Source organism: Symphalangus syndactylus, chromosome 1 (assembly GCF_028878055.3).
Source record: "Symphalangus syndactylus isolate Jambi chromosome 1, NHGRI_mSymSyn1-v2.1_pri, whole genome shotgun sequence".
Lineage (NCBI taxonomy): Eukaryota > Metazoa > Chordata > Mammalia > Primates > Hylobatidae > Symphalangus > Symphalangus syndactylus.
Window position 1 is genome coordinate 144,390,781 of NC_072423.2, and position 144,179 is coordinate 144,534,959.

The window sequence follows — 144,179 nt, forward strand, 5'->3', positions numbered from 1 at the left end:
TATGGGACGTGAGAAAATTCAGAGTATTTGTTAGGTATTTGAAAATAAAATTGGGAATTGACATTTGACTGAAAGTTCTTTAAAGGAGAGGTCCCCAACCCCTGGGCCATGGACTGGTATTGGTCTGTGGCCTGTTAGAAACTGGGCCGCACAGCAGGAGGTGTGCAGGCAAGTGAGAGAAGCTTCATCTGAATTTACAGCTGTTCTCCACTGCTCACGTTACCACCTAAGCTCCGCCTCCTGTCAGATCAGCAGTGGCATTAAATTCTCATAGGAACGTGAACCCTATTTTGAACTGTGCATGTGAGGGATCTAGGTTGCATGCTTCTTATGAGAATCTAATGCCTGATGACCTGTCACTGTGTCCCTTCACCCCCAGATGGGACAGTCTAGTTGCAGGAAAACAAGCTCAGGGCTCCCACTGATTCTATATTATGATGAGTTGTATAATTATTTCATTATATATTATGATGTAATAATAATAGGAATGAAGTGCACAATAAATGTAATGCACTTGAATCACCCTGAAACCATCCCCTCTCCCCATCCTGGTCCATGGAAAAATTGTCTTCCATGAAACTGGTCACTGGTGTCAAAGAGTTGGGGCCTGCTGCTTTAAAGTACACTGCCAGATGAAGTCACCTGCACTAAGAATCAGAGATGACATATGAAGTAAAACAAAATAAAGCAAAACCAATTTAAACTTTTTCTTTCTTTAACAAGGCAAAGAATGAAAATATAGAGTTGAAACTTGTAAGGAAATTATCTCAAAGGTATTTTTAAAAAAATAATAGTTATCTTCTCTCTTTCAGGAGAAACTTACTTCCGAATGCATCTTTAGGGAGCAGTTTGAAGAGAACTGGTATAACACCTATTCATCTAACATATATAAACATGGAGACACTGGCCGCAGGTATTTTGTGGCACTTAACAAAGATGGAACTCCAAGAGGTGGCGCCAGGTCCAAAAGGCATCAGAAGTTTACACATTTCTTACCTAGACCAGTGGATCCAGAAAGAGTTCCAGAATTGTACAAGGACCTACTGATGTACACTTGAAGTGTGATAGTGACATTATGGAAGAGTCAAACCACAACCATTCTTTCTTGTCATAGTTCCCATCATAAAATAATGACCCAAGAAGACATTCAGAATATTAAAGTCTATTTTCTACTGGGAGACTGGATTTGGAAAGAATATTGAGAAAAAAAAACAAAAAAAAATCTTGACTAGGAATAGATCATGATCACTCTTTATATGTGGATTAAGTTCCCTTAGATACATTGGATTAGTCCTTACAAATAGACTGAAGGCAAAAATCTGTTAAATTTTGGATAATGGGAACCCTCACATGGTTGCTGCTGGTGCCTCACCTCTCTGGATTATGTTTACTTTAAAATTTATGTTAAAAATAGAGACTTCATGTTGAAGAAATGGATTGACTTAGCCAAGATCATTGCTACATAAACTCTGAGAACCTTTTAGAATTCACAGGTTGTGGCATTATATGTTTTAAGAAAAAAAAAACAAACTAAACACCACCTGGGTGAAACATGAACTATGAAACATGCCACACCAAGACAGAACACTTTTTAAAAGAATGGACCTATTTATAAACTTTCAATTTGAAAATATTTATTATATATATTTATTTATTAAAGAGTTTATTTTTACTGGGATATGAAGATAATACAAAGAGTAAAAAACAACAAAAGTTCCTTTATTGTGCCATTTCTTTATTGTGGTGTCTTGCTCTGTAAAGAAGATGTTATTATACCACCTTAACCATAGAATCAGATTTTGAATTTCTTTTTAAAAATATAGCATAGATTATATTTTTTATGCAGTCAATTGCCTTCTAAATGTAACATTGGTTCCTTTTGGCCTAGAAAAATGCCTCCTTGATTTGTATTAAATTCAACAAACTTTCAAAAGGGAATTAAACATTTTCATGTAATGTTTTGGCTTCATTGCTTTTTGGGTGAAAGTTCTTTTATTTATATAACATTTAAAAATGACAAAATTGTAAATGCCCTAGAGAAAGACTTTAGTATTTAAAGAACTTCTAATGTTGAAAAGTATTGAACATTACAGCCAACTTATGTTTACTTATTTTCTTAATTCAGTGTGGCAAAGACCATTTCTTTCACCCAGTATGATTGTAGAAACAATAAGTCTTTGTACCACCTCCATTAACAATGGTAAGTCCCCATCTACCTGAGTCGGGTATTCTTTTCATTATATCTCTTATTTAGCCATTTATTCAGCAAACATTTATTTTTTTATTTTCTTTTTTAAATAAATTTTTATTGTAGAGATGGAGTCTTGCTATGTTGCCCAGGCTTGTCTCAAACTCCTGGCCTCAAATGATGTTCCCACCTCAGCCTCCCAAAGTATTGGGATTATAGGCATAAGCCACCATGCCTGGCACAGCACAGGTTCATTAAAGGCTACTACACTCCAGACACTGTGTTAGGCACTAGGGGAAATGGGGTGGTCCAGAAAGAGGTGGGCCCTACATCATGGAGCTTAATGGCTGGTGGGAAAGACAGATAGTAAACAAGTAAATTAACAAATACCGTAATTATGAACGGTGAGTTATTCTATGAGGAAAACAAGGTTCAGACAGAAAAAAAGAAAGAACAAATTTACGATGGCTCAGAGAAGGCTTTACTAGGGAGATGACATTTCTAATGGGCCCTAAAGGGTAAGAAGGGGCTACCCAGGTAAAGAGAAGGCTAAGAACCTTCTAGGGAGAGGAAACAATGAGTCTGGGGTTCCTAAGGCAGGAAATAGCTTTGTGGCTGGAGCTTAGCGAGCTGTTGGGAGAATGGCACAGATGAGTTTAGAAAGCTAAGAAGATACAAATTCTGGTAGGTTTGTCAAAGTTCTTCTGAGGTTTTATTTCCTGGTGCCCAGCAATTGTCAATGCTGCCGCCCTCGTGGTTGGGCATGTAGTCATGATAGTGGACCAGCTGCCACTCTTTACCAACCTGGAGAGCTGGGTAAGGCAGATTGCTGGCCTCTACCCCCAGAGTTTCTGATGTGTAGTTCTGGGGTGGGGTCTAAAAATGTGCATTTCTAGTTTCACCTAGTTTCCTAGGCGATGTTGACCATACTTTGAGAGCCACTAGTCTGGAACAGTGTTTCTAACATTTAATATACATATGAATCACCTGGGGGTTCTTATTAGAGGATGATCTGGGATTTTGCCTTTCTAAAACATCCCAGGGATGCTCGTTGTTGCTAGATCTTGAAGCATATTTTGAATGAGAAGACTATTGCTTTAATGCTATCTTATTTCTATATTCGTTCACCATCTTATTACTTACATAAATTAATGCTGATGTGTACGGTGAGAGGAGAGAGTTCAACATATGACTTTAATAAAGCTACACGTGAATGTTCACGTATGTGAAGAGTTGGGTGTGCACTCGGGTGTTTATATGGGAGACATAGAGAAGGAAATGTTTTAGCTCAAAACCTCTTGGTTTTATGAATATAAAAAATAGTAAAAATAGTTTAGCAGTAGTACTTTAATAATCTTCAAAATAACCCCATTTTTACTTTTATTTATAAACTAATAAGTAAAAAACTACTTTTAGTTCAATGCTTGACATCCATATTTAAAGTACATGCCCTAAAGCAAGCATTAAGCAAATATTTTAAGTCTTTTGCAAAGTGGTTCTGGTGTCTAAACTTGTAACTATGAGGGAAATTGTGTACATTTAAAAAGATAGTACACTGATCAAAGATGGCCCCAAATAAACATTCTTTTTCAATCAAAATTTTTTTGAGATATTACAGGAATATATGTCTAACATTTTTATTGTGACAGACACTTGTAGTAATTTGAGGAATGAAATGTGATTAAAACAATGGTTTTATAAACTTGTAGAAAACTAGGAAGTCACTTTATCTTTTATTCTTATTATGTTTATATAATGGCATCCATTCCTATGTGAGAAAACTAATTTGCCTTTGCTGGACTGACACTATTTGAAGAAATGATTATTGGGTATCCAGAGGGATTTTACTTGATACTACTAAATGCAAGTTACATGTCAATATTAATTAACTCATACATGGAGAGATAAGAATAATTTGGTTTATTATCAAATCGACATTTTGAAACCAATTTATTATATTCTTAGGATGCTAGTGAGAAACATCACCTGTTATTCATTTCATCTCCTTATTTTCTTCATTTAAAAATGTTCTATTAGTGGCCGGGTGCGGTGGCTCATGCCTGTAATCCCAGCACTTTGGGAGGCTGAGGCATGCGGATCACGAGGTCAGGAGATCGAGACCATCCTGGCTAACATGGTGAAACCCCGTCTCTACTAACAATACAAAAAATTAACTGGGTGCTGTGGGGGGCACCTGTAGTCCCAGCTACTCAGGAGGCTGAGGCAGGAGAATGGCGTGAACCCGGGAGGTGGAGCTTACAGTGAGCCGAGATCGCGCCACTGTACTCCAGCCTGGGCAACAGAGCAAGACTCCGTCTCAAAAAAAAAAAAAAGTTCTATTAGTAATTATAAATTAACTTACAGTTTTTATTCTTTTTTTATTGGAATATTAACTACCAATTGCCAAACTTCTTCACATTTTCTGCAATGATAAGATAAATCTAAGGACATGGGGATGGAGAAAACGCTTGGTCTGTCAATTCCAAATGGTTTGGTTTTTAGACAAATGCAATGTCAAAACAAGGAATTTATTTTATTTATTTATTTTTTATTTTACTTTTAAGTTCTAGGATACTTGTGCAAAACATGTAGGTTTGTTATATAGGTATACATGTGCCATGGTTTGCTGCATCTACCAACCTGTTTTCCAGGTTTTAAGCCCCACATGCATTAGGTATTTGTCTTAATGCTCTCCCTCCCCTGCCCCCCATCCCCCAACAGGCCCCGTGTGTGATGTTCCCCTCCCTGTGTCCATGTGTTCTCATTGTTCAACTTCCACTTATGAGTGAGAATATGCAGTCTTTGGTTTTCTGTTCCTGTGTTACAAAACAAGGAATTTAAGGCCACCAACCGTTCGTGAGATTATAGATCTATCATAAATTTAACGTATAAAAGTAAGAATGCCATTCAGGCTATCACTTAACGTTCGTAACGCAGTTATGGCAATTTCAAGTTTTGTGAATTAGCTAATCATCAGAAATATATATACCAAAAGCCTGACTTCAATAGAAAAGTTGTTAAGCCTACAGATACAATGAGTCCTCAGTTAATATAATTGATATATTCTTGGAAACTGTGATAGTAAGCAAAACAACCTATAATGAAACCAGTTTTACTGTGGGATAATTGATATAATAAAAGTTACATTCCTATGGCATATTTCTGATCACAAAAATATCATCAAACCTCTGACTAATGTAGAAATCAAAATAAAAATTTAGAGATACACCTCCAAGCTTAACATTTTGTTGGGGAAGCAAGAATAGCAATGTGGCTCTTTCGTATGTCCGAAAAACAAAGAGAAGGTTAGAGGTTTTACAAAAAGGAGAAATGTTCTGTATCCTTTTGAAAGAAAGTTCGATTGACACTAGTAAAATGTGGGGAGCTGGCAAGTTCTGATTGAAGGCCGTGGATAAAACTAGTCTTAGAGTCCTAACAGGTTGTTTCCGTAGATATTAGATGAAACTGGTCTCGAGTTATACCAGGCAGTTTCGGCAGCCAGGCTTGCAGAGAATTGCATTCTTGGGGCAATACTATATGCCCTGAGTGCTTTCTTCCCTCTGGCCTCTTGACTCTGTTTTAGTTGGTTATGGCACGAATGACTCAGTTTATATGCTTAACTTTCACACTAATGACCCAAAACTCTTTTAATGTTGAACACTGAAATAAATGTGAGTCACAAGTACATTTAAGATAGATTAATAAAAACATAAAGTGATGATAATTGTTTGCTCAATATTTGGTGAATCGGTAAATGACAGTGATTGTAGTGGTAGTAGGTTAAATCAAGTAATCAATGTTTGAAAAGCAAAAATTTTTAGGAGCACCTCTTACCACCATGCAATTCACAAACAAACAATAAATGTGGCGGACTTGCTGAGCACTTTCCTATCTCATCTCTTGTCCTGCATTGGTATGATTATTGTATATTTGACAAACTTTTATTTTACAATAATTTGTATCCATTCATTCGTTTTCCAACTCTCTTATTCAAGTTCAGGGTTTCCAGGTGTCTGGAATCTATTCCGGCAGCTCCAGGGACAAGGTAGAAACCAGCCTGGATAGGATGTCAGGCCACCACAGGGCACATTTATGCACACATTCACTCTCACACACACTCAGACAGGGACCATTTACACATACTAATTAACCTAATGTACACATTTTAGGAAAGTGGGAGAAAACCAGAGTACCTGGCTAAAACCCATGCAAACATGGAGATAACGTGCCACAGGCAGTGGCTGTGCTGTGGAGTCATTTATTTTCTAATCAACTTTATAATAAAACGACATTGAATGAAATGATTTTATGTGAGGACCTGCTGCACATGCTTTCTAATTTCTAATAATAAATTTTTAAAAAGCCATTACATATTCTCGGTAAGTGAGAAATCAGTCCATTAAGTAACCTTTATATGTTCAGTGCATACTGCTTCTACTAGCAAAAATAATTGGGGGCAGCCAGGGATGTTTAGTCCAAATTAATCCTGATTTCAAGATTCTGACACTCAACACTTAGACTAATAAAAAAAGGTATGGTCTCGAAGAGGATTGAACTCTGTTGGTCCTAAGAGATACTCCTGGATCCTTTGGCATATGTTTGCATTCTAAATCATATTTTAAAATTTTAAGGGAGAGTTTTTAGATTATTAATTACCCTAAAATATTGTTGACACTTTATTGTGTGTTTTTTTTTTCTCTCTCTTTTTTTTTTTTTTTTTTTTTTTGTCATAGTCTTGCTCTGTCGCCAGGCTGGAGTGCAGTGGCACGATCTCGGCTCACTGCAACCTCTGCCTCCCGGGATCAAGCAATTCTCTGCCTCAGCCTCCTGAGTAGCTGGGATTACAGGTGCTCTCCACCACGCCCAGCTAATTTCCTTGTGTGTTTTTAGTAGAGATGGGGTTTCATCATCTTGGCAAGGCTGGTCTTGAACTCCTGACCTCGTGATCCACCTGCCTCGGCCTCCCAAAGTGCTGGGATTACAAGTGTGAGCTACTGTGGTCGGCCTATTGTGTTTTTTTAAAGAGAGGGTTCTGAGTGAGATCCGATCTTTTCCAGCATAAGCACCAGTTTGAAAGACTCACACTTATAGGAGTAGGTACATAGGATTGTGTTAGTTTTCCATTGCTATGTAACAAAGTACAGCAAACGCAGACACTTAACACCCATGTATTATCTCACAGCTCTGTTGGTCAGAGGCCAAGAAGGCTTGTCTGGGTTTTCCGCTCAGGTTCTCTGAAATCAAATTTTGTACATTTTCAATACCTCCCATTAACGTCTTCAAAGATATTAATGACCAGGCAATGTTTTTGCATCCACGAATATTTAAAGTTCACTTTAAGATATTTAATTTTCACACTGCCTGGGTTGCCTGAGTTTTGTTTCCTTCAATATATTCTTTGTATTGAATGCCCCTCCTCTGGTGGGGATGCTAGTTGGTCTTTGCTCTTTCTGTTGGGCTGGGGAACCCGGTGGAATTACATCTACTCATTGCAGATGTGTAAAGATAGAACGAGAGCACTAATTATCTATGAGGCAGTGAAAGAGTTGGCATGGAGAAGGTGAAGTAGAAGTTAGAGGATCAGTTGCATGTAAATGGAATTTTGGTTGCTTGGAGCCAAATCTGAAAATCTCTCCATTGTAATGATGGGCCATAACGTTTTCTGTGTAATATCACTAAACATTTTAGTGGCCAGATGGTGGATTTTAAAATTTGTCCAGTTCTAGTGAGAGAGTTATTTTAACCCTAAGTCAAAACTAACTCTACTTAGTTTTAACCTAAGTTCTAGAGATAAATACATGGCCCAGGTTGACCAGTCTTACATGTGATCTTGGCCACAGTATTTATTTAATTTATTTATTTATGAGACAGAGTCTTGCTCTGTCACCCAGGCTGGAGTGCAGTGGCACGTGCTCGGCTCACTGCAACCTTCACCTCCTGGATTCAAGCGATTCTACTGCCTCAGACTCCCGAGTTGCTGGGATTGCTGGCGCCCACCACGACGCCCTGCTAACTTTTGTATTTTTAGTAGAGACGGGGTTTCACCATGTTGGCCTCTGAAAGTACTGAGATTACAGGAGCGAGCCTCTGTGCTTGAGCATCCATACTATTTAAATTAAGGATTGGCATGTGATCCAAGCATTCCAAGCAAAGTCCTGCCTGGTATTCCTGCTGAAACTCTAAAGAAAGTCAAGTTCTCCCCTGAGACGGCAGGGATTTAGAACCTTAAAGGTTTAGAACTTAAGGTCTACCTGTGCTGCCTTGAAGGGAAATCCTACCCAAAGTTAAAGCCAAAACTAAGGAAAGCAGGACAGATAGACAGGGAGGGACGTGGAAGATTACTCCCAGGTCTTGAAACCTCATCAAGGAACTCCCAATATTGTTCTGTTTGAGAATTGCTATAAGCAAGTAACTCCTTTGTACCTTCCATTTCTTTCTTTTTGCATAGAAATGTTGATAGCTTTTATTTTATGCCTATTCTACCACTGGGTGTGTTGGGTGTGTTGGGGGAATAAAACTTGTCTTTTTGGTCTCATGTAGTCTCATGGTGCCACAGATTGAGAAGAGCATGGTAGAATTTGTACTTAACTAATTACGCCCCAGGAATCTCCTCCAGATCTGCATCTATTTTTTTATCTTAAAATTTATTTGTTGTTTGTTCTTATGGATTTAGGGGGTACAGGTGCAGTTTTGTTACATAGATGTATTGTGTAGTGGTGAAGTCTGGGTGTTTAGTGTAGCCATTCCTCCAGTAGTGGACATTGTACCCATTTTCATCCCTCATCCCATCCCACTCTCCCACCTTCTAAGTCTCCACTGTCTATTATTCCACTCTCTCTGTCTATGCTGCACTTCATTAAAATAATGAAATTTTGGACTTTCAGATGTTGCATTGGGTTGATACCTTGGAGAAACTTGGGAGACAGTGAATGTAGTTTTCATGCAAAAGGGACACAAATCATTGGAGCCAGGAGTGGACTGCAGTGGACAGATTCTAAAGTGCTCCTCCCTGCAATCCCTGCCTTCTGGTGCTCATGCTTTTGTGTAATTCCCTGTGAGGCACTTGTGACTTACTTCTACAAACAGAATATAGCAAAGGGGAGGGCTGTCATGCCTATGATCATGCTGAAAAAGACTCTACTTTGCTAGCAGATTTGGTAGAGACTCATTGCTGAGTTGATGAAGTAAGCCGCCATGCTGGGAAAAGCAGGAGTGGTGACAAACTGCAGGCGGCCTCTAGGAGCTGAGAGCAGCCTTCAGTCAATAGTCAGCCACAAGCTGGGGACCTCAGTCCTACAACAGCAAGAAGTTAAATTCTGCCAACAATATGAGTGAGCTTGGGGGTGGATTCTTCACTAGTCAAGCCTCAAGATAAAAACGCATTCCGCTGGTTACAGGTTTGTGAAACCCTGAGCTGAGGGCCCCACTAAACCCTGCTTGAACTCAGAAACAGTGACACACAGAAACAGTGAGATAATCAATGCATGCCATTTTAAGCCACAAAGTTTATAGTAATGTATTTCACAGAAATAGGCAACACGTACATTTATTAACTCAAGGGAACATTTACTGGGTTTTCTTTTTTTTTTTTTTTTTTTGAGACAGAGTCTTTCTCTGTCTGCCAGGCTGGAGTGCAATGGAACAACCTTGTCTCACTGCAACCTCTGCCTCCCAAGTTCAAGCAATTCTCCTGTCTCAGCCTCCCGAGTAGCTGGGATTATAGGCGTGCACCATCACCCTCGGCTAATTTTTGTAATTTTAGTAGTGATGGGGTTTCATAGTGTTGGCCAGGCTGATCTCGAACTCCTGACCTCAGGTGATCTGCCTGCCTTGGCCTCCCAAAGCATGGAACATTTATTGTTAATCATATATGACCCCAACATTCTGAGTTATTTGCTCATGTCTGTTTTTCTCCTTTTTTTTATGCCTTCATCTCTGACCATAGCCTTGGAACTGTTACTCAAATGAAATGCATTCTTGGACATGCCTCATAATTGTGGCGTGGTTACTTCTCTGCCTGAAGTAACTTAACTTCTTCCTTTACTACTGAGATGACTGATAGTGCTGATAATGATGACATTAAATCAAATTTATTTTTTTCTCATCTGGCACACTCAGATAGAAGCTTCCTCTGCTTTTTAACATAAATATTACAAAGGAGCAGGCATGCGTGATCTTTCACGACATAGAGATATCTCACATGTTTGTTTCCAACTCTTTCATGTGTTGTTCAAATTATCTTTTGGTGATTAAATGGTCCAGGCCTTGTTGGTACCATTCTTATGGAACATGGGTCCATATTTTCCCAGAGGAAGGCAGTTTTGTCACATTTCAAATGGTCAAGTGCCTCCAGCCTGAAAATGAAGGATTTGTCCTACCATGTTCCACCCTCGAATTTTCTATTGATTGGGAAAGAATGGATGCAATATTCTTTGAGGCATCATTTTATTTTACGTTTGGTCATTACCAAAAGTAAAATGGATGAAGGGAATTTTTGTTTCTCTAATTTAACAACGGCCTAAAATAGGCAAAACAATGACGCCTGGCCCATCAATAACAAGGGCACAAACTTCCAAGATGGACACTTCTAATGAAGCAGCTAGAAGACCATTCTTTACAAGTACTGAACTGGTTATTTATTGGGGCATTATATTCTTCTTGTTTTCAAGTTTATTTAATTTTATTTCTAATGGCCTTTTCATCTAGTATTCAGTTTTTATAAGGTGGTTCTATTTCAGTTCATTTCCAACAAAGATCTGCAACCAGAAGTTGGGCCCGATTAACTTCAGACTTTTGATTTCAGAGATTAGCAGAGATGATGTCTTGGCCCTGTAGTTATATTTCACTTTCCTCTATTCAAAATACCCCCCACATTAAGATATTTTGGTGAATATAATAATGTTTATTAGTGTAATTTATTTAATGCATGTAATTCCTTGTCCCAGTGTTAGATTGCACAGCCTTTTCCTACTGACAGAGAAGGGATCCCGTATGACACTTCTAGTTCTTTAGAATAAGTTGAGATTAAAAAAAATTTTTTTGAGACAAAGTCTTGCTCTGTAACCCAGGCTGCAGTGCAGTGGTATGATCACAGCCCACTAAAGCCTTAATCTCCTGGGCTCGAGCTATCCTTCCTGCCTCAGCCTTGTAAGTAGCCAGGACTATAGGTGTGTGCCAGCATGCCCAGCCAATTTTTAAAGCTTTTTGTAGAGATGAGGTCTAGTAATGTTGCCCAAGCTGGTCTCAAACTCCTGAGCTCAAACGATCCTCCTGCCTCAGTCTCTCAAAGTGCTGGGATTACAGGCATGAACCACTGCACCTGGCCAATCCAGATATTTTTATGGAACTTATAACTAATACTATTCTAAGTTTTCTAAGCTGAGCCTATTTACCACACCTGCTGTGTATGAGCAAGGAGTACAGGCTTAAGGCCGAAGAAGCTGAAGTAGAGCAAGGTAGATAAATATTTAAATTGGCTCAACGGTTTCACTTCTTATTGAACGGAATACTTCTGCACGCCACACGTGGATGTTGTCAGTTCCTTAACAGTTTTTTTCTTTTAAATGGCTGAAAATATATAAATAATACCATAATACGGTACTAAATGAAGGAGCAGTTTTGATCGATGATGTTTACACCTAGTGAGCCATGATATTTCCCTGACACCTTTGTAGGAGTTCTTAAGGGGTTGCCCTATTTACTCAGCCCACAGCTCTCAATTCCTCGCAGGAGGGAGCATGTGAGTTAACGAGGTGGGAACTGCAGTACACAAGCATTGGAGACAGCTGGCTACTCCAAGCACCTGGTGCCAGCAGGCGTAAACACCACTCACTTAGACCTGCTGCATTCCACCCTTCGCAGGAGAGGTCATGCAGGTTAACAGGCGCAGGAGCCAGGGCAAGTGCTTTTCAGCATCTGTAGGAGCCAACCCTGTGCTGGCCCCATGGCAGTCTATCGGGGTGGGGGTTTTCCGCGACCCCTGAAGCCCCAGAGGGAGTGTTACAGTACTCTTTTAGCTCTGCCACCCATGGATGGCTTAAGTGTCAAGAGCTCAGAGGGCCCTCTGCCTTTTCATATGAGGAGGCTGCCTTCTGCCAGCGAGGGCAAAGGGCAAGTGTGACAGCCTTTAGCATCTGCATTCGCGGATCTCAAGCTCTTCTCCGGTGCCCAGGAGAAATGAGAGCACATGAATGAGTTGAAGGATGGTAAATGCAGGGGATTTTATTGCTGATGGAGGTGGCTCTCAGTGGGAAGGGGAGCTGAAGAGGAAATGGAGTGGGAAGGTAATCTGCCCCTGAAGTCTGGCGATCTCTGGTAAGATTCTTCTCCAAAGTTACACCATCAGGCCATTCCTCTGAAGTCAGGCTGCTTCTCTCTGAAGTCCAGATGCTTCTCCTCCCTCTGCCAGCTGAGCCTGGGGTTTTTGTGGGTGCAGGACAGGGCATGGGGTGGACCATGGGTTGTTTTGGAAAAGGCAACATTCAAGTTGGGAAACAGGAATATAAGTTCTCACTTTGGGTTGCAGTTTCAGGATTGAGGGTGGGGTTTTGTTGGTAACCCACCCTTTTCTGCCTAGAATTTCTCTGCCTCCTCTCCTTATCACTAGTACCAATTCATCTCCTACCATGTACTTACAAAGTGTGCAGTATGATTTATTTTGATACATGGCTTTTTACTTTTTCTAAAGCAGGTTAGAGTAAGTTGCATTGCTCTTGTGGTTATTTTCTTCCCAACATAACTCTAGTTTAAGGGCACAAATGAATTTTGCACAGTCTGACTCATAAAAGTGGCCAAATGTTGACTGGCTACCTTTGCTTAACTGCAGTTCTGTAAGAGGATTAAGCTCTACAGAAAATGATGACAGTGGCTGTTTTCTTAATTCTCCCAGGGAACATATCTGGTATATTTTAGATGTATAGAAGCTGATGTATTACACATAATGGGATTTTTTTTTTTAGGACTGAATTCTCTCAGGAATCCTGTTGAGGGCTTATTGTAAGTCTGGCTGTAGTATTGTTAGAATATTCTCATATCTCTGGAAGGATTGACTATTTCTCATAGAAGTTAGGTGTGTTAGTGTAATTCTGTTTGTAGCTTAACTAAATTTTCATATGCAACAAGATTTTTAACGTTTGGGTAGCATCAGGGTAATCTGGGTATGACTCCAAAGCCAATTAGGTCTAATGAGACTCTAAAGGGTCTGTTCTATTTCATATCTTTCGCATTACTCCCCTAGATGCCCCATCAGATTGCAATGTAATGTTTCAGTTACGTGGAGCACCTGCATTGCCTGGGACTCATGGCAAGACATGCTTACTGAATATTCTACCCAGTAAATAGAAATATTCAATTTACATTATAGTATTGCTGACAATATTCTAGTATTCTTTTTGATCATGTTGATACACTAATTTCCGAGAGACTGTCTAGAATGCCTTCAACTCAATTTTCATTAGCATTGATTAGCTTCCGTAGTTGCTGTAATAGAACAGATTGATCTATTTCCTGGTTGAGTGTGTTCCCTATGTCCCAGTCATTGTCTATAGATGCTGTTCAATATATGATTGGATATAATTAATACATTGAGACCATGGCTCTTCTCCATATAGAACCTATGGCATGGGAGGGAGGCTGAAACATATCAAACAGTCCATGATGGCTGGACTATTAAAGGTTTCCATATATGCTGAAAGTAGCCTTTGTTTATCAGAGTAAGAAACGTTACATTCAGGTCCCCAAAGTGCAGAAGATTGGAACAAGTTGGGCATAGTGAATTTGTATCTTCATCTTGTATAGTAACATTCATCAATGGAGTAGAAGTATTAGAGAACTATGCTAGAAAAAAAAAAATAGCCAAAGGCTTCCTAGTTTTAGAAGATTTCTGGGTTTTAAAGTAAAGTTCCTTTGGATTCCTGGGCAAGATGGCTGAATAGGAACAGCTCTGGTCTGCAGCTTCCAGTGGGACCAATGCAGAAGGTGGGTGATTTCTGCATTTCCAGCTGAGGTACCTGGTTCATCTCCCTGGGACTGATTAGACAGTGGATGCAGCCCACAGAGGGAAAGCAGAAGCAGAGTGAGGCATTGCCTCACCCAGGAAGTGCAAGGGTTCAGGGAACTCCTTCCCCTAGCCAAGGGAAGCGGTGAGGGACTCTGCCGTGAGGGACAGTGCTATTTGGCCCAGATACTATGCTTTTCCCATGGTCTTTGCAACCCGCAGACCAGAAGATTCCCTTGGGTGTCTAGACGACCAGGGCCCTGGGTTTCAAGCACAAAACTGGGCAGTCATTTGGGCACACACTGAGCTAGCTGCAGTTTTTTTTTCCGTACCCCAGGGGTGCCTGGAATGCCAGCGAGACAGAACCATTCACTCCCCTGGAAAGGGGGCTGAGGCCAGGGAGCCGAGTGGTCTTGCTCAGCGGATCTCACCCCCACAGAGCCCAACAAGCTAAGATCTACTGGCTTGAAATTTTCACTGCCAACACAGCTGTCTGAAGTCGACCTGGGATGCTCGAGCTTGGTGGGGGGAGGGGCGTCTGCCATTACTGAGGCTTGAGTAGGTGGTTTTCCCCTTACAGTGTAAACAAAGCCTCTGGGAAGTTCAGACTGGGCGGAGCCCTCCACAGCTTGGAAAAGCCACTGTAGCCAGACTGCTCCTCTAGATTCTTCCTCTCTGGGCAGGGCATCTCTGAAAGAAAGGCAGCAGCCCCAGTCAGGGGCTTATCGATAAAACTCCCATCTCCCTGGGACAGAGCACCTGGGGGAAGAGGTGTCTGTGGGTGCAGCTTCAGCAGACTTAAATGTTCCTGCCTGTCAGCTCTGAAAAGAGCAGCAGATCTCCCAGTACAGCACTCGAGCTCTGCTAAGGGACAGACTGCCTCCTTAAGTGGGTCCCTAACCCCCGTGCCTCCTGATGGGGAGATACCCCCCAGCAGGGATCAACGGACACCTCATACAGGAGAGCTCTGGCTGGCATCTGGTGGGTGCCCCTCTGGGACCAAGATTCCAGAGGAAAGAGCGGGTAGCAATCTTTGCTGTTCTGCAGCCTCCACTGGTGATAACCAGGCAAACAGGGTCTGGAGTGGATCTCCAGCTAACTCCAGCAGACCTGCAGCAGAGGGGCCTGACTATTAGAAGGAAAACTAACAAACAGAAAGCAGTAGCATCAACATCAACAAAAAGGATGACTACGCAAAAACCCCATCTGAAGGTCACCAACTTCAAAGACCAAAGGTAGATAAACCCACAAAGATGAGGAAAAAGCAGGGCAAAAAGGCTGAAAATACCAAGAACCAGAATGCCTCTTCTCCTCTTCTCCAAAGGATCACAACTCCTTGCCAGCAAGAGAATGAGTTTGATGAATTGACAGAAGTAGGCTTCAGAAGGTGGGTAATAACAAACTCCTCCAAGCTAAGGGAGCATGTTCTAACCCAATGCAAGGAAGCTAGGAACCTTGATATAAGGTTACAGGAACTGTTAACTAGAATAACCAGTTTAGAGAAGAACATAAATGACCTGATGGAGCTGAGAAACACAGCACGAGAACTTTGTGAAGCATACATAAGTATCAGTAGCTGAATCAATCAAGCAGAAGAAAGGATATCAGAGAATGAAGAGCAACTTAATGAAATAAAGTGTAAAGACAAGATTAGAGAAAAAATAATGAAAAGGAACAAACAAAGCCTCCAAGAAATATGGGACTATATGAAAAGACCAAATCTATGTTCGATTGGTGTACCTGAAAGTGATGGGGAGAATGGAACCAAGTTGGAAAACACACTTCAGGATATTATCCAGGGGGAACTTCCCCACCTACCAAGACAGGCCAACATTCAAATTCAGGAAATGCAGAGAACACCACAAAGATATTCCTTGAGAAGAGCAACCCCAAGACACATAATCATCAGATTCACTAAGGCTGAAATAAAGGAAAAAATGTTAAAGGCAGCCACAGAGAAAGGTCAGGTTACCCACAAAGGGAAGCCCATCAGACTAACAGCAAATCTCTCTGCAGAAACTACACAACCCAGAAGAGAGTGGGGGCCAATATTCAACATTCTTACAGAAAAGAATTTTCAACCCAGAATTTCATATCCAGACAAACTAAGCTTCACAAGTAAAGGAGAAATAAAATCCTTTACAGACAAGCAAATGCTGAGGGATTTTTTAAACCACCAGGCCTGCCTTGCAAGAGCTCCTGAAGCGAGTGCTAAATATCGAAAGGAAAAATCAGTACCAGTCACTGAAAAAACACCAAAATGTAAAGACCATCTACACTATGAAGAAACTGCATCAATGAATGGGCAAAATAACCAGGTAGCATCATAATGACAGAATCAAATTCACACATAACAATATTAAACTTAAATGTAAATGGACTAAATGCCCCAATTAAAAGACACAGAGTGGTAAATTGGATAAAGAGTCAAGACCCACTGGTGTGTTGTATTCGGGAGACCCATCTCACATGCAAAGACACACATGGGCTCAAAATAAAAGGATGGAGGAAGATTTACCAAGCAAATGGAAAGCAAAAAACAAACAAACAAACAAAAAAACAAAAACAGGGGTTGCAATCCTAAGCTCTGATAAAACAGACTTTAAACCAACAAAGATCAAAAAAGACAAAGAAGGGCATTATGTACTGGTAAGGGGATCAATGCAACAAGAAGTGCTAACTATCCTAAATATATATGCACCCAATACAGGAGCACCCAGATACATAAAGCAAGTTCTTAGAGACCTACAAAGAGACTTAGACTCCCACACAGTAATAATGGGAGACTTTAACACCTCACTGTCAATATTAGATGAATGAGACAGAAAATTAATATGGATATTCAGGAACTGAACCCAGCTCTGGACTAAGCAGACTTAATAGACATCTACAGAACTCTTCACCCCAAATCAACAGCATATGCATTCTTCTCAGCACCACATACCACTTATTTTTAAATTGACCACATAATTGGAAGTAAAACACTCCTCAGCAAATGCAAAAGAACAGAAATCATAAGAAACAATCTCTCAGACTACAGTGCAATCAAATTAGAACTCAGGTTTAAGAAACTCACTCAAAACCGCACAACTACATGGAAGCTGAACAACATGCTCCTGAATGACTGCTGGGTAAATAAAGAAATTAAGGCAGAAATAAATAAGTTCTTTGAAAGCAATGAGAACAAAGACACAATGTACCAGAATCTCTGGGACACAGCTAAAGGAGTGTTTAGAGGGAAATTTATAGTACTAAATGCCCACAGAAGAAAGTAGGAAATCAACACCCTAACATCACAATGAAAAGAACTAGAGAAGCAAGAGCAAACAATTTCAAAAGCTAGCAGAAGACAAATAACTAAGATCAGAGCAGAACTGGAGGAGCTAGAGACTTGAAAAACCCTTAAAAAAATCAATGAATTCAGGAGCTGGTTTTTTGAAAAGATTAACAAAATAGATAGACTGGTAGCCAGAATAATAAAGAAGAAAAGAGAGAAAAATCAAATAAAGACAATAAAAAATGATAAAGGGGATATCACCACTGATCCCACAGAAATACAACCTACCATCAGAGAATACTATAAACAGTTCTACACAAATAAACTAGGAAATTTAGAAGAAATGGATAAATTTCGGGACACGTACTCCCAAGACTAAACCAGGAAGAAGTTGAATCCCTGAATAGACCAATAACAAGATTTGAAATTGAGGCAGTAATTAATAGCCTACCAACCAAAAAAAGCCCAGGAGCAGACAAATTCACAGGTGAATTCTACTAGAGGTACAAAGAGAAGCTGTTACCATTCCTTCTAGAACTATTCCAAACAATAGGAAAAGAGGGAATCCTCCCTAACTCATTTTATGAGGCCAGCATCATCCTGATACCAAAACCTGGCAGAGACACAACAAAAAAAGAAAATTTCAAGCCAACATCCCTAATGAACATCAATGTGAAAATCCTCAATAAAATACTGGCAAACCAAATCCAGCAGCACTTTGAAAAGCTTATCCACCACAATCAAGTTGGCTTCATCCCTGGGATGCAAGGCTCATTGAACATATGCAAATCAATAAATGTAATCCATCACTTAAACAGAGCCTATGACAGAAACCACATGATTATTTCAATAGACACAGAAAAGGCCTTTGATAAAATTCAACACTGCTTCATGTTAAAACGCTCAATAAACTAGGTATTGATGGAACATATCTCAAAATAATAAGTGCTACTTATGACAAACCCATAGCCAATATCATACTGAATAGGCAAAAGCTGGAAGAATTCCCTTTGAAAACTGGCAGAAGACAAGGACGTGCTCCTTCACCACCCCTATTTGACACAGTATTGGAAGTTCTGGCCAGGGCAATCAGGCAAGAGAAAGAAATAAAGAGTATTCAAATAGGAAAAGAGGAAGTAAAATTATCTCTGTTTGCAGATAACATGATTGTATATTTAGAAAACCCCATCGTCTTAGCCCCAAACCTCCTTAAGCTGTTAAGCAACGTCAGCAAAGTCTCAGGATACAAAATAAATGTGCAAAAATCACAAGCATTCCTATACATCAGTAATAAACAGAAAGCCAAATCATGGGTCAACTGCCATTCACAATTGCTACAAAGAGAGTAAGATACCTAGGAATCCAACTTACAAGGGATGTGAAGGACCTCTTCAAGGAGAACTACAAACCACTGCTCAAGGAAATAAAAAAGGACACAAACAAATGGAAAAACATTCCATGCTCATGGATAGGAAGAATCAATATCCTGAAAATGGCCACACTGTCCAAAGTAATTTATAGATTCAATGCTATCCCCATCAAACTACCATTGACTTTCTTCACAGAATTAGAAAAAACTACTTTAAATTTCATATGGAGCAAAGAAAGAGCCTGTATAGCCAAGACAATCCTATGCAAAAAGAAACAGCTGGAGGCATCACACTACCTGACTTCAAACTATACTACAAGACTACAGTAACCAAAACAGCATGGTACTGGTACCAAAACAGATATATAGATCAATGGAAGAGAACAGAGGCCTCAGAAATAACACCACACATCTATAACCATCTAATTCTTGACAAACCTGATAAAAACAAGCAATGGGGAAAGGATTCCCTATTTAATAAATGGTTTTGGGAAAATTGGCTAGCCATATGCAGAAAACTGAAACCTGACCCCTTCCTCACACCTCATACAAAAATTAACTCAAGATGGATTAAAGATTCAAACGTAAGACCTAAAACCATAAAAGCCCTAGAAGAAAACCTAGGCAATACCATTCAGGACATAGGCATGGGCAAAGACTTAATTACTAAAACACCAAAAGCAATTGCAACAAAAGCCAAAACTGACAAATGGGATATAGTTATATTAAAGAACTTCTGCATAGCAAAAGAAACTCTCATCAGAGTGAAGAGGCAACCTACAGAATGGGAGGAAATTTTTGCAATCTATCCATCTGACAAAGGTCTAATATCCAGAATCTACAAAGAACTTAAACAAATTTACAAGAAAAAAAAAACAAACAACCCCATCAAAAAGTAGGCGAAGGATATGAACACACACTTTTCAAAAGAAGACATTTATGCGGCCAACAGACATATGAAAAAGTGCTCATCATCACTGCCCATTAGAGAAATGCAAATCAAAACCGCAATGAGATACCATCTCACGCCAGTTAGAATGGCCATCAAGAAAAAGTCAGGAAACAACCGATGCTGGAGAGGATGTGGAGGAATAGGAATGCTTTTACACCGTTGGTGGGAGTGTAAATTAGTTCATACTTTGTGGAAGACAGTGTGGTGGTGATTCCTCAAGGATCTAGAACCAGAAATACCATTTGACCCAGCAATCCCATTACTGGGCATATACCCAAAAGATTATAAATCATTTTACTATAAAGACACATGCACACATATGTTTATTGCAGCACTATTCACAATAGCAAAGACTTGGAACCAACCCAAATGCCCATCAATGATAGAATGGTTAAAGAAAATGTGGCATATACACCATGGAATACCATGCAGCCATAAGAAAGAAGGAGTTCATGTTCTTTGAAGGGACGTGGATGAAGCTGGAAACCATCACTCTTAGCAAACTAACACAGGAACAGAAAACCAAATGTCGCATGTTCTCACTCATAAGTGGGGGTTGAACAATGAGAATGTATGGGCACAGGAAGGGGGATGTTACACACTGGGGTCTGTCGGGGGGTAGGGGGCAGGGGAGGGATAGCATTAGGAGAAATACTTAATGTAGATGACGGGTTGATGGGTGCAGCAAACCACCATGGCACGTGTATACCTATGTAACAAACCTGCACGTTCTGCACATGTATCCCAGAACTTAAAGTATAATTTAAAAAAAATTAAAGTTCCTTTGTCTCTTTTTGGCAAAATATTTAGTGTTTCCAGGTTCCTTAGCCTATAAAGCTCCTTTTACATTTTGGCTTCTGGGTGGTTAACATGTACCTTTTCAACCATTTTGTCAAAGGGTGTTTTAATACTTATTTTAACATACCTGGCACTCAGAAACAATATCTGTCTTCTTTTATCAACAAAATTTTTCCCAACATGGTTAAAATATAAAAAAAAACCCTTAGAACCATATGTTTCCTTTTACTTTTCTAACCAACTAATTTTCCCCCCAATGAACCATTGCTCTGTCCCAAATCAGTAAATAAGTCAGCTCTACCACTTTCTCTCCAGTGTTTTAATGAAGAAGAACTCAGGACTAATCATTCTCTATTACATCAGATCTCTTCATGGTGGTGAATATGGCCAACTACAGGTGAGGCTCACTGTTACCTCATCTTGTTTGCCATGGGGCCTGAGTTATGACATGTGGTACTCTGAAAGGAGCAATTCCTGAGAAGGTAAATAGTTTTTTTGATTAAGACTCTACTTGGAATCATTTAGTTTGCCCTGAAACTGGGATTTGGGTGGATATAACTTATACTGTTTGAAATAACGGTATTGGGCCAGGCTCGGTGGCTCACGCCTGTAATCCCAGCACTTTGGTAGGTCGAGGTGGGCAGATCACCAGGTCAGGAGATCAAGACCATCCTGGTTAACACGGTGAAACCCCACCTCTACTAAAAACAGGAAAAATTAGCCGGGCGTGGTGGCGGCTGTAGTCCCAGCTACTCAGGAGGCTGAGGCAGGAGAATGGCGTGAACCCGGGAGGCAGAGCTTGCAGTGAGCCTAGATCATGCCACTGCACTCCAGCCTGGGCGACAGAGTGAGACTCTGTATCAAAAAAAAAGAAAGAAAGAAAGAAAGAAAGAAAGAAAGAAAGAAAGAAAGAAAGAAAGAAAGAAAGAAAGAAATAAATAACAGTCTTGGAGATTATTAGAGTAAAAAGTGCAGAGGTCAAGGACAGTATTTCTTAGAAGCAATATACCATTGGAATCAGTAAGGTTGCCCTTGCCAAGGGCTGGTCTCCAGCAGGGCAGCACAATCTGTGATGGCTTCATATCTCTTTGGAGATCAATATTACTCTCTATTGATTGTACTCTTTCCATTTAAGAATGGAAATCTCATTTTCTCATTCCTCCTTGAGAGTAATGAGGTTTCAGATATAATGCAATTAATGGGGGTAGCAAAAGAATTTGATGTTCTCTTTATGAATTGCTGTTTTAACTATGGCATAATAAGTGACTGGCAATTGACTTTCAAAATGAGAACACTATTTGGCAGACTTGACAGCTTTGTCATTTGATTTGGGACATGCCGGTGGTTCCACATCAAGGCAGAGAGGTCAGAAAGTTGCTTGTGCAAGCTTTAAGGCATTTTGTTGTTCAGGATGCTGTGCAATTGAATGATGAGACTACAGCCTAACACCCAGATGTGTCACTATCCACACATGATACTTGTTTTTTTGCCTCCTGTTTGGTGATGTGGATCTGAAGGATAAAATTTTTGTCTCGTTCAGTGCATAACTTGTTTGCTCCAAATGACGCTACTCTCACAAACGTTGTTCGGTGAAGGGCCCTTGAATTTTTTTCCTGTTAAATTGTTATAGCATTTTTAGTCATCAAACTAACGAGGAAAGACAGAGTTCAGTTATGATTATTTCTGACTGCTGATCAATACGACATCTATGAAAAGGATGAAATTTCTCCTTGATTTAGGGCAAGGCTCTTGTTTAAACTTTACCTTATTAGATTATAATGCAGTGTTGGAGAGTTTATTCCTGTAGTAGTACAACAAAGGCACAATTCTTCAACATTCATCCCTATTATATAGTTTGCTGAACTTTTAATGGAACTTGGTACTATTTCATATTTACAGCTGTGGCGATACTGGGCTGCTCTAGATATTCCCTTTTGGAATGCCAATTGTTAGGCTCCTACTCTAACTTTTTGAGAAGAAGGTTCTTACCTTTCCTGAAATTGCAATGAATTGCTTGCGATTACACATTCATGGAAAGGAGATACCACCCCAGGAAATCTTCTATACCCAGCAATTATAACCCAGCCACTTCAGCCACTTTTTCTCCACATCCTTCAACAGTCAAAAGAATTTCTCTCCTTGTAGTCAAGCTTCCTAGAATTAATGTTATCTTTGATCCTGTATCTGAAATTTCTTGATATTCTTGAATATTGTCCTTCATTCAAAGCAGGTCATAAGGTTTAGCATCTCTCCAGACAGATCAGATGTTTAATAGACGTGCATGTTAAGGACTTTGGGACAATTTGTCCTTCCCATTGGGAGGCTGGGCTTGATCCCTCAGACTTTAAGGCCAGGCTTCTTAAATTTAGAGAGATCAGAAAAAAATCAAAGAAAATGCTTTAGATGCTGTCTGTTTTTCTTGTGTGGGGCGGAGTTTATCTTTAAGATTTACAAAGTCCTTGTCTCCGTGTTCCCTCTCTTGGCTCCACTCCCAGTGATTTTGAAGTGGCTTGTTACTATCTGTGTGGAGGAGTTGCTAAGGTTGTTGCTATGGCTGCAATGTCTGCAACTTTAGCTGATTCTTGTGTCCTATTGATCTCCTCTGAATCTTAGCAACTTGCCAGTGTTCCTCTTATGAATTTGGGGTCATGTTAGCCCAAATCTAATTACTCTTTTGTCTTAGGCCACTGGGAAATTATTGTGCAGACAGTGGACCAAATCCAAATCTAAATATTTCCATTTAGCCAATTTTGCAGCGATTTCTCATGAAATTCATGCTTCCATTAAAAGCTTTGCGGAGTGAAAACGTAACCCTCTGGGAGCGGACTTAAGATGTGAATTTCTGAAGGTGATAATCAGGTCATTGGTTTCACCTATCCTATTGATCAGGACAGTAGCTATTTGAAGTTCCTCCTTTCAAATCTCCTTGGTCCTTTGTTTACATGTTTTGTGTTTTCGTGGCCAGGATTTCTCCACTATTCCTTGCAAATCAACTTTTGTCAGTCTCCATGCTTTCCCCACCCATGAAACAAAGCATTCATTTAACTGGGACATCCACTTTCCCCCTCCTCACATATTGTATTCACTACCTTTCCTTTTTTATTGTGGCAAAATACACGTAGCATAAAACTTACCATTTCAATACTTTTTAAGTGTACAGTTGTATTAGTCCATTTTCACACTGCTGATAAAGATATACCCAAGACTGGGCAATTTACAAAAGAAATAGGTTTAATAGACTCACAGTTCTATGTGGCTAGGGAGACCTCACAATCATGGTGGAAGGTGAAAGGCACATCTCACATGGTGGCAGACAAGAGAAGAGAACTTGTGCGGGGAAACTCCCCTTTATAAAACCATCATATCTCGTGAGACTTACTATCATGAGAATAGCATAGGAAAGACCCACCCCCATGATTCAATAACCTTCCACCAGGTCTCTCCCACAACACAGAATTGTGGGAGCTACAACTTAAGATAAGGTTTGGGTGGGGACACGGCCAAACAATATCAACAGTTCTATGGCATTCTACACTGACATTGTTGTGCAACCATCATCACCATCCATCTCTAGAATGTTTTCATATTCCTCAGCTGAAACTCTGTACCCATTAGTTACTAACTCCCCATTTCCCTCTCTCCCTAGCCCCTGGGAAATATAATTCTATCAATTTGGCTACTCTAGGAAACTCATATAAATAGAACCATACAATATTTGTCCTTTTGTGACTGGCTTATTTTACTTAGCATAATGTTTTCAAACATCATCAATGTTGTTGCAAGTGTCAGAATTTCATCCCTTGTTAAGGCTGAACAATATTTCATTGTATTTATGCACCACATTGTTTATCCATTCATCTGTTGAGGGACTTGTGGGTTGTTTCCACTGTTTGGCTATTGTGCAAAGTTGCCATGGACATGGATATACAAATATCTGTTCAAGTTTCTGTTTGCATTTTGTTTGCTACCCCTTCTTTAAAAAAATTAAACATTCTTTTTAAAAAAACTTTATTGAGTTATGATCTACATAGAATAACTCAAAGATTTTAAGGGTAGTGTTTTATGACTTTTGAAAAATATATACACCTGTGTAACCACCTCCCCATTGACCATATAGAATATTTTCAGCAAGCCAGAATGTTTCCCTTTGCCTAAATGTGGGTCATTATCCATTTTGCCCACCCTTAACCTTGACCCACAGCTAAAGGAAACCACTGACCTATTTACTGTCACTGGAGATTAGCTTTAATTTTCTAAAGTTTAGTATAGATGTAATCATTCACTATGAGCTCTTAACGTTTCTGAGATTCATCCTTACAGTGGCATGTATCAGATGTACCATCATCTTTATTGTTGAGTTCTGTTCTGTTGTAAGGATATACCACAATTTGTTTATCCGTTCAACCATTGATGGACATTTGATTGTTTCCACTTTAGGTCTATTATGAATAAAACTGCTCTGAACATATGTTTTAAATTCTCTTGGATAAATATCCAGGAATAAAATTGCTGAGTTACATTAATAATGAACTTCCAGCTGGTTTTCCACAGCAACTATGCTATTTTACATTTAAAAGAACATTGTATAAGAGTTCTAGTTGCATCCTCCTCAGTGCTTTACATGAACAGTCTTTTTAGTTTTAGAAATTCTAGTATCTCGTGTAGTTTTAATTTGCATATGATTTTTATTTAAAATGCATTCTAATTTAATTAATTAAATTCCTTAGTGACTAATGGTGTTGAACATATTTTCATGAGCTTGTATTTGCCATCTGTACATCTTCTTTGGTTAAACAACAGTTTAGATGCTTAGCCCATATTTATTGGGCTATTTATTTTATCATTGAATTGTGAGGATCTTTACATATTCAAATACTTTTTGAATATAGATTTTGAAAATATTTTCTTACAGTCTGTGGCTTATTTTTAAAAAATTAACCGTGTCTTTTACTGAACAAAAGTTAAATTTAGATGAAGTCTAATTTATTGATTTTTTTCATGCTGTTTGTTTTATATTCAAGAAATCTTTGTCAAACCCAAAGACACTAAGAATTTCTTCTGTGCTTTCTTCTTGAAGCTTTTCTAGTTTTAACTCATACATTTAGATCAGTGATCCATTTTGAGATAATTTTTACCTGTGAAATTTTTAGAATTTTAAAATATATAATGTACATTTTCTATACATGTCAGCTAAAGATATTTGATAATTTATACACATGCCACCTCAATTATCACAGTGCTAAAAGTACAAACCTAAGAGTAATTTTAAAACATACACTAAAATGCTTGTACAGATGTAAATGTTGTGAAAATGTCCTGAGCTATACTCTGTGGTCTCCCATGACTCATTCTCTGTGCTGAGTCTCATTCAGAAAAAATAATCCAAGTTGGGTTCTTTTACACTCTTTTTATTGTTATTATTACTTTTTGAGATGGACTCTCACTCTGTCACCCAGATTGGAGTGCAGTGGCACAATCTCAGTTCCCTGCAACCTCCACCTCCTGGGTTCAACCAATTATCCTGTTGCAGCCTCCCAAGTAGTGGGGTCTACAAGCACCCGGCACTACACCAAGCTATTTTGGTATTTTTAGTAGAGACGAGGTTTCACCATGTTGCCCAGGCTGGTCTCGAACTCCTGACCTAAGGTGATTCACCTGTCTTGGCCTCCCAAATTGCTGGAATTACAGGCGTGAGCCACCACGCCTGGCCGGGTTCTTTTACACTCTGAGAGATAATAAAAAGTAGGCAATGTTTATTAAGCAACGCCCTTGGGATCCACTGTGGAAGCAAAGGCAAAAACATAAGACGAGATGGGAGAAGTTGATTTGTGATGTGGACATGACATCAAGCTTGATAATCTTGACAGTGAGCTCTTGGACTAAAAAGTGCTCTAACTCTCTGAGCTGAATTGGCTAAAATCTTTTACCCATGCTTACATCCATTGCTGGATGTGGGTCACCCCAGAAAGTGGAAGCGGTTCCTGAAAGGGCTGACAGCACTTGGACAGTTGGGGCAATAAACCCTTTCTTGCAAAGGAAGGTAGGTAGCACATCTCCATGTCCATTACCGGCTACCACTTGTTGCTCAGATCCACATTCTCATAAATATTTGGAAAACACTCTTCCAGGATTCCATTAGGCTTCTTTTCCTGGGGGAAACTTGGAAGAGAAGGAGTGGTGGGACAAATGTTAGTCCTCGTTGGTAAAGCTTGTCTCAGAGCCATAACTGGTACTCATTGCCTGCCTGTAGCATTACCCAATCTAGACTAGCCCTTTCTCAGCCCTCTGCTGCTCTGGGTGACTTTAGGTGGTGAGAATCAGACCCTAACGTTAAGGACTTGAAGCTCCTTGTCACCATGCCCTTCTCAGGCTAGGGCTGTTTAAGTTGTCTATTTGCTTTCACAGTTTTCAGGGAGTCTTTAAGGATGCCCACACCTGGGTTCTGCATGTATTTCTCCATATTCCAGTGATATAATAGCAGCCTATTCCTCCCTGATGATCAAGATTTATTGCCTCTGTCAAGATGACTATTTTCTCTTCTTACTTTCTGGTTCCTGGACACAAGGAAAATGAAGTGCCAAGAGCAGCCATAGTTATAGCTTAATGAGACTTCTGCTGTGTCCACTAGAAGAAGTATTCCCCTTTGGGTACCAGGACCTTCAATGCTGCAGGACTGAAGGGGCAGGAAGTATGAATTCCACAAGTGATATTTAGAGTGATGGCAAACAGGGATATGTCTCCCTACATTTCTCATTTCCTTCTTACTGGGGACACTGCACAACATAGAAATCTTTGAACCGTGGTATATGCTGCATTCTGGAGAATGTTGCATCATTTTCATAAAGTGTCACCTCTGAACTGGTGTTTCCATGATCCCATCACCAGGTTATTGTAATATTCTATCAGAATAGCAGCTTCTAGATGGGTTAGAACTCGTTATTACTGATGCATTTCTCTGATATGGGCCTGCTCCCATGTATACTCTGCTGTATGTGGGACCCTGTGTAGGTGGAACAGGCCCTCCGTGGGCAAGGAAGGGAAATCCATACCCGGAAAGTCTATTTCTTCTGTGATTGATCAGAATCAGTTCCAGATCTTTTTAGGATAGAAGTGGCCCAGTGTAGACAACTTGTGATAAAGTGGCTAGACAGTGTCCTTGAGGAATGATCTCACAACATGGACTTAACATTGGTTTTTGTTGCTAGCAGACTGGACATTCAGAGGCAGCAGAAGTGAGATTCATCAGGAAAAGTGGCAGCCCATGCTGCTGTGCTGATGTCTAACTTCTGTCTCTATCACCATGACCACTTTTTAATGTGTCCATTTTTCCAGCACTGGAATGGCCACAGCCAGCCTGGCTAGTGTCAACCAGCTGAGGCATTTTATCTATTTTTTTGTTAGGTTCCTCTTCCATGGTGGGAGCTCTTGGATTCGTGTTAACTTTTAATATGAAGATTTTCCCACTTTATGCCCATTCCTATGTATCCATATATATAGTAAGGCTTGGTATCCATGGGAGATTTGTTCCAGGACCCCCATAGATACCAAAATCTGTGGATGCTCAAGTCTCTTTTATAAAATGGCACAACATTTGCATATAACCTATGCACATTTTCCTGTATACTTTAAAACACATCTAGATTATTTACAATACCTAACACAATGCCTATATCTTACTTCATTCCAGTGAATTCAACCTACTACTCACTGTGTGACAAAATTCAAATTTTGATTTTTGGAAAGTTGTGGGATGTTTTTCCCCTCAGCATTTTTGATCCATAGTTGTTTGAATCCACAGATGTAGAACCTTCAGATACAGAGGGCCGACTGTATTCCTTTCTGCCAGACCGTTTTGTCTTTGATCTTCCAATCTTTCTTTTTTTCTAAGATTTTACCAGCTAGCCATTCCATTTGCCACTGCCCAGGAGTCCTTAAATGTTCTAATCTCAGACTACTTCTTTTATTACACAAAGTGGATGGCAAATGTACTGCCCTAAACTTTGCCAATTGAAATAATTATCTCTGAGTTAGACTGTAGTGCCTTGCATCCGCATACTGAGCTGACCTGTCTGTAAACCAGTCTTGGGCGCTTTGATCATCTGTCAGCTAGTCCTCAGGGATTCCCCTTCTGGGCAATGGGAGTGAGATGAGGAAGAAATGTTGGCGCAACAGTGGTGCATGACATGCGAGCTGAGCCTAGCTGAGCGGGTGGATATGATAGGATTAAGGTCAAGATGGAAAATTCTAGCCACATGGTCACATGGTGTCCCATAGTCTGGCTGTCAATTTGTGTGATGGCTCAGTAACACGCCACGAGTTGCATTTCAAAAGGTGTACATTCTCCATTGCAAGCTATGTGACCTTGCTGTAGTATCCCAGGAGCCTGTGATGTGATTTTCCCACTGGGACTTCCCATAAATTCCACATGGTATCTTTCCCAACCACCGATACCTCTAATATAAGAGGATCTCATGGCTCAAGCGGTAGGGCACAGCTTGATCCTGACAAACAGTCCTGGAATGTCTTTGGCTTGATTTTGTTTTAACTCTGTTACTCTTTTAGCACCATTTCCAAGAGCTGTGAATAAGGATCTGAGCAAAGTGACTTCACAGGACAGAAGTTTTAGCTGAGCTGTCGGGTGAGACACCTGATATGGATTCTGGGAAGGACCGTGTTTACTCTGTGGTTTCTGGAAGATACTATCTGCTGTCTAATAGACTAGAATTGCTTGTGTCCATAATGGGCATCCTGGTGGTGGTGGTAGGGCTGGTGGTAGGGTATGTGTATATATGTTTACTGAAATTGGAGTGGAGAGGGAAATACAGAAGAATAGTATAGAGGGATAGTAATAGTCCTTCAAACGGGCTTCTTTTTTAAGCTAAGAAGGGGTAATGAGTTACTCTTTTGTATTTCCACTCCTCAGAGAGGCAAAAATAACCCCAGGTCTCCTAATACACCGAAATGGTAAAACATGAGAATAACATATACTGTTACTTTCCTTGTGAGAAAAGAAAAATATGCACTATTTATTCTAAAATCACAAATATTATAATTTTTCGAGCTTGAAGATATCTTAGCTATCATCTCATTCAATCTCTTCATTTTACAAATGAGGAAAATTTTTTATGGACTCTTCAATAAAAGCATGAAACAGTTTGTTGTTTATAAGTGAGTAAGTGTATCCATATGCTTTTATAGGGTTCTTTTATGATTTTGGCTAGCAATGATGAAATTAGCATGTTTTGATCTCTGTGCAGCTTGCTCAGAAAGAACTTAAAAGAAGTATTTAGGAAAATCCAAGTGCTGAAACATTTAAGATATGCTTTGTGGTCTCAGTTTTGTGTGATTGTCAGCCAGGAAGTTTTCTGATTGAGATGGCTTGCCAATTCCCTGCCAAATACATTATTTATTACACTAATGGGGATTTCCTATTTGAGATGTTAAAGATAAAAATCTTACTGATACCATTTCCCATAAAATAATTGATGTAGGTCAATTGATACCTTCTAATAAATTAAAATCAAGAACAAGATAGAGGTCCATAAAGAACTATAGGTATTTTATTGGCATATACTTATTCAAATATACCAGATTTAGTCATATTAAAGATTTCTGATTCACCATTGACAGTGAAACTTGAAACTGAATGTAACTGAATTTATATTTCTTTTCTCAGATCTATTTTTTTGTAAGAATGAAATAACTTTTAGCAAGGACTGAATGTTGTTGAATTAAAGTGGCAGTTATGATACCATGGTGATGTATATGAAATTTTATAATTTCACTAGTTCTCTAAGTTATAGGGAGACTTCTGCATCCTCGTGTGTTTCCGTGTATGTGTACATGTGTATGTGTATGTGTATGTATATGTGTATGTGTGCTTATAGTGATAACTCCAAAGGGAGATGGGTTTCAAGCATCTAGTAAAGAATAAATACATGTAGGTAATTAAATTAACAAATACTCTAAATTACACCTGGTTTTAACCAGGTAGCAAAAACATAATTTTTTTTTTTAAGAGATAGTCTCATGCTTTCGCTCAAGCTGGAGAGCAATGGCAAGATCATAGCTTACTGCAGGCTTGATCTCCTGGGCTCAAGCAATCCTTCCACCTCAGCCTCCTGAGTAGTGAATAGCTGGGACTACAGGTACATGCCACTGTGCTAAGTTTTAAAAGTGATTTGTTGAAATGGGGTCTCTGTTTTGTTGCCTAGGCTGGTCTTGAAGTCCTGGCTTTAAGCCAGGGTGTCCAATCTTTTGGCTTCCCTGGGCCACATTGGAAGAAGAATCGTCTTGGGCCACACATAAAATAAACGAATGATAGCTGGTGAGCTAAAAAAAGAAAATCGCAAAAAATTCTCATAATGTTTTAAGAAAGTTTATGAATTTGTGTTGGGCCGCATTCAAAGCTGTCCTGGGCTTCATTCAAAGCCATCCCGGGATACATGCAGCCCGTGGGTTTGGGGTTGCTTTAAGTGATCCTCTTGCCTTGGCTTCCAGAAGTTCTGGGATTACATACATGGGCCACCAGCACTGGGCTGAAAAAGGTTTTAATAATTACACATTTGTAATTTATTTGTAAAATTAAAATAAATTTTAAAATTGCAGTTTGTGGTCAGTGCTATGAAGGAAACGAACAAGACTGTAAGAAAGATCAGCTGAGCGAGGTGGCTCACACCTCTAATCCCAGCACTTTGGGAGGCCAAGGAGGGCAGATCACCTGAGGTCAGGAGTTCGAGACCAGCCTGACCAACATGAAGAAACCCCATCTCTATTAAAATACAAAAAATTAGCTGGGTGTGCTGGCGCATGCCTGTAATCCCAGCTACTGTGGAGGCTGAGGTAGGAGAATCATTTGAACCTGGGAGGCAGATGTTGCAGTGAGCCGAGATTGCACCATTGCACTCCAGCCTGGGCAACAAGAGCGACACTCCATCTCAAAAAAAAAAAAAAAAAAAAAAAAAAAAAAGATCACAGAGGCATCTCCTTTAGTTGAGACAATCAGAAAAGAAAAGAAAAGATCTTTCTGAAGGATGAATAGGAGTTGAAAACAGAGTTTGTGCAGTTTGGATGTGGGAGGCAGGCTGTGTATAGACAGCGATCTAGAGAATAGGATGATAAAGATCTTGCAGATGGAAAACAGTGTGACATGTTCCAAAAACTAAAAGAAGGACAGATGGCTAAGTAGGTAATGGGGCAAGCATAGCATGAGATGAAATTGAAGAGACTGACATGGACGGGCCGTATCATGACAACCCTTATGGGCCACAATGAGTTATTTGAGTGTCTTTTTAGTGCAATGGAAGGTCATAGAAGGATTTTAAGCAGCAGAGTGACACCATTTCGTCTATACATTTAAAAGACCACATTGGTGCAGGATCTGTGGCTCATTCCTGTAAACCCAGCACTTTGGGAGGCTGATGTCGAAGGATTGCTTGAGCCCAGGTGTTCAAAACCAGCCTGGGCAACATGGTGAAACTCCATCCCTATAAAAAAAAATACAAAAGTTAGCTGGGCATGGTGGTGCATGCCTGTAGTCCCAGCTACTTGGGAGGCTGAGGCAGGAGAACTCATTGAACTCAGAAGTTCTGGGTTGCAGTGAGCGGAGATCACACTACTATATTTCAGCTTGGGCAACATAGCCAGACTCTATTTCAAACAACCAAAACAAAAACAATAACAACAACAAAACCCCAAAAAACACATTGGCTGCAAAATAAACATTGAATTGGATTGAGGTAAAAGTGGAAGAAAATAGAAATTGTTTGGAGAAAATTGCGTTAGCCTAGGTGAAAGAGTTGGAACAGTTTAGACTGGCATGTGGGCTATGAGAAGGGAGAGTAATGGACGGACTCGGGGTATTTTGAAGGTAAAATTAGTGCATCTTAGTGATACATTAAATGTAGGGATAAGAGAGAGCTGTATCAAGCTATGCCCAGATTTTTGGCTCGAGTAAATAGATGTGTGTGTGTGTGTGAGAGACAGAGAGACAGAGAGAGAGAGGGAGTGTCATTTATTAAAATAATATGAGACAGAAGGATAAAAATTGTGGAAAAAATAATAAGTTCAGTTTTGAAATGTTCACTTTGTGATGCGAGTGAGATGATCAAGTGACTAGGTCAAGTAAGGAATTGAATATATATGGGACTAGAAATGTAGGCTAGAGATATAATTTTGGAATTATTGGCATATAGATGCTAGGGAGAAAAAAATGAAAGTTCTGAGTCACATCAGGTCAGATGGAAGAGAAAGTTGATTTAAAGAGAGGGAAGGAGATGCTAGATAAGAAGAAAATCAGGAAAGTTTTGCATCACGTAGATCGAAAGAGTATTTCTAGGAGTGAGTAATCAACTGTGCTGTGTGCTAATGGATGGTCAAAGAAGATGAGAGGTAAAAAACTATTAATCCTATTTGGCTATACGGGAGTCAATGGCGGACTTCAAGAACAAGAGGGACAGATGTTATTTTGAAGTGAGTGGAAGAGTGAAAGTAAGATGAGCAGCGGGAGAAAAGATGTAAGACAAGTGGGGTGAATACTATTGTTTTTATAACCCGTGGCTATTTCCCCAATACTAATGGAACCCCTGTTCTTTCAGTGGTATCGGAGTGGTCAGATTCCTTAAAGAAGCTTGTGCACCTTCCAAATTGTAGGGAGCGAATTGGTATTGTCCACATCAATCACAGTAGTCTCACTCATCTTGCTATGTGATTGGTATATCAATGAGTATTTTCCACAATCTGGCCAGTATCTTCCTCCCAGTCTTAACATAGCATAACACCCACATTCTAATAAAATATTATCGCATTTAACAAGACAGCTTTAATTGTTGTTTTTCAAACAAGTTGTTTAAGACTTAGAGAAATGAAGTAAAATACCCAAGGTGATAATCAGGTAAATGGGAGAAGCTATTGGTGACTTACTCAACCCATCAGAATCACTCATTCCCTACAAAATAAAATGCACTTACTATTACATCTATTAAAGGGTTGTTTTACCCCTGTGCTCATCTAGTCTTGCCTGTTTTCTTCCTTGATCACACTTGCCCTTTTGATTCTATTGGCCTTCAGCCAACTATTACACATGAAGATTAAATATGTTGATTTTACCAGGCAGAGCCTACTGTAATGATAAGCTTTCTCTTAAGATATTGGAGAATGGGTTGGGCTATTTAAGGACTGATCATAATAAGAAGCATAAATTAACAATTTTGTTACCATGCAAATTTATATTAGACTAAAGGAAAAAAGTGAATATTATAAAGTGAAATCAAAGAAATATTATACAGAATTATACAACACTGACAAAGTTGTATTTTGATAGAATATTTAAATTTTCTTTTGGAAAGTATGCAAATACATAGTGTTTTGCAAATGGAGAGTAGCTAATTAAGGCAAAGTGTACTCTGCCAGGAATCAGATAATCACACTTTTATGTAAGGCTGTAGTGTTCTGAGACCAAAGTAGGGCTCATAACTATTTTGAATCTGTTTCCTCATCTGTAAAATGGACATAAAGTCTTATTTTCAAGACTGAAGTTCAAATGAAACAATAAAAAACAAAATATCCCGGTCATAGTAATAGCATTCACACAACAGGCACTTATTTAATGTCTACTTTGTTTTAAGTACTGTAGTAACCTATAGTTTACTACAAATAGCAGAACAAATATAACAAATACATAAACATTATGTAAGTAGACGATAAATGTTGTAGTGAAAAATGTGTAAAGTTATACAGAATACACGATGGTAGATGTGGTGAGAATGAGGCTGGAATAGTAAACTGGGCAGATAATATAAAAGGCATGAATGATTTGGGCTGTTATTCACAGCAATGTTCTTATTGAAAGTTTCTCAGTATAGAAATAATATATATGAATGTAATAAAGATGTTGACTTTTTGATAAATTCGAGGGGGAAGTGTGAGAGTTACAGAAATCAGCTACCTTGCTATTTCCAAAACCCAGAAGAGACTTGGTGAGTCTCAGGTAGGCTTGACAACATAGGCAGGAAGGGATGGTGTCTCTGTTAACTTTTGTTGCTTAGCAAACCACACCAAACTGAGTGGCTGCAGCAAAGAATGATTTATTATTTCTCATCAATCTATGGGTTGGCTAGATGATTCTACCATTGATCTTTCTTGGGCTCATTCCTATGGTTGCAGTCACATTATGGCTGGGAAGCCTGCATGGTTCAAGATGGATTTACTCATGTGTCTGGTTGTTCCTGCTAACTGTAGGCCAAGGCATCTCTCCTCCCCTCCATGTGGCCTTTTCTCCTGGAAGCTAGACTAACTTCCTTTCATCATGGTGGTCTCACAGCAGAGTTTCAAGAGGATAAGCCCCAAGGTCTATGTGCCTATCAGAAGTCTATTTGTGTCACATCTGCTGATGTCCCACTGGCCAAACCAAGTCACCTGGCCAAATCCAGTCAAAGTAGGAGGAAGGTTAGATTACACCTCAGGATGGGAGGAGTGGCAAATAATTTGCATCTATTTTTAATCTATCAAAGATGTTTTGGGGAATTTTAGAGGTAAAATTGACGGCATTGGGAGAAAAATGAGATGTGGGAAATAGGAAGAGGGAAGATTAAGGATGACTCCGGTAAGGAGAAGTTTAATTAGGTCCCAGCTGTTTATCTTTGTTTTTATTGCATTTCCTTTTGGGTTCTTGGTCATGAAATCCTTGCCTAAGCCAATGTCTTGAAGGGTTTTTCCAATGTTATCGCCTGACGATATTTTTTAATTCCAGGAGGAAAGTTCAAGTGATAAACAATTTTTTGATATAAATTCATAACTGAGTATTTCATACTGAAATAGAAACCTTAAAGCCGTTGAGACAACAGGAAATATAATTTGAAAATCAACACTGATCTGCCTGAGAAGATACAGTACATGAATCACAATAACTCTCTGAACTGCATATAGCCATAGCATAAAACTGTTCCTGAATCTGACTGAACAGTGTTAATAGAAAATTCAAAGGAACAGTTAATGTCACTGAATAGCTGTTGAGTGAGGGGTGGAAAGTGACTTAAATTAAAAAAAATGTCTAAATGCTTATTATTTAAATCTTTAGTTAAAAAATTTTTCCCTGCAGAAATGTATGAATGGTAATGATAAGAATGAGATGATGCAACCCACCACATGATATCAAAGGACTAACCCACATACACAATGGACTTAAACATGGGCACTACCTTGGCATGAAAGCTTGGAGTCTGATTCAGACCTGGATTCAGACAATTAATTTCCTGAGTCATTTTATGTTGGCTACATGAGGGAGGGATTGCGGAGTCCGGAAGGTTGATTTTAGTTTCCAGTTAATATTGCAGAATTGTCTGTTTCTCATATCTATTCTGTGAGTTTTTGCTTCATGTATTTTGAGGCTCTGTTGTTAGGCACCTGTAGGTTTATAATTATTATGTCTTCGGGATGGATTGATTCTTTTATTATTATAAAATGTCCTTTATGTCTCTAATAAAAATTGTTGTCTCAAAATCTATCTTATCTGACTTTAGCGTAGCCACTGCAGCTCTCTTTTAGTTACTGTTTGCAGGATGTGTCTTTTTTCTATGCTTTTATTTTCAACTTATCTGTGTTTTTAAGTGTATCTGTTGTAGACACATGCGTGTTGTTGGGTCCTTTAAAAAAATCAGTTCTGCTAAAATATGCCTTTTGGTTGGTGTGTTTTATCCATTTAAATTTAATGCAATTATTGATAAGGTAATATATTTGTCTGACATTTTGCTATTTTCTATATACCTTGTGTCTTCTTTGTTCCTCTTTAATCTCAGTTATTGCTTTCTTTTATTCTAAATAGATTATCTCCTAGGTTTACTATGTTTTCTGGGTTATTTAACATATTTTAAACTAACATTTAGAATCACCTAGGTTGAGAATCACCTTCATGAGAATCACCTAAATTGCTTGTTATAAATGAAAATTTCCTAGCCTTATGTTAGGTTCACTGCATCAAAAGTTTTGGGTTTTTTTTCCCCTGAAATTTCTCTTTTTCACAAACTCCATGTGATTCTTATGCCCCTTAATTTGAGAATAAATATGTATAGAAAACTCTTTTTCTTTTCTGGTCTCAAATATTAAGAGAGAAAGAGGAAACCAAGATTAATTAAAGTTTCAATACACCAGCCTCTTTTCTAGACATTTAAAATACATTACTTAATTACTCATCACAAAACCTCTATGGTATCCGTATTATCCTCATCTCTTGTTAATTAGCTTTCCTAGCACATATAGATAATAAGTAGCAAAGTCAAAATTTAAATTCAAGATTCTCTAGTGAACAAACAGGAAAAGATAATTCCAGACAATGTAGGACTAATTACAGCAAATAAAACACCCAGTAGAATATGAAAGGAGAGAGAATACATGCGCTTTATTTTTTCTTCCTGGTAAGACATTTCTAATGATTGTTTTCTGCAAAAGGACTTAGACATCCAGTTTGAATTCTGGTACTAATCCACGTGAGAAATATCAGAGAAGTCTAAGATTTAAAAATTGTCTATGCCCGATAAGTCTTAAAATACCTGCAGTTCAATTGAAACTCAAAACAACTTTTAGAACGTAGACCTACTACTGTCTTCCCAAAGTCTCAGAAACAAGTTATCAATGTGATTAAAACTCCCATGATTTTTAGATTTTTATTTTTTTTAAAGTTAGTTATGCACATGTAAAAAACTTTCTATTCCAAAAAAGATCAGGCCATAGATGAAGAGTCCCGTAATCTGTGTGCATGTATAGATGTAAGAGAAAGGGTATAGACTTGGAGTGAGAAAATATGAGTCTGAGTTCTGATTTTGCCACTTATTAGCTGCATGATCTTAGGCAGATAAATAATCTTAGCATTAGTTATCTCATTATGGAAAAGGGTATAGTAATAATCTTGCTTGTGACATGCAGTCAGTGAGAAGATCAAGTGTGATAATATACATATATGAAATTATTTTGTATTTGTAAATGGGGTGCCATCTATCACTTTATGGGTATTTGAGCTTTATGTTTTAGAATCATCTTTAGAATAAGCATTAATAATAATAATAATTCTTCCTGTGTAGTAGAAAGAGGGTCTAGAATTAATGAAACTCAAATCTGCATACCTTTACAAGTCTCCAAATAATAATTTCCATCTTGTTTTAACAAAATTAATTTTCAATAGTGGTGAAAATTATCTCAAAATTTTACAAATGCTATTCCATGCTTTAGTTCATTAATTTAAAAAATGAGAATAAATCTGATTTTTTCCATTTATTGTGAGGATTGTTAGATGAGGCATGCAAATGTGTTCTATAAGATGGAAAGAGCTACACAAATGCCGTTAAATATTATCTGTGATTTTCGAAACATGCATTTTACTAAGCAATTAAATAAACAGTGTTTTAACCTTTTGTATCAACTTTTAAAAATTAATAAACTTAATTTTTTAGAGAAGTTTTAGTGTCACAGAAAAATTGGGCAGAAAATAGACAGAGTTCTCATATACCTGATGTCCCCAAGCACACACAATCTCTCCTGCTATGGACATCGTTCATTCTAGTGGGTACATTTGTTGACATGCAATTGAGACATTGACATACATACATTGATATACTCCTGTTAGCCCAAATATATAGTTAACATTATAACTCACTATTGGTGTTGTGCATTCTCTAGGATTTGAAAAACATGTGCTATGTATCCATCTTATAGTATCACACAGAGTATTTTCACTGCCCTAAAAACTCTCTGTGTTCTGCTTATTCACCTTTCTTCCCCAACTCCGTCTCCTGGCAACCACTGATGTTTTTACTGTCTCTATAGTTTTGTCTCTTTCAGAATGTCATATTGTTGGAATCATACAGTAGGCAGTATTTTCAGATTGCTTCTTTTACTTTGTAATATGCATTTAAGTTTCTTTGTGTCTTTTCATGTTTGATAGCCATTTCTTTTTATTTTTCTTAAAAAAAATTATGTATAGAGAGGCTGAAAGTGTAGATTTCTTACATGCACATATTACCTGGTAGTGAAGTCTGGGTTTTTCATGTACCCATTACATGAATAGTAAACATTGTACCTAGTAAGTAATTTATTCAACCTCAACCCCCTCCCACCCTCCCACATTTTGTAGTATCTTTTGTTTTTAGTCATTCTAATACTCCATTGTTCTGGCTATATCACAGTTTACTTATACATTCTCCTACAGAGCAGCATCTTGGTTGCTTCCGAGGTTTGTCAAGTGTGAATAAAGCTGCTATAAACATCTGTGTGCAGGTTTTTGTTTGGACATAGTTTTCAACTCACTTGGGTAAATAACAATATGCTTACTTGCTGGATTGTGTGGTAAGAGTATGTTTACTTTTATAAGAAGCTGACAAACTGTCTTTGAAGGTGCCTGTTCCATTTTACATTTCTACTAGCAATGAATGAGAGTTCCTGTTGCTCCACATCTTTTCCAGCATTTGGTGTTAGTGTTTTGAATTTTGGCCATTCTGATAGGTGTGTATTGGCATCTCATTGTTGTTTTATTATTATTATTTTAAAAATCTGTTTACTTTTAATTTTGTAGGTAAATAATAGGTATATATATTTATGGGTTACATGAGGTATTTCAATACAGGCATGCAATTTGTAATAATAACATCCTGAAGAATGGAGTATCCATCCCCTTGAGCATTTATCCTTTGTGTTACAAACAATCCAATTATATTCTTTTACTTATTTTAAAACTGTACAATTAGATTATTATTGACTATAGTCCTCTGTTGTGCTATCAAATACTAGGTCTTATTTATTCTTTCTATTTTTTGTAACCATTAACCATCCCCACCTCCTTTCATCCCCGCACTACCTTTCCAAGCCAGCCTCTGACAACCATCCTTCTATTCTCAATCTCCATGAGTTCAATTATGTTGATGCTTAGATCTCCATAAAGTTGTTTCAGCTCCTTATATATTCTAGTTATTAATTCCTTGTCAGATGAGTAGTTTGCAAATATTTCCTCTCATTCTGTGGGTTGTCTCTTCACTTTGTTGATTGTGGCCTTTGCTGTGAAGAAGCTTTCTAACTTGATGTAATCCCATTTGTCCACTTTTGTCTTGGTTGCCTGTGCTTGTGGGGTACTACTCAAGAAATTTTTGCCCAGACTAATGTCCTGGATAGTTTCCCCAATGTTTTCTTGTAGTAGTTTCACAGTTTGAGATCTTAGATTTGAGTCATCAATCCATTTTGATTTGATTTTTGTGTAGGGCAAAATATGTGGGTCTCATTTCATTCTTCTGCATATGGATATCCAGTTTGCAAAGCACCATTTATTGAAGAGACTACTGTTTCCCCAGTGTATGTTGTTGGCACCTTTGTCAAAAATGAGTTCAATTTAGGTATGTGGATTTGTTTCTGGCTTATCTACTCTGTGTCATTGGTCTATGGGTCTGTTTTTATGCCAGTACCATGTTGTTTTGGTACTATTGCTTTTAGCATAATTTAAAGTCAGTTAATGTGATTCCTCCAGTTTTGTTCTTTTTACTCAGGAGAGCGTTGGCTATTCTGGGTCTTTTGTGATTCCATATAAATTTTAGTATTTTTTTTTCTATTTTTGTGAAGAATGTCATCGGTATTTTGATAGGGATTACATTAAATCTGTGGTTTGCTTTGGGTAGTATGGACATTTTAACAATATTGATTCTTCCAACTCATGAACACGGAATATTTTTTTGTATGTGGGTGTGTCCTCTTCAGCTTCTTTCATCAGTATTTTATAGTTTTCATTGTAGAGATCTTTCACTTCTTTGGTTAAGTTAATTCCTAGGTATTTAGTTTTATTTGTGGCTATTATAAATGAGATTACTTTCTTCATTTCTTTTTCAGATTGTTGACTCTGGCATATAGATATGCTATTGATTTCCAGATATTGATTTTGTATCCTGCAACTTTACTGAGTGTGTTTGTCTGTTCTCATCATTTTTGGTGGAGTCTTTGGTTTTTTCCCAAATATAAAATCAAATCATCTGCAAACAAAGGTAATTTGAGTTCTTCCTTTCCAATTTGGATGCACTTTGGTAAAGTTAATTCAGAGGTATTTAGTTTTATTTGTGGCTATTGTAAATGGGATTACTTTCTTGATTTCTTTTTCAGATTGTTGATTCTGGCATACCGATATGCTATTGATTTTTCTATATTGACTGCTCTAGCTAGGACTTTCAATACTGTGTTGAATAACAGTGAAAGTGGATATCCTTGTGGTGTTCCAGATCTTACAGGAGAGGCTTTCAATTTCTTCCCATTCAGTATGACACTAGCTGTGTGTCTGTGATTTATGGCTTTTATTATGTTGAGGTATGTTCTATCTATACCTAGTTTTTAGGGGGTTTTGATGCTAAAGGGATGTTGAACTTTATCCAATATATTTTTTTAGCATCGGTTGAAAGGATCATGTGGTTTTTGTCTTTCATTCTGTTGACATGATACATTACACTAATTGATTTCCACATGTTGAACCATCCTTGCATACCTGGGATAAATCCCACTTGGTAGTGATGAGTGCTTTTTCTAATGTCCTGTGGAATTCAGTTTGCTAGTATTTTGACGAGGATTTTTACATCAATGTTCATCAGAGATATTGGCCCGTAGTTTAATTTTGTATGTGTCTTTGGTTTTGGTATCAGGGTAATACTAGCCTTCTAGAATGAGTTTGAAAGTACTCCCTCCTCTATTTTTTGGAAAAGTTTGAGTAGGATTGATACTAGTTCTTCTTTAAATGTTTGGTAGAATTTAGCAGTGAAGCCATCAGGTCCTGGACTTTTCTTTACTGGGAGACTTTTTAATATGGCTTTGATCTGATTCCTTGTTATTGGTCTGCTCATGTTTTGAATTTCTTCATGGTTTAATCTTGGTAGTTTGTATGTGTCTAGAAATTTTTTCATTTCTTCTAGATTTTCCAATTGTTTGGCTGATAGTTGCTCATAGTAGCTGCTAATAGTCCTTTGAATTGCTGTCATATCAGTTGTAATGTTTATTTTTTTACCTTTTATTTTATTTGTGTTGGTCTTCTCTCTTTTTGCTTAGTCTGGCTGAGGGTGTTTCAATTTTGTTTATCTTCTCAAAAAATCCAGCTTTGTTTCATTAATCTCTTATATTGTTCTCTTCATTTCAAAATAATTTATTTTTGCTCGTATCTTCATTATTTCTTTTATTCTACTAATTTTGGGTTTGGTTGCTGTTGCTTTATAGTTCTTTAATATGCAGCATTAAGTTAGTTATTTGAAGTTTTTTTCTTTTTGATGTAGGCATTTATGGCTATAAGTTTCTCTCTTAGTACCGCTTTCACTGTATCCCATAGATTTTGGTATGTTGGGTTTCCATTATCATTTATTTCAAGGAAAATTTCAATTTCCTCTTTAATTTCTTCATTGACACACTGGCCATTCAGGAGCATATTGTTTGATTTCCAAGTGTTTATATAATTTCCAAAATTCCTCCTGTTATTGATTTCTAGTTTTATTCTATTCTGTTCAGAGAAAATGCTTGATATTATTTCAATTTTTTGAATGGTTTAAAACTTGTTTTGTGATTTAACATGTGATCTAACATTGAGAATGATCTATGTGCTAAGGACGAGTATGTGTATTCTGCAGCCATTGGATATGTTCTGTAAATATCTATTAGGTCCATTTTTTCTATAGTGCAGATTAATTTTGGGGGTTCTTTGTCGATTTTCTCTCTGGGAGATATGTCCATTGCTGAAGGTGGGGTGTTAAAGTCTCTAGCTATTTTTGTACTGAGGTCTCTCTCTCTTTAGCTCTGATAATATTTACTTTATATATATGGGTGCTCCAGTGTTGAGTGCATATATATTTATACTTGTTGTATCTTCTTGCTGAATCAGCCCCTTTATCATTATATAATAACTTCTTTACCTCTTCTTATAGATTGTATCTTAAAATCTATTTTGTCTGATATAAATACAGCTGTTCTTGCTCTTTTTTGGTTTCCATTGGCATGGACTGTGTTTTTCTGTCCCTTTATATTTAGTCCATGTGTATCTTTATAGGTGGAATGTGTTTCTTGTAGGCCACAGATCACTGGGTCTTGTTTTTTCATCCATTCAGCTACACTGTTTCTTTTGATTGGGTAATTTAGTCCATTTACATTCAGTGTTATTGATAAGTATGAACTTATGCATTTTGCTATTTGTTTTCTGGTGTTTTGTTGTCTTCACTTCCTTCTTTCCTTTCTTCCTGTCTTCCCTTTAGTGAAGATGATTTTCTCTGATGGTGTGCTCTAATTTATTGCTTTTTATTTTTTGTGTACTTATTGTATGTTTTCTAATTTGAGGATACCATGAGGCTTGCAAATAAAATACTGTCTTACAACCTATTATTTTAAACTGATAACAACTTAACACTGATTGCATAAACAAACATATATGCAAAAAGTAAACTCATAAAAACTCCACACTTTAACTTTGTCCACCTGCTTTTTAACTTTTTATTTTTTCTCTTTATGTTTTATTTTCTATCAACGTCCTGAAAAGTTGTAGTTATCGTTTTTGGTTGGCTCATCACTTAGTCTTTCTACTTAAGACAAGAGTAGTTTACACACCACGATTACAGTGTTACACCATTCTGCGTTTTTCTGTGTGCTTGTTATTGCCAGTGAGTTTTGTGCCTTCTGATCATTTCTTCCTGCTCATTAACATCTTTTACTTTCAGATTGAAGAACTCCCTTTAGCGTTTCTTGTAGAACAGTTCTGGCATTGATGAAGTCCCTTTTTATTGGGGAAAATATTTATTTATTCTTCATAATTGAAGGATATTTTCACTGGATATGCTATTATAGGGTAAAAGTTTTCTTCCTTTAGCACTTTAAATATGTCATGCCACTCTTGCCTGGCCTGTAAGGTTTCTGCTGAAAAGTCTGCTGCCAGATGTATTGGAGTTCCATTGTATATTATTTGTTCTTTTCTTTTGCCACTTTTAGACTCCTTTCTTTATGCTTGACTTTGGGAGTTTGATTATTAAATGCCCAGAGGAATTCTTTTTGGGGTTGAATCTGCTTGGTATTCAATAACCTTCTTGTACTTGAATGTGGGTATCTTTCTCTAGGTTTTGGAAGTTCTCTGATATTATCCCTTTGAATAAACTTTGTACTCTTGTTCTTTTCTCTACATCCTCCTTATGGCCCATAACTCCTAGTCTTGCTCTTTTGAAACTGTTTTCTAGATCTCATAGATGTCCTTCATTGTCTTTTGTTCTTTTTTCTTTTGTCTCCTCTGTGTATTTTCAAATAGCCTGTCTTCAAGCTCACTAATACTTTCTTCTGCTTGATTGATTCTGCTATTAATAGACTCTGATGCATTCTTCAGCATGTCAATTGTATTTTTCAACTGTAGAATTTCTTCTTGATTCTTTTAAATTATTTCAACCATTTTATTAAATTTATCTGATAGAATTCTGAATTCCTTCTGTGTGTTATCTTGGATTTCTTTGAGTCCTTAAAACAGCTACTTTTGAATTATCTTTCTGAAAAGTCATATATCTCTCTTTCTCCATGATTGACTCCTGGTACCATATTTAGTTCATTTAGTGAGATCGTGTTTTCCTGGATGGTGTTGATGCTTGCACATATTTGTTGGTGTTTGAGCATTGAAGAGTTAGATATTTATTATAGTCTTCACAGTCTAGGCTTCTTTGTGCCTGTCCTTCTTGGGGAGGCTTTCCAGGTATTTGAAGGAACATGAGCCCCAAGCTCAATATTGCTGTGATTTTTGCAGACTCATAAGGTACCACCTTGGTAGTCTTGGATAAGATCCGGGATAATTCTCTAGATTACCAGGCAGAGACTCTTGCTCTTTTCTCTTACTTTCTCCCAAACGAACAGAGTGTCCCTCTTTGTGTTGAGTAACCTGGAACTGGGGATGTGGTGATGCAAGCACCCCTGTGGTCACCACTACTGGGGCTGCACTGGGTCAGACCTGAAGACAGCACAGCACTGGGTTTTTCCCAAGGCCCTTTCCTTCAGGGCAGCGAGCTCCCCCAAGACCAGGAATGTCCATAAATGTTGTCTGGGAGCCAGAGATTAGACTAACTAAATCTTAGCAATTTATCTGATGTTCTGTTCCACTGCGGCTAAGCTGGCACTCAACCCACAATACAAAGTCCTTCTTGCTCTTGCCTCTCCTTTCCACAGGCAGAGGAGCCTCTCACCGTGGCCACCGCCACCACTGGTCCATGGGGAGTTCTACCCAGGCCACTGCTAATATTCACTTAAAGCCCAATGCTCTTCTATCAGCTTTTTGTTAATGTTCCCAGGACTAGGACTCATCCTTCAGGGCAGTGGACTCCCCTCTGGGCCAGGACATGTTCAGAAATGCTGTCCAAGTACCTAGGCCTGGAGTTGGGGACCCCAAGAGCCAGACTGTTGTTCTACCCCTCGGTGGCCAAGCTGGTAGCCAAGGTGCAACACAAAGTCCGTTTTACTTTTCTTTCTGCTTTTCTCAAACTGAAGGAGTCTTTCATCCTAGCTACCACAGCAGAGTCATTCCTGAAGCCTGCACATCTCAGAGTCCAAGGCCCACAGTGTACTCCCTGGGTATCACTGCTGCTTATTCGGGCCCAAGGGCTCTTTAGTCAGCAGGAGATAAATCCTACCAGGACTGGGTCCTTCTCTTCAAGGCAGTGGGTTTCCTTTTGTCCAACGGTGTGTCTAGAAATGTTGTCTGGGACCTGGGGTCTGGAACCGGGGCTTTATGACTCTACCCTGATATCCAAGATATAAGACAATGTCTTCTTTACTTTTTGCTGTCCTCTTCTTAAGCAGAAGGGAGGAGTCGCTTTCATTGCTGTGAGATGCACTGTCTGGATTTGGGGAAGGCATGGCACAAGCATTCCCTTAGCTGCACCAGCTGGTGTCTTCCTAGGTCACATGCCACCTTGGTCCACTGGCTCTAAGCAGAGCCTAGCACTAGGAGTTGCCTAGGAATTGCAGTCCTTGTGTCCTAGATTGCCTTTCAAGTTGACCCAGGACCCCAAAGCAGTTCAGCCCACAGTGACAAGGCTTGCTGAGAAACTCAAGTTCTGATCATCGGAATGGGCAATTCTCCTTCGGCTAGGGCTAGTCAATAGCTGTCTTCATGCACAGGTGCTGGCTGAGCCTAGCATGGCTTTATTCTCCTCTGTGACAGGGTGGCACTGCATTCCATGTAAAGTCTCCCAGTCGCTGTGCTCTCCCTGCCCAAACTGCACATAGTCTTTCTTTGAGCCACATGGCTGCTGGTGGGAGATGGGAGAAGGTTGGTCTCTCTTGCCCTTCTCAATGCCTCTTTCAGTGATATCAAGTCAAAACTAGGTACTGTGATCCTGCATCTGATTTTTGGTTCTTGTGATGCCATGGTGCTTTTCTATGTGCAGATAGTTCTTAAAATTTGGTGTTTTGGGTGGTGGAGTGGGGCGAATGATGTAGGCTTCGATTCCACCATCTTGCTGTGTCCTCTCTCATTGTTTTAATTTGCAATTCCCTAGTGATATGTGATTTTAAGCATCTTACTATGTGCTTACTTTTTTATCTGTATATCTTCTTTGGTGAAATCATGTCTTTTGCCAATTTTTAAAATCAAGCTTTCTGTTTCCTTAGTTTTGATTTTCGAGAGATCTTTATATGTTTTGAAAAACGATCTTTTATCAGATGTGTCTTTTGCAACTATTTCTTCTCATCTGTTGCATGTCTTCTCATGTCATGACATTGTCTTTCACAGGGCAGAAGTTTTAAATTTTAATAAAGTCCAGCCTGCCAATTATTTCTTTTCTTGATCATGTATTTGGTTGTATCTAAAAAGTCATCACCATACCCAAGGTCTTCTAGGTTGTCTCATATGTTATCTATAAGAGTTCTAGAGTTTTGTATTTCACGTTTAGGTCTGTGATCTATTTTGAGCTAATTTTTATGAAGCATTTAAAGCCTGCTTCTAGATTCATTTTTTTTTTCCATGTGAGCGTCCCACTGCTCCAGCACCATTTGTGAGAAAGACTGTCTTTGCTTCACTGTATTTATTGTCTTTGCTCATTTGCCAAGGATCGGTAGCTATACTAATGTATATCTGTTTGTGGGCTTTCTATTCTATATCATTGATGTGTTTGTCTGTTCTTTCACCAATACTACATTAATTACTGTAGCTTTATAGTAAGTCTTGAAGTTGGTTAGTGTGAGTTTCTAACTTTGTTCTCATCCTTCAATATTGAATTGGCTATTCCGGGATTTTTTCCTCTCCATGTAAACTCTGGAAACAGTTTGTTGATATTCACAAAATAACCTGAGGGTATTTTTATTGAGATTGCACTGAATCTGTAGATCAACTTGGAAAGAACTAAAATCTTGATAATATTGAATCTTCCTATCCATGAACATGCAACACTTTTCCATTTATCTTGTTCTTCTCTTTCTTTCAAGAGTTTCGTAGGTTTTCTTTCATATAGATCTTGTACATATTTTATTAGATTTGTACCTAAATATTTCATATTTTTGAGTGATAATGTAAGAGGCATTGAAAGTGATTGCCTTTTGTATATTAACTTTCTGTAATCACATGTTAGTTCCAGGAGTTTTTTTGTTGATTTGGGGAGATTTTCTACATGGATGATCATGATATCTGAAAATAAAGGCAGTTTTATTTCTTCCTTCTTATTCTGTATACTTTTTTTTCTTATTTTGTATTAGCAAGAATTTTTAATATGATGTTAAAAAACCAGTAGTGAGAGGAGACATTCTTTTTTTGTTTTTTTTTGAGATGGAGTCTTGCTCTCTCACCCGGGCTGGAGTGCAGTGGCACAATCTCAGCTCACTGCAACCTCTGCTTTCTGGGTTCAAGTGATTCCCCTGCCTCAGCCTCCCGAGTAGCTGGGACTACAGGCGCGCACCACCACCCTCGGGTAATTTTTTGTATTTTTAGTAGAGACAGGGTTTCACCATGTTGGACAGGATTGTCTGGATCTCCTGACCTTGTGATCTGCCTGCCTTGGGCAGTGCTGGGAATACAGGCGTGAGCCACTGCCCCTGGCCGAGACGAGACATTCTTGCCTTATTCTTGATGTTAGGAAAGCTTTGAGTTTCTCACTATTATGTACGATTTTAACTACACCTTTTTGTAGATGTTCTTAATTTAGTTGAAGAACTTCCCTCTAGCCTGTTGAGCGTTTTTTATCATGAATGACTACTGGAAATAGTAAAATGTTTTCTCTGCATCTACTGATAAGAGCATGTGATTTTTCTTCTTAAACTTGTTGATATGGTGGATTATGTTAATTGATTTTTGAATGTTAAACCAGCCTTGCATAACTGGGATAAATCTGACTTGGTCATGGTATATAATTTTTTTTTTTCGTTTTTTGAGAGACAGAGTTCTACTCTGTCATCCAGGCTGGAGTGCAGTGGTACGATCTGGGCTTACTGCAAACCTCTGTCTCCTGGGTTCAAGCAATTCTCCTGCCTCAGCCTCCTGAGTAGCTGGGACTACAGGCACATGCCACCACACCTGGCTAATTTTTGTATTTTTAGTAGAGATGGGGTTTCATCATGTTGCGGAGACTGGTCTGGAACTCCTGACCCCAAGTGATCCACCCACCTTGGCCTCCCAAAGTGCTGAGATTACAGGTGTGAGCCACCATGCCCAGCTTCTTTTTGTACATTGTTGAATTTAATTTGCGAATATTTTGTTGAGGATTTCTACATCTGTGTTTATGAGATATATTGGTCTATAGTTTTCTTTTCTTTTAATGCCTTCACCTGTTTTGCTATTAGGGTAATTCTCTCCTTACCGAATGAGTTAGGAAGTATTCTCTTTGTTACTATCTTCTGAAAGAAATTGTAGATCACCGGCCTAATTTCTTTTTTGGATGTTTGGTAGAATTCGCCAACAAACCCATCTGGGCCTGGTCCTTATTGTTTTGGGAGGTTATTAATTATTCATTAAATTTTTAAATAGATATAGTCCAATTTAAATTATTCATTTCTTTTTATGTAAATTTAGACAGATTGTGTCTGTAGGTAATTGGCAACCTATTTCATCTATGTTGCCACATTTGTTGGCATACAGTTACGTATAATATTTCCTTGTTATCCTTTTAAAGTTGATCAGATCTGGAGTGATGACCCTTCTTTCATTTCCAATATTAACAATTTGTGTCCTCCTTTTTTTCTTAGTCTTAGTAGATGCTTATTAATTTTGTTGATGTTTTCAAAAACAAGCTTTTGGTTTTGTTGATTTTCTCTGTTGAATTCCTCTTTTCAATTTCATTGATTTCTAGTTCAATTTTTGTTCTTTTTCCTGTTAAATTTGGGTTTATTTGTTCTTGTTTTTCTTGTTTCCTCAGGTGGAAGCTTAGATGAATGATTTTAGGTTTTTCCTTTTGTATATATGCATTCAGTGCTATAAATTTGTTTCTAATAACTGCTTTTACTGCATCCCAAAATTTTTCACAAGTTGTATTTTTATTTTCATTTAGTTCAAAATATTATAAAATTTCTTTTGAAGGTTCATATTTGACTCTTGTGTTATTTGGAGTATATTGTTTAATCTTCAAGCATTTTGGGATTTTCTCAAAATATTTTTGTTATTGATTTCTAGTATAATTCGTTTTGTGGGTAGCGAGCAGACCTTGTATGAGTCCTATTTTTTGAATTTTAAGTTGTGTCTTAAGGTCCAGAATATGCTCATTTTGAATGTTCCATGTGATGTTGATAAGAATGTGTAATCTAATCTTATCGGATGAAGTGATCTATAGATGTTAATTATATCCAAATAACTAGTGGTGCTGTTGAGTTTGACTATATTCTTACAGCTTTTCTGCCTGCTGGATCCATGCATTTATGATAAAAAAGTTTTTAAAGTCTTCAACTACAATAGTGGATACATCTGTTTATCCTTGCAGTTATATCAGCTTTTGCTTACAGATTTTGATGCTGTGATGCTATCTTCATACACTTTAAGGATTGCTATCTCCTCTTGGAGTACTGACCTCTTTACCATTATGTAATTCTTCTCTTTATCTCTGATAATCTTCCTTGACCTGAAGTTTGCTGTGTCTGAAATTAAGACAGCTACTTCTGCTTTGCTTTAGTTTCCTATGAACACCATATAATTAGGTCTTATATTTTTAATCTACCCTGACAATCTCTGTCTTTAATTTTTTTTTTATCCTTTTTTTAGAGATAGCCTCACTGTGTTGTCTAGGCTGGACTCAAACCCCTGAACTCAGGGGATCCTCCCTCCTTGGCCTCCTGAGTATCTTGGACTACAGGTATGCACCACCATACCTGAATTCTGTCTTTTAATTGGTGTATTTACACTGCATACTTTTAAAGTGATTGCGAATATAGTTGGAATAATATCAACCACATTTGTTACTGTTTTCTCTTTGTTACTCTTGTTCTTTTTTCCTATTTTTGTCTTCCTCTCTTTTTCTGCCTTTTTTAGTTTTAATTTAGCATTTTATATCATTCCATTTTCTCTCCTTTCTTAGCATATCTGTTGTACTTCTTTCTTTGTACTTTTCTGTAGCAGTTGTCCTAGAGTTTGCTATGTATATTTACAACTAATCCAAGTTTCAGATAACGCTATCCCATTTAATGAGTCATGCAGGTATTGAATAATAACAAAGTAATTCTAATCTCTTCCTCCCTTCCTTGTGTCATTGCTGTCATTCATTTCACTATACACTATTTCTATGCAAACATACACAAGCATATACATGTATATTTATAACAAATCATTCATTTCACTATGCACTACTTCTATGCAAACATACATAAACATATACATATGCATATATAATATATCATCTAGTATATAGCATATATAATGTCTTATGTCATCAGATACATTGTTGCTATTATTTTGAACAATCTGTTATCTGTTAGAACACTAAAAATAAGAAACACAAATTTTTTTATTTTTACCTTCACTTAATCCTTTTGTCGGTTGCTCTTTCTTTATTTAGTTCTGAGTTTTGGGCCTATGTCATTTTTCTTCTCTCTAAAGCAACAGTCTTCAACTCCGAGGCCATGGACCAGAATCAATCTGTGGCTTGTTAGGAGCTGGGCTGCATAGCAGGAGGTGAGTGGTGGCTGAGCGAGCCTTACCGCCTGAGTTCCACCTCCTGTCAGATCAGTGGTGGCATCAGATTCTCACAGAAGTACGAACTCTATTATGAAGTGTGCATGTGAGGGATCTAGGTTGTGCAATACTTGTGAAAATCGAATGCCTGATGATCCTAGGTGGAAGTTTCATCTGCCCGTCATTCCTGGTCAGTGAAAAAATTGTCTTCCATGAAACCAGTCCCCGGTGTCAGAAAGGTTGGGGACTGCTGTCCTAAAGGAACTCTTTTAACATTTCTTGTGAGGTGTGTACTATCAACAAATTCTCTCAATTTTTATTCATCTGAGAAAGTGTGTATCTTTTGAAGGATAATTTTTTAGGATACAGAATTCTAGGTTGGTGGGTTTCTTTCTCTTAAGACTTTAAATATTTCACTCCACTCTCTCTTTGCTTGCATGGTTTCTGAGAAGAGGTCAGGTGGGTGTAATTTTTATTTTTGCTTCTCTTTATACAAAGTGTTTTTTCCCTCCTGGCTTCTTTCAAAACTTTTTGTTAGTCTTTCATTTTCTGAAGGTTGAATATAATATGTCCAGGCGGTGTGTGTGTGTGTGTGTGTGTGTGTGTGTGTGTGTATTTGCATTTATCTTGCCTGGTGTTCTCTGAGCCTCTTGGATTTTTGATTTGGTATCTGACATTGATTTGGGGAAATTCTCAGTCATTTTTGCTTCAAATATTGCTTCTGTTCCTTTCTCTCTTCTTCATTGTTTTTTTCATTACATGGATGTTACCACTTTTGTAGTTGTCCCACAGTTCTTGGATATTCTGTTCTTTTTTTTTTATTTGCAGTTTTGGAAGTTTCTATTATTATCTCCTCGAGCTCGAGATTTTTTTTCTCATCCCTGTCTTGTCTAGAATGAGCCTGTTGAAGGCATTCTTCATCTCTGTTACAGTGTTTTTGGTCTTTAGTGATGCTTTTTAATTCATTCTTACAATTTTCGTCTTTCTGCCTACATTACCCATCTGTTCTTGTATGTTGTCCTACTTTTTCATTAGAGCCCTGTATTAGTCCATTTTCACACTGCTGATAAAGGCATACTCAAGACTGGATAATTTATGAAGAGAAAGAGGTTTAATAGACTCACAGTTCCACATGAGTGGGGAGGTCTCACAATTATGGTCAAGACAAAAGGCAAATCTTACACAGTGAGAGGCAAGAGAGAAAGAGAGTCAAGTCAAAGTGGAAACCCCTTATAAAACCAACAGATCTTTGAGACTTATTCAACACCACAAGGACAGGAGGGGGAGACTGCCCCCATGATTTAATTATCTTCCAATGGTCCCTCCCACAACACGTGGGAATTATGGGTGCTATAGTTCAAGACGACATGTGGGGTGGGGACACAGCGAAACCATATCAAGTCGTTAGTATATCATAGTTATCATAATTGTAATAAATTTCCCATCTATAGTTCTGACATCTCTGCCACGATTGATCTGGCTTGTTCAGTGTCTTAAAGCTTTTTTTTTTTTTTTTTTGCCTTTTAGTATGACTTGTAATTTTTTGTTGAAATGTGGATGGAATGTACTGGGTGAAATAAATTCCGGTTTATAGATCTTTATTAGTGTGGTGATCTGGTGTGGGGGAGAGGTAGTGTTGGTTGTATAATTACTTCTGTTTTGGTGAGCCTGTGCCCTTGGTCTGTGAAATTCACCAGTGCTTCTAATATTCCCCCACCCCACCTAGCATGTAGAACAAAATGGCTAGTGGGGGCTGGAGATGGGTATTTCCCTTCCTCCAGGTTGGTTAGGCTCTGAGGAAACTCCAGCAGGTTAGGCTGTGGTAAAATTGTTTTACCTGAGGGCAGACCTTGTTAAGAACAGAAAGCTCTGGCCTATCTCGAAATGTTTACTTCAGCCCCTCAAGCACTGCCTCCATTTCCAAGCCAGAAGCGGGAGGGGATTTTTCTCTACTGTTCGCCTTGAGGACCTGACAGAATTCTTGGAAGTAAAGCTCACAAAAGTGTGGGAGTCCTCTTATGACTGAGTCCCCCTGGAGTTTTTAACTCTCAGACTAGAAGAGTTAATTGTATTAATATTTCAGTTAGTTCAGGTTTTTTCTTGTTGTTAGGATGGACTGGCCACTTCTAAGCACCTTACATGCTGGTGTGGAAAACAGAAAAAGCTCACTTTTGAAGACATACAGCAACTGACTTGGACTTGACTATGCTCAATGCCTTATGAGAGTAAATCAGCAAAAAATGTGTGACATAATTACTCAATACCATCAATTACATATAGATATCAGAGAGATATACAGTTCTACACATAATGTTGATTTAAATAATGAATGAAATGGCAAGCCTTGATGGACCCACAATAGGACAAAAAGCTGAGTTTCATTTATGAGTGGTATAGTTGTAATGTCACAGCATTCCAGCGTTCTTCTTAAACAAGGCTTTGCGTTCTTTATTGCCTTGATGACAAGGAAGATGATGGTAATGATCATGATTACGGTGGTAATAAACCAACTAACTCTCAATGCACACTTATTTTGTAATGAGTGCTTACTCTGTTTCAGGTACGTGGTAATATCCTGAAGTATTGTCCTAAGTATTGTCATATTTAGTCCTCACTATAATGCTGTAAAGTAGTGATGAATTCTTATCTTACTGACAAGAAACTAAGCCTAGAACATGCCTAAGATATTTGAATTATCCAAGCTCATACAGACACAATATTGTAGACTTGTGCCTTCTGCTTCAGTTTGTCAACACTTCAGAGATTAAAACGTTAACCACTTTAATCACTATGTCAGAATTAGAGAACTGAAAATAAAGGTGATCAAAAACTACTTTAAAAAAAGGCCACAAACATATTTAGATGCATAAAATGCAATAGCCGTTGGCAAAGTTAGAAAAAGAAATAGTAAATTTTAGTAATTTCATATCAATTAACTAAGGATTATTTGTTTTACCTGATCCATCAAAAAGAGATATCAATTAAAAAGAATAATTAACACAATTTATTTTTTTTATTAAATTTATTAATCTAACACAATAAATTTATTACTTATTACATGTATTATTATTTAATAATAACCCAAAGTAGCTGGGATTACAGGTGCACACCACCATGCATGGCTAATTTTTTGTATTTTAATAGAGACAGAGTTTCACCATGTTGCCCAGACTGGTCTCGAACTTCTGAGCTTAGGCAATCCACCCACCTCAGCCTCCCAAAGTGCTAGGATTACAGGTACGAGCCATGGCACCTGGCCACAATATTATTTAAATATTAAATCAACTCCAAGCATGGTAAATCCAAAGAAATTCATGCCCTGGCACTTCATAATCAAGCTGTTGAACCTAAAGACAAAGAAAAATAAAAATCTTGAAAGCAAACTATTCTTCAGGAATCCAAGTGAAATAAAGACATTTTTAGATGAAGAAAAACTGAGTAGATCTATTCTGAAGAATTGCTAAAGGGAATTCTTCAGAAAGAAAGGAAATAATAACAGAAGAAAGTTGAAACATAAGAAGTGATGAAAGAGATGAAAATGATGGCTATCTGGATAAATATAGTAGACTATTCTACTATTGAATTATTTAGCATAGGTTTTTCAGTTGAAGGCAAAAATTATAACATTATCTAATAAGATATTCAATGTGTAAATGTAATGTAAAAGACAAGTATAACAAAAAAGGAAGGCAGCTAAAGGGATCTAGGTGGTGGCTAGAATTTCTGCATTTCACTTTGTGTGGTAAAATATTGATTCCAAGTAGATGGTAAAAAGTTAAGTGTGTGCATTGTAATCCCTGGAGCAACCACTGAAAAGCAAATCAATGCAAATTCAAATTATTAAAATATGATGAATGACAGTGGAATAATAAAAAATTTGCATAATCCTAAAGGAGGCAGGAAAAGAGAATAGGAGGAAAAACAACAACAACAAAAAACCAACAGAACAAACAAAACAAGGAATAAATGAAACATCTATATCAAAAGATATCAACAATAACATTATATGCAAATGGCCTAAATGTGCCAATTAAAAGACAGAGATTGTCAGAATGGATTAAAAAATACGAGCCAAGTATATGCTATATTCAAGAAAGTTACTTCAAACATAATATTGGTAGATTAAAAGTAAAGAGTTGGAGAAAGATATGCCATAGAAACTAATCAAAAGAACTGGAGTGGCTAGATTAATATCACATAAGGTAGACTTTAGAACAAACAAAATTACCAGGGATAAAGGGAAACATTATATAATGATAAAAGAATCAACTCATCAAGGATAAATAAGAATTTTAAATGTGTATGAATCTAACAACAGAGCTTCAAAATACACAAAGCAAAACCTTATAGAATTGAAAAGAGTAATTGACAATTCACAATTATACTCGTAGAATTCAACACTCTTATTTCAGTAATAGAGCTAGTAGACAGAAAATCAGTCAGGACATAGAAGAATTGAAATGATGTCATCAACTATATAAATCTAATTGACATTTATAGAGCCTTCCACTCAACAACAGCAGACTACTGCTTTTCCTGTTATCTTGTTACTGTTTTTCAGTTTAATTCTCTTACGGCCAGAAATTTTACTTTGAGTGATTTCACTTCTATCAAATTTAATAAAGTTTGTTTTGTGATCCTGAATGTGGTTTATTCTGGTGAATCTTCAAATGCACTTGAAAAGAGTATAATCCTATAGAAAGCAGAATGGGTAGGTTAATGAGTAGAGATGGTGGTTTAGGAGATAGGGTATAACTCTATAAAGCAGGAGGGAAGAAAATATGCTGAGTTGGTAGTGAAGAAAGGATAGGAATGAAACTTCAGAGTAAGTATTATGGGTGTTACATAGAACACAGTCCTAAGTGATTCCAAATTTTAAAAACTGATATAGAAGAACGTAAGTTTTCATGATTGTACAGTATATTTAGGGGCATTTGCCATTTCAGGTATGTGAGCAGAAAAGCCAGATGATCTGACGACATAGTAAAAAGATAAGACGTCAAAAATGCTGACGTTCCTAGTAAGAGAAAAACTGAAATGATGTATCTTGGTGTCTAGGTTGGAGGTCAGCAAGAGAGGCCATAAAGGGAATGATGGACTGGGAGAAAACTGAGAAGTCAGAGGACTCCATATTGTCAAGGGATAGGAGAGCAGACATAGAGGGGAAAGGTAAAGGACTAATATTTGCATTATTGTAAATTACTTGTGGCTATTTATCGGTGTAAATAGTTTTTAATCAATATGACAAATTCTTCAAATGAGTATAGATAACAAAAATGCAATTAACTATTACATGAGAAAAACTTTATTATTTTTTAAGATTGACAGTTGTAACACATTTATTTATTTGTTTTAGGGACAGGGTCTTGCTCTGTTGTCCAGGCTGGAGATCAGTAGTGAATCACAGCTTGCTGTGACCTTGAACACTGGGGCTCAAGTCATCCTCCTGCCTCAGCCTTGAAAAAAATTTATTAATAGCATGTTTGTCCTATCATAGATATCTTACTACTTTAAACCTGCTTAGAAAACACCTCTTTTAACTTACATATTGTGCTAAATAAGATGGGCAGTGATATTTAGCTATTGTGGTTGCTTATGAATACAAGTGCTATGGAGGTGGAATGAATGCAAAATGGATAAAAAGTTAACCATGTGGAACAATGCGTTTAAATACAGAAGTACAAAGAATGTGGCTTATTGTCCATATGACTAACATATTCCCAGGATTTGAACAGAGGTTAAAGAAAATAGAATGCCTATTGGTACAGCTAAAAAAATTCCTTTGAGATTAAAGTACATTTAAGCAACTATGTACTATTTTACTATAATGGTCCAAGTTTTTTGCCTGTGAATAACTGGGATGTAACTTAAGTGAGAAGTCAAATGAGAAGGCCTGATTTAATGTTAAATTAGATAGAGCTCACTTATTTATAAATTCATAGAGCAGCATCAATCTCTGTAACAAAACCCACTGAAATCAATCAGTTTGCCAGTACTAAATATGGAGTGTTCTTCAGTATCTGGATCTGTCTACATATTTATATTTATCTCTTGATATTCATTCCTTCTGTTCCTTCTCTAGTGGCACTAAACTGCATGCAGTTTTCTTTTTTTCTTTCTAGAGACATGGTCTCACTTTATTGCCCAGGTTGGAGTGCTGTGGCATGATGTTGGCTCATTGCAACTTTGACCTTCTGGGCTCAAGCAATCCTCCTTCTTCAGCCTCCTGAGTAGCTAGCGCTACAGGCATGTGCCACCATGCCTGGATAATTTTTGTGTTTTTTGTAGAGATGAGGTCTCGCTATGTTGCCCAGGTTGATCTTGAACTCCTGGCTTCAAGTGATCCTCCTACCTTGGTCTCCTTAACATAACACCGCAAACAACAGTGGCTTCAACAAGACAGAAACATATTTCTCAACCATAACGAGATACCATCTCACGCCAGTCAGAATAGCTATTATCAAAAAGTCAAAAAATAGCAGATGGTGGTGAGGTTGTGGAGAAAAGGGAATGCTTATACAGTGTTGGTGGGAGTGAAAATTAGTTCAGCCATTAAGGAAATATTACTTCTCTTCAAACGAAAAATACAAATTCTGGCCAGGTGTGGTGGCTTATGCCTGGAATCCCAGCACTTTGGGAGGCCAGGCAGGAGAATCACTTGAGGCAAGGAGTTTGAGACCAGCTTGGGCAATGTGGCAAGACTCTGTCTCTACAAAAGATTTTTTTTTTTTTTAATTACCTGGGTGTGGTAGCACATACCCGTAGTCCTAGTTACTCAGGAGGCTGAGGTGGGAGGATTGCTTGAGCCCAGTTTGAGGTTGCAGGGAGCTATGATTGTGCTACTGCATTCCATCCTGAGGGACAGAGAGTGAGACCCTGACTCAAAAAACAAAAACAACAACAAAAACAACAACAAAAAAACAAAAAAAGATCAAATTCTATAGTCTACTCTGTCATCAGGTATGGATATGTAATTACAGTTTGGCCAATGTGAATAGAAGAGTTAAGTCAATTTCCTGGATGTTTTCCTTAAAGAGATGATTATTTTCTTTCATTCTCCCTGGAGTTCAGTGTTGGTTAGAGCTTTGGAGCCTTTTTGGATAAGGCAGCTGAGGACCTCACTTTAGTGGTAGTGAACAGTGAGCTGCAAACAGTTTGAACCCGTAACAACTTTGCAGAGCCTGTGCTAGTACTTAGCTGCCTAACTCTGGACTTCTTTCTATTTTTAAGAGAGAAATATATTTCTTTTTAAAAAAGGGGTTTTATTTTAGGGTCAAGGGTATATGTGCAGATTTGTTATATAGGTAAAGTTGTGTCACAGGGGTTTGTTGTACAGAATATTTTGTCACCCAGGTACTAAGCCCAGTACCCAATAGTTATTTTTAATGATGTTCTCCCTCTTCCGACCCTCCACCCTCAAGTAGGCCCCAGTGTCTGTTGTTCTTCTCTTTGTGTCCATGTGTTCTCATCACTTAGCTCCTATTCATAAGTGACAACATCTGGTATTTGTTTTTTTGTTCCTGCATTAATTTGCTAAGGATAATGGCCTCCAGCTCCATCCACGTTCTTGCAAAAGACTTAATATTGTTGTTTTTATATGGCTGCATAATATTTCATGGTGTATATGTGCCACATTTTCTTTATCTAATCTGCTATTGATGGGCATTTAGCTTGATTCCATGACTTTGATATTGTCAACAGTGCTGCAGTGAACATACATGTGCATGTGTCTTTATGAAAGAATGATTATATTCTTTTGGGTATATACCCAGTAATAGATTCCTGGGTCAAATGGCAGTTGTATTTTTAGCTCTTTGAGGAATTGCCACTCTGTTTTCCTCAATGGTTGAACTCATTTTCACTCCTACCAACAGTGTATCAGCATTCTCTTTTCTCCACAACCTCGCCAGGATCTGCTATTTTTTGACTTTTTAATAATAGCTGTTCTGAGTGGTGTGAGATGGTAGCTCGCTGTGGTTGAGAAATATATTTCTGTCTTGTTGAAGCCACTGTTGTTTGTGGTGTTCTGTTCTTTGCAAATAAACCTCATCTTCTCTTCTACGCAATGAACTCCTTGATGATGCAGACCTCTGTTTTTCTGTATTTTGTACTACTCTTAGTGTTTTGTGTTTTGTACTACTCTTAGTGTGGTGCTTGGCACCACACTATAGGGAAGGTAAACAACAGACCAGCGCTAAACAGAACTGAGGAAGTATAAATTGGGACAATGTTTAAATGAGAGAATGTTTAAATGAGAGAACTGGAGGATGGTCCTGTATCGTGAAGCATCTAAGTTAACTCTTATAGCAATCAGAAGTGGGCACTTCAAACTTTAATGATGGCAATACAAACTGGAACAACTCTCTTAAATATATATATACACACACATATATATGAAGTATTTATATATTTGAAAGTTATAAATGTATATAACTATATATTTATATCATATATTACATATAATTATATATGCTATATAAATATATATTTGCATATAAAATACAACTATATAGAATATATTTATATTTTTATATTTATATAAAATTTATTTATTTTATAAAAAATATAAATATATAAACATATAAATACATATTTAATTTGTATTTATTATTTATAACTAATTATATGTAATAAATACATACTCTCTAGAAGTTCTTAAACTCTTTTCAAAATATTTCCCCCTCTGTGTCTTAAGGAAATAATCAGAAATGTGTGTGTATGTGAGAGGCAAATCTACGTGAGCACATAAAGGACCACCATGAAAATGTTTCTCATAGGGAAAAAGATCTTGGCAATAATGTTCAAATATGTTCAAATAATGGTTAAATGAGACATAGTATATCCAATGAATGAGCATTATTAATTATGCTCATTAATGTAATGGTAATTAACTAATTGCCGTTACAAGTATGTTTAAAATTATGCAGAAGTATAGTAATATGCATTTTTAAAAAGTGAAGGAAACTGGATAAATAGAAAATCAGTAAACTAATATATAAAAACTAATATATAAATACATAGGAACAGAGTTTAGAAGTGAGCTAAAATATTTATAGAGATAGCATTTGTGTGTTGGAATGAATAAATAATGTCCTCTTATCCTTCATGTAATTTTTTCCTGTATTCCACATTTTCCTTAAGGACTATGAAGACTATAATTACTGTAATTGTTAAATTGAGAAAGAAAATAAGAAGTTAAAGCTTGGGCAATAACATAAATCTTAGAAGAGCTCGTAGATTTCTGCTTAGTTGTAATTTTAGACATGTATTTGAATTGATATCACTCTCACATACACTACTCGTCCATTCTCAAAGGCATTAATGATTTTTTAGTGCATTCTGGTTCTTGAGTCTCAAATTGACTTGGGCTGATATAAACATTTCAGTGTTCTTTGAATCAGAAAGGTTATTGAAATGTCATTTTATATATAAGATTCTGACTTCCTCATATATACAAATGTGTGTGTGTGTGTGTATATATATATATATATATTTTTTTTTTTCTTTTTTGCTTGAGATTTGCCCTGTTACCCGGGCTGGAGTGCAGTGGTGGGATCTCAGCTCACTGCAACCTCCGCTTCCTGGGTTCAGGCAATTCTCCTGCCTCAGCCTCCCAAGTAGCTGGACCACAGGTGCTCGCCACCACGCCGGGCTAATGTTTGTATTTTTAGTAGAGACAGGGTTTTACCATATTGGCCAGGCTGGTCTGAAACTCCTGACCTTGTGATCGGCCCATCTCAGCCTCCCAAAGTGCTGGGATTACAGGCGTGAGCCACCGTCCGGCCCCTCATATATTTTTAATTACAAAATCATGAAATGAAGAAATTGATTCACACAAATCTTGTAACTGAAAACAAGAATGTTTTATGTGCATACTGCCAGATCTCCCAAGCTGTTTTACTATTTTAGATCACCCATTTGAAAGAAAATTCACCTGAGTACTGCTTTCAAGGAATGTTTTTGGGTCGTGATGAAATCAGGTGATTACAGCTGAATTACTGCTGAGTAAATTAGGAAACCATCAAAGCACAGAACTGTATTGACTAGTTGCCCCCTTCACAACACTCTAACAGGGCTCTAAGTCAGACTAACAAATAGGTTGACCACCTTTGATTTGTTCAAACACATAGCTCTCACAGAAAACACTTCTTGCAGGGAGGTAGAGAGAGCACAGAGAGAAAACAAAACTGAAAGATGAGAAATGAAAAATAAAGTAGGAGAAGGTAGTAAAAAGGGGAGGAGTGTTAACCTTCTAAAGAAACTCTATTGTTCTAACCCCAGAAAATAATAAATTCAGAGATTCAGCCAGTCATAGACCCATAGGGTCAAGGAAATCTAAGTCTTCTTTGGGTTACCAGATCCTGTAGGGCAACGTAAAATTACCAAGAAAAACATTAGTAACTGAAAAATTGGACTTGCCATCCTTCAACACTGATAGGTTACTTAAAGTCTCTTGTTGCAACACTGCAATTCCTAATGATGGTTCACTCCCTGGAAGTAACATGAAGATGGTGAGGAGGAGGAGTCAGTTGGGGACAAACAGCTTCATTCTCATTAAAGGTGAATCCTCATTCTCATGTATGTTTCAAATAATTCATGGCATGATCAATCTTAAATGAAGATGAGAACTGTTTAACAACTAATTCATAGCCATAGGATTATTCACTTTCAAAAAGTATTTGAAGTTTAAAAATATATCAATCACAACAAATTACACACTGAGTTACCTTACACTGTTAACCAAAGGAAATACGTAAAAATCTTCAAGACTTCTAAAAAGGAAGCAATGTGGCGCAAAAAAAAAAAAAAAAAAATTAGGGGAAAACGAGCAAAAATCCTCCTTTCCAGGTCTATATTTTAAAAGAAAAGCTGTAGATCTCCGGGAAAAAGAAGACATGTATAACGTAATAGGCCAAAATATGGTTCAGATATAACTCAAGATAGGAAAAATCATATTACAAATTAAGTAGGCCTTTAATTAGCAGGGAGACACTTCTGGCCCATGGGAGATGCCACATTAATCAGTATATAATTTTGCAAACTTTGTAATATCATTCATCTATGAAGCTACTATTTAAAACTGTTGCTAATGATAGTGATAAGGTATATAAACCTAAGTAAATTGCTACTTCAATTATTTCCTCTTAACATATAGACTTTTTTGATACAGTATCAAGGTACTAAGCTGTCTGATTTTTAATGAAAGCTTTGCCTGTCTATGAACATTAGCAAATCCTACCAGTCATGACCATGGACGTTGTCCCATACTCAGGAGAGAGAGAGTAATAACATTTGACACCTTGAACCAGATCTTGTAGGCAACCCTACAAGAGGGGAGGCACAAGTGCCACGTGCAAAGCGTGGGACTAGCTTCAGTAGTTGAAGTCTGCGTGCTGTGATCAAGCCCCAAGATGCACCCCTGCTTTCACTCTTCTTTTGACAACCTCAGCTTTTTGGTTTTTATCAAGAGATTGGAAGGACCATGGTGTAGGTAGAAGCAGGGGCAGTTCCACCACAGAAGTGACTCTTGATTCTAGCTTTTCCTCTAAATTGCTGTTGCTTTTGCCTTAGGTACAATGCCTGATACAGCACTGAGCACAATGACGGCATATCAAAATAATAATATTTGGCACGTACAGCAAACACCTCACATGGGTTATCTCATATTTCTGAATGACAACCCTGCGAGGCAAACATCATACTACCCCCATTTTCCAGACCAAAGAGCTGAGGCTCAGGGATGATAAGCCACTAAGCTGAGATCATATAATTAGCAATGAGCCTAAGTGGGGTTCAAACACAAGTGGTCTGACTTCAATCAGTTGGTTTACTCACTAAATCATCTTGTCTATAGCAATAAGCTATTTTCATCACCATCAGTTCTCTTCACTCTAGTGACCACTACAAATCGTGGCTACAGTTGCAGGCAGACAAATGTATGTTGAATGCATGCTTGAACTATGCTTTTTGTTTCTTATTAAAAAAAAAAAATCCCCTTTCTTTCACACACCTGAGACTCCAGGTATATAAAAACTATTTTGGTTTCCTAAAAAGCATTTTTTAAAAACATTCTTTAGTGCAGGGGTCCCCGACCCCTGAGCGGCAACTGAGACCTGTTGGGAACCAGGCCACACAGCAGGAGGTGAGCAGTGGGCAGGCGAGCATTACCGCCTGAGTTTTGCCTCCTGTGAGATCAGCAGTGGCATTACATTGTCATAGGAGCACGAAATTTATCATGAACTGCACATGTGAGGGATCTAGGTTGTGTGCTCCTTATGGGAATCTAACGAATGCCTGATGATGTGAGGTGGAACAGTTTCATCCCCAAACCATCCATCCCCAGCATTCATGGAAAAATTGGTTCCACGAAACCAGTCCCTGGTGCCCAAAATGTTGGAGACCGCCACTTTTCTATGCCTGAAAAAATCTCATTTTTCCTTCTTACCTAAATAAACTCAGCTTTCAAGTCCCAGGTTAAATGCCATTTTGTCTGTGAATCAGTGGCTAGCTCCTTGATTTGCCAACATTTTATTGATGCTTCAATTTCAGCACATATCTTTCTGTTTTGAACTGAGCTGTGTAAGTATTGTCTACATCACTAAACAATGAGCTCCTTAGGACATGGCAGTGTTTTCTTTTACTTATGTTTTCTCTGTGCCAAATACAGTGGATACCTAGTGGGCAGGTAAAACAAAGTGAGTTACTGGATAAGGCTTGTGAGATGCTGAACTCCATCTCTGGGTGTCTGTGAATATTTTGTTCAAACAGAGAGCCAAATCATGAGTGAACTCCCATTCACAATTGCTACTAAGAGAATAACATACCTAGGAATTCAACTTACAAGGGATGTAAAGGACCTCTTCAAGGAGAACTACAAACCACTGCTAAAGGAAATAAGAGAGGACACAAACAAATAGAAAAACATTCTATGCTTATGGATAAGAAGAATCAATATCATGAAAATGGCCATAATGCCCAAAGTAATTTATAGAATCAATGCTATCCCCATCAAGCTACCATTGATTTCTTCACAGAATTGGAAAAAACTACTTTAAAGTCCATATGGAACCAAAAAAGAGCCCGCATTGTCAAGACAATCCTAAGCCAAAAGAACAAAGCTAGAGGCATCATGCTACCTGACTTGAAACTATACTACAAGCTACAGCAACAAAAACAGCATAGTATTGGTACCAAAACAGATATATAGACCAATGCAACAGAATGGAGGCCTCAGAAATAACACCACGTAGCTACAACCATCTAATCTTTGACAAACCTGACACCCACAAGGAATGGGGAAAGATTCCCTATTTAATAAATGGTGTTGGGAAAACTGGCTAGTCATATGAAGCAAACTGAAACTGGACCCCTTCCTTACACCTATTACAAAAATCAACTTAAGATGGATCAAAGACTTAAACGTAAAACCTAGGACCATAAAAATCCTAGAAGAAAACCTGGGCAATACCATTCAGGACATAGGCATGGGCAAAGACTTCGTGTCTAAAACACCAAAAGCAATGGCAACAAAAGTCAAAATTGACAAATCGGATCTAATTAAACTAAAGAGCTTCTGCACAGCAATAGAAACTACCATCAGAGTGAACAGGCAACCTACAGAATGGGAGAAAATTTTTGTAATCTATCCACCTGACAAAGGGCTAATATCCAGAATCTAGAAAGAACTTAAACAAATTTATAAGATAAAAACAACCCCCATCAAAAGAAGGGGAAAGGATATGAACAGACAATTCTCAAAAGAAGACATTTATGCAGCCAACAGACATATGAAAAATGATCATCATCACTGGTCATTAGAGAAACGCAAATGAAAACCACAATGAGATACCATCTCCCGCCAGTTAGGATGGTGGTCATTAAAAAGTCAGGAAACGACAGATGCTGGAGAGTTTATGGAGAAATAGGAACACTTTTACGCTGTTGGTAGGAGTGTAAATTAGTTCAACCATTGTGGAAGACAGTGTGGTGATTCCTCAAGGATCTAGAACTGGAAATACCATGTGACTTAGCAATCCCATTACTGGGCATATACTCAAAGGATTATAAATCATTCTATGATAAAGACACAAGCACATGTATCTTTATTGCAGCACTATTCACAACAACAAAGACTTGGAACCAACCCAAATATCCATCAATGACAGACTGGATTAAGAAAATGTGGCGCATATATACCATGGAATACTATGCAGCCGTAAAAAAGGATGAGTTTATGCCCTTTGCAGGGAAATGGATGAAGCTGGAAACCATCATTCTCAGCAAACTTTCATAAGATCAGAAAACCAAACAATGCATATTCTCACTCATAAGTGGGAGTTGAACAATGAGAACACATGGACACAGGGAGGGGAACATCATACAGTGGGGCCTGTAGGGGTGAGGGGGTCTAGGGGAGGGATAACATTAGGAGAAATATCTAATGTAGGTGATGGGTTGATGGGTTCAGCAAAACACCAGGGCTCGTGTATACCTATGTAAAAACTGCACATTCTGCACATGTAACCCAGAACTTAAAGTATAAAAAAATAAAAAAAATTTAAAAATCACATAAAAAAGTTAATCAGTTACTTGTTTTGCCACTATAAAGTTTCTTTGCAATCCTTTTCAGAAGTGGTGGAATGGCATAAATAATGTCCTCTTTTTAATACTGTTATTCAATTATGCATGGATAGTTATATAAAATGTGTAATACTTATATATTTGTAGACATACAAATATGCAATAATTTATTGAAATTAAATAATGCAGTTTCTTTGCCTATGTAAGTGCAGTAAAATAGCAACAAGTCAAATTATATTTGGTAACAGAAATAAGGTTTTAGATTTAGATTCTCTGTTCAAAACCCTGCAATGTGTTCCCATTTTACTCATAGCAAAACCCACGGTTCTTACGATAGCTCTCAAGGCCCTTGTATCAGTCTGTTCTCACACTGCTAATAAAGACATACTGAAGACTGGGTAATTTATAACGGAAAGAGGTTTAATTGGCTCACAGTTCCACATGGCTGGGGAGGCTCACAATCATGGTGGAAGGTGAATGAACAGCAAAGTCATGTCTTACATAGGAGCAGGCAAGAGAGCCTGTGCAGGGGAACTAACTCCCCTTTTAAAGCCATCAGATCTTGTGAGACTTATTCATTATCACGATAACAGCATAAGAAAGACCTGCCCCCCTTGATTCAATTACCTCCCATTGGGTCCTTCCCATGACACATGGGAATTATGGGAGCTACAATTCAAGATGAGATTTGGGTGGGGACACAGCCAAACCATATCAGCCCTATATTATCTGCTTTCTCTTCCCACATGTTCCCCTCTTTGGTTTCATTTCTTTTTCATCTAGTCATTTTCACTTTATTTCAGCAATATCCTAGCCTTTTGCATTAGCTATTTCCTCTGCCTGGAGCAATCTTCCTCCAGTTTTCTACCTGACAAATTCCCTCACCTCCTTCCAGTCTTTGCTCAAGGTCATTTTTTTTCACTGAGACCTACGCTGATTTTCCTATCTAATGTTACATTTTGACTTCCTACCTCAGCACTCCTCATTCTCTCTTTATCCTATTCTACATTATTTTCTCTATATGCATTCATTACTTTCTAACATGCTAGATCATTTACTAATATATTACTTCCATTGCATTTTAAATGTCCTCTACCTTTGGAATGTAAGCTCCAGGCAAGCAGGGATCTTTGTTCTGATCGTATGTGTAACTGAAGTATCTAGAAATGAAGCATCTGACGCTGAGTCAGGGCTCAATACGTTTTTTTTGAATGAATGAATGCATGAACATGAATGTAATTTTCTGTGATGTTAAATGTTTTCAAAAATTACATCTGAGTTTAGATGGATACATTAAAACACAGAGAAATTGCACATAAATCTCTATTTTTAGCATATTTGATTTTCTTTTGCAACTTCTGAGAGATATCATATCTCCCACCAAATTGTTAACTTTGGTTTTGGATGCGTGCTGCCATCTAATGAGGTAAATATAAATTACATAAATTTCATTTTCTTCTGCTGTTTCTATAGCCTTGAAGGGAATGTTAACTAGCAAATTCAGATCCAGATCTTGAATGCATGCAAGTAGAAGCATGCAAACGGTTCTCTTGAAGTCTGAAAGCACCCAATGTACAAAGCTGATGCAGAGTAAAAGATTATATCAATTACAAATGTATTATCTCTACTTCAAATAACATTTGCACAAGAAAATGAAACAAATCATTTTATGGGTCACACTTTTGTTTACAAAATAAACCTCTAGTTTGACCTTGTACTGACCTGAAACACAGGGAATTTCTTAACCATAAAATGGAGCCTCCAGGGAAGATTTGCAGGAGATGTAAGAGAGTGAAAGTGAAGAACTGTATTTTGTTCTCTACACCTGGGAATCTAAAGCTCACCTGGGGCTGCACTTTTAGAGGTAGTAGACCACAACTGATTTTACTCAGAAGCCAACTTTGCATGAAATATCTTGCAGGTCTGTAGCCATAGTTAAACTTTGAGAACCTTGTGCCAAAGGAAGATACTGACGGGGGCAGAGTCTATTTCATGACCTTGATTGAGTATGCAGCAACATTCTGGATCACCTAAATGAAAACTTGCTCATAACTTAAAATATCATATAAAAATTTAGGTCAATCATAGTGGCTAATGCCTGTAATCCTGGTACTTTGGAAGATCAAGACAGGAGGATTGTTTGAGCCCAGGAGTTTGAGGCTGCTGTGAGTTATGATTGTACCACTGCACTCCAGCCTGCATAACAGAGAGAGAGTCTGTCTCTAAAAAAATTTTAAAAATTAAAGCAATTATATTTAATTCCTATGGATCCAATAACTATCACTTAATGTATTATGGGAATATATGAGAGTCTCTCATGGGCTAAAAAATTAACCACAGTATGTTGGCAATTTCACAGACCACCTCAATTCATTTTTCCTGGTGTTTCTTATCATTGCTAAAAAAGGAGTTTTCTCTACTTTTTGAATTTTTTTAACTTAAGCTGTGTATGTGTAGAACATATGTAATCTTGAATTAGGAATTGATATCTTAAAAAGTCACCTTTATTTATAAACCACAAAACCATGTCATTATTTTTTATTATGATAACCCAAAATAATAACGTTAAGGCCTTTGGCTTGTTTGTTCTTCAAAATTAATTTAATAGAAAACTCCCTAACCTTTAGTGATTGAATGGCATCAGATACAAAGTTAAAATTCAGCAACCTGGCTACAATTCTATGCAAAACACAAATTGCTACTTAATTGCATTTTAATAAATCCATTCTCTTTCAACTCTTTTTCTTTTTCATTAGCTTTCTTTTTGGGGGTTTTCTTCTTCTTTTCTTTTCTTTCCTTTTTTTTTTTTTTTAATGCAGAGTCTCACTCTGTTGCCAAGGATGGAGTGCAGTGGCACAATCATGGCTCACTGCAACTTTGACTTCCTGGGCTCAAACAATCCTCTCATCTCAGCCTCTTAAGTAGCTGGAACCACAGATGTGCACCACTACACCGTCCTATTTTTTAAATATTTGTAAAAACAGGGTCTCACTACCTTGCCCAGACTGGTCTCGAACTCCTGGGCTCAGGTGATCCTCCCACCTTGGCCTCCCAAAGCGTTAGGATTACGGGTGGAAGCCACCATGCCCAGCCTCTTCGGCCTCTTCCAATTATTTTTTATCAAGTATCTAAAAATAAATTCACTAAGAAAACAGTGGTGTACAATTCCAGATCATTGATATTCTGATTGGTGCCCCTCGTAGTATGACAAGCCCTTAGGGAGCCTCTGGGTCAGTATTTCAACTGACCTAAATTTTTGCTTTCTATTCCTTCTTCCTCTATAAATTATTTTGCCTACTTGAGTGGTTGAAAGCTCAATTCTATTCTTCCTGTCTTCTGTCTCATGCCTGAAGACTGCATTAGAGAATTATAATAATCTACAGTATTATATGAGTGGCAGAAGCACTGCTCTAAGTAACCAAAAAGACTCTGCTTATGTAAAGTGGGTTGTCTCTTACAGTGTTGTTGGTGTTGACTTTGTTTCTGGAATGAAATACTAATTAAATCATTTTATAACATGAAAACAAAAAATAAAACCATTTTATTTTTATATTCCCAGAAGTAATAGCGATCTATTGATAGCCTTTTGGAAGTTTCTCAGTTGACATTTATGTCGGAAAAATGTGAGTCATGTATTATACTGTTCCCTTCAAGTAATTAATATACAAGTCAAAGCGAGAAGTTGTTATAGATGCTTATTATTTTCATGACCTTTTGCTGTTAGAAATTTTTGTCTTTTTCAAATCATTTGAAATTTACCTTCAGATAGTATATTTCTTTTTTCTGTTTCAATACCAGCATATATTTTAGAGTATATAATAACTCGAAACAAGCAGAAACTCACTATAGGTGTTGTCAGGTATCCTCTTCCCTGTTCAAATCTTCTATTCATTCCTCCCCAAATTGTTCATTTGGTTGAAGCATTTAACCCTCCCAGATAGATGAGAACCATCCCTTGTCAAGGACATGAGTGACTTTGAAGGCTTGCTGGAAACTCAAAAAAGGACTGAGGCAGAAGATAATTGAATCTTTCTGATTTCAACATATAATTAAAGAGCACTGAATATGTGTGACCCATTTCTGAACCAGAGCATGCAAAAAGAAGAGTTGTAGAATTTGCTCATCCTTGTGGACCTCAGGGTTGGTCTAATCCTTATTAATGCGATGTGGTTAAAAGGCTAAATTTCATAGAGGCAGTCTAAAGTGAACAAATAACCCATATGTTTAACAAGGAAACAGAATACTATTGAATTCATCACCAACAACTAGAATTAGCCCTAGGCAGGGCAGAATCACCAACATAGAATAATGGTATTGGCCAGTTACCAAGAAATAGGGAAAATTTCGTTCCAAACAACAGACTTTCTCCTTAGCACAGTTCTATCAGTGCTCCTGTCTCGCAGCAAGATGCCTATTTCTCCTTAGTGTTTGACTTAAAATGTAACTTCCTTCTAAAACCTAATCTCCAACTCTGGACATTTATCACCATATTGAGCAAAATAAGGATTTTTTGCATGTTCTTATTTGTGTGTGGCTCTCTCACATTAGGCTGTGAATTTTACAGAATTGAAACAAAGTCTTTTTTGCTTATTGCATCTTCATTGCCTATCACACAGTTCTTAGTTCATAATAAATATTCAGTAAATAGTTGTTGAATAAATAGAACCAGTGACATAGTTTTTATTTGTGCCAGAAAATGCTTCAGTGTAGCTAGACATGTCTGAATTCCAGTGATGAGCACAGCTTATGTTCAGATATGATCTCTTCTTCTGCTTCCGTACACCCATGTCAGAAAATAATACACATGTGAAGTAACAAGGGCTGGAACACATTAAAGGTGAGCTAATGGGGGGCACAGCTTCTATAACAATTTAGAACAGAAATAATCCCTACCATAAGAGTATTGCTAATCTGACAGGAGGCAGCAGAATCAGCAAGGTGTCATGGAAAGTGTGATCACTGGTTAAGACTCAACCTCCAGCTATTCCATTTAGTGAATACAATGAACTTGGACAAGTAACTTAGCTTCCATGACTTTCAATTCCTTCATTTGATAGATGAAGGGGCTTGACTAGATGATGAATAGTTTATTCCTATTTATCAATTTTTGCTATGCCATAGACACTTCAATAACCATGGAAGCAGAGATTTGATTTTTCTTTAGCAATAATACAAGACAACTAGAGAAGATGGCTGCCCTAGAGATCTTGACACCCAATAAAAAATGTAAAGTCAGGAAACATAAGAACTTAGAAAGTGACAAATCATATCTATCTATCTATCTATCTATCTATCTATCTATCTATCTATCTATCTATGACAAAAGCATAGATAGGAGGAAAAATCTAGAATCCCAATGTCGGAATCAAGCCACTAGGATAATTAGAATACTTCGGTTAACAATACTGCAAGTGCACTGCTGGACTTTATACTCTGCTTTTTATTCTCTGAATAATCTTCAGCTAGCTACTTGTTTTCTTCCATCACTCCTAAAGATACAAGGTCTCAGGAGTAACAAATCAAGCAGGCCCAAGTTCCTTGCTCATGGCCTGAATCCCTGAAATCTCTGGGTCTCTTTCCCTTTCTACAGAGAGAGTCAAGGCCTTGCCTCCTTTTTGGGGGTAGCTGATCTGTTTCTGGGGAGGCAAAAATGTTGAGCATTTATCATATCTCATTTGTGACAAAACAACAATCTAGTGCATTATCTAATCTTAGAATTCTGAGGCTGGTTGATGTAGCTTGATGGCATGGATCCAGGCTTAGAAAACACCTCTTAGGCAGAACTGGGGGGAATGGTTTACGTGCCAGCCTTTGTTCCTGTGCATCCCAGCACTCCCACTGTTCTGAAAGCTGCTGCTGTGGGTTTTCCAGAGAGTCAGAGGAGGATGTGCTTTTCTGGCACTGCCAGCAGCAGCCCAGAGCCCCACGTTCTTGGGGAAGAACCATTTGTTGTCTACTCTTGTGTTTATTCCAGTGTCTTACTGCTCTGGGCTTTAGAAAATTTACTTTCGTTATACTTTTATTTTAATTAATTAATTAATTAATTTATTTATTTATTTTTGAGACAGAGTTTTGTTCTGGTGCCCAGGCTGGAGTGCAGTGCACTATCATAGCTCACTGCAGCTTTGAACTCTTGGGCTCAAGTGATCCTCCCACTTCAGCCTCCTGAGTAGCTGGGACTACAGGCATGTGCCACTGTGCCTGGCTATTTAAATTTTTTTTTTTTTTGGTAGAGATGGGGTATTTTTTGTAGAGATGAGGTCTTGCTATGTTGCCCAGGCTGTTCTCAATCTCCTGGCTTCAGGCAATCCTCCTGCCTCAGACTCCCAAAGTGCTGGGATTACAGATGTAAGCTGCCATGCCTGGCCTTGAAATTTTACTAGTGCTGTGATGTTAAAAATGCATAGCATTGAAATGTGTACTTGTGACTACTCTTATATTGTCTAGTAGTCTCAAGGAACTCTTGGCTAGTAAGGGGGTTATGTAAAAGTTTCAAATTGACTTGATCTCAATGCAAGAAATAATCTGACATAATTTCAAGCATCCTTTTGTATGTGACTAAGCCCACTCTACTCTGCTAACTTTCTTAGTCCTGATCCCCAAAGTTTCAATTATATCTTGTAGTGTTTTATTTAAACTTTGTGATTACATGTGTATCGGTATAAAGTTACTATAAATTCTTTATGGACAAAATCTCCATAATAATTCACTTACTTAACAAATAATTAGGCACATGCAGTGTTCCAGGCTCTGAGTATACAACTGATGAACAAAACTCAGTTTCTAGTCTCAAATAGCATATGACCTTGTGATGCACACATGTATGTATAAAAATAATTATAGGGCAGTCTTATGAGGCATGGTATATGCGCCTACATTCTGCCCTTCCTGTCCCAGCAGCAGAGTGGATGGGTACTCAGGTCGTCAGTGGGTAAGTGGAGAAAGTATTATGGTTTTTTCAGAGTAGCTGAGAATTTATCTGAAATCAAGAGGAAGGGAAATTATTTTTTAATAGGAAAGGCATGAAAATGATATTTTAGGATGTGGGACAATATTTTAAAAGTAATGGAGACACAAGCGAGCATGGCACATTTGGCAAGTGGAAGGTAGTTTGCTTATGATTGGTTCAGATTTAGTTTAGATTTTATCATTGGTGATATAGAATTTTTGGTATGAAACTGACATGATCAGATTTGAGCTTTAGGCAGATCGCTTTGGTGGCAATCACTGTGGAAGATGAGGCAAAATATGCATAAAGGGAGTAAATCTGTAAATGGTCAGCTATACATGATTACTAATTTCAAATTAAATAAACGGCTCATGTGTTTAGATAAATCCACAAGAGATGTACATTTCCTCAGCAGGGCTCTGTTTGCAAGCTTGAAGCATCTAGCATTGATAATATGTGAACACATATGCCACTGAGTGGAACATTTGTTGGTTTACACACATAAAGACAGTGTGCATCTCAGAGCCATCTGTCAGATGCTTGGCTAGATGGCATTAGAAAATCAGCAGATCTTTTAGGTAGCTGAGGAGTAAGACGCTGAAATAATATCGAGTGATAGTCCCAAGATTTGAGAAGGACTTAAAACTATTTGATTCTTTAGGTTAATGGCCAATGTTTATTTAAGTCTTATTCATTGTTAAGTAGGTGATCATAGACATGATGTAAGAAAAATGGGCAAATACTACTTCTGGCTTCCTTTTCCCCTTCCTTCTCCCTTTTTTGTTGTGTGTTTGCCATCTTCCAGGCTCTGAGCTGCATGCCAGGGGGTTCAGGAAGACTAAGATATAGATCTGATCTCATGGAGCTCAATTTCTCTTAGAGGAAGCTGGCTGGACAAGAACTAATGATAATTTAGTTAAATTAAATTACATACAATTTAATAAGTATTATGATAATGGCATACGCCAAGATTTTGGAGAGCAGAGAAAAGAACAGTTCATTATTGTTGTCCAGCAGGACTGTGAGAGTTATCACAGTGAAGGCGACACCCGACCTGAGTGTTGAAGGATGGACAAGATTTTCCCTTGTTAGGAGATACGTCAACAGGGAATTGCAGACTTCAGACAGACCACAATTTCCTTGCTATTCAAAAAGAGCCCCTTGAATCTGTGTTCCATGTTGCAAGAACATGAGGACATATGTTAATACTGATGCAGGAGACTCATTAAATTCTAATATTGAATAAAAACTGAGACTTACATATGGGTATGATGCTGATATGGAGAAGGAAAAGATAAACAGTATATGTCGATTGCTACTATTTGCCAATTGCTTAATATAACTGATCTCAATTAATCCAAACAGTCAGTTTAAGTGGGTATTAGTACCTATTCATTTTTAAGATAAGAAAAATGTTCAAGGTCACTCAGCAGTAACAACCAATATTTAGACTTGGTCTTTCTGACTACAAAAATCAATGCAGTTTTCATTGTCTAGTTTCCTCTATGTGTCTGTCTTGGGTATACACTGTACATATCTTCGTGTGTTATAATACTTGTATTATAAACATATATACATATAAATAAATACATATACACATATATATCTTATTTGTGTTATTTACCATGGTATACATCTATGTTGTTGGAATATTTTTTGTTCACTAACATAAGTGATTTGAAACTCAAATTTATTATGCTTTTCAAGATAAATACATTATTGAAGAATGACTTTGGAAACTTATGTAATGGACATTATCAGGCCTAATCCTTGTGTGAGCTGCACTCCTTTGTTTTATTTTGGTACAAAATATTGGTAGGATAGCCTGTACCTATGTCAAGACTCAGCCCATGTCTGTGCCTTTTTATTGAGAGACTTTCAACACATACCTCACTTACTGTTCACTAACACTTACAGCTGTTAAAGTCTTTCATGTCAACAGGTTGGGGATCTGGCTGTTGAGTCAATGGGGGTATTTTGTTGACTTCACAGGGTTTTTACAAAGGAGATCAAAGGGATGCATTATGTTTCAATACATAACTTTATAGGACAGATGGAATCCACCTTGAAAGACCCATGACACTTAAAGCCAGATTATCAAAAGTTTCAGGCACTAAAACCTATTAGCTTGCTCCAACCTGATCCTCACACTGTCAACCCTTTGTAGCTTCATTTATAGGTAGTGGACAGTCCGATTTGAATTTTAACTACTGCCAAAGTTCAGTCATGGGTTAGAAGGGTGGTCACTGAAATATGGGTTGTTAAAATAATGCTCTTGTTTCGTATGAGGACTTGCTCTCTTAAATGGTGATATCACACAAATGAGTAAGTCGCTTTATTTGAATAAAAAAATTACCCACTTGCAACTTTTGGGAAGAATTCCAGAGCTTAGAATAGTATTTGGCTAGGTGGTAACTTTGCAAATCTGTTCTATCTCTGATGAGAAAAGCGCATGAAAGAAAGTTGTTCATTCTTTCATCTTCCAGAAACTCCAAAGGGATTCTGTTTCTGCCCACATCTAACACTTGAAATACACACAACCTTTGAGTTTCCATCCCTCAAGGCTTGAAACAGATTGCAGTGTAACAAATGAGGGTGGTGTACTTGAGTATTCCTATTTTTTATCAGTGAAATAAATGATTTCTCTGTATACAAACTATTAATGCTTGACAAAAATCTTGTTTTGTTAAAACCAGTTAGCTATACCATATATATAGTAATTGAAGACAATTGTTTTATAAATTAAGATACTTTAAAGACATCTTATTGTTTGATGACATAGGAATCTAATCCAGTGTTTGAACTATTTTTAAGTGTAATTAAGTTCCAATTGTCTTAACATATACAAAGTCTCAGTATTATATTACCTATTATGCATACTGTTCTTTCAAACGGTGTTGCAAAGTGGAAAATTTTCATTTTTTAATAATGTGGTACTTCAAGTTGTACAATTATTAGATTTTAAAATTTTTCTTGTGCTTTAAATAGTTTGATTGAACATTTTCCCAAAAAGATAGTATGTTTGTTCATTTTGTCGTGATTCATCTATCCATTAACTCAAGTTTTTAGAAAAGTAGATTAAAACAATTATATATTATTTTAAAAATAGTCTGAATATATAAGGTACCAAATTAAGTATGCGAATGTTTAAGCTCTATAAATGACATGTCTTCGTCTTTCAAAAGTATTGTTTTCCAGAGACATATATGCTGTATTTATGCTTGATAAATTTTCTAGTAATAAGAATTGCTTACCAAATGGATTGATTAGGCTCTGTGTCCCCACCCAAATCTCAACTTGAATTGTAATCCCCACATGTTGAGGGAGGGAAGTCACTGGATGACGGGGTGGTTTATCTCATGCTATTTTGGTATGTGAACTTGCTTGTATGTGCTAGTGAGTGAATTCTCACAAGATCTAATGGTTTTATAAACAGTAGTTTTTCCGGCATTCTCTCACAAGCTCTCTCACCTGCTGCCATGTAAGAGGTGACTGCTTCCCCTTCCGCCATGATTGTAAGTTTCCTGAGGCCTCCCCAGCCTTGTGGAGCTGTGAGTCAATTAAACTTCTTTCCTTTATAAATTACCTAGTCTTGGGCAGTTCTTTATAGCAGTGTGAGAATGAACTAATACACCATACATGCTACAAAATGTCATAAGTTTAGTTTGCTTTAAATAACTTGTCTTCTTTTGGTGTTTTTAGAAACCTACTTTTCCTTTTATTTTTTTCCAGTTTGGCTAGGAGAAATTGTGAATTCTGTTTTTTTTTTTTTTTTTTGATTAATATAAAGTTTCCTTCCCAGCATGTTGCCAGATATATTCTATAATTAAACATTTAAATCTTGTAATATATGGCAGTTTTGTTTGCCTGTCCTTCTTAGTGCCTCTCTGACGAGTACTCTTTTCCATTTCTACCTTGTGGAGACCCATCAGGAGAAGAAGAGGTTAAAGTCATCCACCCACCCAGCAGGTGTGTATGGAGAAATTTCTGCCTTCCTTTGTTGGAGGCCCTGAAAGTACAGGTGTTGCACATAAGCATCATCATTCTGTTTGATAGTTTGGTTTTGCGTGTGTCAGGTGGGGACATTTACGCTAAATCTGAAGGGAAAAACCTACATAACTTTGTTGTCTAGGCTGAGAAGCATAAAACAGATTTTTTTTTCTGGTTTTAAAGCTGAAAAGATTGGTGTGGCTTTACCTGTCAAGCTTACAGGTAGGAGTCTTGTTTTAACTTGACCATAAAAACAGATACAGTTTATTCCTTATTTTAAAAAAATATTAAACTGCTCTAAATAGAACAGTAGGTATTTCCAGCATTTAGCCAAGAGTTCTTGGGCAGAATGGAGGCCTTGCTCTAGTTGCAAAATATACTGCTTTTAAGACACTTGTATTTGTTCAGATCCTTTGGGTTTTAGCTATAATTGTACTTCGTTTTTTTATCATACTACCTGTCGCCTTAAATTAAGACGTATGTAGCACCAGGTCAGAGGCACTAAAAAAAAAATCTCCTTTAAAAACAAAGAAATTACCTTTGGTATCTTTTGGCCTCCCTGGCTTGAATCCAGCTGTCACTTCTGCTCCATGATTCATTCTGATAATGTTAACCAGCTGTCGATTTAAAAACCTATTATTGCTGGAGGTCACTGCAGCCTTTTTGGTTCTTTCTGAAACAGCCATACTAATATAATATTGACTTTGTATCCTTTATACCCAAATATGTTATTGTCATTTAAAAATCCAGGTGAAAAGTGTATCTATCATGCTTTGAATTACCTTCATGTCTGAGCATGACCCAAAAGGAAAAATAATTCTCGTATTTGCATCTCATGGAAATGTATCAGGAAGGGTTCCAAGACTCCGTGGTGTCAACATGTGACAACAGAGATTTTCCAAAACATTTTCAATATCCCATGTTCCTTTTGAAAACAATCAGTTCACATTTATATGAGGCGGGGGAAGAGGCCATGTCGCTCAACAAATGCCAATAATTTGGCAAATTATACAGAATTTATCTCTCTAATTAATTAAGCTGATCTCTTAAGTCACAACAATTGGTAGGAAGATGAAGACATATTCTATTAAAGGATTTTAAAATGTCCTTCACATATTTTTAATGTTCAGTCTTGGTTATGATACAAATTAAATATTGAGCACTATAATAAGAAGGTGAAGATTGAATAACAATAATAATAATGATAAAAGCTACTATTTCTTTGGCGCCCCGTCTGTGTCAAGTAGCTCTGTTAATCTTCATACCAAAGATTATGCAAAGTATGAGAAAACCAAGAACAGGAAAGTTGTGACTTGAAATTACTAGTTAATGAGTGACAGCTACAGTTTTAATCTGGACTCATCAATGCTCAAATAGCTTCTTTTTTCATCATAGCACGTGCTTCCCAGTAAAGAAAAAATAATTCTCTGTTAAAAGGAAAGAATTGTGTAACATGGTGTTAGAATTAATTGCATTTTTAGGTTAGAATATATTCATTCATAAAATCTGCATTGGGTTGACTTTATTACCAAAAGATTTCTAGCACACACGTACACACACACACACACACACACACACACGCACATCCACACACTGCATGAGTGCTTTAATAGAATTAATATGGTAAAACTAAATTGATGATATTATAATGCATGCCTCCTACGTGCTTGGCATAGATCATGTCATTTAATTATCACAATGACCCTATGGAGTAGATGCTGTTGTTATTATTATTCCCATTTTACACAGGTGAATGCACTGAAGTCTGATAATATAGCAAGTAGAAAAGTCAGGATTTGAACACAGGCCTTTCTTATTCTAGGACGTAGGCTATATTGCCTGCTAGCCTTACTCTGAAGTTCAATTTTTTTGCTGCACGGATTTGAGTGTACAGGGTTCACACGGTTTGAGGCTAAATTTATCCTGAACTCATGATATAATGTAAAAGTTGTACGCATTTGTTTAATTAAATCTAACATACCATTATTTTTTGTGTGTGATTTGCCACGGTCTCCCAAAATTGTAAGAAAAAAGCAGTTAATTAAGGACTCTTGTGTCATTAGTGAGGTTTTACTGCATTTTGAATCTCACCCCTGGAGAATTATATTGGTAGAAAGAATAGAGGCAGGAAGGATGGTTCTTCATGCTTCAAATATTGCCTTTCACCTGAGCAGCCCCTTGCTCCGGAGTCAGTCAGCTCTGGGAAGAAGTATTTGTACAAGTTTGGTCAGAGAAAAACAGAATGAGAAACCGATGTTGTTTATATTTTCTGTGGTAAAGTTACTGTGTGTTGCGCTTTCTTATAGATTTTAGGGTTATTTTGTTTTCACCCTCTTTCTAAGTATTTTGATCCTTCCTTCTTAGTGTCTGAGAGGATTATGGAGAAAATAGCTAATCACAGGTGGATTAAGGAGCTGAAATGAGTTAATAAATGTAGGGCGACAAGCTCAGTGTCTTGCTTACAACAGGGACTCCATAAATGTTTGGTTCCTACTTTTAATTAAATACAGAATGTCCTCTGAATTGAAGCTTACCTTTTTTTTTTTTGAGACGGAGTCTGGCTCTGTCACCAGGCTGGAGTGCAGTGGCATGAACTCGGCTCACTGCAACCTCTGCTTCCCGGGTTCAAGCGATTCTCCTGCCTCAATCTCTCAAGCAGCTGGAATTACAGGCACCCACCACCACGCCCAGCTAATTTTTGTATTTTCAGTAGGGACAGGGTTCCACCATGTTGGCCAGGATGGCCTCGATCTCTTGACTTCATGATCTGCCCACCTCAGCCTCCCAAAGTGTTGGGATTACAGGCCTCTGCGCCCGGCCTTTTTTTTTTTTTTTTTTTTTTGAGACAGAGTCTTACTCTATTGCCCAGGCTAGAGTGCAGTGGCATGAACACAGCTCACTGCAGCCTCAATCTCCCTGGCTCAAGCTATCTTCCCACCTCAGCCTCCCGAGTACCTGCGACTACAGGTTGTGCCACCATGCCTGGGTAATTTTTCTGATTTTCACTAGAGGTGAGGTTTTGTTATGTTGGCCAGAATGGTCTTAAACTCCTGAGCTCAAGGGATCCTCACACCTTGGCATTTCAAAGTGCTGAGATTACAGGTGTGAGCCACCACATCTGGCCAGGAGCTTACTTTATTTACATCCCGGCCTATTTTCCCACTTTTGTTTTCTGTCTGCTATAGTATGGCTATCTTTTCTATTCTATGAGGCTAATTGATTAACATACATGTTACAAAAGCATTAACTTGTCAAGATGACGTGTAACTTCTCTATCCAGGTCACTCTGTTGAGCAATTCTTTCTAACTTGAAAAGTTGTCTTTTGTTGACATGCATTATTATAGCTATTTAGCCAGGTTTGATCTTTGTTACAGAGTTCATACTCAAACTCATATTAATAAATTTAAATTGTATCATGAAAACAATACATTGCTAAGCCTCTAGTTCATTCTACTACTGTAATTGTTAAATAGCCAGTGTGAGTGTGTTTATAAACATATGTGTGTGTTCCCCGCTTGAAGCTGTAATATTTTTATATGATTAAAAAACTTTCAGGTAGACTTTAAAGAAAATTATGTGCTCGTCATTTTTTAGAAGTTAGTTGAATTTTGAGTTTTTGAGATAATTCCTTTTCCTGTCTTATTTTTAAATATTTCTCTTGGAAATATTATCATTTGTTCTTTTCTTGATTGTCCCAGGATATTTAAAGTAAAGCAACATGTTAATACAAAGTATCTATTTTTCGATAAACAAAATCAAATACATACATTACATTACATTAAAACAAATACATACAATAAAATAAATTACTTTTTTGATAAATAAAATCAAATACATCAAGTACATACAAAACATCATATGTATGTTTCTCCATATAGGGTACAATGGAAATGCCTTTAGGTATTATGTAACTAGTTTTTTTCTGTTGTTGTTTTGTTTTTGTTTTTTTTTTTGTTTGTCTGAGACGAAGTATCACTCTGTTGCCCAGGTTGAAGTGCAGTGGGGCAATCACAGCTCACTGCAGCCTTGACCTCCCAGACTCAAGCTATCCTCCCACCTGTTTGTATGCCAGGCATAAAATCAGGTCATATTAACTGAACATATTTAAATATGTAGGCATTTTCATGACTTCCACTAAGAAATAAAGTCTCTAATTTTTCTTGAAACTAATTACTGTTTTCATCAATCTGTCATCTTCCCACTTTTGAAAGGGAGGTTTGGACGTAAGAGAAACTATAGTGTGTTGTTCTAAATGTGTAACAGGAAGAAAAATAGCACAAGCACAATGATAGAAGGCAGCTGGCACAGTTTCACAGCAGAGAATGACAGGGACTGTGTCACACTAGAGAGCATACGGCCTGGCTAAAGGGGACATTGGATAAGCAGCTCGCGTTGATTGTTACTATTTCTGACTCTTTTAGAAGCAAGAAATGCACATTTTTATGTGAAATCTTCCAATATTAAAACATTTCCAATGAATTAAGAATGTAGAAACACCATCCTTGCTAGAATGAGTCAAATAAAGCAAACTTACCCACAGGCCTCCAGTTTGTGGCAATTTGGCCTATTTTTCTTTCCACGTGGTTTACCCAGAGAAATGGATAGGTTGCCAATCAGCCCAGAAATAATATTTCATTCATCTACAAATGTTTCCCTCTCAGGTAGCATCGTTAATGACATTTTTGTTATTTATTGCATAGAAACATTAGCGTCCAAGAATCTAGGTTGGCTACTTTAAGGGTCTTGGTTGAGTCAAAAATTTTGGAACAAATTTAGTCTACTTTCTTCATTTTATAAATGAGAAGAATGAGACACAGGAGCACTTGTTCTTTTATGCTTCATTTTATAGTCTGACCTGTAACATTTCTTTCAGAGGATTTTTTTTTTTTTTTTACCTAGTAAATTTCACTTCAGTTCACGAGTCTTGCATTACAATATTTTCAGAATATAGTTTTAAAAAATTATCTATTTTGTTTACTAGGGGTTGCTGTTGTAAATATTGTCCACTTCCTCCTTTAATATCTCATTTATGAGAAAATTCCCTGGAGAAGCTTCTGGTAGATCTCTATGAAAGGAAAAGCATTGCTTCTCTGTGCAAGCTGGATGTTTAGTCTTACGATCATTTGGCTTCTGCGTCTGACAGCGTTTCCTCTGTGCTTTGCCCTCTGTTGCCTACTAGTAGAGTCAGAGCCAAATTAGCAATTGAAATTTAGTAACTGACTTTAAGGACAGTGAGGCCTGCTTTTATTTGCTTAAAGTTTCTCTGGATCTTTTCTACCCCTACAGTCTATTTCTCTGATTATAAATATTTTTATTAGTTTGCATTATATGTATTTCCATGTGTCACATGAAATATTCTGCAGAATTTGTGAAAAGCATGTGATTCTGTGGGTACATAAACAAACACATACACACTTATATAAAACACTTCTTTAAAATAGGTTGTATGCTATTATATTCTTCCTAGGTATCTGTTAATTTTAGTAATTATCATTTAAAAAATTAATAACAGGCCGGGTGTGGTTGCTTACACCTGTAATCCCAGCACTTTGGGAGGCCGAAGCGGGTGGATCACCTGAGGTCAGGAGTTCGAGACAAGCCTGGCCAACATGGTGAAACCCCGTCTCTACTAAAAATACAACTATTAGCCAGGCATGGTGGCATGTGCCTGTAATCCCAGCTACTCTAGAGGCTGAGGCAGGAGAGTAGCTTTAATCAGGGAAGTGGAGGTTGTAGTGAGCCGAGATGGCGCATTGTACTCCAGCCTGGTTGACAACAGTGAAACTCTGTCTGAAATAATTAATAATAATAATACACAATAAACATGTAATTTATTTCCTAAGGCATTTGTTTTACTACCATGTTCACTGAACAAAGGATGAATGGTTGAGTAGGCAAGTTGTTATTATTGAAGGCCAGGATATCATTTTTTAGGGTAGCACATAAAAACTCTTATGGAAATGGGTATCCACTTTGTATTCATGTGCTTTAGGGTTCATCTGTCTTCTCTACCTTGGATTATAGCGTCTCTAAAGAAGGCATAACCCTGCTTTAATATACTTTATACAATTGTAACACTGTTTCTCACCCAGACGCTTAATAAAAGCATTTAGTGATGGGGGCAGCTGGGTGATGTTCATCTTATAAGGGAGAGTGCTGTTGCTCTCATTTTCACTAGGAATGTAAGTAAACCGAAACATTGTTGAGAATCTGTAATGTTCTAAGTATTCTTTCCATAATCCTGTTAATCTTTCAGTATTCTTACAACTTCGGTTATTAACCTAGACTCTGACTTGCCTGAGGTCACGCAACTAGTGATTCCCCAAAATGGCGATCAGACTTCATCCATCTATGTGCCCCGTTTTGTATGGGGTCACTTTTCAGCAGGACTAATTTTGGGAGTTTATCTGAATCAATTTTATGCTCATCTCCCATTAACCCAGTTGTGCAACATAGTCTTTTAATGCTCAGATGAAGAAAAGATTTGGTAGGTTTGTAGGAGGTGATGTACAGTTAGGTCCAGTGAAAGCATGATTAAACATACTTATACACATTTGTCTCAATTGAGCCCATAAAACAAAATCCTTTAATTTACAACAATTAGAGTAATTTAGGATGCAATTTTCCTTATAAAGGTGTTTAATTCAACTCCAAGTGCCCCTGGGTTGGTTAATAATTTTGAGTATAAAACATTTAAATTCCTCGTTAAATATAAAAGAGTAATTGCCTTTGCCTTAAACACAGTCTCAAGCTATGCCCCGACCTTTCTTCTAGGACCTGTGACTTATTAATAATATTAAACATGTGTTACCTACTCTACATTTGGATCTACTGGACTGTATCTCTTTACATATTTATGACAAATGATTCTATTAAAATAGCAACTATTTCTTATTGGCTTGTTTCTAAACAGCCTCTGTATAATTCAGTTAACAACTTTAAATGATGGTTATATCATTTTAGAATAATTGTTTTTTTTTTTTTTTTTTTTTTTTTTTTTTTTTTTTTTTTTTTTTTTGAGACGGAGTCTTGCTGTCTCCCGGACTGGAGTGCAGTGGCGCGATCTCGGCTCACTGCAAGCTCCGCCTCCCGGGTTCACGCCATTCTCCTGCCTCAGCCTCCCGAGTAGCTGGGACTACAGGCGCCCGCCACCACGCCCGGCTAATTTTTTGTATTTTTTTTAGTAGAGACGGGGTTTCACCGTGGTCTCGATCTCCTGACCTTGTGATCCGCCCGCCTAGGCCTCCCAAAGTGCTGGGATTACAAGCGTGAGCCACCGCGCCCGGCCAATAATTGTTTTTTTTAAAAAATAGATTACTCAGTGACAAATGGCTTACCTACTGGCACAGGCAAATATAACTTTGCATTTAAATTCCTAAAAGATAGGAACTTTGATGGCTACTCAATTTTTCCATTGTATTTAATGCCATGGTAAATAATTTAAATTTCTAGTAAATAATTAACCCCAAAAGATTGCTATAGGAAAAAATAATTTCAATAGACATTTACCTTCTTCCTTTTGTTTGCATTGTGAAAATTTTCTATAATGAGCACGTGTTATTTATATGGTCCAGGAAAGGTGATGGCTATGTTGGCATTTTAAACAAAAAATGCACCAGTGAATCTATAAGCCACTTTTTTTGAGGATCAAGTTGTAAATGAGATAATTCCTGGGAAGAAAGCTTTGTGTTTTATGGCTTTTTGTAGATTGTTTGGAATTAATTTACAAAAAAGCAGCATGAATACAGAATAAACATGTTGTACTAAGGATTGATTTCATATTTCAAGATTTTCATATTTTATCTTTATTGGGGGAATTAAAGACCCTAATTCTGTTGTCAATATTATCTATGCTGTGTGGAGTAAAAAGATCTTATGACGTTTCAAGATTGCCACTTTAAATTCTATAAATTTGGTTGAGACAAAGTGCAAGAAGAACTTAGGAGGCTGTGAAACAAAATCTGAGCTTCACCCTCATTGTGTGTTTTTAACCTAAGGACTCAATATGAAGTGATTATATCAGATTGGAATGAAAAAAAAGTTCAGACTTGTATCCATCGGGATTTATCTGAAAAAAAAATCTCAGTATTTATTATCAATAGGTTTTAAAAATATATTTTGATACTCATTAGTTCACCTACAAAATAGATAGAAATGAATCTGTAGAAGAGAAACCTCTTTGAAACAAGTAGGGGCACACAGGGATTTAAGATGATATCCCTAATGAAATACAGAGCTTCAGCTCTGTGGGAAAATTAAGACTTGGGCCAAGAATCAAAGAGGAGCTGAGTAGCCTTTAGAAGGCGTTTTTATAGTGTGGGATCAAGGAGGTTTCATCTGCTGAAGTGCCTAGGACTAGTAATGGTCTGGTAATCTATGAGGTGCTTTTATATTGTTTTCTTTGCAGTTTCTGAGACTGTTAAAGCTCAAAAGTAAGAGGCTTCAGGCTAGAAATCAGAGGGACTCTAGATGCAAGGTGTTCCAACTTATTTCAGTGTCATACGATGTTCAGGAGAACATGGAATGCTTTTAGGGCTCCCTTAAAGGTTAAAGATATTAAAACATTCTCAGCCACTTCAATCACATTCAACAGACGGAAAAAAAAATAAAGAGAATAGAAGAGGAGGATCTAAAGGCATAGCCAGCTATTCTGTTTTTTAAAATTAAGAGTAACAATCTGCATATAATTTTTTTTGGATACATGGCATTTGATTCTTCCATAGTAAAGTGATCTTAGTGGCCAGAATAAATTGAGTATATATTTGCATATCAACTAATTGCAATGTTTATTGGAGAAATCTATGCAGAATATCTGTTCAGAATAAATATCAATGTTTAAAAACTGGAATATGATCTTCTTAATTAAAAAAAAAAGATTATTTGTTTCCATTTTGAATGCAGTGGTGCCACATCTTACCAGAGGCTAATTTCTTAAGTTAGAGCATACAAATATCACATAGAGTCAAAATTATGTTGAAAATTACTTAGATGTCCCATGAGGTGGAGCATATGTGGTTTTATATAAACCGCCTTGTATAATAATTATGTTTATATTAACATATATACAAGTGAATATGCAAAGCATAATTTTATAGTATTTAAAATGTTTTCAAGGACGTTTCCATTTTATTTTTGCTAAGCACATATTTGTACAAATTAAATAAGCTGCTGATGAAACTGTATTCTGAAGAAAAAACAATTAAATATGTGACAGAGTTAAAGAAAAAGCTCTTTGGTTTTCAAACGTCAGTATAGCAGGAAAACCAAAAAGATAAATGTTGCCTTGGCATATTTAATATATATTACCATTCTGTTGATTAGTCAAATCATCACCATTGGTCTCAACAGGGCTATCCCCAGGGAAGTGCTGAGTGCTCTAAGAAACTACCCCAAATGACTTTGAAAAGATGATTTCAGCAGTTAGATCCATAAGGTAAATAGAATACCCCTAATCCTATCATCTCTTTTCTGTTAAAAATTTAGAAAACTGACCAAGTAAATTATGGTAGTAAATAACCTACTAAGAATGTTTAAAATTCTAGTAAAAAGCAATGCTTAAAAATTTTCTATACTCTTTTTATTTTCTATTTTTCATCAACTGTATATAAAAATCTTCTGAACTGAAAATGATCACCACTACCAGAAAAGTCATCGTGTTTTTTGGTTGAATAGCAAAAAGTAGTATTCCTTCCTATTTTACTTTTAGAATGCCTAATGGTAGGAAGAGAATTGGGCTAAATCTAAAAATATGGAAAACTTTTAAACATATTTTAGATATACCCAAGGGTGTGTTACATCCTACTGCAATAACCCTTTTTCCTCCTTGGCTATTCTGAAAATATATGAATGTTTTAGCTGTTAGTTAACACAACAGCTTTTGGACTTGGCAAGTTTTCTCTTTTAAACTAGGCTGAAGTGAAGGCAGCTGTAGCACTGGGTTTGTGTCTGGTTTCACTATATAATCAATACAAAATGTGCACATCTCTCGGAACGATCATTGTGAGGATTAAATAAAGCAAACTTGAAAATTCGTTGTGTACCTTAAAGCACTTTATGTTTTGGAGGCAATATTGCATAATGCAGATTAAGGGCTTTACTCTTGGACACTTAAAACTTAAAACCCCAACTCTTCAACAAACTGTGTTGTTGGCTTTCCCAATTTACCTAACCTCTTTAACCCCAGATGAAACATATAATAATATTATCTACCACATGAGGATGTGCAGATTAAATGAAATAATGCACGTAAAGCTTGTGGTCCAATGCCCAGCACATCATTTGCTACAAAACTTTCTTAGTTGCTGAGAATCTTAGAATTATGCTTTAAAAACCAGAAACTGAACACCTAACATGAGCTGGTTCAATGTTCGGTGTTTGATTTTTAATGCATCATTCTTTAAGATTTTTAGGAACGATGAAAGTTTAATAGCAAACGTACACATGCATGCAAACGTTTTCTTACATAAATCTACAAATTATAATAGTTTTGAATACCTTTAAAAATAAAATTTAACACAATTAAAACAACAACCAAATAATATATTGTTCATTAATTGTACCCTGTTTGCTTGAATTTTCTACTACCTGCTGCATTTCCCAAAAACTCAGCAACTGACTGAGAAGATCTTTCAGTCATCTGATATCAACCCAACTCATAAAGCCAAGAGTATATTTTTCTGAGAGGACCTAGAACAGGCTTACTTTGTTAGTGTGTGTGTGTGTGTGTGTGTGTGTGTGTGTGTGTGTGTGTGTAATGGAGCTGTGGATGATAACTAACCAGTGTTAAAGTGGGATGATTTGTAATAGCTCAAATCTTATTGAAGTCATTTGCTTAAATTAAATAGGTGATTTCTAGCCATGGCCAGCATAGTTTTAAACGTAGAGCACAGCCTCCTACAATTAATTTAAAAATTCACAAATTGCATCCCATTTGCTTATATCTAAAGTAAAATAAGATTTGAAAAATATGACTTGGTTTTAAGACATGAAAACTGCATGAAATCAAAGCGTATGAATATAATTCAAATATACTGTCACTTGTTGATAAACCCAATGGTTTCATGTGGATTCAAGAGTTTGGTTCAAATTAACCAATACTTAAAAGATAAAAACGTAAAGAGGAACATTTTGTAACTTCCTTATATATTTTACCACTTAATATATACACACTATACACTTTATTTATTTATTTAGTTTTTTTTTTTTTGAGACAGAGTCTCACTCTGTTGCCCAGGCTGTAGTGCAATGGTGTGTTCTTGGCTCACTACAACCTCCACCTCCTGGGTTCAAGCGATTCTCCTGCCTCAGCCTCCCAAGTAGCTGGGATTACAGGCACCCTCCACCACACCTGGCTCATTTTTGTATTTTTATTAGAGATGGGGTTTCACCATGTTGGCCAGGCTGGTCTTGAACTTCTGACATCAGGTGATCCGCCCACCTTGGCCTCCCAAAGTGCTGGGATTACAGGCATGAGCCACTGCACTTGGCTAACACTATACACTTTAAAATTCAAGAAAGTGTTGTTACATACTGTAATACGTTTATTTATAAGCTCGTGTAACTTTCCTGCTGTGAAGAGAAATGGCCCGGACAGCATCCACACCCTACCTGCTGGGTGACTGCCTTAAGAATGTGGCTGAATTGGTATCCTTGGGGCCTTGAAGCAGGCCAGTTCCTTCCCTGGGAGAATAGCTAGCAAAGGACCAGTCTTGGAGCAGTTAACGATGACCTTTCAGTAACCACATCCGCATCTTCTAACACTTCCCAATTAAATTGATATTCAGAAGACTTTTACATTTCCATAAGTAGAGAATTGCTCTTAACATTAGTGCTACTTGTAATCTTGCTGAACTTCTTCTCATCATTTGCTGAACTTAGGGCAATTAAATTATTTTCTAATTATTTTAATTCTTTATACAACTATTGAATATTCAATATCTGTGTTATATACTGGGTAACAAAAATTATATATTGGAAGGCTACATTTGATGAAATCAAACCCAGTCCTTCAGGTTGGCAAAGAAGCAGCATTTTTATAGTATAGTTGGGCATACTTTTGTTGTCAGGGTGCCTGGATTTTTTATTAAGTAACCTCTGACTATCTTTATTTCCTCATGTGAAAAATGCAGTCGATGCCAGTAATCATAATTATTGAATAAGTTAATGTGTATTTAGAGTGGTGCCTGACACTTAGCAAGCACTTGCTCAAAGTAGTTTATTTTTTATTAATAAAATGAAAGCTGTTATGAATACAAGGAGTATTTAGTGAATTTTAACAAACTCATTTTATTTGCTCAAGATGAATTTCAATAAGGATTCGATAAAGATATCCTACATCCAAGCACCTTCTCACCTCAGATCACCCCATAGGCACTTTGTTTCTTCCCTTTTCTCAGACCTAAAGTGGTCTGTTGGCTACAAATATCTCAGCGGTCATAGGGGTTTTTCTGCCTGTGGTAGCTTTGAGGGTGTAGATAACATTGGGCATTTGCTCAGAGGGGAGCCAGAACCACCAGCAGGTCTTCCATCTCCTGTACCTAAATTCCACATGCTTTAGCTGGGAGAACAGGCAGGTCCAGGCCCGGCCTGCTGGCCGCCAGAGTTCCCTGGTGACACTGGTGTAGGGCGTGGGTAGGGTGTGTGATGGAGGTGGTCCTGACTGGCTTGGGCAGTGATGCCTGGAGCCATGCTGCTTGAGTGAGCATTAATATGGTGGAGGGCAGAGTATTGGCGTGGGCTACTCATAGAACTAAGGACAGTGGCTATTTACTAATCAGAATGAAAATACTTTCAATATTTTAGTGATATGTAACAATTTAACAGTATATAAGGATATTGGTTGAACATTTTCTCTGATTACAGAAAGAGATAAAATGAGCTGACAAAATGTTATGGTTCAAGACATGCCTCAAAAGAAGATATATAAATGGCCAACAAACGTATGAAAAAATGTTCAGCATCACTGATCAGGGAAATGAAAATTAAAATCACAATGAGCTACCACCTTATCCCAGCCAGAGTGGCCATGGCCATTATAAAAGAGTCAAAAAACAATAGATGTTGGTATGGATGTGGTGAAAAGGAGCACTTACACACTGCTGGTGGGAATGTAGATTAGTACAACCTCTAAAGAAAACAGTATGGAGATTTCTCAAAGAAATAAAAGTGGATCAACCATTTGATTCAGCAATCCCACTACTGAGTATTTAACCAAAGGAAAAGAAGTCACTATATCTGAAAGACACCTGCATGCATATGTTTATCCAGCACAATTCACAATTGCGAAGATAGGGAATCAATTTAAGTACCCATCAAACAGAGTGGATAAAGAAAATGTGAGATATATATATATACACACACACATATGTGTATATATGTATATATATGCACACACACACACACCATGGAATATTACTCAACCATAAAAAATAATGAAACAATGTCTTTTGCAGCAAATTGAATGAAACTGGAGGCCATTATTCTAAGTGAAGTAACTCAGAAATTGAAACCCAAATACCACATGTTCTCACTTATAAGTGGGAACTAAGCTCTGGGTATGCAAAGGTATACAAAGTGGCATAATGGACACTGGAGACTCAGAAGGGAGCAGGGTGGAAGGGGAGTGAGGGATGCAAAACCACCTATTGGGTACAATGTACACTACTTGGGTGAGGGGTACACTAATATCCTAGACTTCACCACTGTATATTTCATCCATGTAACCAAAAACCACGTGTCCGCCTAAAGCTATTGAAATTAACAAAAAAACCAAAGAAGTTATGATTCAGTGATCCCACCTCTGTGATTTGGATAATATGAAAGACTTTAAAGCAACTTTCTAGGGGTGATTTAAGCTGAAGCAGAGACCTGACCATTAGTGTCAGTGTTTGTTTGTTTTTTCAGCAACTTTTACTAAGGGCCTCCCATTTACAATTTCCTCTCCTAACTGCTGTGATAGAGACATAGAAGATCAAGGCATGGCTTTCTAGATTCCCAAGTAGATAAAGTCATCTTTTGGCTGACTACACAGGAAGTTAAATGGGACATAAGTCTGTGTTTTGAACTTAAGATTTTGTTATTTTCCTTATCTAAATTATTGAGTCAAATTCATATGAACACATACCAGTAATTATTACTTATTTTAGCAGGAGCACAGAAGATGCTGTCACTTTGTTCTTTGGCCTATTTGTAGGGACAGAGCTCCAAGTTCTAAGATAAGAGGACTATAATATAAAAGTTAAAACTTAAAGGCATCTATATGCAAGGAATGTCAGTATGTTCAAGAGATGTCTGCATTCCTATGTTTGTTGCAGCATTATTCACAGTAGCCAAGATATGGACTCAACCTCAGTGTCCATGAATGGACAAATGGAGGAAGAAAATGTGAGATATATATATATATATATATATATATATATATACTATTCAGTCTTAAAAAAGAAATCCTCTCATTTGAGACAACATGGACAAACTTGGAGGACATTATTTTACTGAAATAAGCCAGGCACAGGAAGACAAATGTCACTTGATCTCACTTAAATGTGGAATCTAAAAAAGTTACATTCATAAAAATAGAGAGTAAAATGGTAGTTACTAGAGGCTGAGGGAACTGGGGAGATGTTGATCAAAGGGCACAAAATTTCAGTTATGTAGGAAGAATAAGCTAAAGAGTTCTATTGTACATCATGGTGAGTGTAACTAATAATACACTGTATACTTGAAAATTGCTAAGAGAGTATATTTTAAGTATTTTCACCATGAAAACAAGTGTGTGAGGTAATGCATATGTTAAAAAGCTTGATTTAGTCATTTTGCAATTTATGCATATATCAAAACATCATGTTGTATACCAAAATATGTGCATTTTTATTTGTCATTTAAAAATAATTTGAAAAACTCTAAAAAGCTAGTTTGCTAAAATATCCGCAGGACTTTGTAACACAGTTGAGTACCATCAAATTTAATAGCCTTGATGCTGGTGGCATGGCAAGAATATGATTGCAACGTCACTACCTGTTCATAATAGCACCAGTTCTTTTTCATTGGGCACATTCTTTCTGGCATGCCTTCAGTAGGTTAGGCAACAGACATCCTTATAAGAATCTAGTATAAAGGAGGAGAGATGCCAGATATTACATGAAAGCAGAGGGTCTCTTTTAATGAACACATGTGAGACATACCAAAGAACTTGCAGAAATAGGTAAGAGGGAATTTTAGCCAGGACTAGAATTTGGTAAGGAAAGCGCCAGTAAAATGTCAATAAATGGATCTAACACTAGCTTACACATAGCTGAATAGAGGATAAGTGAAATGGAAGATGGTCCAATGCAAAATATCCACATTAATCATATTTATTATAAGAATTGAATCTCTAATGAAATAGTTTATCGTAAAGAAAACTCCGGGCCCAGACAACTTCCCCTAGATAACTCTTCTGAACATTTAATAGAACAATAATAAAATATAACCCCAACATTTAACACTTTTTTGGGGGAATAAACAAGAGGAAATATTTCCCAGTATGTCTTTTGGTGCAAACATAATATTGATACCAAAACCTGATAAGGACATTACGGGAAGGGGTTAAGAAAGAAACTGAAGGGTCTGAGATTTTATGCTACATAGTCTGACAAACAAACACAAGACCAATAGGTCAGAGAAACAGATGATTATTACTCACAGCATGAGCAGCAGCCAGACCAGAGCAGCATCATCTGCTGATGAACCATGCCTCTATCCCCACAGGAAAAGCAATGAGGTGAGATGTTACTGGTGTCAAAATTAGGGGACTCAAGATACCCATGAAAAATTATCTTCAAACAGAAAAAAAACACAGGCCAATTATCTTATAAAAATATACACAACAGTACCACACAAAATACTAGGAATAAAATCCAATGATGTATGAAAAGAATATATAATGACCAAATCAGGCTTATTCAGGACTTAAGGTTGACTTAACCTTAAACAAATTAATCAATTTGAGAACTTCTGCTTCTGACTAAGATGGTATAATATGGCCTGATTTACCTTCATATCATAAACAATAAACAAATTGGGCAAACATGCTGGGCCTGGTGGCTCACACCTGTAATCCCAGCACTTTGGGAGGCCGAGGTGGGCGGATCACCCGAGGTCATGAGTTTGAGCCTGCCCAACATGGCAAACCCCCGTCTCTACTAAAAATAGAAAAATTATCCAGGTGTGGTGGTGGGTGCCTGAAATTGGGAGGCTGAGGCAGGACAATCACTTGAACCCGGGAGGTGGAGGTTGCAGTGAGCTGAGACCGTGCCATCGCACTCTAGCCTGGGTGACAAGAGCAAAACTTGGTCTAAAAAAGAAAAGAAATAAAGAAAACAAAAAACCAAAAACCAAATTGGGCAAACATATGAATAAACTGTTATCAGAAATTGGATAATGGGTAACACAGTGACAACAGACAGAAGGGAAACATGCAAGTTGATCCCTGTGATTGCCTAAGCTCTCCCTCTGGAAACATTCTGGATAGCACTGGAAGTTGCAGCATAGAGCTCCAAAGAGCAGAAAGAGAGCTCCAAAAATCTCTAGAGAAGTCCTTATTAGGCTTTGCAGAATAATAGGGTAATAACCCATAAGACAATGTGAAGAATGGCCATATTGATGTAAAATGAACCATTCCAAGAGTTTACATAGGGCTGTGAGCTCTTTAAGTTTTTGTCAGCTGGCTGGGTGTGGTGGCTTACACCTGCAATCCCAGCACTTTGGGAAGCCGAGATGGGTGGATCACTTGAAGCCAGGAGTTTGAGACCAGACTGGCCAGCATGGTGAAACCCAGTCTCTACTAAAAATACAAAAATTAGCCGGGTGTGGTGATACACGCCTGTAATACTAGCTTCTTGGGAGGCTGAGGCTTGAGATTCACTTGAAGCTGGGAAGCGGAGGTTGCAGTGAACCAAGATTGTGCCACTGCACTCTAGTCTAGGAGACAAAGCAAGACTCCATCTCAGAAAAAAAAAAAAAGTGTCTATCACCCAGAATATAGTCTTCATTTATCATCTGAAGCATTCAGTAGAGACATCAGAAATTTTTGTCATGCTTTAACAATAGAGATAAACTAGCTATAGAGTAAAAGCTAACCTAGATTTCTCTGATAAAGCTTAAAAAAACCACAGGTCTCAAAACAATCGAGCTTACCAGCCAACAACTGAACTGCCTCTGAGGATAAAGTTCAACACTTTTTAAAGGAAGATGACAAAATCCAGACACTAACAACAACAACAACAATAGAAACACATACAAAATGCTTAGCATTTAATAAAAAATCACTAGACAGAACAGGAAGCAGGGAAATGTGACACATAACTGGAAGAAAAATTAGTCCATATAAATAGAATAGGAAATGACAGCAATGATGGTGTTAGCAGATATAATTATTAAAAGTACTATTGTAAACATACTCAATATGTTCAAGTATTTAAAGATAAACAAGAGAATGAGGAAATAAATGGAGGTTATTAAGATAAACTTCTAGAGGCAAAAATGCAAAGGATGAAATATTTACTAGATTGCATTTACAACAGATTAGACATTGAGGAAGAAAAGTTTAGAGAACCTGACGATATAGCAACAGAAACTATCCAAAATTGAGGACGGAGTAAAAAAAAGTGCTTCAGTGCGTTGTACATATATGTAATTGGAGTCTCAGATAGAGGGGAGGGAAGGAAAAATTAGTTGAAAATTAATAACCAAAATTTTTTCCAATTTTGATGAAAACAGTAAACCGACAGATCCAAGAAGCCCAATGAAATTCAAGCGGACAACAGGATAAACAAAAAGAAAACCTAAATATACGTCATTATTAAATTGCACAAAACTATCAACATCCCATGAAGAATGTTTTTAGTAATTGAGAGGCTGATTCTAAAATGTATGTAGAAATCCCAAGGACCTGGAATAAGCAATTAATTTTGAAAAAGATAAATGAATTGGGAGCACATATGTTACCTGATTTCAAGACTTACCATTAAGAAACTACAGTAATCATAATAGGACTCTATTGACCTAAAATGAATGTAGTGATCAACAGAATGGGATACAAAGGCCAGAAATAAACCCACACATATAAAGTCCATTGATATTTGACAAAAGTGCCCAGGTAATTCAATAAGGAAAAGATATTCCTTTCAATCAATGGTGTTGAAATAACTTCATATCCACAAAGATAAACAATATGAACCTTGACCCTTACGTCACATCAGACACAAAATTTGACTTGAAATATAAGAATACTAGATCTAAATACAAAAGCTAAGCCTGTAAAACATTAGACGAAATCATGGGAGAATATCTTTATATACTTTTGTGGTCAGCAAAGATGTTTTGGATCACAAAATGTACAAACTGTAAAGAAATGGATAAATTTCATCTCATTAAAATTAAAAGCTTCTGCTTTTCTAAATTGATCATTAATAAAATGAAAAGGCAAACCACATAAACTGGAAAATATTTTTGAAAAACCCTTATAAGATAAAATATTTCTGTATAACTATAAAGAACTCGTACAACTTAGTAAGAGCGCAATACAAATGAAGAAAATTTAAACAGACATTTCACAAAGGATAATCTGTGAATGGTTAATAAGCACATTAAAAAAGATGGTCATCCTCATAACCATTGGGGAAATGCAAATAAAAGACATACTGAAATAGTGAAACACATCTTTTAGAATGGCTGCAAATAAATGAGAGGCAGACAGGAACAATTCTTAATAAAGATGTCAAACAACTGAGTTTTTATACATTACTGGTGGGAAGGTAAGAGGTAACTGCTGTAGAAAACTTTACATATAGTTAAACATGCACTTATTATATAAGTCAGCAATTTTATTCCCAGGTATTTCCTCTAGAGTATAAAAATATATTTCTATGCAAAGATTTGTGCATAATTGCTCATAGCATCTTTATTCCTAACTTTAAACTGGGAATAACATAAATGTCTAGCAGGAGATATTTGAAATACATATAACTGATGAAGGACTTGTATCCAAATATATAACAAATTACTACAAATTAAGAAAAAGTCTATTGGGTTCAATAAAGATGAGCAAAGGACATGAACTGACACTTAATAATTTCCAGATGGCCAATAAAACAGAAAAAAAGATAGTTAATGACATTAATTGTCAGGGAAATGTAAATTAAAACCACAATCAGAAACACTTACATATCTATCAAAATGGGCAGTGTTAAAAATATCTGACAAAGTTTGGTGAGAATAGAAAGCAAAAGGAGCTTTCATGCATTGTTGATGAGTATGTAAACTGGCACATCTATTTTGGAAAACTGTTTGGTAATATCTACTGAAGCCAAACACACACACATCTTATGCTCCAGCAGTTCCACTTCTGACAGAAATGCAAACATATATACACCCAAAGACAAATACAAGAGCGTTCCTGTGAGCGTTATTCGTAATGGCCAAAAGTGGGAAAAAAATCCAAGTGTCCATCAGCCGTAGAAAGGATAGTGGCATATACATATAGTACATTACATTCAGTGATAAAAATGAATTAATGATTATTGAACACAATAGAATGGATAATTTTACAAACCAGGTTTATATAAAGGACAACATAGGATAGAGTATATACTATATAATTTTAGTTATATAAAATAAAAAGTATGCTTAAATAATATATAGCTTTAGAATTTAGGATAGTGGTAACCTTTGGGAAGGAGGGCTGGATAATAACTTGAAGTTCATCTTCTACAACAGCGGTTTTCAATCTTAAAAAAAATGCAGCCAGATCTTTTAAAATCAAATTAACTGTCATTGTGAACCCCAAACCAAAGTGAAAACATCAAGCACTTGAAAGGTGAGTCCTCTGGTATACCAGAGCAGGAGGATCTGAGCCTGGTTTATGCTGCCTCCCTGTGCACCTTTCCTGACCTTCGGTTGAGACCCATTTGACCTGGAAAAGTAGAACTTGATAGGGCTCCCTGAAAGAAAACTGAAAAGGATTTAATTGAAGTTCCATTTTTGAAGCCCAAATTTGCTAATCTCATTCCCTCGTTTAAAAGTCTTTGATATTTCTCTTTGCAAGTAATACACATCCAACTTCTTAAACTGCATCCAAGCCCTCTGAGTTCTGGCCTTGGTCTAACTTTATGGCTAAACCCTGTATTTCTACCTTCCTATGGCAACTTCTGAAAGGCTCAAACCATACCACATGACTTTCCCAGGTGAGAAAGTACCGTTCACGTTGGTGAGACTTTACCTGAACCTTTACCCATGCACATGCTGAGCCTTTACCCATGCACATGCTGATCCCTTTGTCTGGAATCCTTTTTCCCCCTCTTGCCTATATCTAACTCCTGGTAATTGTTTCTTCAAGGCTGTCCACCCCATCTCTAAAGCTTTCTCTGACACTGGGTGGAACAATGAGCTCTTTCTTACTCTGAACATCCCTCTTCCTCAGTGGTCTATAAAATCCTCAAGGACCAGAAGCATCTTTGCATCTTTGTATCTTCCCTTCTTTTCTATTAACCACAATCTCTATAGTGAGTGCTTGTTATCCTATTCTTTTTGATGACATTGGACCCTTTTGAATAATTTTTTAATGTTATGTTTTTAAATATAATGTTTATTCACCATCAGAAACTTCCTTTTTTTAAGCCAAAGCCATGTACTTTTCTGCTTGTATGTATACCTAAGCTAAGAGAGTAATCCTAGCCCAGCAAGAGATCTGCTCACTGAGAGATGTTGCTGCATGTTGATTTCAAAAAGAAGTAGTGCCTCTTTAAGAGAACTCCAATTATGAACCTCTGCCCAGTCCTTAAAACTCAAAGAAAATTTTCCCTTAATCTTGGACTTTAGTCCTATTTTCTGAGCTTTAAATTCCACCATAATCTCTTTTCTGGAATATTAATCTTTACCACTTGAAGGGACATCTTGCATTATTATTATTTGACTGTAGAGGTTAATCCTTAACTGTAGGTTTGTGGTTGGGGGCCTTCTTAGAAATGCTGTATTTTGGCAGGAACCTTAACCATAAATATTTAGGGGGTTTTCTTTGTAGTTCAATGACCTTATAGGACCCAAGCAGAATAGATGATATCAAGTACTTGTTTATTCTTTAGAAGGCAAACCCGTTTGGTGGAAGTCATTTTTTTTTTAATTAAATCCTCATTCACAGCTCATGATGATGATCTTAAAAAAATGCATTTTCTCTCCAGAATTCAGAAGTAATGAGAGTCTATTCACATGGAATGACTCTCAGAATTTTGACATTAAAGGATAATTCTAGCTGATTGGTTCCACTCAAGTGGCAATATTGTTTTAAGAAATGTACTTAGAGAGATAACAATTTACAGGCTGTAAAAAGTTACTGGGAAAATGAGTGTAACATTCTATTTTGAATGCAAAGAATGCCTTCTATTTTAGAAGGCAGGCTCTTAGAGGGCAGGGCCCTAGATTCTTTAAGGCATTCTGAAATATGCCATAATAATGAATGGATGGTGGTAAAAATAATTTAAAATTTTATGTTTCAAAAATATTTGAATATACGAATATATTGTAAAAACAAAACCTGTTATCACTTGAAATTTTCAGCCTATAAGTTAAAACAAAACATGCCAAACATGCGAACACGTTATTAATACTCATTTATTCTATAAATATAATATAAAACTATGTGCCGTAGGAGCTTAATCAATACTTAATGATTGAGTAACTCAACTTACTCAGATAAATGATGGCATCTACTGATGGTTCTAATGGTAGCAATAATTTTTGCCACTCTGATAGCATAAATACTTACAGATTTCTTCTCTTTATTTCCTTCTCTTTAATTCTTATATTTCCCTTAATTATATTTATTTCTTTTATTTTTCTTAATTTTGGAAACATATATTTTCGTAAGTCATAGAAAAACAGAATGACAGAAAAGAAAGACCATGGGAATGGATCTTGAGTGATAACTCCGGAAGGGGCTCTATAAAATGAGTCCAACTCAAAATTTATAGATAAATAAGGGATATGCCCTAGGTTACAGCTAGCTAATTGCAGGACATTTCAAGAAAATCTAATCAGGTCACGTGGCTCTCCATTAATTTCTCTTTCTATTGTAGCAGAGTCTTGAAAATGCTTCCTTTGGGCTAAGTCATTGCTGATATGCATTTTTATTTGAGTTTTGGTTGCAGAAACAGTTTTATGGCATCCAGCTTAGTCCCTAGCTGCTTTAGGGTTACCAAGGTGACCCTTGGGACGAAGTGTGGATGAATTGACACAATTTGCCTCTCAATTTTCATCATATAATTTTAGCTGAGACCATCTCACAGACTAGGAGAACTCTGGGCAGCGAATTTATCTGGGACTCACTTTGAATTTTTAAAGAATGGCTTAAGTGAGGAATCATTGAAATAAACTGAAGATACTTCAATTTACATTTTGGTAATTCTTGACATGTGTATACACCTGTGAAACCATCGCCACAATCAAAATAAATAGCATATCCATCACAACCACAAGGTTCCTCCTGCCCCTTTGTGATCTCTTTCTCCTCTTCATCTCACCTTGCTTTCTACCCCAGTTCCAGGCAAACACTATTCTGCCTTCTGTCATATAGGTTCGTTTGAATTTTTAAAAATTGTACATAAATAGAATCATACAGTACACACTCATTTTCATCTGACTTCTTTCACTCAGTATTGCTATTTTGAGATTCATCCATGTCGTATTGTGTATCGATTATTACTGAATATTATTCCTTTGTCAGATATACCACATTTTGTTTCTTCATTCCTTTGCTGATGGACATTGGGTTGTTTCCAGTTTTTGGCTATTATAAAGAAATCTGCTATAAATATTCATGTATTAGTCTTTGTATATAGCTATAAGCTTTCATTTTCCTTGGATAAATATTAAGACTGGATCTCACGGTTGGTGTAAATTTATCTTCTTTTGACTCTGACAAACTGTTTTTCAAAGTGATGTTATCATTTTATATTCTCACCAGCAGCGTATGGGAGTTTCAGTTGCTCCACATCCTTGTCAACACTTGGTATACTTAGTCTTGTTCATTTTAGCTATTTTAATAGGTGTGTAGTGGTATCTCACTGTGGACTTGCTTTGTATTTTTCTAATGACCAATGTTGTTGAACATCTTTTCATTTACTTGCCATCTGTTGAACAGATGAAGTTTCTGTTTAAGTCTTGTGTCCTTTTAAAAATTCTGTTGTTTGTTTTCTTGGTATTGAGTTTTGAGGGTTGTTTTTATATGTTCTGGATAAATTCTTTATTAGACATATGACTTGAACATATTTTTTCTTACTGTGGCTTGTCTTTTCACTCTCTTAATATTGTCTTTCAAAAAACAAAAATTTGAATTTAGTGAAGGTCAACTTACAATGTTTCGAATTCAGTTTGTGATATCTAAGAAACTGCTGACTAACTAGAGTCACAAAGATTTTCTTCTCTGTGTGCTTTTAAACGTTTTATAGTTTTGGTTTTACATTTAGGTCTATGATCAATTTTGAGTGGGTTTTTGTATAAATGCATTTATTTTTATATGGGTATCCGTTTGTTTCAGCATTATAATAGAGACTATTTTTCCCCACTAACTTGCTTTTGCAGCTTCAGTGAAAGTCAGTGTCCATATGTGTGAGTCTATTTCTAGACTTTCCATTCTGTCCCAGTGATCTATTTATCTGTATTTATGCCATTACCACACTCTCATCATTGCTATAGCTTTATAATAAGACTTGAAATCAGGTAGTGTTAGCATGAATTTTGTTCTTTTTGAAAGTGTGTGTGTGTGTGTGTGTGTGTGTGTGTGTGACTACACTAGGTCCCATGCATTTCCATATGAATTTTAGAATCAATTTGGTAATTTTTACAAAAAAAAGTCCTGCTGAGATTTTATGGGGATTATGTTGAGTCTTGAGTGCAGTTTGAGAATTGACCTTTTTTTTTTTTAAAGTTTTGCTATTTTAAAAACTATTATTATTTTTAATTGACACATACTAATTATACATAATTATAGGATAATACTGAATCTTTTAATCATTAATTAGGTAAATGTCTCCACTTCATTAAAGATATGTCTCAGAAATGTTTGATAATATTCAGGATGCAGGTCTTGTGCAACTTCTGTTATGTTTTCCCCTGTATGATGTTTTTGATGCTGGTGTAATTTAAAAAAATTGAATTTCTGATTGTCGCTGGGACATAGAAGTAGCTTTGATTTTTGTATGTTGACCTTGTATGCCATGACTTGCTACATTCACTTATCATTTCTAACAGAGTTTTTATAGTTTCCATTGAATTTATGTAGATTTCATTAGATTTTCTACATAAACAGTCACATCTGGGAGTAAAACCAGTTTTACTTCTTCTTTCTTAAACTGGGTATATTTTATTTTATTTTTCTCATCTTATTGTACACTGGTAAAAATTTGTAGTACAGTGTTGAATACAAATAGTAAGTGGACCTCCTTGTCTTATTTCTGATCTTAGGGGGAAAGCACTTTGTCTTTTACTATTAAGTATGTTTTGTCAACTGATTTTTCTACAGCTATTGCAATGATCATATCACATTTATTTATTTATTGTTGTTTAACATGGTGAATTACATTGACTGATTTTCAGATGTTAAACTTTGTATTCCTTGAATAAACCCCACTTGGTCATAATGTACTATCCCTCCTCTACCCCCTTTTTTTTTAAGAGACAGTGTCTCACTCTGTCACCCAGGCTGCAATTCAGTGGCCGTATCACAGCTCACTGCAGCATAGAAGTACTGGGCTCAAGCAATCCCTCCACCTCAATCTTCTGAGTAGCTAGGACTGCAGGCACATGCTACCACATATGGATAATTGTTTTGCAGAGACAGGGTCTCACTCTGTTTTCCAGTCTGCTTTTGAACTCCTGGCCTCAAGTAATCTTTCTCCCTTGGCCTCTCAAAGCACTTGGACTACAGGCATGTATCATTTTTATATATTGTTGGATTCGATTTGCTAAAATTTTAAGAAGTTTTGCTTCTAAGCTTATGAGGAGGATTGGTCTATAGTTTTCTTACCATGTCTTGTCTGATTTTGGTATCAGGATAGTGCTGTCTTCATAGGATAAGTTGAGAAGTGTTTTCTCCTCTTCAATTTTCTGGAAGATTTTATGTAGTATGTATATGTGTATAGCATTAATTAGGCTGTTCTTCCTTAAATGTTTGATAGGATTTACCAGCGAAAATTTAGAAGGTAAGATTTTTTTTTCCCTCTGCAAGACTTAATTTTGTACTCTTGGAGATGATATTGCCATGGTTGAAAATGTATGATCTATTGAATTAAAGCTTTTTCGCCCATAAATGTGTATTTGTATGTTGTTGAGATATAACTGCATTTATTGATTTTAAAGCCCTCTTAATGCAGAACTCTGCACAAATACAGATAGATATGATATAGAATATGATATGATGAAGATCCTGATAATGGATAATAGTAAGCTGCTGGATAGTTTTTAAAGTAATAAATTAATAAGTTGAACAAACACCAATGATTCACTATGAATATGAGTTTAAAAAAATTTGTGACAAAATGCGCATAAAATTTTATCATCTTAAATGTTTCTAAGTGTATAGTTTAATAGTGTTAAGTAAATTCATATTGTTGTGCAATGAATTTCCAGAACTTTTTCAACATGTAAAACTGAAACTGTATTCCCATTAAACGATTATTTTCCATTCCCCACTTCTTTCAGTCCTGGATACCACCATTCTACTTTGATTCCCATGAGTTTGATTACTCAAGAGATCTCTGGTCTTTGTGTGACTGGCTTATTTCACTTAGCATATTGTCCTCAAGGTTCATTCGTATTGTAACATGTGTCAGAATTTTTTTTCCTTTTTAAGGTTGAATACTATCCCATTAAATGTGTATGCCACATTTCGTTTATCTATTCATCTGTCAGTGGATGTTTGGGTTGTTACACGTTTTGGCTATTGTGAATCATGTTGCTTTGGACATAGGCTTACAAATATTTCTTCAAGACCCTGCTTTCTGGCTTTTGGATGTATGTTTAAGAATACGAATTTTAAAGCTGTAGCAATCGAACACATTTCCCAGGACAGAAGTGACAGCAGAAAAATAATGCCAGCTGAGACAAACCGTGGAAGTCAAATTTTATCCTCTTGCTGTGGAATTCTCGTGACAAAATATAATATGTTTATATCCTCAAGTTTGAGGCTCATACTGATGAAGAACAAACTTGATAGTCTTCATGCCGTTTCTTTCAATTCTCAATTTATATTTTGGAATATACTTAATTGGAATACGTGTTCAAATAGCTTTAAACATAGGAAGAGATCAGTATATTTCCTGTGTTTCTATGTAATGAGCATGGCTTTTTATTTCTTGTATATGTGTAGATTATGTCATAGGATATAAAATTATTGGCTAACAGTCTTTCTCCTGACGTGACTGTAGACATTGTTTCATTGTTTTCAGAATAAAGGTTTGTGGTTGACATGATTTGTAGTCATTTATATATAGCTGAAAACTTGTGGGTTTTAAATTTTATTCTTGTAATTCAAATATTTTGTCAGGATATGTCTATGTGTGGCTTACATTTCTCAAAGGCAGTAAACCTTGACTAATTGGAAACACTAGACTTTTGTTTTTTAAATATGGGAAATTTCTTCAGTTGTGGGTCTAGGTATTGTCTAGTTTTCCCATTTGTGTTCTTGAGTTGAGTTTCTGTTCTTTGTTGTTTTTATTGGTTATTATTTTTCTCATTATTTTCAGTTCATTGTGTTTTTTGTTTGCATTCTAGAGAGTTTTTGAAGATTGTCTTTGGCCTGATTGATTTGGCTTTTCATGCTACCAAGTTCTGCCCTTTACTACCTTCTCTGTAAATGTTAATTCTGCTACTGTATTTTACATGTTCTTAAATTTCTCCCTTACTTCCCCTTTTTCATTTAAAATTTCACCATGATTTCTTTTTTATTTATTTATAAAGAACAGAGGTTTAATTGAATCACAGTATCACATAGCTGGGGAGACCTTAGGCAACTTAACAATCATGGTGGAAGGCACCTCTTCACAGGGTGGCAGGAGAGATAATGAGTGCAAGCAGGGGAAATGCCAGACACTTATAAAAGCATCAGATCTCATGAGGTTCACTTATTATCAGGAGAACAGCATTGGGGAACCACCTCATGATTCAATTACCTTCATCTGGTCCCACCCTTGACATGTGGGGATTATGAGGATTACAATTCAAGGTGAGATTTAGGTGGGGACACAGAGCCAAACCATATCACATATACAATGAGATCAACTAACATGTTTATGGGTTTTAAGTTCACTAATAATGAACTGGACTCTGGGTCACTGTCACAGATGAGAATTCCCGTTGCTGGCGAGGAGCTGTGTTCCTTTAGAGGAGAAGAGGTGCTCTGATTTTTAGAATTTTCGGCTTTTCTGCTCTGGTTTCTCCCCATCTTTGTGGTTTTATCTACCTTTGGTCTTGGATGATGGTGATGTACAGATGGGGTTTTGGTGTGAATGTCCTTTCTATTTGTTAGTTTTCCTTCTAACAGGACCCTCAGCTGCAGGTCTGTTGGAGTTTGCTGGAGGTCCACCCCAGACTGTTTGCCTGGGTATCACTAAACCAACAGAGGCTGCAGAACAGCAAATATTGCAGAACAGCAAATGTTGCTGCCTGATCGTTCCTCTGGAAACTTCGTCTCAGAGGGGTACCCGGCTGTATGAGGTGTCAGTCGGCCCTTACTAGGAGGTGTCTCCCAGTTAGGCTACTCGGGGGTCAGGGACCCACTTGAGGAGGCAGTCTGTCCGTTCTCAGATCTCAGACTCCGTGCTGGGAGAGCCACTACTCTCTTCAAAGCTGTCAGACAGGGACATTTAAGTCTGCAGAAGTTTCTGCTGCCTTTTGTTCAGCTATGCCCTGCCCCCAGAGGTGGAGTCTACAGAGGCAGGCAGGCCTTCTCGAATTGCAATGAGCTCCACCCAATTCGAGCTTCCCGACCACTTTGTTTACCTACTCAAGCCTCAAAAATGGCAGGCACTCCTCCCCCAGTCTTGCTGCCACCTGGCAGTTCAATCTAAGACTGCTGTGCTAGCAGTGAGCGAGGTTCCATGGGCGTGGGACCCTCCGAGCCAGGTGCGGGATATAACCTCCTGGTGTGCCATTTGCTAAGACCGTTGGAAAAGCACAGTATTAGGGTGGGGGTATCCTGATTTTCCAGGTACTGTCTGTCACGACTTCCCTTGGCTAGGAAAGGGAATTCCCTGACCCCTTGCACTTCCCGGGTAAGGCGATGCCCTGCCCTGCTTTGGCTGCCACTCTGTGGGCTGCACCCACTGTCCAACAAGCCCCAGTGAGATGAACCCAGTACCTCAGTTGGAATGCAGAAATCACCGGTCTTCTGCATCACTCACTCTGGGATCCGTAGACTGGAACTGTTCCTCTTCGGCCATCTTGGAACTTGGAAGCCATAATTTCTTTTTATCTCATTAATTTTCTCTTGTTGCTTTCTTGCTCTGGTTCTTAAAAATTATGTTTACTAGAAACCTACTAAGGAAGACCAAGGTTTTTTTTTTTTTTTTTTTTTTTGGTGTTTGCTGTAAACTAATTTTAGAGACTGTTGATTTCTCTGAATCTCCGATATGATGCTTACTTTTCCTTACCTGTGGGAATATTTCTCCCTATGGGCCCAACAATAACCTGCCTTCATCAATTTATTTTTTTCTGCCAAAAGATCTGGTGAGTGAATTTCTCTGCATCTCTTTGTTATTGCCACGGGCGCTATTAAATGCCCTCTTGAGACTTACAGTGCTATGATACTCTCCAATGAATTGTTCCCAGCCCAATCCCTAGTGTTAACAGGTTTTGATTTGTTTGACTTTGTTGGACCGACAAGGGATCTTCTCTTCCTGACACTTTCAACATGGTATATGAGAAACTACTCTTCTAAATATGTATCATGACCAGTCCTTTTCCTTCACCTGGAGATTTAGTCTAATCTATAAGCACAATCTAGGAAACATGGAAATAAAAAGCCTAGATGAAAAGTCCTGTAAAATTCTTCCTATGTTGGCTTAAAAACAAATGTGGACTAATGTATCATAAACTATGTAGAAGGCCAATGGCAAATAAAATCACAAACTGACCAAAGCTGGTTGAACTTGAAGCATGAATACTTCAAATAGAAATTAAAATGTGTATAGAAAGAAAACAGTGAGTGAATTCTGCACCAGCAACTGAGGTATACAGATTCTCTCGTTGGGGCTGACTAGGGAGTTGGCATGACCCATGGAGAGCAAGGAAAAGCAGGGTGGTGCGATGTCCCACCTGGGAGCCACACAGGACAAGGAGTGCTCCCACCCCCCCGCCAAGGGAGGTGTTGAGTGATCGTGCTACCCTGCCTAGGAAACCATACTTTTTCCATGGATCTGTACAACCCGCAGATCAGGAGGTCCCCATCATGAACCCCTGTTACCAGGGCGTTGGGTACCAAGCACAGAGATGTGCAGATTCTCAGTGGCTACTTGGCTGGAGAGTAAGACTACTGAGTTCTGGGGGGAGGGGCGGCCATCATCACTGCATCTCCGGTCTGCCATTTTCCCCTTGCTGGTGCCGGGGACACTGGATGGTTTGGACCCAGAAGGAATTCCCCACAGCACAGCACAGTGGCTGTGGCAGATCTTGGCCAGATTGCCTCTTTAGGCCAGACCCTGACCTATCCCTTCTCACTGGGCAGGACCTCCCTGCAGTATTTTCAGCAACTCCAACCACGGGTTTAGGGACAGAACTCTGATCTCCCTGGGACTGAACCTCTGGGGGAAGGGGCAGCCTCAATCTCCACAAAACAGCATACTTTCCTTGTGCTTGCTCTGAGGAATCTGGGCAGTCCAGTTGAGTGGGCTTCCCCCAGCAGTGTAACCCCTCCACCAAGGGGCAGGCAGAGTGCTTCATTAAGTAGGTCCCAAATCTGGTGCCTCCTGACTGTGTGAGACCTCACAACACCGGTCGCCAGACATCTTATACAGGAGCATTCCCACTGGCCACAAGTTGGTGCCCCTTTGGGATGGAGCACCAAGAGGAAGAAGCAGGCAGCCATCTTTGCTGTTCTGCAGCCTTCACTGGTGACACCTCCAGGGGTGGGAAGGATCCAGGTGAATGGGGTCTGGAGTGGACCCCCAGCAAACCACAGCAGCCCTATGGAAGAGGGGCCTGACTTTTAAAAGAAAAACAAACAAACAAACAAACAGAAAGCAGCAGCAACAACAGCATCAACAGAAAAGTCCTCACAAAAACCCCATCCAAGGTCAACAGCCCCAAAGATTGAAGCTACATAAACTCACAAAGATGAGAAAGAAACTACAAAACAATGCTAAAAACTCAAAAAGCCAGAGTGTCCCTTCTCCTCTAAACATTCACAACACCTGTCCGGCAAGGGCACAGAACTGTGAGGATGCTAGGATGGATGAATTGACAGCAGTAGGCTTCAGAAGGTGGGTAATAATGAACTTTGCTGGGCTAAAGGAGCGTGCTCTAACCCAATGCAAAGAAGGTAAGAGCCATGATAAAACACTACAGGAGTTGTTAACCAGAATAACCAGTTTGGAAAGGAACATAAAAGACCTGATGGAGCTGAAAAACACAACATGAGAACTTCACAATGCAATCACAAGTATCAATAACTGAATAGACTAAGCAGAGGAAAGAATTTCAGAGCTTGAAGACTATCTTGCTGAAAGAGGACGGACAGACAAGATTGAAGAAAAAGGAATGAACAAAACCTCTGGAAACTATGGGATTATGTGAAAAGACTGAACCTGTGACTAACTGGGGTACCTGAAAGAGACAGGTAGAACAGAACCAAGTTGTAAAACATACTTCAGGATATCGTTCAGGAGAACTTCCCCAATCTCACAAGACAGGCCAACATTCAAATTCAGGAAATTCAGAGAACCCCTGTAAAATACCACATCAGAAGATCAACCCCAAGACACATAATCATCAGATTCTCCGAGGTCAAAATGAAGGGAAAAATGTTAAGGGCAGCCATAGAGAAAGGCCAGGTGACCTACAAAGGGAAGCCCATCAGGCTAACAGTGGACCTCTCAGCAGAAACCCTATAAGCCAGAAGAGATTGGGGGCCAATTTTCAACTTTCTTAAATAGTAGAATTTCCAACCCAGAATTTCGTTTCTAGCCAAACTAAGCTTTGTAAGCAAAGGTGAAATAAAATCCTTTCCAGACAAGCAAATGCTGAGGGAGTTCATCACCACCAGATCTGCCTTGCAAGAAGAGCTCCTGAAGTAAGCTCTAAATATGGAAAGGAAAAACCATTATCAGCCACTGCAAAAACACACTGAAGTACACAGACCAGTGACACCATGGAGCTACTTCACCAATAAGTCTGCAAAATAACCAGCTATTATCATGATGACAGGAACAAATTCAGATATATAATAATATTAACCTTAAATGTAAATGAGCTAAGTGCCCCAGTTAAAAGACACAGAATGGCAAGCTGGATAAAGAGTCACGATCCTTCAGTGTGTTGCATTAAAGAGGCTCATCTCATGTGCAAAGACACACATAGGCTCAAAATAAAGGGATGGAGGAAATCCTACCAAGCAAATGGAAAGCAGAAAAAAGCAGGGGTTGCAATCCTGGTTTCTGACAAACCAGACTTTAAACCAACAAAGATCAAAAAAGACAAAGAATGGCATTACATAATGGTAAAGGGATCAATTTAACAAGAAGAGCTAACTATCCTAGATATATATGCACCCAATACAGGAGCACCTAGATTCAAAACACAAATTCTTAGAGACCTACAAAGAGACTTAGACTCCTATACAATAGTAGTGGGAGACTTTAACACCCCACTGTCAATATTAGACAGATCATTGAGACAGAAAAATTAACATGGATATTCAGGACTTAAACTCAGCTCTGGATCCAGTGGACCTGATAGATATCTACAGAAATCTCCACCCCAAAATAATAGAATATACATCTTTATTGGCACCACATGGCACTTCTCTAAATTGATCACTTAATTGGAGGTAAAACATCCCTCAGCAAATGCAGAAGAAGTGAAATCATAACAGTCTCAGACCACAGCATAATGAAGTTAGAACTCAAGATTAAGAAACTCACTGAAAACCACAGAACTACATGGAAATTGAACAACCTGCTCCTGAATGACTCCTGAGTAAATAATGAAATAAAGGCAGAAATCAAGAAGTTCTTTGAAACCAGTGAGAACAAAGAGACAATGTACCAGAATCTCTGGGATGCAGGTAAAGCAGTGTTAAGAGGAAATTTATAGCACTGAATGCTCACAACAAAAAGTTAGAAAGGTCTCAAATCAACACCCTAACATAAAAAATGAAAGAAGTATATAACCAAGAGCAAACAAACCCCAAAGCTCGCATAAGACAAGAAATAAGCAAGATTAGAGCAGCACTGAATGAAATAGGTAGGTACACCAAAAAAACCTTCAAAAAATCAATGAATCCAGGAAATGTTTTTTTGAAAAAATGAATAAATAGACCTCCAGTTAGACTAATAAAGAAGAAAAGGGAGAAGAATCAAATAGACACAATAAAAATGATAAAAGGGATATTACCATTGACCCCACAGAAACACAAACAACCATCAGAGAATACTGTAAACACCTCTACGGAAATAAACCAGAAAATTTAGAAGAAATGGATAAATTCCTGGACACATAGACCCTCCCAAGACTAAACCAGGAAAAAATTGAATCCCTAAATAGACCAATAACAAGTTCTGAAATTGAGGCAGGAATAAATACCCTACCAACCATAATATCCTGGGATCAGATGGATTTACAGCTGAAATCTATCAGAGGTAAAAAGAGAAGCTAGTACCATTTCTTCTGAAACTATTCCAAAAAAATGAAAACAAGGGACTTCTCTCTAACTCATTTTATGAGCTCAGCATCATCCTGAAAGCAAAACCTGACAGAGATACAACAAAAAAAGAAAACTTCAGGCCAATATCCTTGATGAACATCAGTGCAAAAGTCCTCGATAAAATACTGGCAACCTAATCCATCAGCATATCAACAAGCTTATTCACCATGATCAGCTTCATCCCTGGGTTACGAGGCTGGTTCAACATATGGAAATCAAATGGAATTCATCACATAAACAGAACTAAAGAGAAAAACCACATGATTATCTCAATACACAGAAAAGGCCTTCAATGAAATTTAACATCCCTTCATGTTAAAAACTCTCAGTAAGCTAGGTATTGATGGAACATACCTGAAAACAATAAGAGCTATTTATGACAAACTCAAAGCCAATATCATACTGAATGGGCAAAAGGTGGAAGCATTCCCCTTCAAAGCTGGCACAAGACAAGGATGCCCTCTCACACTACTACTCCTATTCAACATAGTATTGGAATTTCTGGCCAGGGCAATCAGGCAAGAGAAAGAAATACAGGGTATTCAAATAGGAAGAGAGGAAGTCAAAATTACTCTGTCTGCAGATGACATGATCCTGTATCTGGAAAGCCCCCAGCATCTCAGCTCAAAATCTTCTCAAGCTGACAAGCCACTTTAGAAAAGTCTCAAGATACAAAATCATTGTGCAAAAATCACAAGCATCCCTACACACCTAAAATAGACAAGCAGAGAGCCAAATCATGGGTGAACTCTCATTCATAATTGCTAAAAAGACAATAAAATACGTAGAAATATAGCTAACAAGAGAAGCAAAGGACCTTTTCAAGGAGAACTACAAACCACTGCTCAAGGATATAAGAGAGGACACAACAAATAGAAAAACATTCCATGCTCACGCATAGGAAGAATCAATATTGTGAAAATGGCCATACTACCCAAAATAACTTGTAGATTCAATGTTATTCCCATTAAACTATCATTGACGTTCTTCACAGAATTAGAAAAAAAACGACTTTAAAATTCATACGCAACCAAAAAAGAGCCCATATAGCCAAGACAATCCAAAGGAAAAAGAACAAAGCTGGAGGCACCACACTACCTGACTTCCAACTATACTACAAGGCTATAGTAAGCAAAACAGCATAGTACAGGTACAAAAACAGACACATAGACCAATGGAATGGAATAGAGATCTCAGAAATGAGACCACATATCTACAACCATGTGATCTTCAAAAATCCTGACAAAAAGAAGCAATGGGGAAAGGATTCCCTGTTTAATAAATGGTGCTGGGAGAACTGGCTAGCCATATGCAGAAAATTGAACTGGACCCCTTCTTTGCAACTTATACAAAAATTAACTCAAGATAGCTTAAAGCCTTAAATGTAAAACCCGAAACTATGAACACCCTAGAAGAAAATCTAGGCAATACCATTCAAGACGTAGGCACGGGCAAAGATTTCATGACAAAAACATCAAAAGCAATTGCAACAAAAGCAAAAAGTGACAAATGGGATCTAATTAAACTAAAGAGATTCTTCATAGCAAAAGACACTATCGTCAGAGCGAACAGACAACCTATAGAATGAGAGAAAATTTTTGCAAACTACCCATGTGACAAAGATCTAATATCCTGAATCTACAATGAACTTCACCAAATTTACAAGAAATAAAAACAACCCCATTAAAAAGTGGGGAAGGACAGAAGAGACACTTCTCAAAAGAAGACATTTATGCAACCAACAAATATATGAAAGAAAGCTCAACATCCCTGATCATTAGAGAAATGCAAATCAAAACCACAATGAGATGCCATCTCAAGCTAGTCAGAATGGCAATTATTAAAAAGTCAAGAAACAACAGATCCTGGCAAGGCTTTGGAAAAATAGGAATGCTTTTACACTGTTGATGGGAATGTAAATTAGCTCAACCGTTGTGGAAGAAAGTGTGGAAATTCCTCAAAGACCTGGAACCAGAAATAACATTTGGTCCAGCAATCCCTTTACTCTGTATATGCCCCAAGGAATATAAATCATTCTGTTATAAAGATACATCCACATATATGTTCATTGCAGCTCTATTCACGACAGCAAAGACATGGAATCAACCCAAATGCTCTTCAATGATAGGCTAGATGAAGAAAATATGGTGCATATACACCATGGAATACTATGCAGCTGTAAAAAGGAGTGAGATCATATCCTTTGCAGGGACATGGATAGATCTGGCAGTCATTATCCTCAGCAAACAAACACAAGAACAGAAAAGCCAACACTGCATGTTCTTACTTATAAGTGGGAGTTAAACAATGAGAACACATAGACACAGGGAGGAGAATAACACACACTGGGGCAATTCGGGGATGGGGCAGGAGGAGGGAGAACATCAGGATAAATAGCTAATGCCTGTGGGGCTTAATACCCAGGTGATGGGTTAGTAGGTGCAGCAAGCCACCATGGCACACGTTTACCTATGTAACAAACCTGCACGTCCTGCACATGTATTTCGGAACTTAAAATTAAGTTAAAAAAAAGAAATTAAAATATGTGAGTTGAAAGGCATTCGTTTAAATTTATGAGTTGGAAACAGATTATATCATGAAATGTGAAAACTCAAGTAGCACCCTTTGCCTAAAGTATAAGAGAAATCTTTAAGTATTAGTTTCTCTCTCCTTGTTTCTTCTTCTCACCTTCCTGTCTCCCTAGCTTCATCCTTTCTGTGTGAATTTGGGCTGAGACTGAAGACACAGTTACAGAAACTGACAGCGTATGTAGAAACTGTTCTTGTTGGTGTGAGATAGCTGGCTATGTCTATTTAAATTTAACTCCATTTAAACGCCATTTAAATTGTGAGTTGCAGATGCATAGTGCCTAATTTTTGTGTTATACACACACACGTAAATACACAAATACACACATATAAATATATGTGTGTGTGTATCCATGTCTCTCTCTCTATATATATAAACTATATATATATACTTATTTCCAAGGAATATGTTTTTGATTACTAATTTTTTAAAAAGTAATAATGGGAGTGATTCATTTCCAAATAGTCTTCTACTTCTTTATCATGGCAATTCAATATAAAGCAAATGTGGAAACCATGTCACTGATTTAAAAGGAGAGGCATATATGCAATATATCATGCTTCCTTATTAATACAAGAGATAGAGAAATAGTTTTGCTACTCTTTTTCCATCTTTATCGTTTTCCTCTGGACTTGAACTTTAAAACTCTAATCATTAAGCTCAGTTTTTATATTTTATTTTATTTTTAAGTTTTAAGCTTTGTGGGAACATAGTAGGTGTATATATTTATGGGATACTGAGATATTTTGATACAGGCATGCAATTTTAATTATCACATCATGAAGAATGGGGTATCCATCTCTTCAAGCATTTCTTTGTATTTTAATGCAATTATACTCTTAGTTATTTCAAAATGTACAATTAAATTATTATTGACTATAATCACCTTGTTGTACTATCAAATAGTAGGTCTTATTAGTTTTGATATTAAAAAAATACTTTGAAAGCAGGTTATGTAAAGTTTTACAGCTTGACTATTGCTCTTTTATACACCCTGGGTGGCTAAAGCTTTAAACACCTCAGGTGTCTTGAGGAACTATCACTGGACCATTAAACAGCTATATTAGGCCATAGAGCTATATTCCTGGCAGCATTTGACCCGTGTCATCATGTCCTTCCTTGCACATCTTCTAAAATAACAGTCCGACAGCTTTATGTACCCATGTGTGGCATGGTAATGCGATCTCAGGCAGGTTGTCGGGATCATGTTCAGCTCAGATATGTTGACCTGTGGTCAAACAATGGGTAATATGTCAATCACAGAACTCATATCCAATACAAGAACTTTGTTTTAAGCCATGACATACTTTGGTATATGTCACTTTTGTGTAAATCTTTAGCCAAAATTATAATGTTGAAGAAAAGATATGGGTAAATGTATTTCTGAGTCCTTTCTGTTTTTCTTCTCTTAATGTGTGCACCCCAATCAACTGCCAGTCAAATTCATGGAATTCACTTCATGCATATCTTTGGGAATGCTTTATGGCCATGAGAGTCACATGAAAAAGGTAACAGAGGAAAGGAAAATGACTCCTAAGGAAAGGGTGAGAGATAAATTGAATGATGCACAATTTATTGCCTTGAAGGATGGATGGGATACAGATTGGTAAAATAGATTCGATATGTTGGGCACAAGAGCTTAGGTTTTATATGGAACACAAGATTTTGGAGAAGTGTAGAAACCTGACACGACCAGTATTTTAGAAACATTAATAAAGCAGTAGGCCACAGGAGAGCCAGGAGTAGGAGATGATTAGAAAGGGGAGAATACAACTGTATTAGCCTACAAGTCTTGAGGTAAGAGACATAGAGTTTAGAAGGAAGGTGGCAGTCAATAAGACAGAAAGAGGCAAGTTCAAGAGGAATGTTACTTGATGAAGTTTTAGAATTTGGAATTGGCACATGATTGGCTAAATGAAATGGTAGTAGGAGGAATCTGCAAACTAGGTGAACTGAAATTCGTATTTCTAAATATTTCTCCTTAAAGTGTACTTTGATAAAACAGTAACTGATATTAGGTCATATATTTTCAAATACAGGGCAATCCCTCTAGAAAGTTACAAAAGTATTTTAATAATTGAGGAGAAAGAGAGATAATTGGGATTGAAGATAGTGGAAGGATATCACACCTGGAGATCAGGAATAGGTTTCCTCCCACAAAATAGCCTTGGGCTGTATAAAGAGAGTAGGTGTTTTGAAATTCTATTTCTGCGTCCAAGGGTATGAGGACCCCACAAGAGCCAGGTCACAAGTTTATGGTAAGTACTTACCTGGCTTAGAGTTAACATGGGCGGGCCTAAAAGTCTTTAACTTGGCATTAGGGGAAAGGTGGTTGAAGAAATACCATGGCAACGTCTTATGATAGCACACATTTATTTCTTCTGTGGCAGGCACTTTTCTAAGACCTTTACATATTGTCATTTGGTCATCGCAATAATTTTATGAGATAGGTATTCTTACTATCCCCCCAATCTCACCTATTTTCATGTTACTGGTGAGAAATCTGAGACCAAGAGAGGTTGAATAACTTGATTTGTGTAACATAGCTGATGAATATTAGATCGGAATTAAAGCGCTGGGAGTCTGACTTCAAGATCTTTGGACTCTTGGACACTATGTTAAATTGTCTCATGCTGCATACTTGGAGATATCCTGAATTATCCTGAGTTAAATAAGTCAATGCGAGTTACCCAAAACTTTCTCTGCAACATGTATCAAACATATACTGAATAGATGGGGACCCTTTAAAATCAGAATGTGGAAGTCAATGAAATACAATTGTTTGATTTCACGCTTGTATTGGATAATATTGGCATCTGCCTTTATGCTTGTTCCTACAAAATCTGTTCTGCTTACCCTCGCATGGCTCACCTGCTTCCATCTATGGGTTGCAGGCTTTCCATGCTCTGGGGTTTCTACCTGTGTTGGCAAGAAGCAGGTGCACAAGCGGAGGCATAAGCCCTCTAGGCTGCCTCCCTGACTTTCTGATGTCCTCATTTCCATGTAGACTAAATTCCTGATACTCCAACTGTAGTAAATGAACTGTCAGCAGGTGCATCACTTCAGCTCTTACCTTGGAACTCTTAAATCAGAGACTGCATTTTAATAAGATTCTCAGGTAACATGTGTGCACATTCAAATTTGAGAAGCACTGATCTAAATGTCTTTACTGCTTAGCAGTTGACCTATCTGTGTGGTACCTGGTTTCAAATGCAGTTTCTGATGTATTGTAAAAACTTTGTTTCTGGAACGTGGGTTTGTAGGTATCCAAGTGGTTTCTCAAACACATCTCTGTCCAGACTTCTAATGTTTGCACATTTCTCTATTTTTTCCATTCCTAGTTTCTTGTTCCGTCTCTTCCATGATCCATCCCTACTTGTGGTCTTAGAACTAAAGAAATAATAATAATTATATTACTTGTTTCCTTATAAAAATCACAAAATGAAGATATGTAACTAAAGGAACTATGAACCTAGGTGGAAATTTATATCAATTATTTGGACCAATATTTTGGCTGTTTTTGGACTATGGCAATGCAGTAAATCAACAGAGACCTCTTTCCCTCCACTCATTCCATATCTGCAGTATGTGGCATTATATGTGAAATGAGAACTTGGTAGTAGTTCTTATTTTCTCATTATGTTAAACAAAAAGACAATTAATTACTTATCATTTTTCAATGGGTGATGATTAATGAATGTCTTTGGTTGCCTTTTTCACAAGTGTAGCAGAGGTCAACTGGCTGATTCCTCTGTTGCTACTTCTAGGATTCCTATGGTGTGTGAGACGTTTACTCAATTTAAGTGTTAGTCATCCATGGGGATTTCCTGTGTAATAACTCTTACAGGTATAATTTCAAAGAAGAGCATAAAGGTGTGTTTATAGACATCCACCCACACCCCTTTCCCTGAAGAGTGTACTTTATAAGTGTTACTGTGATGAATCTTCTTTGAAGATTCAACATCAGGTAGAACCTAAAAAAAAATGTTTTTCTCGGTAGATTTACAAAAGAAAGTTTTATCTAGTGAGTTTAGAAAATGGCACAGGGTTAGGTACAGAAGAAAAAATCAAAATGCATAGTACTTTTAAAATTATGAATTAAGAATTTGAAAACTAAATGATGGAGTCATGAGAAACAAGGAATTATTCCTTTATGCTCTAGTTATGACATTTGTGCACTTGTTACTATTCTGTTCCCTTACTTATTTTTCATAGGCCTGCATTGAAGAGCATACACAAAGCCTCTGTCAAATAACATCTCTACATATCCCACTGGCACTGCAAAGGTTAGACATTTGGAAAGATTCTACTTTCCCAAGGAGAGTCTGCAGCTGAGGAGCAGTAGCATACGGAATTAAACTTCCAGGAAAATCCCTGGGTCACTTTGTAACCTTTTGAAAACAGCTTTATCCTAAACTGATCTCCAAAGGCAAAGGCAAGTAATAACAAGAAATGCAAAGGCAAATAATAACAAGAAATACTTGCTTATTTTTCTAGGTGGCTGAATTGAAGCTTTGTTTATTTTTTATTTTTAAGTGATGCCCTAGGACTCTAAGGCTGTGCCATCATATAGTGAGCAAAGAGCTCTGGTTCTTTTATTTTATTTCTGGTTCATGGTTTTATTATAGAATCTTCACCATCTCCAGTGATTTGTAAAATCTTCACCATCTCCAGTGATTTGTAGAGTGAAGCTGATTGTGTGGGAAGCCATACTGAATTTTGCAAAACTGATAGGATATTCATTGATGTGTAGAGACATAGCTTTTGATTGTGTTACATGGATTTGCCACTGAGGCAAAAACTAGTTTTAAGTCTTATTTAGGGACAGCGCGAGGGTTGGAGTAATTTTCTAAAAATGTAATAGAAGAGGTTCCACACTTTACAATCTCAGGATGCAGAGGTAGTCAGCGGAAAGGGCAGTCTTTAAGATGGAATAAATTTTAAGTCTCATCAAATAGGAACATGCCTGGAGTTTTCCTTTGGCAGTAGCGTGTCTCAAGGAGCTACATACAACATGATACAGTGCTTTCCTTTACATAATTACACTATCTATTGGTACAGATGTTTGATTTCTTCTCTGACCTTCTATTCACATAATTTTATCTTTATACACCAATCTATCTAAATTCAATCCATTTTTCAAGGCCAAGCACTATATGTTATATTGTGTTATATTTTTGTTCAATGATATTCTTCTTCTTTCATGGGGTCAACCTTGTCTGAGTCAGCAGAGGATTTTACATTTTTTTTTTTCTAGAAGTCATCACATGGCTAACCTAGTTTAAATCACTCAATTTTTAGTTGAAAAAAGAGAACCCCCAAAAGATAACATAATCCATGGTGCAGGCAGGACAAAGATCTTTGTTTGTGTTGTTGTTAATGCTCTTTATACCTTTTAATGCTATATTGCTTGGCACTTAGAGAAACACTGCTTTGCAATATTTGTGAATTCTAAATGTGGTTTTATATTTTTTCCCAAACTGGAAGCTCCTCGAAGGTAGGAATACGGTTTTCCTCAGTATGTGTACAGAGATTAGCACAGTGGCTACCACATAGTACGATGAATCCTAGATGCAGTAAAGGGAAATCCTGTATATTAAGTAGCAATTGCTGTAACAAAGCTGTATAATAATGTCCTCCAATATTTGGTGGCTTAAAACAGCAATTATTATTATATGTGAGTTGGATACAAATTGGCTGATTGAAATTGGGCGTGGCTGGCTCTGCTGCAAGCCGTCGGTCCACTTGGGCTTTGTATCTTCCTGTAGGCTGGGCTCAGGCTTACTCCAGGTGTATTAATTCTACAGTCCAGGCTGAAGGAATAAGAACTATCCAAGGGAAGCTCATCTTGTCTGATGGTAGAGGTGTGAGAGGGCAAGTTCAACAGCTAAGGCATGTTTCCAACCTCATTTCGCATCACTTCTGCTATGATTTCATTGGCCAAAGCAAGCATGAGGCTAAAGTTAAGGAGTCAGATGTTTGATATTAAGGAGTCAGAATTCTTTTGGTCCACTCTTAGGCTAAAGCAAGTCCCATGGGTGAAAGGGAGAATGGAATATATACTGAATAAGAATCTACCACAAACTTAATACTGTACCCTGAAGGCATTCCTGTTCCTTCTAAGAATGTCTCCACTCTTGGTAGATTTTTGTTTCCCTGAAGTAATCATTAATAGCGCCCCCTTTCAATGTCTATAATGTACTAGTTTTAGTGAGAAATTTTATGGTCCCTCTAATTAGGAGAATACAGGGGCACCTCTTTAAATTTCCAATCAGTTATTACAATCCGTTGGCAATGGGTCAGCATTTAAAGTGATGTATGAGCATCCATGGGTGTCAATAGAAAGAACTTTCCAAAAAAAGTAGGAGGCACAAAAAATAAAACAAGAAAATGATTCTTGAAACAGTAATGTCATCAGATAAAACAGAGGAGAGTCAGTATGAGCTCTAAAAGGAGGAATTAAACGCAGAGGTTTCAGGGGGGTATTTCAGCCAGAACCTGGAAACAGTCTGGTAACATGGCATTTATTCCTTGCTCTGTGTCATACTATTTCTTCATTTATGTGAATGCATGTATGAACTAGACTGCATGTGTTTGTAAAAGTCTATAATTCCTACCAACGTACCTAGTGGATACTTTATGTTTTATGAATTTAAAAACAGGCCGGGCATGGTGGCTCACACCTGTAATCCCAGCACTTTGGGAGGCCATGGTGGGCGGATTGCTTGAGGTCAGGAGTTTGAGACCAGCCTGGCTAACATGGTGAAACCCCGTCTCTACTAAAAATACAAAAAAATTAGCTGGGTGTGGTGCCACGTACCTGTAATCCCAGCTACTCAGGGGGCTGAGGCAGGAGAATCACTTGAACCCGTGAGGCGGAGGTTGCAGAGAGCTGAGATCGTGCCAGTGCACTCCAGCTTGGGCGACAGAGTGAGACTCCATCTCAAAAAAACAAAACAAAACAAACAAACAGAAAGAGTTTTAAATTTTTAAGAAAGAGTTTGTGTGTACACATTATTATTGTGTGTACACATTATTATTGTGTGTACATTACATACAAAATGTACATTATATATTATATATACACTTATAATACGTGTAGTATACACATTATATATTATATATAAATACCATACACACGTAAATACACATACACATACATACCACACATACATAGATACAGTTATGCCTTGCTTAATGGTAGGAATATGTTCTGAGAAATATGTCAAATGACTTCATTATCTTACAAGCACCATAAAGCGTACTTGGGCAAACCTAGGTGTAGGTTAGGTTTAACCTACACACAGCTAGGTTCCATGGCATAGCCCATCATGCCTAGGCTACAAACCTATATAGCATGTTACTCTACTGAATACTGTAGGCATCTGTAACATAAAGATAAATATTTGCATATCTAAACATATATGAATATAGAAAAGGTATGGTAAAATTACAGTATAAAAGATAAAAGGTAGTATACCTATATAGGGCACTTACCATGAAAGGAGCTTGCAGGACTGGGTGTTGCTTTGGGAGAGTGAGTAGTGAGTGAATTTGAAGGCCTAGGACATTACTGTACACTACTATAAACTTTAAACACACTGTACACTTAGGGTACGCTGAATTTATAAAAACATTTTTTTGTGCCTGTAATCCCAGCAGTTTGGGAGGCCGAGGCAGGTGGATCACGAGGTCAGTAGTTCAAGACCAGCCTGACTAACATGGTGAAACTCCATCTCTATTAAAAATACAAAAATTACCCTGGCATGGTGGCGGGAGCCTGTAATCCCAGCTACTCGGGAGGCTGAGGCAGGAGAATTGCTAGAACCGAGGAGGCAGAGGTTGCGGTGAGCCCAGATCGCACCACTGCACACCAGCCTGGGTGACAGAGCAAGACTCTGTCTCAAAAAAAAAAAAAATTGTTTCTTCAATAATTTTGTTGTTGTTGTATTGATTTTGAGACAGAGTCTCACTCTGTCACCAGGCTGGAGTGCTGTGGCACGATCTTGGCTCACTGCAACCTCTACCTCCCCGGTTCAAGCAATTCTCCTGCCTCAGTTTCCAGAGTAGCTGGGATTACAGGTGCATGCCACCATGCCAAGCTAATTTTTGATTTTTGTATTTTTAGTAGAGATGCACTTTCACCATATTGGCCAGGATGGTTCTGATCTCCTGACCTCGTGATCCGCCTGCCTTGGCCTCCCAAAGTGCTGGGATTACAGGTGTGAGCCATGGCGCCCAGGCTGTGTCTTCAATAATTAACCTTAGCTTAATGTAACTTTTTTACTTTATAGACTTTTAAATTAATTACAATAATTATAATTTAGCTTAAAGTACACATTGTATAGCTGTATATAAATACTTTCTTTTTATCCTAATTCTGTAAGCCTTCTTCTATTTTTAATTTTTTTTCGCTTTTTAGATTTTATTATTAAAAGTGAAAACACAAACATGCACATTACTTTAGACCTACACAAGGTCGGGACTGTCAGTATCACTGTCTTCAATCTCTACATCTTGTCTGGCTAGAAAATCTTCAGGGACAATAAGCATGGAACAGTCATCTCCTAGGATAACAATGCCTTCTTCTTCTTCTTCTTTTTTTTGTTTTTTTGAGACAGGGTCTCACTCTGTTGCCCAGGCTGGAGTGCAGTAGTGCAGTCTCAGCTCACTGCAATCTCTGTCTCCTGGGCTCAAGTGATTCACCTGTCTTAGCCCCCCAAATAGCTGGGAGTACAGGCGCAAGCTGCCATGCCTGGCTAATTTTTGTGTTTTTTGTAGAGATGGGGTTTCACCATGTGGCCCAGGCTGGTATCAAACTCCTGAGCTCAGGCAATCCATCCTTGTCAGCATCCCAAAGTGCTGGGATTACAGGCATGAGTCACCTCGCCTGGTCAATAATGGCTTCTTCTGGAATGTTCCTGAGGAACCTGCCTGGGACTGTTTTATAGTTAGCTTAAAAAATAATAAGTAGAAGGAGTACATTCTAAAATAATGATAAAAGATATAATATAGTAAATACATAAACCAGTAACATAGTGGTTTATTATCATGATCAAGTATTATGCACTCTATATAATACATGTGCTATACTTTTGTGCAACTGGCAGCACAGTTGGCTGGTTCGCACCGTATCACCACAAATGTGAGTAATGTGTTGCAGTCTGACATTTGATGCCTATGTTACCAGCTGACAGGTATTTTTTGGCTCAGTTATAATCTAATGGGTCCATTATTGTATATGTGGTCCATCCTTGACCCAAATATCATTACCGTATACCTGTAAATTTCTACAGAATTTTCCTCTAAGGATTTAATTTTTTGCTACCATCAATTCCCATAGCATTTCTCTAAGCAGGTATGGAAGTGAAATTCCTAAGTACTATTGTAGACTTTTATAGATACAGAGAACCTAAGGAAATCGATATGCAAGACAACATAAAGATGCTCTGTATGTGATTGAAGCAGATAACACAAATGCTGTTAGTTGAACAGATTTCTTGGCACAGCTAAGTCAGCTCTTTGAGCAAACCGAGGTCCTCTTAGTGCTTACCTTTTTCAAAGGACATTATAGGAGTTTCAACAAAGAAATGAAAAACAGATAAAGAGATTTTGGTTAATTTAAAAAACAAATGAAGAAGAGATAAGAGGCTTTTAGGAAAGATAACCTGCCACTGTCAGGTGAGGGGAGCAACTCAACCATAAGAGGGAGGAAGGTGGGGCTCTGTGGTCTTAATGCACAGAGTAAAGGCTTCCCTGAAACAAGCTCTGAAGATGTGAAAATAAAGATAATTTCAGGAAGGAGACTCGAAGAGAGGCTTTAAAGTTAGTTGCTTTCTTGGCTTCTGTTCTTTGAGACCAGAAATACTGAGCTTGCATCAGCAGGTGAGTGACGGAATTGGCAATGAAGCCAGGACTCCTGACTCCTGTTATGGTACACAGCATTATTGCAGCCCTCTCAAGGCAAGCAAATAATTACCAATAGAAATAAGACACATTTTAAAGCATTTCAACAGAATTACTTCTTTTCCACCAAATTTGTAAGAAAGTGCTTTTTAAAAAGTAGCATATACATTTAAATGTGTGATTTTAAAATATCAGGTTAGATCCAGTTGTAATGAAGACAATTATAGCAAAGATACTGCTATAAAAGAATTCTCCAAGACTTACTTTTACCCCATTCCTCCTTTCTCCTACTCTCCTAGTGTCTACTGACAGCCCTTTTTTTTTTTTTTTTGTAATTTGTTTTATTTTACTTTAAGTTTTGGGATACATGGGCAGAATGTGCAGGTTTGTTACGTAGGTATACATGTGCCATGGTGGTTTGCTGCACCTGTCAACCCAGCATCTAGGTTTTAAGCCCTGCATGCATTAGATATTTTTCCTAATGCTCTCCCTCCCCTTGCCCCCACCCCCCAACAGGCCCCAGTGTGTGATGTTCCCCTCCCTGTGTCCATGTGTTCTCATTGTTCAACTCCCACTTATGAGTGATAACATGTGGGATGAAGCTGAGAGCTCTTTAAATATGAAATATATACAGAGACAGATATACAGATGCTTTCCAAATCTACCAAACACTGACCCCTATTTAAGCCCCATGCTTCCATTTCTACCTGCTTATGGAACAGTGTGTGTGTATTGTTCCCACTTCATATGCAGTTTTGCTAAAAAATTATTGTCATCATTCTTTTCCACAAACCAGATGTCTTTTGAAAGTTCCAAATTCTCTCAATATTACTACCATTTTTTGACATCTTAGCATCATCCTTCCTTCCTACGTATCTTTTAATCACTCCACCCGTAGTTGCTGATCGAATCTGTTACTTTGTTTTCTATGTGATACTATTGAAGATTCTATCTCCCTTGTCTTTCACACTATTTCTACTTCCTTTTCACACATCAGTCACTCCTCACCTGACTGTGGTGACAACCTTTTAACTGGATCCCCTGTCTACACACCATTTTCTTTTTCTAATCTATTCTAGATCACATTGTTCTTGAAAATAAAAATCTTAAAAAATTTTTCAACATGTCTTTTGTTCAAACACCTTCAATACCTATGACTAGGAGAATAAAGTCCAAGTTCTTAAGCTAACAACCAGAAATTTCTTCGTTCTTAGCTTCCCCTCTACTTTCTATTCTCAATATTAGCTTACTTTCTATTCTTACAATTCTTTTTTTTTTTTTTTTCAGATAAAAAATGATCAGTTAGTTGTATTCCTTCAGCTCTACTTAGAAAAGAGATGTTGGCCGGGCATGGTGGCTCACGCTTGTAATCCCAGCACTTTGGGAGGCCGAGGCAGGTGGATCACGAGGTCAGGAGATGGAGACCACGGTGAAACCCCGTCTCTACTAAAAATACAAAAAATTAGCCGGGCGTGGTGCCGGGCGCCTGTAGTCCCAGCTACTCGGAGAGGCTGAGGCAGGAGAATGGCGTGAACCCGGGAGGCGGAGTTTGCAGTGAGCCGAGATCGCGCCACTGTACTCCAGCCTGGGTGAGAGAGCGAAACTCCGTCTCACAAAAAAAAAAAAAAAAGAAAAGAGATGTTTTATGATGGTTTTATCTTGTTAAAATTGATTTTTAATTTTAAAATAATAAGTAAATTTTAAAGATTAAAATTTGAATACTGTTTTTAACTTATAAAATATCATAAAAATTTACATTCCAGGTTAATTTGGGTGAAGAACCACACTTCATTGGTTTAACCATCCTATTATTTTGAGGTAGAAGTGATGTTATACGGTGTTCACTGGCTGTTCAAACACTGACCTTAAGGATAACCCAGAGCATATCTGAGAATGTGATAACCTAAGTCCCCTCTACTGATTCTTAATTGGCACGAAGGCTTTCTTGAATAGATGTGTCTTGAGCTGAAACTTGAAGGATTTATATCTTTGAGGAAGTTAGGAAAAAAAAGAAAGTTATCTGGGTTAAAGTAGTAGCATGACAAAATAAGAAAGGTAGAAATAATTATTGTTTAAGTGGGGACAGCAAGGCTTTCCTGGAAAAGAGAAAATGTGGTAGAATAATAGAGATAAAAATTGCACAAATTGTGGAGTGTATTAAATTATAAATGAAGGCTTTGATCGTGATTGGGCTGTTCTTGGACAAGCAAGTCATGAGGATAATTAAAGTAATGTTTTCTGAGGATCAGTCTTGTGCTATGTGCAGTTTTGAATGGGAAGTGAAACCAGACAGAGCTGGAGACATCAAGTAGGAGGCCATGTAGTCGTCTGGAAGTAAGGAAGTGAAGGCCTCCCTGCGGTGATGGGTGTGGAAACGGACAAAGCAAGTCAGACATGAAAACTATTTTGAAAGAAACATTGACAAAATTTGTGACAGATTAAATGTAGAGGATGTAGTGCAGGTGTCTTATAAAAATTCTAGTATCACTGACTTGAAAATAGGGAATTGTGTATTAGAGACTGATTTCGGAAGAAAGATGATGAAGTTAGATTCAAACATATTCAGTTGAAATGTGTGATAATGGAGATAGAGAACTTAGTTTAAGGGAGTGGCTAGAACTGTAACTATAAATAGATTAGAGATAAGGATTGAAACTGTGGAAATAGATGAGCTCATTAAAGAAGAGATTATAAGATAAGGAGAACAGAGGGCTTTGAACTTGTCAGAAAAGTTCTTTGCGCCTCAATCTACATTCATTACCTATTCAACTATCTTCACTTTTATAATGTCATTTCTATCTGTTTGTTATTTTGACTACCTGTTTTGCCTTCCTTTTTCAACTCTTGCTAAACTCTCAAGTTGAGGATCATGGCTCTTCTTCTGACCTCCATAATCTACAGCTCCTTGATTTCCATTAGCTTATGGACTAATGACTTGATCTATTACCTTTCCTATTTTTCTTCCATCTTTGTTTCTTAGCTGCTGACCATATGAGACATTGTGATATAGTCTTGAGCTGTCCACAGGAAAAGAAAAAGAAACTAGTGCAAGATGTGCAGGAGTGTTTATAAAAATATGAGAACCAGAATTATGCATTATAAAAGTCAAGAGGGAAGGAAAAAGACAATTCAGAAACTCTTGAGGATTGATATTATGAAATGCAATATTGGTGTCATAAGGATGCCAGCAAATTATTGGGGCATCATAGGTACTTTCATTCCTTCACAAATAGACATCAAAAAATCATACTAAAATGTTGAAAAAGTCACTATTCAATAAAAACTGGCCATTACAGAAAGTGAAGCTCTCATGGCATTGCAATTTAGCAAGCTTACTTTCTTAATACTGCCAAACACATTTTCATTTGACCAAGCATAGGATTGTATTTTTTGGGGATTGCAATCCTGATGGCATCTGTCAGATTGAGGTAGGAGTTGGGACTTGACTCTGGATGCAGGGCTGAGGCACTGGATCGAATTGAGGACTAACTAAGAAAGATGAGACAGAATCAGCTTTCTATAAGATACAACCACCAGTGTGCCATGTCAGTTTACCATTGTCATGGCAACACCCAGGCATTACAACCCATTTCCATGGCAATGACCTGACGACCCAAATTTCTGCATAAACTTCCTCTTAATCTACATGTAATTAAAAGTAAGTATAAATATGACTGTAAAACTGCCCTGAGCTGCTACTGTCAGCACACTGCCTGTGGGGTAGCCTTGCTCAGCAAGAGCAGTCACAGAGCCGTAACACCACTGGACTCTGCCGCTTCAATAAAGCTGTTTTCTTCTACCCTACCACTGGCTCACCCTTGAATTCTTCACTGGGCAAAGCCAAGAACCCTTGCAGGCCAGGCCCCACTTTGAAGCTCATCTGCCCTGCATCAAGGTTACTTCCGGCTTATAGGATGAGGCCTGAAAAAACTCTATTAACTAGAAGATACTTCATTCACTTTTTTTTTTTTTTTGTAAATGCTTCTTGTTAAGTTGCAATGTAACATCCATGGTTTCATGGTAAGCAAAAAATATCAATTACATATGACTTCTGAAAAATTGTGTAAGACCTTTTGGAAGATACCTACTTTAATGTTAAGGTGGTTGAATGGCAAATGCAAAAATGTATTATGCCTCTATGGCCAATATCCCACTAATTAAGGATTTAGTTGTTCTTGGATAGCTTCAGGCAATGTAAATGTAGATTTTGTGTCTGTTTCTAAATAGTGGTAGACTGCCGGTCAGGTGTGTTTCAATCACATTATTTTAAGCTCATCGTTAGATGCCTTATCCTTTTTCTAGTCAATTATCTGCCCTTCAAAACCTACTAAACTGTTTTCTCTTTTCAGCTGTCCTAGTAATAACTATCATTTCAACTGTGCAGAGATGATTTAATACCCATCTAATATTACAATCTTATAATCCATAGACTTAATGCCCCACCTGCAAATGATCTAGAACTATTACCTGCGGATAATGGTACTGACGGTTACTTTGCGTCTGGTTTTGCAGATAATGTAAATTGCTAACAAAATTCTCATACTTCTCAGTTGTGGGGGGTTCATTCTTGGTAAGAAAATGTTATTTAATGCAGGATTTTCCTTGAGCTTCATGTTGTCTTTTTGCACTTGGTTTTGATGATGATACTATTGTCAAAGAAATTTTCACCAAGGGCAGGAACTCCATCACAGGTTAGGGAGGAGATGAATTATATTATTACCTCATTCCCTTCATTCTGTCCTGCTCCTTCCCCACTGTATTGTCATGATTGTCACCAAGTTGAGACGTATGGATCACAGGACATGGGGGAATTTTTGTCAAGGAGATCAACGTTTGCTTTGAGCTTATTTTCATTACACGTGACATCAAGATTAAAACTGTCTTCCAACCCAAGGCTCATGGTCTCCTTTCAATCCCAGGTGGTTTGTTTCATTTGGAAAAACAGCTTCTGAAATTTATTTTAAAAGTATGCAAAGAACTGCAGTGATTTATGCTTTTGTGTATGAATGAAAACTTTTACAGGTACACATTAGATGAAATAAATGCTTCTCCCTCAATAACAACCAAAATCAGAAAAAGCACAATCTGGATCATTGCAAAAATGACTCAAAAATAAATCAATATTAATACCAAACTTTGTTTTGACATGCTGTAAAATGAGACAACTATAATCTTTCAAAGTACAAAGGCAGGGCAACCTAGTAACTTCTAGAGGACTTTGCCACAACCATTACAAAGGGAAGTTCTGAATGGGAGAGCTGAGTTAATTTTTAAAGGGTATCTCAGCAATTAGACATTGACAATAGTAACTAAACCTACTGACTTTTCTCCATGATCTTTACCTATCTTCTCCCTCTTTCCTCTTTCTCTTCCCGCTTCTTCTCCCTTCTTCCTCCTGATCTCTCTCTTTCCATTCCTCTGTCCCTCCTTTCCTTCCTTCTTGCCTGCTGTTTTCTTAATTTTTTCTCTTTATAGGTCTCTTGGTCTCTGTCTGAATGTTTCTGCTTCTTCTATCCCTGTTGAAATCTATATTTTATCATTGCTAGGTTTAGAATTTTATGCTCTTTTTTTTTTTAGTTTGAAAGATGAACCAAACTTTTAATATTTCTCTTTCTGGAAAAAACCCAACTCACATTGAATTTAATTTTTTTTTCTGATAGAAGAAATAAACAGAGGGAGCAACAATGAGTAAAATATGGTGACAAAGAGAGATGAGAAAAGAAACAATACAGAAGAAAATGGAAAAGGATGGGTGAAAGAACAGAAGAAAAAAAATGTATAAAATGGGCAGGGGCAGAAGGGAAAAAAAGTTTAGGGGGTGATGGAATGGATTAATAATGGATTAATAATACTGGAGGAGGTTCAGGTTCATATTTGGCATATTCAATTTAACCATGTAGACCCAACTTTTAATTTCTTCTTATTACCACTTTTTACATTGTCTAAATTTACTTAAAATGCAGTGTTGGATAAAAAGAGGCATTTTTAAATGAGGTCTCTTAATTATTTATACCTTTGGCTACTTAAACCATTAATACTGGGAAGTATTAGAACATAAAGTAAAATTTTTTTATCAGTATAGTTAATTCATTCTTAGTTAGTATGTTGAAAACAGAATCCTTGGAGTTTGATGACCAAGTGAAGTTTCCATACGAGCATCATTTTTATTATCTTCTTTACATTTAAAAATACCTACTTTTAATAAGAAGTAGCATCATTTTAATGGTATGCTTGCCTTTTTGCAATATCTCTATTTTTATTTATTTAAAATTTTTTTTTTATTGAGACAGTGTCTCACTCTTGTTGCCCAGGCTAGAGTGCAGTGGTGGAATCACAACACACAGCAGGCTCAACCTCCCAGGCTCAAGCTATCCTCCTGCCTCAGTCTCCTGAGTAGCTGGGACTACAGGCATGCACCACCATGCCTGTCTAATTATTGCATTTTCATTTCCTGTAGAAATGGGGTTTTGTCATGTTGCCCAGGCTGGTCTTGAACTCCTGGGCTCAAGCAGTCTGTGTCCCCCGGGCTCCCAAAGTGCTGGGATTACAGGGATGAGCCACCGTGCCTGGCCCCAAATCTCTATTTTTAAACAGTTTTATCGAAATGTGAAGTGTATAAATGCACATACTTAAAGTGTACAATAGGGTATGTTTTTGACATGTAAATATTAATGCAACCTCACTTATATTGAAGTTAATGCATGTATTGGTAGAAGTTTCCTAGAACGCCTTTGTAATTAATTCCTCCCTCTCACTTCACTCCTCTTCCATGCCTTCACACCCCTGAGGCAGTCGTGATCATTAAACATTAGTTTGAGTTAATTTTTGTGTGAGGTATGAGTTGAGTTCCCTTTTTTTCATATGGATATCCAGTTGTTCTAGCACAATTAGTTGAAAAGACTATGCTTTCTCCACAGAATTGCCTTTGCATCACTGATGAAATCTGTTGTTCTTGTATGCGTATGTCTATTTCTGAACTTTATTATGTTCTATTAATTAGTTTGTTATCTTTATACCAATACTAAACTGTCTTGAATACTATATAGTAAATCTTTAAATCAGATCATATGAATTTCATATGGAAATGTACAGAACTCAGAACAGTCGAAATAACTTTGAAGAATAAATTAAAATTGGAGTACTAACATAATCTGACTGACTTATGAAATTTCTTCAAAAATAGAAATTAGACTTACTTGTTTCTTTAAAAACACAGGCTAGGATCTTGATCGGAATTAACTTGAATCTTAAGATTAGTTTGAAAAAACTAGCAGGGCATGGTGGCTCACACCTGTAATCCCAGTACTTTGGGAGGCCAAGGTGGGCGGATCTCAAGGTCAGGAGCTTGAGACCAGCCTGGCCAATATGGTGAAACGCCGTCTCTACTGAAAACAGAAAAAAATTAGACAGGCTTGGTGGTGCATGCTTGTAACCCAGCTACTTGGGAGGCTGGGGAAGGTGGATTGCTTGAACCCTGGAGGCGGAGGTTGCAGTGAGCCGAGATAGTGCTATTGCACTCCAGCTTGGGCGACAGAGTTAGACTCTGTCTTAAAAAAAAAAAGAAAAAATTAGCATCTTACCAATAGCGAGTCTTGTGATCCATGAACACAACATGTCTCAATTTATTTAGAATTTCTCTCACTAACGTTTTGTAGTTTTTAGTGTATTGATTTTTCAAATGGTTATCAGATTTATCTCTATTTCATATTTTTGTTGCTATTGTAAATAATGTTTTCAAATTTCAGTTTCTGCTTGTTTTATATTAGTAAATAGAAATAAATTGATTTTTAAATTGATCTTGTGTCCTGCAAATTTGTTAGTGTTCTCATATCTTTTTTGAAGCTTCCATTAGATTTTCTACATAAATGATGATGCCATCTGTAAATAAAACAGTTTTACTTTTTTGTTTTAATCCAAATACCTTTTATAACCCTCCCATTGTGGCTAGAAGTTCTCATACAATGTTTAACTGAAATGATAAGGCTGGGCCTCCTTTTCTTGTTCCTGACCTCGTGGGGAGATCATTCAGTCTTTTGCTGTCAAGGATGTCAGTTGTAGTTATTTTCATATATGTCCTTTGTCAGAATGAGGCAGTTTCTTTCTATTTGTGTCTTCGTTTTGGAAGTATGTTTTTTACAGGCACTGTAGAGGTGGATCTTGCATTTTTATCTGATCTGACAGTCTTCACCTTTTACTTAGACTATTTGGACCATTTATACTTAATATTATTATTAATATGGTTAGGGTTAAGTCTATATTCTTGCTATTTGTTTCTATTTGTCCATCTGATCTTTGTCCTTTGTTCTTCTTTTTCTTCCTTGTTTTGAATTAAGTGAATATTTTTTATAATTCCATCTTCTTTGTTGATTTATCATGTATGATTCATTGTTCTGTTATTCTGGTGCTTACTTTGGGGTTTATGTTATACATCTTTAACTTACTACAGTCTACCTTCAAGTGATATTATACCATTTCACATGTGGTATACAATGGTAAAAACCCATTTCTCCCATCCTGAACTTAACCGTACTGTTGTTATACAGCTTATTTTTATATGTTAGAAACCCCACACTACATTTTATCATTTTTGTTAATGTTAGTTATCTTTTGAAGAGACTTACATAACAAGAGATATAAATAGTAAGATTTTTACTTACCCACATAACTTCCATTTCTAGTGCTCTTCATTACTTTGTGTAGGTCAATAATTTTTTTCTTGTATAGTTTTTTCTCTGCTTTCCCTTAACATTTATTGTGGATCAGATTGCTAGTCCTGAAAAATTTTAGTTTTTGTCTGTCTAAAAGATGTTTCATTTTGCCATGATTTTTGAAATGTATTTTCACTGAATATAGAATTACAAATTGAAATTTTAATTTTCTTTAGTACTTCAAAGATATCTCTCAATTGTCTTCTCTTGTGCATTGTTTCTCACTGGAAATCTAATGTTGTTCTTGTCTTTGTTCCTCCTTACATAACATACCGTTTGTTCTGTTTGATTTTAAGATTTTTCTCTGTATCACTTGATTTGAGCAATTTGGTCTTGATGCACATGTGTGCAGTTTCCCTCATGTTGCTTGTAGTTGGGGTTCATTGAGATTCTTGGACTTGTGGGTTTACAAATTTGAAAAAATTTTGGGGATAATTTCTTTAAATATTTTTTTCTGACTCTCCAACCCCTTTGAGGATGCCAGTTAAATGTATATTTGGCTGTAGTTGAACAATAGCTTACTGTTTATCTGTGCTCTTTAAAAAATTCTCTCTCTCTGTGCTTCATTTTACATAGTATCTATTACTATGTCTCAAAGTTCACTATTAGTTTCTTCTGTGTAATCTTCTGTTAATTCTGTTCATGTGTTTTCTCTCTCATACATTGCAGTTTTCATCTCTAGAAATTCCATTGGGTTTTGTTTTATAACTTCTGTGTCTGTACTTTGCCTTTTGGATATATAAAATACAAGTATACCATTTTAATGCCCATATCTGCTAATTCTAAATTCTGTGTCAGTTCTGGGTCACTTTAGATGAATTTTTATCCTCATTTTGAATTTTTTTTTTACTGCTTCTTTATGTGCCTGGTAGTTTTTTTATTAGATGCCAGATATTGTGAATTTTACCTAATTGGATGAAGGATAGTTTTGTTATGGAAATAGATTCTTTTAAATATCACTTTTGCAATTTCTTCACTAGGACTGGATCAGTGCATGGAGAACCGCACAGCAATTAAGTCTAAATATTCCCCCACACTGAGCGAGGCCTTTCTGTGTATATGCTACCCAATGTCACATGATTATTGAGGCCTGACTGATGGAAATAAGCACTATTCTTAGGCCCTGTGTATTTCTTTTCCTAGCCTCATGTGCTTCCTTTTGTGCGTTTTGCTGATCATTCCTCAGCTGAATACTCCAGGGAGACCCTACCAGATCACTGGAATTCTCTCTTCATGCAGCTTTCTTTTCTTTGGCACTCTGTCCCAAGACCTCTTGCTATTTTGGTTTTCCTGGACTCTCATCTCCAAATCCTCAACTCAAAGAGTCTACTAGGCTCCGCTTGGGTTTCTGCTCTCTGCACATAGCCTGGGAACTATTTCATGGCAGTACCTTGGGGCAGTCATAGGGTTCACCTCTTTCAAGGATCATTGTCCATCATTGCCTGATGTATAGTGTCTTGCCAACCTCGTTCCATATATTTTTGTAATTTTTTCAAGGAGAATAATTCCCTTGTGTTTTCCTCCATCTTCTCCAAAACTGAAAGTCCCCTGAAACAGCATCATCTTACATTTTATTATATTTAAAATTGCCTTTACAATTTTGGGAAGTAAATTATACACTTAGATAATTTTAAGGAAACATTTTTTAAAGTAAAACTGTAAAGTTATATGCTAAGTTACCTAAATAATTGAATATATTGTTCTGATTAAAGCATTCATCTTCCCATAGAATCCAGTTAGTATATAGCATTTGAAATAAGGAGTTCACCTCACTAGACCTCATAAATGACAAATTTTAAAATTCCCAAATATATGTGATTTATCACTAGTTTTAAATAAGGCTAAGTTACTGACTTCAAAATTTATCATAAGAAAATAAGAGAGAAACAAAGTTTATCTATGTATATCTCTTATGCGTTTATTCATTTTTTTGTCAGCTTGTACATTCTGTTTCAATGGCTTTGGTATAGGCAAACCACTGGATTGTCCCTGAGGAACTTCCGTAAGAAAAAAATGAAAGCTGAGATCAATAACCAAATCATATGACCATTTGGAGATACAGTACTTCCACATGTCTTGCTGGGTGTGTCAAAATTGCAAATCTCTGAACATCCTTTTACCTGACCCACTGCTCAGAGTTATTTATGCAGCTGGATAAATTTGAGAGATGAGGTAGTTTCTTCTTCTAGACAAAGAATGTGATTGCTTACTGCTTGCTTTAATAGTAGTGGGGATCCTAAACTCAGTGTTCCTCAACTACAGTGCAAATTCACTGTGTATGTAGCATCCATGTGGGTCATACACCATCACTTCTATGGGACATGTGGGTAAGGAGAACTGACACAAATGATATAATGTTCATTTTGCTTGCTGTAGTTGGGGTTATTTGCCGTGAGCAAATAAGACCTTGGTCTCTGATCCTGGGGTCTTGTGTCTTCTGTTTGCATCCACGAAACAGTTACGTTCTCTTTAGTAGTTTATTAGTTTTTAAGTTGAATAAAGTCAAATACCAAACTGAATAATAGTTTTTCAAAGTTATTTCATTCTGTTATTTATCTTCTTTAGTTATATGAAAATGATAACCTTAGTAAAACTTCACGTTGTAGTTAAAGATTCAAAGACATTTTCTTTTCTTTTCTTTCCTTTCCCTTTCTTTTCTTTTTTCTTTTCTTTTTTTTTTTTTTTTTTTAGACGGAGTCTAGCTCTGTTGCACAGGCTGGAGTGCAGTAGCGAAATCTTGGCTCACTGTACCCTCTACCTCGCCATTTCAAGCCATTCTTGTGCCTCAGCCTCCTGAGTAGCTGGGATTACAGGCATGTGCAATCATTAGCCTGGCTAACTTTTGTATTTTTAGTAGAGACAAGGTTTTGCCATATTGGCCAGGCTGGTCTTGAACTCCTGGCCTCAAGTGAGCTGCCCACCTCCGCCTCCCAAAGTGTTGGGATTACAGGCGTGAGCCACTGTGCCCAGCCTCAAAGACATTTTCAAAGATTTTTTTTCTGTGCGATTGTGACAGAATTACAATAAAAATGTGGATTAAAAAATATAAATTGATTTTTCACATAATAATCATTCCAACAGTCTCTTTCTTTACTTCACATTATTTGGCAATCTTCCAAAATAAATTAATTAAATACAGCGTACTGTAACTTATCTATCCAAATGTCTTGTGTCTGAATTTGCATGTTTATATATGGATATATTATATAAACTTCTATGTGCCCAGAAGGAGAAAGATCAACTAAAAAAAGCAAAAAATTCAGCTAATAGAGGTATGATGCAGAATTGTAAAATTTATTTTTCTTTCCCAATCTTTATTCTCTCTTAATTTTAGAAGTATTTCATATTTTCCATAAGGACCCTTTACTATTTCAGTACTAATGACTTCTCTAATTGCATATGTATTTACTTTCTGTTAAATGCTAGGTGTTTTTATTTTATCTTTCCCTCTACTTAAATATAAAGACATGAAAGGTATCATTATCTATTCTTAAGAAGCATTTGATAACTGTTTGGAGAAGTCTTTCATTTACTTTGATATTTTGATCTCTTACTTCAAGCCGTATCAAGCCATAACTAGTTCTAGGGCCTTTTAGTCCAGCAAGGTTTGAAACCACTTGGCAGTATTCAGTTTTGTTGAAATAACTATTTCTCATTTTCTCAATTTTTATAATGTAAGAACCCTAGAAAAATTTATACCAAATTAGAATGCCATTATAATTTTAGAAAGTAAATTATACACTTTGAAAATTTTAAGGAAGCTTTTTTTTTAAAGACAGGAATAAGAGAGACCAGAGATATACACTCATCAATATCTGATGAATAGGAAAACATGATGACTGTTTAGGTTTGGCACACACATTTATCAGCTCCTTACTAGGAAGCCAACTGCTTTGCTGCTTTAGAGCCCAGGACTGGAGTCTTAGTCATTTACATTTTGTGTTATTTGGTCTGTATTAAATTTCGTTTGGTCAGATAACAGTAATTAGGAATGAGTATTTCCAAAAGAATCTTTCTTCTGCTGTGCTTCTTGTAAAATTATCCAAATTTGAAAATATCATCTTTCTCTAGTTCAGCCATGAGCTGCAAATGAGTTCTGCGGGCTCTATGATAACCTCAAATATATTTGAGAGAATTTATTTATGTTTCTAAATTAGACAGAGTTAGATTAGAACGAGATGTAAAAAGAACATACGCGATATTCTTAGCATTAGGATCAACATTGTTTTACTTAATCACAAAAACCCATTCATAATTGATGGCCAACACCTCAGAATTTAAACATTTTGGATTTCTGCTCTTTTATAGTCTCCCATTTAATCCCTAAGGCAGGGATTGCATTAATTCCATCCCACATTTATATCGATACTGTTTTACTGAGGATTTGTACATATCTCTTGAGTTTGTTTCCTCCATAGTTAGGTTTTTAGGTAGAAAGCCTTTGCTAAGAAAACAATGCCTCCAGCACCTTTGGATGTGAGGGTGGTAAAGTGATTGATGTATTAGAAGAGAGTGTTTGTTTTAAGATTAATAATGGGTGGTCTTATTTAGAATATTGGCCATTCTGTAGATAGAACTTGTCTTGAAAAAGAAATTTTCTTATTTCCATCTTGGTAGTCTCTTCTAGCACGTAGATATATCTAGACTAAATAGTATAGCGTTTATGAAAACTTGGCATTTACTAAATTAAGAATTAAAATGGTCTCAGTTTAATTACATAAATTAAATAAATAAATCAGAATAAACTAAATGTTCTTTTGGAATCCTGCGAACTTCAAAGAAAGTAGACTAAAAGGCAGGCCTTGGGACATTTAGATGATGCTTGTAGTTCACTTTCCCTTACTTATTTAAAACACTGGCATCTGTATGACAGGCCTTCTTTCCATCTCGATCACTGCATCATCCCGACTGGCTCTGGTATACACATGGATGGAACAGCTAATGGCTTGGCCTCTTCATTTGGGACCTCTTCGTTTCCTGTCACCATCTCCTCCTCTGTACCTGAGCCAGTGGCTCCCATACACAAGCCACCCATCTTAAGTAGGAGAAAAAACATGTTCACCTGCCAGCTCATTAATTCAAATATCCTACTCTATCATCAGAACCGCTTCTCTCTCCAGTGAACTTATTCAGCTTTCCTTACCCCGATAATTCTTTGACCTCATCTGAACCTTCGATCCACATATTGTCTATTTTCTTCCAATCTTCTCTCTCTGCCACATTCAATGCATTTATTCCCCACCCACATCTAACACTCTGGTTCGCCTCTCTGGCAAAACTCAACTGAACATTAACCCTGTATGCATGTTTTCCTGCACTTGCATCTGAATAGGAGAGCACTTTTGGAGAATGTCATACAACAAGATTTGTTGGTTTCATAATCCATTTTTGATAATGACTTCAAATGGGCTTTCAGCATTGCAGATGGTCTATCTTGGGTCAACAGTCTCTTTCACTATACTCAGATGGATCAATCTTAAATAAAAGGAGAAACAGCTTTTTTGTTGTAATGGGAGTCATGTTGCCAGGATGGGTGAAGCTACAAATATGTTTGTGAGTTGGCATAGGAAATATGAAATGACAATGACCTTTCATTAGTTTAGGAGGATAACCATCCCATAAATAAGGGTAATATTAACCAGGCCTGGCGTGGTGGCGTGAGCCTCCCAGCACTTTGGGAGGCCAAGGTGGGAGGATCACTTAAGGACAGGAATTCAAGATCCATCTGGGCAACCCAGTGAGATCTCATCTCTACATAAAACGAAAACAAAAACTAGCTGAGCGCGGTGGTATGTGCCTGTTGTCCCAGTTACTTAGGAGGCTGAGATGGGAGGATTCCTTGAGCCTGGGAGGTTGAGGCTGCAATGAGCCATGATCATGCCACTGCACTCCAGCCTGGGTGAAAAAAAAAATCAAACCATGGGTATTTTTATACATTAGCTTAGTCTTTCCTATGAAGAAAGATTGTTGACATTATTTTCTACCTGTCTATTATAAATTATTACCCACAATGGGTGAATTAGGAAACTTTTGTTCAGGTTTCTGGTATAAAGATTTGCTGAAGTGTGCTTCAAGTCATGAAGCAGTATTTTGACCAATGACAAACAGCAACAGATAAAATCACCTGGAAAGTTGATGTCTCTGGGCATTTCCCGTCCAATTGAACTTTGAACTGATAGTCCCAAAAATTCATTTTCATCATATCACTTCTCTTCTGCAAACCTACCATAGGTTCCATCGCCTGCTATATTATATCTCAAATATAAAACATGGTTCTTCAAAGTCATCCATAATTTGATCCCATTCAATCTACTTAACGTTATCTTTTACCATATATTAGCCTTATTTCAAACCCTTCTGGTTCTGTCCATTGCCTGTCTCCTAATTCTCTTTCCCCATATCTCTCCCTTTATGAATCTATGTTAGCCAGCTTGACTCAGGAACTGAGCAGGCACACACTAGTAGCTGTAGGTAGAATTTCCTATTCGTTTTTCCTGTTTGGAACCAGCTAATCCACATTCATGAGGCAGAATAAGCCCATGACCTGAGAAATAAAATTTGGAGAGAAGTATGTGAATCAGGAAAAGGAGAGAACACGGATATACTAAGTAGGAGTTTCCAGAGCTGACTTGCAGGGAGTCCATTCAGATTGGGCACAATAATAATTCAAATTATTGGTCACCATATGCTTTCTTCTATGATGATTTTCTTTGGGCTTGGAGAGGAGGCAATTCTCAGGTCAGGATGGAGGAGAAAAATACCAAATTCTTAACTCGTATTCTCAAATTGTGGTGGGCCATTTCTTAGTCGTAACATGCACAAACACGTGCACACGCACACACACAAACTTGAAGGTGAACTGCTAGCACATCCACACTTCCTTAACCCATTTCCCAACCTTTTCCTCTCACCCATAAGCTAAACAGCCTTCCAGCTAAAGGGGAGGGGTGCTGGTAATAAAACAAAAAGGGTTGGGAGTGAACATGGGGCTCAGCACCTTTTCTTCCACTCCTCAGAACACGGGGCAGGTCTTTGTAAGGAGTAACATGAAGGAATTTATTTTTGCAGATTCAAGTCCTGTCTGGAACCCATTAGCAGCCTTACAGAGACAATGGAGAGAGTGTTATTGGCAGAAGGAGAGTTTGCTGACAATCCCAAATCTCTCAAGGACACCAGGAAGATGTGGCAGAGTTGTTCAATTTTTCTGTTATCTGCAAGGGTGTAGAAGAGGGGAGGGAGGGCTGGTGAACCCCAAAGAGAGAGAAGTGGAGAGGAGAGGAAAGGAGAGGAGAGGAGAGATGGTGTCTCACTGTGTTGCTCAGGCTAGTCTCAAACCTCTGAGCTCAAGCCGTCTTTCCACCTGAGCCTCCCAAGTAGCTGGGATTAAAGGTGTGCACCGCTGTGCGTACCTCCCTGGCTCTGGTTTTACGATGTGGGTCATATTTGCAGTGCCTTTCACTTCATGATACCCTAAAGGCAACAGTGAGCCATTATAAGAAGCTCCCTCTTCTTTACATTCCTTAATCTTATCCTCAATATGTCTTACCCCCACCAAAACTCCCCTTATCTTTTTGACAATATTTCCTCAATGAATCCACTCTTTCTCTGCACCTACTTCATTTTTAGTTTTCATGTATATATTCCACACATATTACTGAGTTCCAGTATGAACCAGGAGCTTGGAAACACAAAGACTTTGCAACAGATGCCTTCAATCTTCATCTTGTTTAGAATCCTTCGGGGAAGACACACAACACAGTCACATGGAAGGAGAGAAAGTGATGTCTTTACCTTGAAAGTCTGGGCAGATGTTAAAAATTCATGGAGCACTGGAATGGTCCATTGGACTTCGAATGGGGAGAGGGGCCTTCTGTTGAATTCTAGCTTTCCTTTTATCGATAGGCCAGATAGGTCTGTGGCATGTGAGATGAATACAATGGGCCAGAGAGAAATCCTGGCTAGAGGTGGAAGGAAATCAGAGGAGTTGTGGGTCAACTTTAGGTTCAGGATTTAGGTACCAATCCCACCTCGATCAGTAAGTCATAACTAGAAGGAAGCCCGGTCTCAGTTTCCTCACCTGTAAAATGAAAGGGGTTGATCCATGATCTTTCTTGGTTTTAGATGATTAGAAATGATATGTAGGAGGCAATTTGTGTGGGATCAGACATAAAAGCATAAGCTTTACTTTTCAATAAATAAAAATCATGAATGAAACTTCTCATAGTTTCCATTCTGCCTCTGGGGCTCTAAGTGAGTAAAAATAGAAAAAGGCTGATATCTAACATGCCTATCTCCTTGACCTCTGGTCCTATGACACCTGAAATTTGGAATAATTGGAGAAACCCTTCAAGTTGGAAATAATCCTGAATTTATTTCGAAGCCTACTCTATGTGTTTTCTCTGTGATGAAAAAACAGTTCTAGCATAGTGATGTTTCTTGGTTTTCCAGTCTGAGACAATGTGAAGGACAGGAATTTAGGTCATAGTGTTCATTTAGTGTGTAATTCCTTTCTTATGCCAAAAACCCTTTCCCTTATTAGGAGCCCCACTATCCTCCGCACCTTCCTAACTTCCTCTCTGAAGTGATGTGCTCGTGGGCTTAGTTCCCCCATGGAATTTTTCTGACAATGTAGATGGTATACTCCACAGACAGTAAACTCAGGACCTGTTGACTTCGGTAACAAAGTCCAAAAACGGAGACTCTTCTTCGTGCTTTGCAGGCACCTGTCTATATAAACACACTGCACTCCAGGTGAATATTATGCCCAAACAGAGGCCACAGAGATGAACAAACTCATCTCTTGAATGGGGAAAAGATGAGCAGGTCGACTCATAGGGCAATACAAAAATGACAGCATTCAGGATGATAAGGTTATTACAGTCTCACTGTGGGGAAAATTTTACTTCTGTTGGTATGATTTTTCTACCTACATCTTTTGATTACCAGTGCGTAAGGGGTTAGAACTTTTAAAACCCATCCTGCCATTGTCATTTACAAAATCATTCCTTATTGTGATAAATTATAAAAAAGAAAAAGTGTACAGGGCCAAATGTTGCCAGTAAATCTACTCTAAGAATACTAGATGTGCTCTTTCATTCCCTCTCAACCCTCCAGGCCAGACGATCAGAAGTGTTTGTAATAAGCAAATGCCACTGCTTAAAAATTCTGCCAAAAAACTCCAATGAGTTTTAAACTGGATTATTTTAAAGGTCAACAGATACAAATGTTCAAAACATAGTAATTCCTTGAAATGTGAAATTTTGTGCTATTTTCTCCTGAGAATTATTAACAGTTTGAAATCAAATGGAAATAAGGAAAAAGCATAAGCTCTTGGCAAAGGTCAAAAGATGAGGATCTCAAATTCAATTCCTATCCATCAATTAACAGTGCATTGGAACTTTACATCCTGAGAAAGTGTCAGTTGGTTTGGAGAAAATTCATATATGCAAACCTTTCAGCTTCTCTTCAGATGTGATTTGCACTTCAGTGTTTGTTTAGGGGGAATTTCACCTTGGAATTCTTGCTGAGTGGTTAGAAATCTCTTTACTTTAATGGCATGATTTATCCTGGGTAAAGTAAAGTATCCAGTTAGCTCCTGTTTAGCATTGCTGGGATCCAGATAGAACCTCTGTTGCTTGTCACATTGCAGCACAGTGAATATTCAGCATGAAGTGATAGCCACTGGCATCTACTAATGATGGCTTATGGTGATCTTGTTAGTTGTTCAGAAAAGCTGTCGGAATCAGTGTGGCTTTGCTTGGTGTGCCGTTGTTGAACAGGTCTTACTCAACTGAGCTTAAAAGCATGATGAAATGCTGTGTTTGTGTTAATGCTGTTTCTTATCTCCATTTCCTACACTCTGGTTCAATAAAAAAGAAAATCGGTTTTGCCCTCTGTTACCAGAATGGAGAGAGGTAAGAATGGTGGCGCTAATTTTCAAGGCATATTCTGCCCTCACCGTCAAAAAAAGCGAAAACTTCCCATTGCAATTTCAGTATAGGGTGTGCTAGACTTCTTTTTATACCGAAGAAACTTTATACTGGATCACATTTTTGCTCCAGCTGTTGCTGCAGCGATGAACAGTGTTGCTGCAGACGCAGCCTCATAGCACTCAGCTTCAGCTGCCTTGCTTATGTTTTGTTTTTTCCTGCTGGCTTATCCATTCCTCCCCTGCAAACTTGGACCAATGGGGGTGGGAGCCAGGGGATAAATAACGTTTGCTTTCGCATCTTCGGTGGATAATCAGAGGCACATTATATGTAGTACCTCAGAGAGTTCCCAGTTAGGGTACCAGATAAAATACAAGATGCCTAGGAAAGTTTGAGTGTCAGATAAACAACAAAAACTTTTTAAAAGTATAAATATGTCCCAAATATTGCTTGAGATATACTATTAAAAAGTATTCTTTATTTAGCTAACATTCATATTTAGCTGAGTGTTGGGTAATTTTATTTTTTGTTCATTTTGAGATGGGGTCTTGCTCTGTTGCCCAGGCTGGAGTGCACTGCAGCCTCGACCTCCTAGGCTCAGGTGGTTCTCCCATCTCAACCTTCTGAGTAGCTGGGACGACAGGCACGTGCCATCAGGCCAAGATAATTTTTGTATTTTTAGTAGAGAGGGGGGATTCACCATGTTGGCCAGGCTGGTCTCAAACTCCTGAGCTCAAGTGATCCGCCCACCTTGGCCTCTCAAAGTGCTGGGGTTACAGGCATGAGCCACTGCACCCGAGCGTTGGGTATTTTTATTTGCTAAATGTGGCAACCATCTTGCCATGGGTATTGAGACCTACACATCCATAGCAGTAACCAGTGCAGCACCACACCCTGGGATTGGATTTGCTTCTTTCCTGGTTTCATTCTTTCCAGTCTCCTCCTGTTTTAGCTCTCTGGCCTTACATCCTTCAAAACACTATCCAGGAGCAAAGGCTTGTCTCAGGTGATGCTTTTATGGAAACCCAAACTAAAATATAAGGCTGACTCTAAAGTACTGTTGATTATAATCCACTGGAGTTATATTTGAGTCTTACTATTTTCTAAATAATCCACATGTCTGCCAAGTTCTCTTTTATTGATATATAATAGTTGTATATATTTTTAGGGTACCTGTGCTATCTTGATACCTTTATACAATATGTACCAGTCAAATCAGGGCAGTTGGGATATCTGTCATCTCGAATATTTATGTTTTCTTTGTGCTGGGAATATTTTAATTATTCTCTTCTAGCCATTTTGATATATACAATAAATTATTGTTTACTGTAATTTTTCCACTGTGCTATTGAATATTAGAACTTATTCCTTCTATCTAACTGTATTTTTGTACCCCTTAGCCAACTTCTCTTCATCACTTCTATGCTTTTCCCTTTCCAGCCTCTGATAGCCACTGTTCTACCCTATCTCCATGAGATCCACTTTTTTATCTCCCACCTATGAGTGAGAACATATAATGTTTATATTTCTGTGTCTGGCTTATTTCACTTAACACAGTGACCACCAGTTCCATCCATGATGCAGCAAATGACACGGTTTCATTCTTTTTATGACTGAATAATATTTCAGTGTGTGTGTGTGTGTGTGTGTGTGTATAAAATATTATATATATATTTATTGTTTGAAATTAAGAGAAGATTGATTAGAACTGCCAAATTAATGTTTTGTGAGGGTCCAGAGCTGCCCCTCCTCACCCATGGAAATCTGTAATTTCTGAGATGCTACTGCTCTTGTAGTTATACCTGCTGTAAACTGTTGATTTTGAGAATGAGATCAATTTATGGATTATTTCACCCTCCTGCGTGCCCTGTTTTAGTTCTGCCCACTGATAATCCAGCTGCCCACTGTCAATCCAATTCTGCCAACCAAGAATTGAAAGCCAACTCCAACCAAGAACTAACCAGCTAAACAAACAAAATCACAAGAAGAATTGATACAAGCGGTAAACTTTTTAATTTTTATTTTGTTTTGATTTTAATTTTTAATTTTATGGGTACATAGTAGGTGTATATTTTTTTGGTCATATAAGATATTTTGATACTGGCATGCAATGTGGACTTATCACATCAGGATAAATGGGGTATCCATCCCCTCAAGCATTTATCCTTTGTGTTATCGACAGTCCAATTATACTCCTGTAGTTGTTTTATTTTAATTTTTTTAACTTTTAAGTTTAGGGGTACATGTGCAGGTTTGTTATACAGGTAAACTTATGCCGTGAGGGGTTGTTGTATAGATCACCCAAGCATTAAGTCTAGTACCCACTTGTTATTTTTCCTGATCCTCTCCTTCCTCCCACCCTCAACCCTCCGAATAGCCCCAGTATGTGTTGTTCCCCTCTACGTTTCCCCGTGTTATCACCATTTAGCTCCCACTTATAAGTGAGAACATGCAATATTTGGTTTTCTGCTTCTGCGTTAGTTTGCTAAGAATAATGGTCTCCAGCTTCATCTGCGTCCCTGCAAAGGATGTGATCTCGTTCTTTTTTATGGCTGCATGGTATTCCATGGTGTATACATACCCCACTTTCTCTATCCATTCTATCATTGATGAGCAGTTAAGATGATTCTCTGTCTTTGCTATTGTGGATAGTGCTGTAATGAACATATGCATGCATGTGTCTTTATAATAGAATAATTTATATTCCTTTGGGTATATACCCAGTAGTGAGATTGGTGGGTCAAATGGTATTTCTGTCTTTAGGTCTTTGAGGAATCACCACGTTTTTTTCTTGTAGGTTTTTTAGTTCCTTATAGACGCTGAATATTAGACCTTTGTCAGATGCTTAGTTTGCAAAAATTTTCTTTCAAGAAGTTGTTCCATGGCCCTCCAAGTAGTAAATGAAAAATGCAGAATCCAAATTCTACGTATATGTGAATTCAGAGTCCAAATGCCTGGGAAATATTTGGGAAATAGAGAGATTGCTGAGCCTAGTGCATAGGGAGATGAAACTGGTTAGAATTAGGCCTCCTGGTGGTAGAATAAGGAATTTTGAGAGTTAGTTAATGTAAAATTTACTGTAATTTCTCTCTTCTCTTTCTAATTATATGTTGATAAAGTTATTGTTGGTGAGATTTGAATACTGTAGACCTAAATCTTAATTTGTCATAAATCATATCCTGTCACTGATAAATACTTATAAAGGAAAACTTGAATCTTTAAACACAATTGATGTCCTGACTCCAGTTGCAAACTTTATTTTCCATCTTAGTTCAACCATTTGGAATTTCTGTGGTTAGTATGGTGACTAAGCTGAGGAACTGCAGTTGCTGCTTTGATAATGATTCAATCTCATTTTGCTTACAGAAAAAAAAATTCTCACCCCGTAGAAAACTCAAGGGAAGAAAGGCAAGTCAGGAGAAACATTAGACATTAGAAAAAGCCTTTGCATGTTATTGCTGAGATAAAGATAAAATAACTCTTTGGCTTTGTTATAATACAGGAGTCGTTTCCTTATGGTCTTTGAACTCTAACTTCTTAAATATCTTTAATGTTGATTGGCAAAAGATATTATTAGTAGGTAAGAGGCACAGAGCCGCATTGTATTTTTGACTTCTGTTGTTGTATTTCTTTTAAGCCCAAGAGAGAAAACTGAAACTTTATTTTAGATTTTAGAATGAACCTTTGATACCTGTTCATCCACTATGGAAACAATCAACTTTGTATTCAACATCAAACTAAATAATTTTTTTTTTATTTCACTGTCGCCTCTTGGAGTGATTGTTTTCCTTTGCAAATTGCATCTCCAATCAGCTTATTTCATTAATGTTAAAATTTTGTTTGGGTGAATTTAGCTTTTCATATATTTTGGGGAGAAACCTTACTAACAGGAGTATATACATTTGTTTTC

The 144,179-nt window shown here is 37.4% G+C and overlaps 1 protein-coding gene across 1 annotated transcript in view; it reads left to right on the forward strand.

Moving 5' to 3' along the window:
- FGF20 (fibroblast growth factor 20) overlaps positions 1-2,019 on the forward strand; it is a 9,632-nt gene extending 7,613 nt beyond the window's left edge. Inside the window, exon 3 of the mRNA XM_055295003.2 lies at positions 813-2,019. Within this exon, the coding sequence (XP_055150978.2) occupies positions 813-1,058 (246 nt within the window). The 3' untranslated portion in view covers positions 1,059-2,019. The remainder of the gene's footprint in view (positions 1-812) is intronic.
- The last annotated feature ends 142,160 nt before the right edge of the window (positions 2,020-144,179 follow it).